At 39.1% G+C, this 144,179-nt stretch overlaps 1 protein-coding gene and 4 long non-coding RNA genes across 15 annotated transcripts; 3 read left to right on the forward strand and 2 right to left on the reverse strand.

Moving 5' to 3' along the window:
* Nucleotides 1,994-69,597, reverse strand: LOC110399535. Of its 5 annotated transcripts, none has more exons than XR_002439263.1 (4): nt 69,177-69,597; nt 65,022-65,110; nt 62,459-62,591; nt 1,994-3,158 (listed from the first exon to the last, which is right to left on the reverse strand). It is a non-coding gene; the product is annotated as an uncharacterized LOC110399535 (long non-coding RNA). The 5 variants fall into 5 exon arrangements; XR_002439265.1 differs by lacking the exon at nt 1,994-3,158 and adding an exon at nt 26,213-27,760; XR_002439264.1 differs by lacking the exon at nt 1,994-3,158 and adding an exon at nt 42,867-46,357.
* Nucleotides 52,513-61,576, forward strand: LOC110399534. 2 transcript variants are annotated; one of them, XR_002439260.1, is made up of 2 exons: nt 52,513-53,036; nt 54,613-61,576. It is a non-coding gene; the product is annotated as an uncharacterized LOC110399534 (long non-coding RNA). The 2 variants fall into 2 exon arrangements; XR_002439261.1 differs by having other exon boundaries at nt 54,729-61,576.
* FAM204A (family with sequence similarity 204 member A) lies at nt 69,745-87,446 on the forward strand. Of its 5 annotated transcripts, none has more exons than XM_021398417.1 (8): nt 69,745-69,814; nt 70,344-70,668; nt 71,611-71,701; nt 72,208-72,244; nt 72,699-72,801; nt 74,499-74,588; nt 85,049-85,155; nt 85,515-87,446. In XM_021398417.1, exons 2-8 carry the CDS (start codon nt 70,411-70,413, stop codon nt 85,564-85,566), a joined length of 738 nt encoding a protein of 245 aa, XP_021254092.1. In that variant the 5' UTR covers nt 69,745-69,814; nt 70,344-70,410; the 3' UTR covers nt 85,567-87,446. The 5 variants fall into 5 exon arrangements, with proteins under 5 accessions (XP_021254092.1, XP_021254096.1, XP_021254093.1 ...); XM_021398421.1 differs by having other exon boundaries at nt 72,702-72,801; XM_021398418.1 differs by having other exon boundaries at nt 69,759-69,814; nt 70,339-70,668.
* LOC110400618 lies at nt 116,277-124,635 on the forward strand. Of its 2 annotated transcripts, XR_002439965.1 has the most exons (3): nt 116,277-116,337; nt 117,013-117,117; nt 123,661-124,635. It is a non-coding gene; the product is annotated as an uncharacterized LOC110400618 (long non-coding RNA). The 2 variants fall into 2 exon arrangements; XR_002439964.1 differs by lacking the exon at nt 117,013-117,117 and having other exon boundaries at nt 116,284-116,337.
* LOC110400445 lies at nt 140,680-143,584 on the reverse strand. Its single transcript, XR_002439847.1, has 3 exons — nt 143,272-143,584; nt 142,615-142,825; nt 140,680-141,658 (listed from the first exon to the last, which is right to left on the reverse strand). It is a non-coding gene; the product is annotated as an uncharacterized LOC110400445 (long non-coding RNA).

The following is a 144,179-nucleotide window of genomic DNA, read 5'->3' on the forward strand; positions in this document are numbered from 1 at the left end:
GTGTAATCATCTTGTTAGCTGCTTAGAACATTTTCTTCATTATCACTTCATTTATACTTATGATGATGAGCAGATGGTACCGAAGACATAATGCGGCACAAATCATTCCCAAATGTTGTTTGAAAACACAGTCAGAAGGTGGTAGGGACACACTTGCCTACTGATGAGCCTGGTTCACTCCTGGTACTGTAAGAGGAAAGACTGAAACCTGCCTTGCTACTTAACATATGTTCTGGCTGCTGGCAGCAAAACATTGCTAGTCTTGTATTAATAGGAGTTATATGATCATAACTAGATTTTTATTTTTTTTGTCTCCAGCAAAACTGATAAACTTAAGGCATTTCAGGGCAGTCACTGACGTGAGTTGATGGTTGGACTAGATGATCTTACTGGTTTTTCTAACTTTAATGATTCTTTGATTCTATAAGGTGGGTTTTGGCCCTTTTCAATCAAAACAAGTAGGTCATAAAGAAGCCCCACTTATTTAGCTGGTACCTGCATCTGACCCTCCGAGAGAAGCAGTATGCTAAAGATGGGCCATGGGGGTCAGACTTGTTCTGTGATGGTCATGCACTGGGCTGAGGTCCTCCATAGGTAAAGCAGGGCTGCAATGGAAGCAGCTAATTGCAGATCCAGCCAGCACTGGAGCTAGTCCTGAGGAGAAGGCAGCGGGAGCATGGCCAAAGAGCAGCTGCGGCCTAGCTCATAGTGACAGTGTCTAAGGTGGGAAAGGATCTCTGGAAGCCATTTGGTCCAACCTCCTGCTCAAGCAGGGACATCTAGAGCAGGTTGTCCACCTGTGGTTCACGTGTACTAGGGTAAATTTGAACTTCAGGTCTAATCTGGGTGCCAGTATCCTTTCAAAAAGAAGCACCGATCCCTAAAGGCTCTAGCAGAGCCTGATGGACACTCAAGCCCTCTCTTCAGCATGCAGACGGATGGTCATGCAGCATGTTTGTGAATTCTGCCTGTTTGCTCTTTTCCCCAGTTTGGGAATGTGCACCACATCAATCAACAAAAGAACCAAGTGTGCTCAGAGCAAACACAGTGTAATTTTACTCAGAACCAGAACAAATACACTCCAGACCCCAGTCCCCAAATCCAGGAGACACAGATGGAGATGAAACCCAGAGCACCTCAGCAAGGGTGAACACACAGACACACACAAAAAAAACAATAACATGAAAGCAAAACAGCAGCTACCATGAAGCTACTCATCCATATTAAGAATAAAGAATAATTTAAAAATCAGAACAAATAAGGACAAAAAAAATGTAAATAGTTTTCTAACTTAACCAAAACATTTTTTCAGTTTTCTCAATCTTATCATCATTCCCACAGCAAACTGCACTAACCATGCTGTTCAGCCTTTCATTTCTAGATGTAATCAGCCTTGGTCTGGCCAAAAGAGCTATTTGATTTTTACCTGCAGCACACTCAGGGTGAGTTTTGTCACTGCATGATGTAAAGACCCCCTGCATAGGTTGTGTGAAGTATTTCCATGCCTAAATTCCTCTTGATTTCCCTGAAATTAATGTGGTTCTAGCTCTCAGAGGAAACTCATTCCATGAATCTTTTACTAGCCACTAGAGGGGAATATGCAACAGCAAGGAGGGAGAATGACACCACATTCAAGTTGTAGCCAGTTTGCTCACTCAAAGGAAGAAGTAGCCGGTGACATGTCAGATCTTTACAGTTTTTGCTTAATACTATAGCAAGCCCATAAATCATACATATGAGAATGTGATCTCTGTTGAAATAGTTTCCTATCTGAAATTGTTTACAGACCATAGCAAGTACAGCATTTCCATCCCAGGAGTAATGTTGACATTTCAGCCTTTCTCTCCACTTAAAATAGGATTAAAAAGCGAGATGCAGATTTTTTTTTTTTTGTTGGATGGAAACTGCACATAATTTCCAGTTAGGAAATGACAAACATTTATTTGGACGTTCTTCTAACAGAAACTTTCAGCAATTTTGGAATTATTTTTCTTCCTTCAGTCACCGATAGAACAACTCCAAATGTCCTGCCATCAAAAATGTATTTCCCTGAGGCATACAGCAGCCAAGCACTGCTGTGATGGAACTGCAGCTGAGATCTTCTTCCCTGCAGCCCAAATATCCTAGCCAGGCCACAGCTTCTGCAGTGCCTCCAAGTCCAGTGATCCCCTGATGTATATCAATCCAAGTTAGGAAAAGATCAGCAGGGTGGCTTACAGTCACCTTGGGAATCAGGGCAATAGTATCCTGTGTGGGTTTATGCAGTGGGGCAATGAGTGACTGCCACTGCCCTTATTTCAGATCGGTGTGAAGCCTATGTTCTGGATCATGGTGTGGCTCTGAATGTCAGGATCATGGATGCCAGCAGTCTTTAACTCTGGAAGCTGAACTGCTACTGTTTTGTGGCAAAGAATCATGGGGAAACTCACCAGCAGAAATATATCACTGAGCGATTTAACATTTTTTAATATATTTTATTTATCACCCTGATAAAAGATTCCCACTCAGCTCTGGATATTTGCGTCAGAGATTTGCATTTTAAATATGTCTTGTTCATGAGCCAAATCTTTGGCAGATACGAATTAACAGATTCAAGTCAATAGAAACACACAGGTTGACATAAAAAGGACAACGCATCTCTACATTTTTCGGTACTCTCTCCTAAATTAAGCTATCTGCACTGCAAAGGTGTTCATCAGAACATCCAAAGGTCATACTGTCCCTTCAGTCTCCTCTTTCTCCATACCTGTCCTCTAGAAGATGCAGAGCTCCTGTGCATTGCTGAAGTTGATTCCTACCTACAGCCCTCCTAGACATAAACGTTATGCTTATCCTAGCAGCCACTGAAACACACAGCCAAATTACTGTCGGCATGATGCCGATGAGAACTGCCTCCTTTTCACAAGTGTTACTGGTGACATTTTGCAATGTAAATAAAAGCAGAATGTTGACTTTCGGCACGTAGCTTTTATATTCAGAGAACAGCTGGTGAAGAGATGAAGGCAGAAGATACAGATGATTCTCTTTAAATGGGCAGCTGAAAACCACTCACCGCAACTAACCCCATTTTAAATGTATCTTCTGCTGGTGATCTGGTGGGACTGTTTCTGTGTTTGTTGGATAGCCACAAAGTTAGACTGATGTTCTTCATTCATATTCTGTGGATGTTGGGAAAGCACAATTAGAAGTTGATGCAACAGCAAACATACACTTCACTAAAATTATCGCATTTGGTGTGATTCCCATAATAAAAGCATAAGCCAGCATGGGGAGCCTCTTTCAATTTACACAGAGAGACTTGAGGTCTCTTGACAGTCAGAACAGAGCCAGTGTTTCTGAGTAAACTTTGTTAGGAAAACAGATTAAAAACTCCAGAGGTTTAGCTAAACCTTATACAAGAAAACACCTTGTTACCCTCATGATTTCAAAATATAATTTAGCACCAATGAATAATAAATATTGAGAGCTGGTGAATGTGTCTTTGCAACAAACTTTACATAATTTTTTTTTTCTTTTTTCAGAAATATACAAAATTAGCTGTTCTGATTATAATTGTGACTAGTTTTGCAACAGTTGTTAGAATCAACTCTTTACTGCTTGTTATTGAGCCATTTACTGCAAATAGCCAAGTCTTGCTATGCAAATTGTACTGGCTGTCAGCTTTGGTCTTGTCATATTGATGTGCCTCTGACTGAAGACTTATCACATTTAGAACTAGGTTCCAGATTTTGAAATCATATAAATAAGCTTCTCCCACCACATTCCAATTGCTTTATGAGGATGTACGAGGATGCACTGGGATATCTCTTTAAAATCTACTCTTTATTTGAAATCTGCTCTAAAATCTACTCAGTCAGTGATGATTTATAGATGAATATAAAAGGAGAAAAAAAATGTTCTGTCTGCTCAGGTATTTCTCTCCATTACAGTGTTCAAGTATCTGTGTTAGCATGCAGGTAACCTGGCCCTTTTGAGGTGATGGAGTGGGGCCATTCAGCTCAGGAATCGATGGACACACAGACAGATCAGTGCTTTAAGGGCTATCTTGAGAGACAGTTTTCCCTTGGGTTCATCCCATGGCTGTCATCAATTACTGGCTTCCTTGACCTGTGAGCAGGATCAGTGGGACCAGGGAAGAACAACACTGGGATACCAGACCTGGAGCCCAGGTTTCACAGTTCCTCAGAAGCCGGAGTTCATTGTGCTTATACAGCAGGCAGTCTGAAACTCTCACTTGATAATGATACACAGCTCTCATGAACAGCAGCCTGAAGACAAAGGTGTTTCTCTGATATGCTACAGCCTATGCTTGCTCCTGAATATCTTGCTTTGTGGATTCTCACTTCCCTCTTGCTGTCCCAAAGAATGTGAACACTCCTCACTGTGCGTCCTGCTTTGCACAATCTTCCTGCCAGCCCTGCATCCCTACATACTTTACCTGACGTGAATTACTGCATGTGAATTCTGTGTGGGCTGAAAGTGAAAATCTAAGCCACATTCCCTTTCCCTTACTCTACAAAAAATTAAAATAAAATAAAATAAAAACAAAGAGAAGAAAGCACCCAAACCAACCCAGATTCTTACAAATTGTTCTGCAAGGATTATTTTACTTTTTTAGAACTTAATTTTACTTCTGACACAGTGTTACTTGTTTTGACCATTAAAATTTCCAGTCTGCTTGTTCTATATATTTTAATATTGTTGGTAGAGAAGAGCTAAAATTTTGTGCCAGATACTGATAATGATTTTGATTAGATTTTTTTTAAAGTTTGCTTCAGAAAAGTAAATCATGACCTCTATTGTCAGCAACACAACATTTCAAAGTGCCTACTTGTAATAGCCAGTTAGGAAAAAAATTGCAAAATAAAATTATACTAATCCTTCCAAACTCATCCTCCCCCTTCTTTACCCAGAAAATGCGGATTTCTTATGAGGAGCTCTTTCTGAGGGGATGTGTCAGTAATTGGTGATAAAACCTGGTGTCTGTAAAGTGGTTGCTCCCCACAGTATGCTGGGTAATGTTGTGAGGCTTCTACTCTCCAAAGGACAAGGTTAAGCACAGGCTTTGAGATGGCTTTGTCAAGAGGGTTGAGGAAGGAGTAGATCTTAGCATGCAGTTGATGACAATCTTGGCTTATTCTTTGGAAGTAATATGATCTGTACAGGCTGAAGTCATTATTGTACAGGCAGGTAGAGAGTGATTTGCCATGCTTTCAAGTCAAATTCATAATGCTCAATATTTCCTATGCAGCAACAGAAAAAAAGCATACAATTTCCTGAATAAGTTTTTAGGATGTTTCACAGATGGTGTTAGAAAGGAGACACCGAAATAATTTGCCTTAATGTAATTTCATTACTCAAAATTTTAGGAACATCTCATCTCAATTTACTCCTTCCTCTCAGATACAACTCTTCATTTTGTTATTTGAAACTAGTTTATTCAAGTATGCAGCGACTCCAGGACATTTGCACAGCAATGTCAGATGCTATCTGGGAAATAACAGTATATTTCCAGGCTCTGAAAGTAATTTTTGATGACACCCTTAAATCAACTTCATGGTCAGTTTTCTCATTTTGAGCAAGAACTGGGATTCCATTGTGATAACCAAGGGCTGCATGTTACTTGATCTACGGTAATGTAGAATAATTACTAGTCCATTGCATTTCATTACACTACTGTAATAGGCAGCAGGTCAGTGTTTGAGCTACAGCTGCTCTGAAAATTGAGCTGACACTGATACTATGATAGAAGTGATAGCACAAGGCTCTCATGCAAATTGTTGAAATTAGCTTCTGCTCAATGGGTTTTGAAATGCAATACAGGACTCGGATCAGGACACCTGTTTTTGACTAACATTTTTTGTTGGATACAATGAGATGGCCATGAAATAAATTAATAGTTCAGTGCAGTACACCTTATAAAAGGTCATTGAAATGCCAGAGGATTCTAAATACCATAGGACTGTTGGACTCATCGGGTAATAACAGTCTATAACACATCATCAAAGACTATCTGATGGTTGTTTTTATTTTATTTAGATTCTTGCAGTCCTTTGCCAGTGTTCTGCTCCTATATTCACAGGGCATTTTATTGCATTGGAAAACCCTATGCTTTATAAATGCTCTTAATTTATCAATCCTTCAGATGAGGGTGGAAGGTAAAGACTAGGAATAATGAAGTGCTTTCCTTTACCAGCTGGCTGGAATTTCATCCCAGGGCTGATGCACTGAGACATGGGATGATCGTTGTTTCAAGTCAGAACCTTGTTATAGTCACCATTGAGGATAATATACTACCAGTACTACTGGCAGAGCTGTTTGAAACACTTCTTATTTCCATTAAAAAGTAGGTGTGGGTATTTTCAAGGAAAATAGCAGACTTTTCCCCTGGAACATTCAGTTAATCAAACTATCCCTTTTCAATAAAATGAGTTCTGCTGGAGAAGAATTGACCAAGCTGAAACATGACCTCTTCATTGCTTATCAATACTCACTTAGAAGCGAAGAAAAACTTGATGTATGTAGAGAAAGAAATCTTGCCATACCTCAAGAGTAAAACAAAGTGTATTATGGCAACACCCATGTTAACTGCCCTAGCTACTCCTCTATAGAATTTTTCTGCATTGAATCTTGCCTCACCCCAGAGTATGTATTCCCCTGCATAAATGGTCCAGTACCTCCACATTCTTCAGGTGAAATGAACTTCATTTGGGCATTCCTCTCTGCCCCTGAACAACCTTGAATAAAGATGAGGCCCGTATTAGACAGCTTCCTTCATTTTGGGCTAAGGTGCTAAATTAACTATTCTGTTTCTGCCCGTGGTGTTTGGCATTTAGTGGAATTCGAATGTAGCTCTTTTTCTCAAAAGGTGTGTAAGCTCAGGAGGAGTCCTTTGACACCTGACAGCACACATTTAATGAATGACTGTGAAGCTTTTTATATGACTTTGAGTCATTTTAAATAGTACCTTCACTGAAAATATTCTCTTGACATTTGTATTTACCAGCCTTAATGCACAGATAGACAAAGCATTATTGTGAGAGTATGCAGAGACATCTGATATCTGACTCCCTAATGCACAGTGCACTGCCTATAGCTAGTGTAGCTTTGATCGTGTCTTTCCTTGCCTCTTGGGGGATTACTGCCAGAATTGGCTACCACTATTTGTTTGAACTCTTTATAAAATAATAAAAAAATCAATATGTTTGTAAATGGCAGCTAATCACAAGTAGCTTTGTACAAATTAGAGCAGGGTTATAAGAAGAAAGTAAATGGACAATGCCTGTGAGGGTGAAAAAGTCAACATGCAAAGTTCATCTGCTACCTGAATGATTCCAGATACACTCAGCCTCTTCCTCTGATTTTGTTATTCATGAGAGATGGAGGAGGAGAGCAAAGCAAACATAGCCCATGCTTGATGGGCAATGAATACAAAGAGCCACTAAGCCATGAATGTGGGAACTCTATAAGAGAAAAGAGAAATGGAAGAAAAATCATCATCTGAATTTCAAAAACAAAGCAAAAGATACCTTAAAAGAAACCAATCTGGGAAGGAATTATCTGTCAGATCCAGACTCACTGCTTTTCTACCTCAGATAACACTGTTTTCTGGTTTAGCTATAGATTAATTGTGTCCAAAAGCACACAGAGTGGGAGTCGCAGTTACTATACTGTAGAGTTAGAAGATTGACGTATTATCCCCCAAAAGGTCTGTGTCTGTGATGCATGAAAACATATGAAAACATTTCTTTTTCTATGTATAAAGCAATTGTTCATGAAGGAATATTCTCCAGCCTTATCGTGTTCAAAGAATAATAACTAAAGAGAAAGTGGAAACGTGTCACATCATCAGCTGGTAATTATCAGTGTTACTGCATCTAATTCAGCGAGAGCTGGCAGTACCTTTGCTGCCAAGTGTCAATTCCTTTTCAGAAAAGGTCGATTTGTATGCAGTCACACCAGCAGGGCACAGGGTGAGGAAGCAACCCAAACGGTGGGGACCTAGGCATTATTCAGACTGACCGTCATGCAGGAGGGTTGGACTGTGTTCCTGGAACATCAGCTCAAGTGGGAGGCAAGGGGTCATACTAAGAAGTCCTACATCTTCTTCACTCAAGCTGTTTTGGATAAACTGCTGTTTTCATGTACTCCTTTTTCTCACAGTAGCCATCCTTTCAGTGTGTTTGTTCTCATTTCAAATTACCAATTGAGCCTTTCATCTAAAATATGAGGGACATTACCGAGGTATTAGTAGCTAAGCTGCTTTGTTAATTACAGGCAGGCTCCTCTCTCTGCTTGTCAGTTCAGCAGCAGCAGTGGTGCCAAGCAGCTCTCTGCTCATTGTGGGTCAGTGGGTTTGCATTCACACCAAAGTCTTTTCCATCTGAGGTTTCTATGTGATCTCCCAACCACAGGATGGGCAGAAGACCTGCTAAGGTAATAAACACTTGGCTATATGCGGTCACACAAGAGCCAGTTTCTGGCTGGGAAGAGAGTAAGAAGAGGACAAGCTTCATCCAGAGACCTGTCTTTGGCACTCACTGCATCTTATAGCACGGTGATATAGGTTTTGTACAAATTTAATGAAGATGTGGCTCTTAGCATCTTTCCAGCTCACAACTTGTCTCTCTAAGTGTGCATCCCGATGCCTATGTTGTAGCAGACATTGGACAATCACCTTCTGCTACTGTTCCTTTTGGGATACTATATTCCTCCTCATGCAGTGCCTCTCCAGGCTGAATTCACCATCTATTCAATCAGGAACTATTGCAAAGGTGACTATCCTTGGTGCCTTGCTCATGCTTTTTCCAGGCCTACATACTTCCCTTGACACAAGAGGACTCTACCTTTACACCATTCTCAAGATTTCGTCCTGAATTTATAAAAGAAAATAACTGCTGCCTGTTATCTCTCTTTCTTTACTACTAGAATCAACTTTTCTAGTTGTTTTTACTATTATCTAGCACTAATCTGATATCTCATTATAATCCCAGCTATCTGTTCATTATGCTTGTAGACAACCAAGACTACATTTAAATATACACAAAATTAAGTGTTTTTTCCATCTTCATTGTGTTACATTTACCTACATTGAATTTCGGATTCCATTTTCTTGCCTCATCACTTTACAGAGTGATAAGCTTCTACAGCTTCTCACAGCCAACCCACATCTTTACTGTCTTGAGTAAGCTAAGTGTTTTCAGCAGATTTCACTGAGACAGAATTGCTTTTTGGTAGCTGATAGTGGCTGTAGCAGTGCAGTCATTAGATTAGAGTGTCTCTAGACACTCTAACTTGGTCAGGGAACCAAGGAGGCCTTTGAATTATGATCAAGCAACCCTGAAGACACTTCTGGCTGCTCTGTAGATCCTGAAGGTTGGCCAGATTAGAAATCTGCCAAATCTTAGGATAGCACATTCACTGAAGTATCCATATGTAAGTGACTGGGAATTTTGGATGGCTCTATCATCTCCAACATTTAGAAGATTTGTGACTGTGAACAGTTCACTCCAGAGCCTGCAGCACTTATAGGAAGAAGTCTTTTCAGTTCTTTGAGGAGTTTTTTTCCTTACAGAGATTCCAAGAATTTCAGCATAAAGTCTTTACCTTCATAATGAGTGTTTTGGGTTATTGCTTTTACAAATTATAAATACTACTTATGTAAGTTGCATGCAATTTTCTGCAGACTGCATCTGGTCTTTCATAAGAGATTCTTTTAGTGATTTCCATATTATACACAATTGTATTTCTTTATTTTTGTTTATACTTTTAAGAAACGTTCACACACACACACACACACACACACAAAACTGAACAAACTCTAAGCTTTCAGGGCCAAGAGATAGCTAAGGAAAAAAACAACAAAGCCAACGTATTTTTCCCTTCTGTAATTCTGTTTGTGAATAGAATGTAAATCAAGTTAGCTAGATAATTTGCTAAAACCCATGGATGCAATAATTCTTATGTTGTTCTAACAGAGAAAGAAAGTAGAAAATGTTACAGGGAGAGACAATGTGCAATTATGTATGAATACTAACACCCTAAGGGACAAATTACCAACAATGACAGTAAAATACTGCAGATTTCTTTTTGTGCTACAGCATAATTGACTTACAGTCTGACGAGAAGAAAAAGCTTAGCTCTAGAGAAGAATTTAAAAATACAAGCTATGTATCTGCTGGAAAGTCTGTAGTCACTTTGTCTTCCACTTTCCTTTACCTGTGACAGTGATTACATTCATTCATTTTTACTTACATATGTAACTTGTTTGAGAAGACATCAATTTTTGTATCTTTTCAAGAAATCATTTATTTCTCTTAATGGTATTAATTTTGTGACTTCAATTATTTAATCAAACAGTCAATGCATTCAATGTAAACACTTAAAATTGCATGTGGGTAACCTCTTTGTTGTTTAAGTGAAGGAGAAATAAATCTTTTTCTAATGACTCACATGAGCTGAGCCTCAAGGGCCTGTTCATCCATCAATGCTGCACCTTGTAGAATCTGCTGCCTGGCACAGGAGAGCAGTAGCTGATGTAACGTGAGCAGCAGTAATCTGCAGACACCAATCTTGGGGCAGAATCAGGACCTTAATTTGAATTTTAGTGTTAGCCTCAAGAAAGATTAAAAAGAAACACTGTCAAGGCAGGCTGCCCAGAATGCAGGGTATTTTTAGACTTATGGTTGCAAAATCCATGATTAGTTTTCAGATTGCTCCCTATCCTTCAAGTAAATTCTCTGATTATTCTGTCATTGTAGGGTGGTTAAGGAGTTGAGAGAGCTGTGCACAGAAACCCTCATACTGTACTTTTATAGATGTGATGCTGTTATAGATGCAGCAAATCTGGTTATGACTACAAGTAACACGTCTGAAGAGCACTTAAGAAACCAGGAAACTCAGGCGTTATTTTGCTTGCAAAACTGTTTTGAAGTCACCAAGACGCACTGGAGAATTACAGCAGGACTTTTGGAGAACAGGACAGCAGATTCACACCAGAATGGTAGAAATGGGTTTGCCTTTCTGATCTCCCTGATATTTTTAAGAACACTATCTTCTAAAGATGGAAGAAGAAAGGCAAACACGTATTTCATGTTCTTCTTGGAGGCAAAGAAGGGGAGGGATGCCAAATATCCATGAATGGTCTGAACACAAAATCAGCTTACCTGCTCTCTGAATGACATTTCAGTCTGGCCAATCAAACTAGTCTCTTTCTTTCTCTTTACTTCACCACTGGTTGGACTTCTAATGGGTTAAGGAGGCTAGAAAGAGTTATACAGAGTCAAGGACTACAGAAACTTACGGCTGCTGTTGCCTCTGAAGACACTGAGCATTCCTCCCTTGGTTTGCCTCTCCTGCTAGGTCAGTATGTTCTCTGCCTCTAGCATGGAGAAAGATACAGATGTTGGCCTGATAGTAGCAGGCACAGCATCTGAGAGTGGATTAGAGTCAAGGAGAAAGTGATACTGGTGGCTTCTTGAGAACGTAAGTAATTCCCCTGTACCACTTAAGCCCTTATCAGATTCCAGTGCCTTCTCTATGTCTTTGACCTTAAGCCCCAATGAGATAAAGTCTGATGAGTGTCTTCATGGCTAAGCAAGATATTTCTGTCTGATACTACATGCACAGTGCATTTGTACTCTCTGGAGTTCAAAATGATTATACAAATGCTAATAATCAATTGAAATCGCACAAGTTCTGAGATTGGGAAGGATATTATCTTCATTTTAGAGATAGGAAGAGAAAGGTTGTGAAAGGTTAAGTGATTTTTTTCCAGAGGTCACTCAGGTTGTGATACACAAAGGCCTCTTCAGTGTCAAGGCTATTCATAAGGACTTCTATATTTAGTGCTAAGGCCTGGAAGAAACTGATCAAGAGTCAAAGTGAAACTTTAAAAGGGAACTTTTAATATGCTGAGTCCCTAGCTATAAATCAGAAGATTAATGCATAGTTATATCCTACGTGCTTAGCACTGTTTCATAGTCTAACACTGATGATGACTGTCTGAAACTTCTGTTTTTCCATCCTCTTACTTTTTAGCGACGTTCAAATCTCCTTACCACCTGGTTAAACTGGCAAATATCAGCTTAAGCACCTGTGTTTCCATTACAGCTGTTAATATCACAGCATGCAGCACATGGCAGGTGCATTGCTTCAAGAGGCTTGCGATAGGGATTCAGTTTAAAATGATGCTGCTCTCATTAAGAACCATGTTTTCCTCTTTCTCACTGTGTTCCTCTAATCTTCTTACAAGGCAAACAAGCCAGGTGTTTTCCAAGTACTTGTGAGAATACTATACTTTGAATTCAGTTCCAGATGTTTATACGCTGACTTGTGAAATTACCATATTGTTTGCATGATGCATTGCTGAAGAGGGCCAGATGAGAACAAAATACTTCCACCCTTCTGCATGCCCCAGAGATTAGTAAGGAGTTTGTGAAGGTTAGTAAATCATTTCAAGCACCTTCTGAGACTAGCAGTGTAGCCATTAATAACTTTCAGTTATACTTTGAGACAAGGAAAGCTTTCCAGTGCATATAGTCTGCACCTACACATAAAGACTACTTTTAAGGAGAATATGCAAAGAATTTGAGGTGAGCAAGAGTTACATAGAAAACAAAGCTTATGAGTGTGATTTGTCCCTCCAGAATGAAGTTAAAGGCTGTCCAAAAGTTATGTGAATCCACTGCTAAGTCTCTCATTTTAGAAACATTGTTGGATAACACGAGCAGATTCCAGGCTAATACAGCTGCACACCCCTCTATCACACAGCGGCCAATTCCTAGTGAATTCTGCAATATAGTGACAGTAATGGAAAGCAAAATGATCTCTAAATAATGGTTTAAGATGGTTACTTGATAAAGGGCACTGCAATAATTATGATCAATGGAGCATGGATTCAATATATATTGCCCATTTAGATGCACCAGATTAGTTTAACAGCTTTCTTTAATGTTCTGAGTATTTTGTGTGTATGTGTGTGTGTGCATGGTTGTGCATGTGTATATGAGAAGGAAAGGACTGCACATTTTGGTATATTCCTCATTACTTAATATTTACCAGTGCAGATGAGCATCATGCTGTACGGGGAAAGTGAAATGTAAAAGACTGGCAGTTGCAAAAGCAAAGCTTAAAGGAATATTTCTTTTTTCTGTATATAGCTGTTTAATACTCTTAGTGCCAATGATTGCGGAAAGTTTTTATTATCTTTAAAGAATAATGTCCACACAGATGCAGATAGAAAACTGGGCAGGATACTTCTTGTTTTCTTCACTCACACTGAAGTACGAGGAAGCCTTGAGAAGTGGAGGCAGTGAGAGGTTTGACTTGCTTCTGAAGGGTCTAGAGATGCCTTGCAGACTTCCAAGTTTCTGGTTTGCTTCCCAGGTTGAAAAGACAAGTTTAGGAAGAACAACTTTGTGCTAGCTTTCATACACCCAGAAGGAATGGTTCACTAACCACCTCTATGACAACATCCCCTAGATATTTCTCCCACTGAATCCCATGGAAAGTCATCCATCAGCTCCAGCATTACATGGGACTGACAGCGGGGCTGTATCATGTGGCTGTGTAATTTGCTTTGCTCAAACCTTATTAACACAGGCTTGGTGCATGAGTTCTTTCTGCTCCTCAATGGCCTTGTTAGTGCATCATGAATGCCTGCCAGATTCTAAAAAGAGGCAGAACATCGTTATTCCATAGTTAGCCTGAGAATTTGAGGCATATGTGTGATGAAACTTTTTCCAGAGACACTGAGGCACTGATTGAGCTGGGAACAGATGGAAGAGTCCCTGCTGTCAGTTTTTTGCCTAATATTGGCCTATGCAGCCTCTTCTTATGCAATGAAATAACTAGCAGTTGAAGTTTTGCTTCAGACTGAGAGAGGATGTGATTTTTTGCGTTACAGCTTTGTCAAATTTAGGACTATATTTTGACAGGACACAGAAGGGCAATTGCAGTCGTCACAGACAGGATTTGTCTTAGCAACTAGAGAACCAAGGCTATTTTAAAGTGAATGGTGAATGTAAAATCTCAATACAAAGTCTTCTAAATGTATATACCAAAAAAAAAAAAAGAAGAAGAAGAAGAAGAAAAACGAAGATTTTAATGCTGTTCGCTCTGTGCAGATTTTTTTGCTATTTATTTTGTAGTGAAAAAAATGCTGCATCAAACTTTGACTCTTTAAGACGTCAAGCTTGGAGAGAATCTCTACAATGTTTTTTTGTTTTCATTTATTGTAATGCACACAAAGGGAAACCCCATGAGCTGTCACTGAGCAAGAGAGCACGCCTGCTGGGATGCACTGCAGCAATGTGCACTGCAGCTGGAGTCATCCACACAGCGCACTGCTGACTAGGAAAAACAGCTCTGTAAGGGTGGAGAATGCACCGAGTGCTGCCTTCCAGATGACGTAGTTCCTCATGCAGATCAGTTCAGGCGTCATGACAGAGGACCAACCTAATGATCTCATTCCAGAGCTACCACAGGACAGGATTTGTGTGAAACCTGCCCCTATGTTTAGGAGATGCACTGAGGCACGAAGTGCTGAAGGTATTCCCTTAAAAACAGTGGGCAAGCTAAATGAATATTAAATGCGGTGCTTGAACTGGAGCACCACACGCCGGCTCTGCTTCGTGATAAATGATGGTGATTTGTGGAACGATAGTAATGTGTGATATACAAATATTTTGGGTGAAATATATAATCAGTTAATTGGTTTATTACATTATAAAACCTTTGTTTGCTTGAAAGAGCAATAAAACTAACTGACAAAATGAATATTCGCCCCTTTGAAGACTTCTTACATTAATTATGTTTATGCATCACTTGCAGCAGTAATGTTAGACAAAGGAAGCTTTATCTTTATATGCCATAGCTACATTGTATTGTGGTACAAATGATGGCACCGACTTTGTGTCTACATAATTACTGAAATCTTATCCCTTTTGTGTTTGCACATCATTTTCAGTTTTTTGGAATAGTTAAACTCCATTTTACTTTTTAATAACATTTTAGAAATCATTCTGATTCAGGTAAACAGAATTTGATTGCTTTGATGGATTGAAAATGGTTAGCTCAGCCAGAGCTTATTTGATTTGTTTCTTCAGGGATTACAAAGAATAGGATTTTATCTATGAACTGACAAAAGAGGCAATCTCTGCATTTTTGCCTATGAAATAGCAGATCCACTAAGCCATTGCTCCTTCACATAGCGAATGTATTAGTCACGGGGTTGCTTTTTATTCATTTTCAAAGTTTTTATTCCACACTGTATGGGGTGTCAAGCTTCTTTGTTCTTAAAAAAATTAATCTGAAAAAATAATACTGTCAAATGGAGTTTGGGGAGATTCAGTAGCCCATTAGATTTAAAGCAGATTTTGAAAACAAACAAACTCTTTCTCACCCGCAATGGACATCTTAGACAAAGGCTCTTCAGCTAATGCAAAGGATTTAGAAGCCTGAAGTACCCAAATGCTAATTCCCTGCCAGAGTTCAGGTTCAGACTTCTCCTGTGGGTTCTCTGGGAGCTCAGTCCCTGACCCAGCCAGATTGCATGGTTTTCCTGGTACTGCTCTTCATTTCATTCCGTGTGACATGACATTTGTAGAGCAGATAGAGTCAAGAAAATGTCAATACACAGTATAGAGATTATACAAGACACCCCAAATAACATGTTTGCAATTGTTCTTACACTTGCCATCACATTTGCTGAGTCCTCTTCAGAGATGCTAGCCACCACCCAGGGTTTGGCCCCTCTGGGTTACTTTCATGGGTGAATAGATTGAAGCACGACACTTAGAAAAGTGGTGAACAATTTTTCAGTGACTTCATAATACATAAGCTCAGTGTTTGTCTCATGCTGCCTCAGGGGGAAAAAATCCAATACAGAAATGGAAAGTAAGCTGGTCCTCACTCACACAATCTGTAGCCAAGTATTGGGCAATGTTCTCTAAATTCATTTCTGTAGTACAATAACCTTCCTATTTTTATTTTTCTTTCCATTTTGCTTTGGAGTAACAAATATGACGAGTTTAGACACCATGCAGAATATGTTTAAGTAGACATCCAGTTTTCAAGAACTACCTGCTTTCTAGAAAGAAAAGATTTTGCAGGCTAGGACCTCATGTCCTCAGAGTTCCCATATTTCAACCCCATGCTCTAGCTGTTAAAATACAGTGGGATTTCCTGCCTGTGCCTTAAAACTCAATTAAGTTTGATATCATATACATTCTATTCACAAAAAAGTCCTTTAGCAGAAATAACTGGGCATTCTTTCTCACAATTTACATTTATGGACAGATGTGATGGGAAACATATCATGCTCTACTTCTGCATCAGCCCCATGGTGTATGAGGTTTTAGGTTTGCTCCAAGAAATTTAACAGGCAGTTTTCATGTGCTTCAGATTAAAAGATCAGGTGGTAGAAATCAGGGCCAGCCCATTTTCTCCTTTGCTTTGCACCACCTGAAGTCCTGGTGCAGCATAGCATTATTTGTTTCCCCTCCGCTCTAATTTAGTAGTATATAAAAAGCGACTGAGGTGGGTAACGTGGGTTCTAGAAGATAACTTTGACAAAGTTAACAGTTTAACATGCTGCCTAGGGAGGTGGTGGAGTCGCTTTCCCTAGAGATGTTTGTGAAAAGGGTAAGTGTGATACTAGGAGCATGCTTTAGTGTGGGTGGGTTGGTGGTTGGACTAGGAGATCCTAGTAGCCTCTTCCAACTTTCGTGGTTCTAAGTTGTTTTTCCAGCCACACTTGCAGTTGAAACACATAATGGTTAAAGACTATCAAATGCTAGTACTAGCTCCAAAGATATTCATGTGCTCTTGCTTTCCCATTTCTTCTGGGGGGAAAAAAAGAAAAAAGAATGACCTGGCTGGTGCATCCCTGTTCTTAACCCACGTGGTTTGATAGATCCAGTGCTAACTGACATCCAAGCTTAAGCAGTAAGCTTTCAAATTTTATAGTATCCTTTCTGTACTAGAGTACATCGCTCAAGAAAAGGTCAGCTATACTGAAAAGTGAGTTAAAGCTCCTGTCTTAAAATATCGCTATATTGTAATACAATTTGAGACAACACAGGATGGTGTGTGGCTGCTGAGTAATGCACATTGCACCTGGGGCTCTCATTCTGCTGATTCTGTTTAATTTCAGTTAAGGATGAATGCTGCCTTTCCAAGGTTATACCTACCTGAGAGCTCCTTTTTTAAATGTAAGATACTCATTCTCTTGGTTACACAAGAGAGAAGTGCTTTATACGCCTCATTTTTGCAAACAGACATCTTTTTATGCTGATTTAGAACATTAGAGCAAACACAGCCGAAAAACCTACTGTAGTCTTAACTAGGCTAAAACTGATGACTTGATGGCAAAAATGATGATCCATACCCTTGTGTAAGCTTCAAAGAAATACTGCTAATTTGCTGTGCCCGACCTGGCAGTGGCAGACTGGAGGAGAAAGCCATGTGCTGAGCATCTGCGGCATCAAACTTTTCTCAAAACTGTTGTTTAATTTTGTTTATCTTCCCCACTGTTACCATGCTCAGGTTGCCATGCTAAACCTGCCTTGTGTATGACCCTGCAGGTAGGGAGTGAAAGGTTCACCAGGAAAGAGTTAAGCTGACTCGCCTTGCCAAAAGTAACAGGCTCTGTCAGGCACTTCTGGTGTTTTACAAGGCCAGGTGAGCTCATTCATGAGCGTAGTCAGCTCACTGCCAGTGTGCTGAACTCCCTCTGCTTTGACCCGAGATTTGAGTTGCATACTTCTGGGGCTTAATCCTGTATTTAATTAAGTGAAGGTCAGGCTGAGGGTCAACTAGAGTAGTGAACTTAATCCAAGACCCACAGGTTACACAATAGCTGCTTTGGGGAAGTATAATTGCAGATAGGAATCAAGAGAAGAAAAGACAATATAATTGAACAAGTTATATGATAAAGGAGCAGTGGAAAGCAGGGTATTTCTCAAACTGTGTGGCACGGGATGCATTGTACTGGAGTAGCCACTAGATAGCAGAACTGGCACAATGCTATGATACACTGTTGGGCCAAATGAAAGGCAAGCAGTGCCTCGGTGCCAGCAAACGATGTCTGTGGCTGCATGCAGCTGATACCTGCATTCTGCAGCAGAGAGGGGCTTTTAAGATGCAATTCAGCGTGTTGCTTCTTGCTGCTCTTATAGTTTGAGCGCTTTTTTTTAGCATGCTGACAGTGGAGCTTATCTTCTGAACTGCAGTCAGCTCTGAGTTTTGTTCCAGAGAAACTTTCCTAATGAGAGAGCTGCTCATAGCCCAACTGCAGGGAGATCCGGGCCACTGCAGCCCAGCCCTGCCCAGTGCCCAAGCAGAGCCCTGGGTGCCCTCCATGGGCTGTGCCAAGGTGACCTGGGTATGCCAGGGGCTTCTGCCGTGGCTCTGGCAGCACAGCATCATGCAGCATCCTCAGGTTTGTGTCACCAGTACAGACCAGTTTGTGCCCACCTACTGGGCTGAGCAGCTCTGTTTCTGGGTTTGGCTCAAGGTGCTCCTGAGCAAAGCACCAAGGGTCATCACAGCTTTAAGGTGATTTTTCTTCAGAGGAAAGGGGGTAATTCACACCATTCAACTATATGTGTTTGGTTTTTTTTCTTAGTGCATCTCTGTACACTTAAAAACTCTGGATCCTGCCCCAGGCAGTCTCAACAGCACAAATGATCTAACTGTAAATTCAAACAATCAAAAATTGTCAGGAAAAGTGCTTTATCTGATATTCCAGGATTATACTCCAATGGCAGTGGAATATGACAATGGTAATGTTTTTGAAAGGCCATGTTAGTTTCTTTAAGAGAAATCACAAATGTCTCTTTCACAGAGCAAAAAACATTTTGGAGCACTGAGTGATGGACTCATCCAGTCCCCAATGAGGCCTGCTTTGAAAGCCTAGACCTTAATAATTTAAAAACATTGCAAAATCCCAATAGTGGCTGATCCTCATTAGATATTCACTTTGTCTGCAATTGTTGCAACTGAACAACAGGGCTGTATTTCAGTTATAGCAGATAAGGGAAGGGGAGGGTGGAGCCTTAAACCAGGATATACTGGTACACTTCCTAACTCAGCCTCAAGGGGAAAAAAAGGTTTTTCCAGGAGGAGAAAAGTTTTAAAGTAATTAGCTCCTGGGCTGAGGTATTTTCAGCCTGCTGTGAATTTTTGGCAGTGCTGCTGTTAGACTGCTGAAAACAAGGTTTCCCAGTGTATCTTGCAGAATTTAAACTATGACATGCAAGTAATTTTGCAGGATACTAATTATGTATCTGTAGTTATGTATACATGTGCACATACACATCCCCAGAAGTTGCATCCTGTCTCTTGCAAGAAGTGAACTACTTGTGAACTACTCAGTGAAAGAATGAATTAGATTGCACAGCTTGGTTCTTTATTACTTCATTTGCCTAAAAAGTGGAAAAGAAAAAAACGATATTCTTATTGAGTGTGTTGCTCAGTGAAAAAGTACCTGGTGGATCTGGAGAATTACTTTTCAATGACATCTCATTGTTTGACTCTGGATGAGGCATATTTCCTCTCTAAACCTCAGCCTGCTGGTTTGCAAACTGGGGATAATGATGCTGGATTCATTTGCAAGCTACTTGAAAGCAGAGCCAGAATAAGACCCAGGGCTCCTAGCTGATGTAAATCAGGTAATCCTGTCTAACAAAAATTCAGTTGTGTTGGACCCTTTGAGGCACACATGGCACCCTGTACTAAATCAAGATGCACCTGGCACTCCAACATGGCACCTCAGTGTGATGCTTGTCTACTGCCCTCTGCCAGAAGCTCTCTATGGCCTGTGTGGAGTCAAACACAGCTGAGTCTTCCTCCTTCTTCCTGCTAGGAAAACAGCTTTAACACCATCCACATGCACCAGGTCATGTGCAGTACCAGCCTGCCGGTGATACCAAGTATCTCCAGCCTACCTGAGAGCTGAAAGGAGGAAATAATACTGTCCTGCCTGTGTAATTAGAGAAGCTGACGTGTGAATCGTTGTTATAACGAGTTTAATTATAAACATGATTAAATAGGCAATTAGTGCATATTCTGCCCCAGATAAACAAAATTAAATTCCTGCAATATTAACATCTTCCACAAGGTTTATTATTAGCTTACTGTAAGTCATGTGGTACAGGAACATTTTCATGTCCAAATTAACCAAATGTGAAGGATAAAATTTCCCGCTCCTCTAATGAGATCCGAGATCTCTTGAAAAGCAGTATCTCATGTATTTTAAAAAATAGGTCTTATAATGCAAGCTACAGACAGTGCAGAGCTGCCAAGTTTAGCTTGTGACAGCTCACCCAGACAGGACTGGCAACTGGCAGGAGTGCAAGGATCCCAACAGTGCTCCTGGAGTATCGCAATAAGGCCATGGCAGGGGTAAAGCTCTAGGGAATAAGTGCTTTGGAGAGAGGGATGGAACAGCTCAATTACAAATAAGATGCACAGCATTTTCTATAGAAAAATCAAAAGGCTTTCAGCAGGTGTGTTTTACTTCCTGGTGTGTGCATCTCCAGTGACAACCTTCGAATAAAAGTAGTAGTACCTTGTATATACAGGCTGGCTTTTATGCATGTATCTGCAGAAAACTGCATAAATATTAAATAGGTATAAGCAGCCTTTTACGTTTAGTGAGGAGAAATTTGAACGGTGTCCGGCTTAAGGAGTCAGGAAAATTTCTGAATGTCCATCTCTCTTGCTATCAGGTCCCTGAGAGAAGCCTCACATTAGGAGTGCATGACCATTAATTAGTTTTAGGAAGCCCCATAGCTCAGGTTTTCAGATGAAGAAAGTGGTACTGAGAAACTGGTTGAAACTCTTTACGAACTCCAAAGGGGTTAAGATTTTGTTTGCAGCACAGTTCCCGTGCACTTGGAGAAAGTCAAAGTCAAGACTGTGATTTTCCTTGAGCATATAATTTCTATTTTCACATGTGTCTAAGGAATTTAAATATCCATACATTTTCCAATGCTTCCTAGCCAACTGGGTTGTGATTCCTCAACAGTTACTTATTTAAGGGTCTTCAGAATATATATAAGGGAGCTACACATATTCCGTATTTGTCCTCTCCCAAGCCTACATCATCATCGTTATGCAAGAAGCTTTTGAGGAAAATCGATGAAAGAGAGGGAGCCACTATAAATGCTTTTAGTTGTAGTATCATCTCCAGTGACGTTACTCCTGACTGTTCAGATAATCTGGACTTCATCTTTTTTATTGGTCTACGAATCCAGAATGGACCCAAAATACATAATATATAAACCATATACATAAATCTCTCACAGTGAAAATTAATTCAGAAAATTTTCTATAGTACAGAAGTCTACCTCACTGCTGCTATACGTTGTTCAGTGTGTAGTGAGCTTTTGGGAAATAAGCAGCATTTATATAAGGCAGACTTCTGATTTGCAGTTAATATCTTCTGCAGCGTTGGAATAAGCATGCAGCTGGGTCATAGAGTCCAGGGAAGATCACAATTTGGATAAGTAACTGTCACAGTCCCATGACAATCTTCATCTTTTACAGCATGGCATTTGAATGTCATAGGATACACAATGATGTTCATAGCTTACAAATGGTTGTGTCCCTGCTTACAGCTGTTAGTGACATGGTAGTGTGTAAATTCTCTGATGGAAGATATAGACAGGTAAATTCCATCTTCCTCTCAAGTGAAAGCATGGGCCAGTTGGAACTTTGATGAATGGATGTAGGTATTAGCATGTGATCATGACCTGCTGTATGGGGATGCACCAATGGCCTTGCTGACCATGATTGGCATTGATGCAAATAGCATTTACTGGTTAAACAGTTCTGCATGATATATATGTTAATATTTATGCCAGTCAGTAATGGTTGCAAGATTGGGCACATTATTTTGTGGAAAAAAAGTAGGTGATAAGCTGAGATATGCCTCCAAGATGTAGGAGACAGACAAGCACAGCTCTTACACATTAGAAAAGCTGCCTGCTCTATGAACCACTTAGACTTAGTGAGCACTTTATCACATTGTCAAAATCAGCACCATCTTGATCTTTCTGATATCAATATTATGCTCACTTGTCTTGGGTTAACATTGCCTATTAAAGAGCAGATAGGAATTCCACAATTCCTCAAGACAAGCATACTGAAAAGCCAGCTGAATCCCAAAATATGCTTTTCTTCAAATGTAACAGATGTAGTTTACTTTATCTGATATCTAATTAACCTTCTAGGCATTCTAGTCAATGCTCTGTAGTGTATTTCAGGAAACAATACAGTTTAGTAACATGAGACCTTGTTACAGTATTTCACTTTTAAACCTTCACTTAAATTTGGGAGGAATGTACTGGGGTTTGTGTGCTGAATTATGGAGTGTGTGAGTTAATGATTTTTCCCCTTTGCCTTTTACATCACAAAATCAACACAGAGTGAAAAATCTTATAAGTCAGATTCCCACTGTGTCTGCGTTTGGGTGGTCTAGGACAGAATTCATTTCAAATCTATGTTCACCTTTCTTTAAAGGTAAACGATTATTTTCAAGTGCTGAACATTGCAGTTTTATAGGCTAATCAATATTTGTAAAATTACATTTTGAAGCTAATCAATGTGATAATTTCAGTTTAATATCAAAGAAAACAAATATTTTTTGCTGTAAAAAAAAAAAGTTCTGTTTATAGTTTAAATCTATCTTCCCAATTTCATACACTATTTTTGGAAAAACAAACATTTTATATGAAGCTTTTTTTCATTTTAAAAAACAGTCATTTTCACTGGAAATGCTAGGAAATGTTTACACTGAAATGTTTTTGTTTAACATTCCTTGTTTGTTTTACATCTGAGTATTTATCTCTTTATTACATCTTTGCTCCTGTGATTTCCTGGAAAGCAAACACGATTTCTGACATAATTATTGAGTATTCAGAAACTTCCTTAAATTGTCTCACATGACAGGTTAATGAGAAGCAACCTGGGAAGTTTCAAAATCTCCTATGTATTTATTAAAGACCTAAAAAGTCACTTAAAGTCACTTGTATGATGGTGGGAGAAACATTATTGAGGTCTTAATCTAATAAAGGCATAATGAGACAGCAGAAAGTTACTGACATTCTGCATTAGCAGTGATTAAAAACTGTGAAATTGTATTTAATAGTTTATAGTCTAAATTTTAACTATAAGATCATGGAAAAATAATTCTTTTTGATTAATTTTTCCAATTTAACATCACTATTCTTCAAGGACCAGAGGAGTACAACTCTAATGATTTTTCTTTCTATTTCTGAGAATATTAATATGGTGTTTTAAGAAAATGTCCTGAGTGAACATAACTCTTTGTCACACACTTTAAATACTGTCCAAACTTTTTACCCCAAGTTGACCTAGAAGATCAACTGAAAGTTTCTATTCTGCTGTAAGAAATGGGAAGTTTCTATTCTCCTTTGTGGTGTTATGTTGTCAAGAACGGTGTTAATAATAATATATGAGTTCTGTTTTATCCTAAATACTCTTTGGCAGTTTATAGGGTCCTTCAAGTTCAATCATTAATATGAGAGCTTGATCATAGCATAGATAGTAGTGCATAATACTACTGGGAAAATGGCATGCATTGTTTCTAAATCTGTACCCCATACCTTAGTTTCATATATTTGGATATACTGACATTTGAAGAAAATATTAGGATACATACAAAAATTTCATTTTTTTCTCTACTCCTGTAAATCATGCAAAAAGTACCTTCCACCTGAATGGCCCAGCAGGCCAGTTGCCAGCTGTAATATAAAGAAGGATATGGAAACTGAGAACTGGTTATGGCAGATAGCCTGTCAAAGGAATGATTTATCATCTGGAAATACAAGCAGTAAGAGAGGCCCACCAGCTAGACCTGTATCATCTAAAGCAATCAAATCCTGCAAATACAAAGCAATTTAGTATTACCATTTCCAAGTGCTCCCCACAATAAGGACTCTTGTATGCCAAAGTTTAATATTCAGAGCAGAAACCGCAAACTCTAACTGCCACTCTTGGTCAAGATAGCTAATAACAGTTCCCAGGCAATGGCACTGTTGTAATAGTATTGCACAAAGCAGCTGGGGATTTACTTGTGTGTCAGCTTCTGCATCTGAGAACTAGAAAACGATGGTGGGTCAGACATCCATTTGCTTTATATATTGATATAATTTCATCAGAATTTATGATGTGGGAATTATTGCACTGGCAAGAAATGTAGTCTAACCTTCATCTCATGCAATGTAGTACAGATATTATATTTTTGAGAGAAATATACTGACTTGCTGAATCAGATTACTCCAAGTGGATTCCTAATGGATTTCAATATTCCCCTGGATAAACCAACGCTATTTGCTTTGTATTTATTAAATTTTAAAAAATATATATACAGAAGATAAAACCTCTTCTGGCACCATATATTCTTTCATTTTTCAAACTACAAACATACATTTGTTCATTAAAATTAATGTCTAAACTTTTCCCTGAGTAACAGTGTCTGCATTTATTCAACTACCTTTTCTTCAACTACAGACTTCAACTGTTTGAAGAGTTTTAAGTCTAAGTACTGACAACTATATATACTTCTCTCTTTCCTGTCCTGGATTAGACAGCTTGACTTTGCATATCTGAGAGGATCACATGATTATTAGTGCAGGGATATTCCCAAATGCCTGGGCGTGCCCTTGGTAAAGGGTGAAATATTTGGGATGCTCTTTATTATGATACTCCTCACATAACACAGCTCCATTAAAGAAAGAAAATTTGGAGTAGTCCTGAGACTGATTTGTATCATGAGTCAAGAATGGAGAAAAGGAATAATAAGAATAAAAAGGAATCTTGAATCTTGAGAGCTATACCTGAATAGCTCTAAAAAGATTTTGATACAAAACCATGAACTCTAGTGCCTTCCCAATGGTTGAATTATCCGTAAGAATTTAATTATTTTCAGCCCCATCGATATCATGTATGTGCCCACTGCTAAGCCATGTTCTCCCAATCTCTTGCTTGCCTATTTAAAAAAAAAAAAAAAAAAAAAAAAAAAATTGTCAAATGCTTGCCAAAGGAGATTTGTCTCTGCTGGTGTAGCATGCAGCTCTTGAGAGCCATGAAATAACTCTTGAGCAGCGTGCCCTCCGAGCATGTCACACCAGGTGGAGAAGGGATGTTCAAGAACCAAGCTAAGAAGTAAAGCAAGGAAAGCATCTCTCATGTTTGTGTCAGTAGAGATGCAAAGCACTGTGTGTATCATATCACATAAATACTGACATTAGGTATGGAAGGACTGAATTAATATCACCACATGCTGTTGGTTCTAGGATACTCAGTCATGGGTTGTTGTCAATGGCTCTATGTCCAGGTGGAGGCCGGTCACGAGTGGTATCCCCCAGGGGTCCGTCTTGGGACTGGTGCTATTCAGCATCTTTATCAACAACGTAGGCATTTGGATTGAATGCACACTCAGCAAGCTTGTGATGACACCAAGCTGAGTGGTGCAGTTGACACAATAGAAGGGAGGGATGCCACCTAGAGGGACCTGGACATGCTTGAAAAGTGGACACACAAGAGTCTAATGAGGTTAACAAGGCCAAGTGCAAGGTGTTGCGCTTGGGTCGGGGCACTCCCAGATATGAGTACAGCCTGGGAGGAGAATTCACTGAGAACAGCTGTGGTGAGAAGGACTTTGGGGTCCCAGTGGATGAAAAGCTGGATGTGAGCCAGTGGTGTGCGTTTTTAGCCTGGAAGGCAAACTGCATCCTGGGTTGGATCAAAAGAAGGGTGGCCAGCAGGGTGAGGGAGGTGATTTGTCCCCCTCTGCTCTGCCCTTGTGAGACCCCATCTGGAGTACTGTGTCCAGACCTGGGGCCTACAGCGCAGGAGGGATGTGGAGCTTTTGAAGTTGGTACAGAGGAGGGCCATGATGGCAATCAAAGGGCTGGAGCACCTCTCCTATGAAAACATATTGAGGGATTTGGACTTGTTTAGCTTGGAGAAGAAATAACTCTGGGGAGATCTCATTGTGGGCTTCCAGTACTTGAAGGGAGCTTACAAGCAGGAGGTGGACTGACTTTTTACACGGTCTGATAGTGATAGGACAAGGGGGAATGGCTTTAAACTATAAGAGAGGAGATTTACATTAGGTATTAGGAAGAAATTTTTTACTTAGAGGGTGGTGAGGCACTGGATCAGGTTGCTCACAGAGGTTGTGGATGCACCATCTCTGGAGGCATTCAAGACCAGTTTGGTTGGGATCTTGGGCAGCCTGTTATAGTGGTTGGCAACCCTGCTCATGGCAGGTACGTTGAAACTAGGTGAAATTTAAGGTCCTCTCCAGCCTAACTCATTCTATGATTCTGTCTGGGCAGTTCTATAAAAAAAAACACATGAACTAAAACCAAGATATTCAGATTAAAATCCTGCTCCATACTCTTTGTTTGTCCCTGTGCACAATTAGCATCAGAAGACCAAAGCTAGATAATACAGAGTAGTAAAAGGGCATTTGCATTGGAAAGCCTTCTCTTTCTAAAAAGATTCATATTTTTTATGGTCTATTGAAGCCAAAGTCATGTTTAGTGTCAATAATGAGGATTTTTTTAAGCATCAGACAATATAAAACACTAATGTCAGAACATTCATTCGAATACTTCTAAAAAATTCTCCTCGTTACTCTTTCACTGCTGGAATTTAAGTCACTGAGCTGATTTGGTGATTCATGATCTCCCCACTGAGGAACTTTATGAGATGGAGCTCTCATCACAGTGCAGAAATTAAAAAGAAATCAGAGAAATTCTTGGTTTTTTTTTTGTTTTTCTTTGAAAAATAACCTTCAATAATGAAGATTCAACAACAATCTCTCCAGGCCCTCTAATGTATTCCTAGCATAGTTTTCCTAACGAAGCTAAAACAGACATAAAGCAATGCATTAAGTCCATTACATCTTGAATGATCTAATGTGGTGAAATGTATGCTTTCTGTACAGCTTAAATCCTTTTGCTGTACAGATCGTACTTGGCAGAAGTTGGTATGCAAAATAAGTTACTGTCACTTATTACTTAGATTTCTTTTAGCGCTTTGGAAGGAACAGTTTTTCACTGTGATGTTTAGGAAAGACACCAGTGATTTCTTCTGGCTAGGCTCATACAACATGAGCACTCTGTAGTCACTGCAGGGTACTGTCAAACTGCCTGAAATAATACCATTGAATGAGCTTCTTTATCAGTGTTGCAACATCGTGAAGTATTCTTCCACCTTCCATGGATTATGGCCTATGCTGAGCCACATGCTGCCTCTGTGGATCTGCTAGTGGTCCCTAGAACAGCCGCCTTAATGCCAGCTCTAGCTCTATACAGAACAACCTTTTGTCTTAACACTTTAACTGGAGTGTATCGGAGCTGTGCGTGAGCATTCCAGGTTTAGGACTTCTATTGAACAGACATGCTGTGCTAATGGCCGAGAAGAATATATTCACTTGGTGTTTTACCATTATTAAGTGGCAGAGACATTATTACAGAAGCAGAAGATGAGATGGAAGATGCATTCCCTGGTCACAGGTGGGAGTGCTTCAGAATAAATGTACTGTGTCCCTTGAGATGGTCATCACTGTTTCATTCACCTATTTGTTTACCATCACTTGATGTTCATTGGAAAGAGGCAGAATTTAATGATACAGAAGCAGTTGTAACACGCTGAACTCTTCTAATGTTGGATGGGGTAATTCCCTGCTTTCTTCACCACAGTCTCCACGTCTTTGCACCTGAAATACACAGACCTAACAAGTATCAACATCCAGTACAAAGCAGTTCTGTTTTGAGAAGATTTTCCCTGTGAAGGGAGAAGCTCTAAGTTATGAAATTCACAGCTTAAATTATGGCTATTACTAAATAATTCACACAAAATTTTTCAGTCCAGGATGAAGTGGAGAAACATAACAGTAGAGTTTGAGCATGAAGTGATGTGAGTGCATCTATCTATGTTTCTTAGAGGCAAGCTTGAGGTTTTACCTAAAAGCATTCATTTCAAAGCAGTGTAGTGAAGCCTGAAGGAGCACTATTTTAAAACAAATCAGTCAGCATTTTATTGGTGTCGGCCCAGCTTTGTACTAAACACTCAGATTAATGTTAAATCACAGCTCAGGAATAATTCATGAGATCTCCTACAATGTAATTGCTGATTTTGGCATCAATAGTCTGTATCCCTTTATTTCCTAGATTAGCTTTCCTTCCTGAACTACTGGATGTCATGCTAGAGACAATGATTTTATTTGACATATTTAGGAAAGAGAGACCCACCTATTTTACATAAAACAATGTCTGAGGAATGTGCCTGTGCTGCTGATATGCCTGTCTGTGCTGACACATTGCTGCGAGAGGCAGAGCCTGTTGGGATAGCAGAGAGCACAGCACTAAATGTCTCCTTTCAAACTGTTGACTGAATGGTTAGTTTTCTTCCAAATCTTCATAAAAACTAATGAAATTACCCTTCACCTATCTTTGAGGATTAGCATTAATGCTCAGAACAAACTGCATGACTACTAATCTCTTAATGTCCCTTAAGATATGTACAAAATGAAATTTATAAATAATAAATGAATTCCAACTTTTTCTAGAAATACAGTCTTTCCCTCTCTCTCTCTCTCTCTCCCTGAGGGTTGTGTGCTCCCGTGTGAGGCCAGGCTGATATGGGGAGCTGGAGGAAGATGACTTTGAACCAGTAATGTGCCCTTGCGCCCATGAAGGCCAGTGGATCTAAATATCTCCAACCTCTCCCCTCTGAACTGAAGAGAAGAAATCGTTAACGTTTGTCAGAATTCACTGCGTGCAGTACAAGCGAAAGTGTTCCCAACTGAAAAATCCAACTGTTGTTCTCTTAGTTTGAATGCAAAACCAGTATTTTTCCAAATGGTGATACTAGAAGTAGTCACACTGATTTTAGAGACTCACAGTTGTGTACTTGAAGATTTTGGTATCTACTTTTAAAGATGTCCTTTTTAGACTGTAGAAAATCACAGACTTTGAATTTAATAGTTAGAATTTCCCAGGAGAGCTGGTCTCTGACCTCCATGCCCTGGGGTGTTTGTTTGCTTACCAAGCACACCTGAAGTATGTTTATCTCACTTGCACATATTTTAGAGTACAGCAGACACAGAAAATACGTACACATATGTTTTTCCTTACATAAATAATTATTTCTGAAAGAGTGTGGCAGCATCACCTTGAACTGATGGTAATGATACATTTTGAGACAGACTTGGATCTGTTGAAATTTGCTCATATATTCAAACTGCTGTCATTGCAGGCCTGACACAGTCTGTCCAAGAGCTCTTCCCAGGTCATTCTTTAGATTTGCATTTTCTCTATTCCCAAGAAATCTTCATTCAAGGAAAAGATTCTGAGGTTTTTCACAGGAGACAAAATTCAAGTCCAGAAAGATTCTTTGTTAGTAACTTGCCTAAGACACATGCACTTACTGTTTAATCACAGAAAATGAGGAAACCTAAAATAGGTGTTTAGGCTTTGTATCTGAAGCATAAATAAAATTACATGCCTTATGGTGGGAATGCACAAAAATGGCAAGCCCCCAAAGTCGGCACAAGAGGCCTGAGTTTATCCTAAATCCTTCCCATACCAAGGGAGAAGGACATTTTGCCATGACTATCAGAGAAAATTGGCACAATCACTGCTTCATCTTGGGGGGACTGCTCTAAGCAGGTAAGAGCAGACTGTCCTTACCATCTTGCTCCATCTAAAATCGGCAGCACTGACTACATTTTCATGGACCTGACTTGACATTTAGGTCTACTGGATCAATTCTAATAGACAAGAAATGTGAAGAAATATCTAACTTGTGGATCCTAGCATGATAATAACTGAGATCTGGCAGAAATCACTATTCAGTGTACATAGTAAAGCACAATTTTTTTAGCACAGGCAGTTGGCATCACACTGGCACCAGCACAAGCTGACTTTACATGGAATTCAGGCAATAGTGGTATTTTGGTACAAGATTGTTTCCCTCAAGAAAATTTTGTCCCCTGGATTGTGCAAGCATAACACTAGTGCTGTTGGTTCAGTTAGGTTTCCAAAAGTACCTATCTCAAAATCTCATTTGCTTTCATCTGTGTTTGGACGCAAACTCAGTCTCTGGAAGTCTATAACCCTGCTGAATAGGGTTTGCAAGAACTTTTATAATAAAATTGTATATATTCATGGTAGAAGAGCATACTTGGTGGATAACACTGTGTGCTAATAGAAAATACATGTACCAGAAATATATGAAACATCTTTAAAAATACTTCTCAAGCAATCTCAACTGTTTGAAACACAAACAGTATTATTGAAACCCAAACCCATATTTTCTTAAAATAAAACAGATCTATTTCTTAAAGTCATAAGATTCCCATAAGTTTCAAGTGGAGTTTTGAGTACTTAGAGCCCAGAAAAGAAACAACTTTTATTTTTATGCTTATAATTTTATATTGGCCAAATGTACAGTATCCTAACTTTACAAAAAATGCATAAATTAATAATACAAAATAAAAATAGTATGACCCAAATTACCTCAAGGCTGAGATACTATGTGCCTAATTTCAGCCCAATTTTCATGGCTGTGTTATCAGAGCCTGCATATTTATAATGAAATTACTGACAACCCTTTTTTCACAAGGAGACTCTCTTTCTTTAAGACCAACATAAATATAGCTGGACAAATTTACTGTGCAGAAAAACAAACATTAATAACGATTTTGATACACAGAATAATATAGGAATGACAACATATTTTTGACTCTGTACAAAGACATCCATTCGTCTGTAAATGATTACATTTGTATCTGTGGCAGAATGCTAGTGTGGGGCACATGAATCTCACCTTCAAAAGATATTCTTTCGTTCTACAAAAAAAAAACCAGCAAGCACAGGAAACTTCAATCAATGTCTTATATACGAAAACTATGACACTGTCAAACTGGTGTCATTAAAGCTAACTAACCATATTAAACGAATATTAAAATATAGGTTTCTTTGCATAACATAATGAGTAAAACTGCTTTTAAGTTTTTCCCTATGCTTTGAGGTGTAGGTGGCATTTTCATTCCAAAACTTTGAAGTCAGAACAAAATGTACAGGTAGAGGGTACTAGATCAAATAATAATCAACTTCAAAAAGCATTTTGGCTGTTAGATGTCCCAAGGCTAATTTCCTCTAGACATTTTAAATGTAAATGTCTAAACTCATTTAAAAATTGTAAATTGGTCTAGGTTCAATCAAAAACCATCCTGACACAGAACAGGGAGACTGGGCTAATTGTCATTTGTTTGTCAAATGAATTCCATTTGGAAAGCAATGAAACCTCCAAGCTAATTCTTTTAAGGTGAGCTGGTAGTTGTATTATCAGTTAAATGCAGTAAAATGGATAATCACATGATGATAATGAAAACTGAACCTATGTTAGCACTCAGGCTTAGTCTGCCACAGGGCATATAGTGATGGAACTTAAGTACTGTAATGTTCCATTGGGCACAATGGCACCAAGTCTGCTCTTTAGCCTTACAGACACTTTCTTTGCATTTTAAAAAACTTTATCAAAGCACCGTGGCAATGTAGAAAATGTCAAAGTGAAATGCACTGTAGGCAAATTGAGATTTCATTAAGTTTAAATTTATTGCTTTTGACTGATGTATTACCATGCTTGTTAAGAACCAGTAATTTGGAATATCTGCCTGCCTGGTAAAACAGCTTTGTCTCCTTGCGTAATACTTTATATGGACTTTGAAAGACCACAGCAATTCAAAAAAAAAGTGTGGGTTATTTTATTTTTCTAAAGAACAATTTCAAATATTTTAAGGTCCCTGACCTAATGGATCAACAGACTTATGCAGGGGTCCCAAGTGTGTTCTTGGTGCACTTGGTAGAAAATTACAGCACTAATATGTTATTTTTTTGAGTTGGTACAACGTTGCACTCACTGACAACAGAACCTTGGGAAGCACTTACCGATTCTACTTGTTCTGCCACTCTCTGAACATTTATGTTGGAAATAAAGTGTTTGTGAGAGATAAGGAATCCAACCAACTAGCTGAAGACGGCATGCAGATGCATACTTTTAAAATAAATGCAGATAAACATGCATAAATTGTGTGCATATGTGAGTTTGTGGATAGGTATATAAACAGACAAAGCAGAGATACAGCTGTATCTGTATTATGGCAGAACATATGCAGGTATTCTTTGTGTTGCACAGTATCTATAGGTTGTTTAGTTTCCAGACTCTATGGCAAAACTAGACTCGAGTTGTTGACATAAAATCCCTTTAAGTACTCTGTTGCTTTATTCCCCTTCAAGAAAGGACTGAATCAATAGTGTAGAACTCACAAAATTTCTGACTGATGAGGAAGGTTAGGCTTTCAGGAACAGATTACTGCCCTTTGAGAGAAAGCTGGATTGAATTTACTATATTCCAGATATATTTATTTACACTTGGTGCCAGGATTTTATGGCAGAAGTGACAAAGTTTGTGAAACCCAGGAATGCATTATCATGTTATCTGGTATCTTAGATGAACAGTCAATATGAACAGACTGTAGTCACACCTGTCCCAGTATCCAGTTCACCAACTAATGAAATGGAAACAATAAAAGTCTTTGAACAAACAACAGACATTTGAGTCTTCGGGTTTAAACAAGAGGATTGTAGAACTCAAATGGGTTTCCTCTAGTGCTGCCAAAGCAGCCATATCTATGCTGGTGCCAACACTGAAAGTCACATAACAAAGCTTGATTTGTGCCCTCCCATGTGCTTTCATTTCACAGAGTATTGGAAATATATTCTTTTTGGGGTGAGGGTAAGGGGTGAGAGAAAGAAGAGAGTTTTAAATGATACCTCTTTTAATAACATTTTAAGTCAAACCTCCAACTGAAAACAGAGGAAAAATTGATGTGTGGAATTTTATTAATTTCAGCTGCATTTTGTTTTTATAATTTAAAATCAATATTGTGAAGATTAGGGCATTTTTCATATGGCAAAATAATTCATGACTGGAGAATCTTACCCCCTTTCTCACAGTGAAATAACCTGCTTCCCTCTGTCTCTGTATTGATGTTCCCTCAAACACTGCCTGCCTGTGTCTGTAGATACCAAAGCAGGACATGCATCTACATCATCATAGCCCAAATTCATCTACAGAGGTAGTTTTCAGAGGGGATGCTCATCCCCCTTTCTCATGGAAACTTCAAAGGCTGTTCTCTCCTGATCCACCTAGAGAAAATTTGCCTTAGGAGTCACATAAGAGCAGTGTTCCCTCAGGAGGGCTTTCTGCCACCACAGTTGCCCAGCCTGACAGAAATCAGACAGATCCCAGGGGGGATCTATGTGCACCGCAGAGTTCTGAGAGGAATGGGATGCAACCAAAGATTACTTGCCTGGTCCCTTCCTCAGCTCTAGTTAATTTTTCTTAAGACTAAATGATTCTTCATGTGAACACATTTATCTCCTCTGAATGAAAAATGAAAGGGACCAGGGAAAAATATTTTTAAATTACCTAATAATTTATAATTTATGCTGAGATAACCTTTCAATAAGAGAAGAACACATACACATATACATAAATGGCCAATTAAGAATCACAGAACATACACAGCACCTTGTTCCTGGTGATTTCAGCACTAAAAGATGCTCAGTCTGAAGCTTTATGTCTGAGGAACAAGAATACTTTTCTTCCTGTGAAAACGAATGGGGACGTGTCACCCACGTCTCAGGTTGCAAATCTCAAACTCTATTTAAAAATGAAGGCTTTCTAGTTTTGCTTTTGGACATCACAGAAAGGCTATACTAACACTCAATAAGAAGGGTGCGGAGTAAAAGTAGGAGCTAAGGTAAAACATTTTATTTGATAAAACGTCAGTTTTTTGCTTTAAGACACATATATGCAGCTTCCTTTGAAGTCCAGAAGAGCTATACAAGTCTACACTTGAGGGCAGAATTTGGCCCAGTGTGATAACACCGGAGCTTGTAATCTGAAAACGGAGTGTATTTATTACATTTTGAAGAATGTGTGGGTTAACTTAAATTAGCCAAGAAGGACAAATGCCTCTGAATAATTCTCCTTCACAACACACACTTCAGAACACTGTGAGAATTACAAGTAAACTCCAGCTTTCTGTTTTCTTTTAAAGCATTGGTCAAAATTTGCATTTTGGAGTGAGCCACTAGCTGGAGCTAAAGACCTGTAGAGCAAATTCAAAGGAAAAAAGAAAGGAAGGGGAGAAATTCACAAGCTTTATTTCTCTTGAGGAAAAATCCAGAGTTTCCAGGGCAGGCCTGGAACAGGTTTTTGTCTGAGTTTTGGATACTGGTTATCATCAGTTAGAAGGACAGAAAGGTCAGTGTAAAATATGAAAACATCTGTGTGTCTGAGTTCATGGTTAGCTGAGCTAAACTGGAGAAAGGTCTGATATTTCATGACAGAATGAATCAAAGCAAATGTATTGAAAAGAGCTTTTAAGAAGCACCCAAAGGAGCAGTGAAACAATACAAGAAAAGAAAACATGAAATTGCTAACCTAATTAAAGGCAGAAATTAATTGTTGTGTACTATTTTGAATTGAAAGGGAACTACCTAGAAATACTGAAAGTTCCTAACAGTGTCTGACACGTTTGCTTGTGATTACTGATATTACAAAGGCTCTTCAGTATGTACTATTTTAAACATTTCCTAGGAAGATGGTTTCATGCTAGCAGATTTCTTTTCGTAGATAAGAATCAATCTACCTGTGGCAATCAAATATAACATATCAGGTGGGAATTTAGGACTCCCTGGTTCTGAAGGGTCTAAGTAAAGCAGAAACACAAAAAAAGAACTCTATATGCATTTATGTATGTTCCACTTAGGCAAGTGTTTTGAAAATCTCAGACAGGAAAAGTACAATGCTCTTGAAATTGTGACTATTCTACTGCACACACATTTCAAAAGGTCTTGAATTAGAACGGAGTAGAATTTAGAATGGAGGCCAAAATCAGTCTTACTGAGGCCAAAACCTCTAGAAATGAAATTTGAAGATCTGATTTGTAAGCTGAGAAATTTCTTGAGAAGATTGCTGGATAGGAAGGAACCTTGCCTGGAAGAACAAAGAAAGCATGCAGTGACCCCATTTCCCTATGCCACCCTATGCACCCTAACTCTTGCATACACTGCCACAGCAATTTCCCAGAAAGAAAGGTGTGTTTCCTGTATGCTCTCCACTTGAGAACTATTTACACACATTCCACAGCCTTAGGGTTTTTTGTAGCGCGGCTGGGAGATGACACAACGGGAGAAGAGAGTTGTGCTGCATGGGAAAACAGCGTGTTGTGCACAAAAAGCAGGTGAGGAGCAAACTAGTAAGGCTAATGTTTGTTTTAGAGTGAAGAAGCAGCAGAGGATTCAAAGGCACCTGGCACAGCACGTAAACGAGCACCGAAGGTTGGCTGGCTGGGGAGTGCCTCTTGGTATCGCGTGTATCCGTAAGAAATAGCACCTATCGTACAAAGACATTTGAGTCATTTACATAGCCTCATCAGTAGTGCGAAATGGCTCCTTGTGGAGTCAGACATTTGGAAACAGATAAAGCCTGTAAAGAATGCTTCTTTTCTCCCTAAGAGATTAATGTAGATGTGAACACATTAGCGCTGTTTAAGGGAGAGTATTCTCTTTGACAGATAACTGGGATTGGGAATATTAGATTACCAAATAATGGACCTTTTAAATTCTGTCATCATTACTTATCGGGTACATTAGTTTAAAACCTGCAATTTTGAACTTAGCATTATTGAGCTTTTGAAAGATTAAATTACAGAGCTTTTGTTTGTGAACCGCTCAGTGAAATTTCCTGAAAAGGATAGTCCTCATCCTCATTGTGTAAATGTGAATGCCAAATAACATACTTTATTGATATTTACAGACATACAAGTGATAGGACTAATGCACCTTAATGTCTGTCTACTTGAGTGAAAAGGCAGAGTGTTGTTAGATAATATGCTGCACTGTATCTCTTTTGTAAACCTCTTTGGAAGAGTTTGTCTTTGCCTCCCCCTTCTCTGCCTGAAAACCTTATTCTCACAAGTAGCTTCTCCTAGGCAGGATTACAGTACAGGCCTTCTAAGGGTTGTTTTCTTTTACACTCTGGATAGATCAAAATATGCAAAAATTTGAGTTGCATAAAGCTGCACGTTTAGGTGGGCAAGAGAGCCATCCCTATCCAATAGACTCAAAAATTTGCTATTTATAAAGTCCCACATTCAGCAAGAGATCAGCCTCAGTAAAAGGTCTAGGAACAAACTGCCCTGCTGTGTCGTCAATGCATTACTCTTAGTGGTTTCAGGAGCACAGCAATGCAGTGAGATCTGTTCCAAAAGCCACCACATGGTATCCGACCATGGATGATACAGCTACCATCCAAATCTTGGTCATGGGAATCTTTGACTTTCTTCCCCTTTGTCATACTGAATTGGGAGATAGAGTCTGCAAGGCAGGATTTTCAAAGCTGAATAAGAAAGTTAATCTCACAAATACCTTAGACATATAATGCAAATTGGGCATTTTTCTTGTACCAGCAGTTTTGAAAATTCCCACTGAGTTTCTCAAAGTTGTTTGATGAGAGCAAGACTTCATTTTTTATTCAAACTTTTCCAACTTTTTAAGAAGTCAATGAATTGGAGAGCCAGCAAATATGAAGAATGATAAGCTACAGCCTTGAAATGCAAAAGGAACATGTTTGTGAGAATATATGTTTGTTTAGTGAGGTAGGTACAAATTATGCTCATAAAACAAAACCAGAGAAAAAGAAAAGATACAGTGTAAATATACTTGACTTCCCATTAGACCCTAAATGTAGGTACCGCCTATGCCCAAACAGCTCAAAATACTTGGAAACAGTTTAAAATGTATTTTGTTTTGGTTGTTCAGTTTTTATGTGTTTTATTTATTTTTTTTAAATTACCATGTTTTTTCTTCCCTCTGAGATAAAACCTGTTATATTTGGGAACCAGACTTCAAATAAATGAATGTTCTGTATATGTTAAAAGAAAGCAAATTATTTCAAAAACAAAGTCTCTTCTTCTGAATGATGCTTTCTTCCCTCTTCCTCCACAAATGAAGTTTCCTTTCAATTCAGATGCATAAAACTGGACATCTGTTCAACAAATCAACTCAGCTAACACTGAGGAGCATACTCTAGATACAATATTCATGAATTGCTTATCAGTCCGAGTTTAAAAGCCGACCAAACTCTTGTATGTTCTTAGGTGTCTTTCACACAGAGAAGCTTTATTGTTACACTTGGGTATTTGCAAGGCTTGTAAAGTGCCACACAATCATTAAAAAAAACAACCAGGTTACTCGAGAAAAATGAGTTTAATTCTCTCTTAAAGAGAACATGGTATTACTCTTGTTAGTACTCACTGAGACAGGGAAAGATGAAAACAAGTATACTTTGCATATAGTTTTTAATTTGGAGAAATTATGTTGAATCTCACCTAAATTGCTACAAGTATAACTTAAGATGCATAAAATATATGTTGTTTCCTACAGATTTAAACTACGCTGGCTACTCTTTGGGTTCTTAAGTCATTGCTGTACTGGAACATTTGAAAAAGCAATAAGCATGTGTAAACAAAGACAAAATGAATATAGTGATTTATTGATGATAAATTAACAAAGCCACTGATAAAATCACAAGATTATGAGGTTCATGGAAACATGAGTGCATTGGTGCTTTAGCATATTTGTACCAAATTAAATGAATCAACGTGGCTCATTCCTGACTGGGCTAATACCTGCTTGTATATTTGGTGGGCAATGTGGCTTGGAGACCCACAAATGCTTTTTGTTGCCTTTACAAGCTCTTTTCTATAAATTTTGTTAGTTTACTGTCATGTTAAAAGATCATTACCATTTTAATTTCTAGATAATGATTCTCATTAATTGCCACTGAAAAAAAGGCCTAAGTTTTGAGCTGGATGTAGTGCTAGGGAGCTTGCATAAGTGCCAAAACAGGTTTTTTCCTTGGTATATGGGGAAGTGTACTAGCTGATTAGTATACTAGATTGTAAATATCCCCAAGATAAGAGGTTTCACTTCCTCACCGAGAAGTTGAGATTTTTTGCACTTTCTGTTAAATGCCCGGATAGAGATGGATTGAAAGATACAGTATAAGGTCATAGACCTGTTAGCTGAAACCAGTTTTCTCTGTTCTCCTCCTTAGAGGCATAAGATCTCAAATCCACAGGTGATGAATGTCTTTCACTTGAAATCAAGTGAAGCATTCTGACCAGAACAGGTTTGTTACGAAACATTTCAATCAATATTTTGCTGCCATGTACAACACCACATGTATCCAGTACCACTTACACTGTACAAGAGTGAAGATCATCTCCTGCCCAACTGAAAAGCAATGCAGCGAAGACAATGTGAAAGGAAGGAAAATCAGATTTTCGTAACCGTTCCTCCTTTACCCTCCTTCTCTTTCATTCCTGCAAATCTCTGCATATGGAAATGACTAAAAGGCATCTACAACCTGAGGTCAGCTGTACACTGGCCTTTCAATGCCCGGCTGTAAAAGCCTTTGGCTATAGAGAATGTTTTACGTTGCGTGGTGGGCACTTCATATGAATAATACTTATATACTTATGCACTAGAAATGTTATTTATGTTTATTATCAAAGTCTTTCAGATAATTAATCACAAATGTGCTTTTTTATAGGACACAGAATAGAAATATTACACATTAATAGCAACAGCCAGGACAGAAACATGACAGGCAGGGACAAAGGAGAGTAAACAAGACAGACAATTTAAAAATGGCACAGATGCAAGTAAATATTAGTTCAGGCTAGCTAATGTCAACCTAGCCCCACAGTGCCTGGGGCCTCTTTAGAAAGACCCTGGACCCCACAGGCTCGATTCTCAAGGAGAACAGACTGAATACCTAGAAAGTTGCCCAGCATGTCAGGAAAGAGGAACTAATAAGAGGAGGCAGCAATGGAGAAAATGTTATTGGAAGACAAGATGCACATTACAGAGACCCATCTCTCTGTAGTGATCAGCACACTCACCTTACCTGGTTTCCATCTGTCATCTGAGCTTCAAGTTTACAGACAATGTACTGTCTAACCTGAAAGCTGCATAGTCTATGAGGCATTCAGTTTTCTGTAGTGGAGAATCTCCTCCACTGAGATAACTTGTCTTTTTATTTAGAAAATTGGTAAGGAAAATTATTCATACTCATACTGGAGAATGGTGAGCTTTTCTGTCTTCCTTTTCAAAAAATGTGGCATTTTCTAAGTTTTCTTCTTAAAATAGTCTGGAAATACAAGTTTCAAGTTCAGAAAAAATATTCTAAACTAATGGTCACAGGAGTTAAATAGAAGAAAAATGATCCATAGACTCAAAATGTTTTACAACCAGTGCTCCTAGAAGGCTTTTTTTTTTATTCCTAGTGGGTCATAAAATTCACTTTTAAAGAGCCTACTGAATTGTTAAACAAACAAACAAAAGTAGAGCTGCTTGGGTGCTGCACTGGACAGAAGCCTCAGTGGTGAATTTTGAAGGAGCAGAGATGCTGGCATGCTTTCTCTGAGTAATGTTACGAAAGTGACTATCTAAGATTTTTCCTGATTTTACATGGGATTTAATTTTGACAAGAATGATGTTATACTCTTGCAACAAAGTGCCACGTGTAGCAAATCTGGAACCTGTCAGTACATGAGAAGCAAAGACAAAAACCCATGCTGCCTACCCTGTGGGTATCAGGCATTTCTACCTAACTTCATCTAGCAGTCATCCCAAAGACTGAAGAAAGGCTTACGTGTTTAAATGCTTTACCCCTAAAATCAATTCTGTGTGGAAACCAAGCTGGCCTTGTGATTGTCAGATAAGGATATCCACAGATGACTTGTGTATTATCTCCAACATGAAGAGCTGAATTTATAAATATCTGTAAAATGTGTGACCCTTTTTGTTTATGCATTTATACTTTTGCCACTACTTCCAAAGCACAATGTCTCTGACAGCAAATCTGCATCGTCACTACACAAACCTGCTCCTGCTCTTTGACCACTAATCAAACTGCTTAAAAAAGAATAGAAAAAGAAAGAGCTGAAAACATGAATAAAATACATTAAATCTCCTAAGCCCTAAGTGAAACAGGTGTTAAATCTAGATACCATGTGCATTATGTTACCACCTGTACTCATCTTATTCTGGCCAAAACAATATCCTCTGCAGGTGTGCAGAAGTAGAAACACAACAGTGCTTTACAGTAAGGGGAGAAAGTGGCAGCTTTGGCTGAGTCTTTCACATCAAGTCTGCAGTCAAAGAACATTCAGCTGCGTGCCAGAGGATGACCAGATCTGTGTGCAGAAATTTCTGGGAACCACTTGCAGGTGTGCAGACTGAGAAGCACAGCCTTCTAGTTAGATCTCTGCATGCTGCTGCAGTTCCATCTGGAAATGATGGCTCATGCCAGTTTCTTGGGATTAATAAAAGGACCAGTAAGACAAAGTCTTTAATGCATCCTATTTTGAGCTGATTCTGTGACATTTCTCTTTCTTTTCAATTTTTTTTCCTTTTTTTCTTCTTCATTGGTGGGTGAAAAATGCAGATGAGATATGAGTTACAGTAATTCAACACTTTGCTGTTCCCAGTGGGTAAAGTTCAAATTGAGATCAAAGGGTTTTGAACAGCAAAACAATAGATTTCACCAATGAACTTGGTTTCTCAGCCTCTTTGGAGCACCAGGTCTGTCAGGAAAGTGCTCCTTGCTCCATGAAAACACAGTATTCTTTCCTCATCCATCCAATGTTCACTTAAACTATGAGTGAAGCCCTGGAAAGCTTTGTTCAAATTTGCTGTATTATTCCCTGTATGGGGAATGTGCCATTTTTATACCTCTTGTTCAGCTGAGATAGGTTCTCAGCAATATTCCTGCACAGTGACCTGCATCACTTCCCCACAGCAATTTGGTAGGTAGGGCATCCCAGCCAGGGGGAGAGACATACTTTAAGCATTTGCAAGACTTTGTTATTCAAAACACAGTTTGAAAATGGCTGTAGGAATTTAATTAGAAACTTCCATTAGGAGATTAGATGACTAGAACAAAGAAAACCAGTGAAAAGGCTTCTTATTAAAACCAGTAGCACTGCAGAATATTGATAATATAACAAAAGAATGAGTGGATATGCATAGCAAATTATTAAAGGTTACAGATAAATGTCCAAAATTTGCTTAGTTTCTGGTTATCCTAGTATATACAGAAGCCACTGACACAAGATATCACATAGTCCATGCACTGCAGAGTACAGTGGCTGAGGACAGCTAGAGGTATTATGCTGCAAAGCTCAGCAGAGCTGTGCATTAGCTACCTGCATTTTTTAGCCCTAGTGCATAAATGAAGTGTGAACAAACCCATACAAGTCCACAGGCTGCAACATCAATTCAAGTGACAAAGATCAGTAAATGTAAACACTTCCAAAGAGGGATCATACCTAGCAAAAGGGAAATTTGTGCCTGAAAATGGACTGGAGTGAGAAGAGTCTCAGGGCTTTGTGACAATACAGAGCCTCCGTGGGCAACGTCATCCAAGGAGAGTCTATGCCCTAGGAGAAACTGTCCTGATGGAGTCAGTAAACTTCATAGGGAATCAAAAAATCAGCAAATGATTTAAGATCAAAGATGGGTGCAATTCAAATAAGATCACCTTCCTGGAATTCAGATGAGTTGTTGACATTTCTGGTAAGAACTTAGCACTTAGCTTGACAGAGCTCTATTTTTTCCATGCTGCGTGGTCCATAGTCACATCAGCCATCAGTCCCCAACTCCTTGTGTTTCTGCTCTCTACACAAATCTGATCTGTGGCTGGCTTTACAGTCTGTACAACTACGAGCCCAGTTTTACTGAAATTGCTCTTTCTGATACAGTCTGGCCCACTTTTGAATCTGAACTTCAATTATTCAAGACTCAGTCAAGAGTGGTCAGTATGTTTGTAGTATATATGGGACAAATAGCAATAACTGATACATAACATACCTCTTCCTTTTCAAAACAGAAATGCTAGATTTTTGAAATTATCAGTTTTATGACTATTGGGTATGCCTGCCCAACACTGCAGTATTGAGCTAGGGCTAATCAGTCAGCAAAGCACTGTGTTGTTATAGATGTGTTGCTACCAGAATCCAAGATAGATCACACAGAATTTGATTAGATATCTTTGCACGATACTTCAGAAAATACAGAATAAGAAACTGTGGTTTTAAAAAATACCTTGCATACCAGGGGTATACAGAGTGTACAGCTCAGGACAGGGAACTTAAACAATCTCACTTTCTAATTGCAAACCCCCTAAAAGCTACAATTCTTAATGAGACTAATGTGACTATTCAAACAAAGAGCTTTGCTGGAGATTAGTAGATCTACAGTTACCTCAGTGTTAGCTATTCTAATACTAGGCACTGTGTATCATCCTTCAAATGTGGAAGTCAAAGCAGTTCAGATGGCAATGACCACAATATTTTTGTTTACAGAAAAATGAAGTAGAATTTACACACAAAGATGCAAAGAGACAAATTTTCTAATTATTAATACAGGACAGCATTTTAATGGCTACCAGTTAATAAAAGGTTAATAAATTTGAACATTTCCAAGAAAAACTAAGGGTATTACAAGATGAATAGATAGCTAGATGGATGACTGTAAAATACTAGAAAATTGCTGATTGCTTTGCTAAAGGGCAGAGGCAAATTACAATCATTGCCTTTTGTTCTTATGAACCCAAGGCTTTTTCTTTTTTTTTTTTTTCCAGACAAGTTATTTTTAAATGAACCATACAAGAAACTATGATGTCCCAGGAAAAACTGAATATGACATAGGACATGGAAATGGGTCATGAAGCCCTCTTGAAGCGTTACTGAAACACCCCAATATTTTTGCCTGCTTCATAGGCTTCCATAGCCTGGAAAAGGCTAGAAATATGTCTTTTAAACAATACCACAGTATTTTAAGGCCTTTTGAACAGCAACCCAAGCTTCCTCTGAAACGAAAATTGTATGGTTACTGCAAGATAAAACCCAATCCAGCTCAGTATTATGAAACTAGAAAAATTCATTTTTTACACTCCTTGCTGATGAAACTAGATGGAGTTACCTACTTATAAAAACAAAGCATAAGTAGGATAAGCATGAATGATGGCAGAACAGCTCCAAAACAGACCTTCCTTCATACTGATAATGTCTCTGTAACAATCCTTTCTACCCTGTTAACAAACGAAAAATTAAACAACACTTCACAACTCTTTCATTGTCTCAAAAGCTTGTCATGATTCCTGAGAAATTTTTTAAATAATATTTTAATAATATTTCTTTTTAGAAACTCAGAAAATGTTCTCTCTAAAGAAGAACAAAACCAGCTCTAGCCTTTAAGTCCATTAACAGAAAGCACTCTTGTATTAGCTGGATTTGCAGAGTAGCTGTATCTTCTTGTCTAGTGATTATCTGGAACAGAATGCCTTTTTATTTTTGTTACACTTTTTGTGATCATGAACAAGTACAACAATGTTAGGCAAGAGTATAATAATGCCTTGGATCACCACCCCACTCTGGCCATGCTGAGATCCCCCTTGTCTTGCAGCTCAGCAAAGGAAGGCCAGCTTTGTCCGGTGCTCTCTGAAATCCCCTTCTCTGGCAGAGGCCTGGTAACACAGAGGTGGGCTGGGGCAGCAGCCCAGGAGGGATCTGCTGGCACTGTTCCCGCAGGTGGCAGCCTGAGAAGGGGCCTGGCAGCATGGCTCAGAAGCAAGGAGACCTTGGGGACAACTGCGATCTTTTGAAGTCAGCAGATTTGGGGGCTTCTTTCTTCTTTAGGGAGGAACTTCTTGAAATTCCACTCAAAATAACTCTAGTATGCCCCAAACCACATGGTATCTGTCTTAAACTTATGTTTATATGGTAATATTTAAATTACAAAGCACTAGCCTTTCACCTTTAGGTTCCTGACTGGATTCAAACTCTCCTCCTATGGGAAATGAGTTTGGTGGCCTAAGCTCAGTCTTGAGTAGACAAAAGTCCTTATCTGCAAACTCCAAACATAATTCAGCACAACATGGCATGATTGGAAGTCCCTACTCAGGAAAAGACAAGGAATGAGCTTGTGTCGAAAGTAAATTACCTACCTAATCAAATCAATACTGAATTCAAAGTGGAAATATCAAAATTATCAGGTGGTGCTGTGGAGGCTATAAAATTGCTGTTTAGCACAATGTTTTCCAGTTATATTCAAAATGAGAAATGTCATTTAGAGCAGATAAACTACTAAAAAATGAGGGCAAAGCTGCAAAGAAGCATAAGCTGAGAACCTTAATAAATTAAAAAATTTCCTTGAATAGCACCTTATCTCCCTCAGAAGAATGCATGCAGTCTGGAACTGTGTATCTTCCCCTCTCCCAAGTACAAGGCAAAGAATGGCCTCAATCTGCATCTCAGATATATTTGAAGATGGCTGAGTATGTTGTAGAAATATCATTTCAAGATGAGTCCATAAGCAAATACGATGAGTTTGAAATCAGACACTGTAAGTTGTTGCAAAAGAACTACAAATGAACTAAAATATCTTTAAGTTGAAAGAGATTTGAGAAACTACAGAAAAGTACAGTTTTCTTCTTGAGTTGGAGTTGATAAGAAGATGTAACAGGCTGTGAACCTTTTCACCTGACGATGAAAGAAGCAAAAAAACTGTCTCTAACTGGAAAAAAAATGTTATGTTATGATCCTTAAGCCATTTCCTGATCAAGTTAACGTGACATTAGATATTCACTTCTTCCCTGCTTGTTTCCTTTACAGTCTCTGCTCTTTTCTTACAGCAAAATGGATGACAGTGTCATTACAGAATGGCATCACTTGTCAAACTTTGAATTACTGATCATAAAAATATCAGTTATTCTTTGAAGGATTGTTTGAGCACTCTTTTTTTTTTATTATTTTTTATCAGCATCACTGTTTAGTGCAACGCACACAAGGGGCTGAGGGGGGAAGAGATGGTGGAAAGAAATCAAACCTGGCTGAAGAGCTATGAGTTTGCAATACCCTACCCATACAAACAAGCTTCTATCGCAGTTATAGACAGCAGAAATAAAAGGCAGCTTTTTGGCTCACAGCTATAAAAAAAAATTATCATAGTGATGAAGTTCCTCAGCCATCAACAGAGCTGTGATAACGCTGTTTGATGATGATTTTCCCATGAATGTTAAACAGCCGCCACTGCGGAGGAAAAGGAGCTTATCTGCACCTAATACTGATCTCTAATTCCTGCCCTTCTTGAACCATCCATTTTCTAACAGCATTAACTGGCAAATTTACATCCCATCTTAATGCTGCTAAAGAGGACAGGAGATGAAGAGTAAATGACAGCAGTGTAATGAGGATGGCTTTTTTCTCCTTTCTCTTTAATGGCTGAAGATTTACACAATTGTCTGTAAGCTTATATAGAGAGCTTACCTGAACCTTTTGCCAGCATGGATTCAACTTACAGGAGCTTTTGTTAACTAAATACACATAAATATTTTTAAGGAGGTTTAATATTGTGACTTCAAAGAAAGCTAAAAGACAGGATGAGAAAAAATATTTTTTAGCATTTTGATCATGGATAAAAATTGCTAATATTTCTTTCCTAAGCAGATGCAGTTGTATTTCCAAAATACAAAAATCTGATTTTAATAAAAACTCTTTTTCTGCTGATTTTTTTTTGCTTTCTTCTTCTTCTTTTTTAAGATGTGGAAGAAGAATCTTTTTTAACGTTTCTGAATTTTACTAAAGAATTATCTCCAAAACTCAGAAATCAATGGTTATCCAAATGCATTATGTAGAGCTGTGTTTCACATGTCACCCATAATATGGATTGCTTTCTGATCATGTAGCTTCCATCCAAACAGAAGGCATTACATTGCACGGCAGAAAGGAGAGTAAGAATGGAATGTTCTAATATAGGAAACCACAGCAACAGTACTCGGCCAGATTTAGTAAAAGTATTTCTATACATCCAGATGATAGATTCAATGGAAATTAGAACCAGTTCAAGATGTGATGTTGATACTCAAAAGGATCTTGGTCTGGCTCAGGTTTTTGCTCAAATACAAAAGACTAAATTTAATTAGCAAGAATATTTTTTAATATAGAGAGCATTATTTTCCAGTTCTTAATTTAGAACATATACATTATTTCTCCAGAGTGTATGAGAAAGCTGTACTTGAAAGGAAATATACAAAATTTTGCTCAGAAATGCAAAGGTGCAGGCTTCAACCTCCCCCTCCATGACTATAACCAGGGCAGCATTGGTATCTGAAAGACACACAAAACAGGGGGCTTACTGTTTTTCAAAGACTTTTAATATAATCTATTAGTTTTACTCTTCAGAAATTTCAATGTTTGTTTAATATATATTGCCACTATCTCCATTTCATGCATTCATATCCAAGAACCTCACAAGTATTAAATATGTACAAGATAAATATTTATTTATTCATGTATACATATCTGCACTCACATAATATTGTAACAAATATATATGAAAAACATTAATATCTAGCATAATTCAAATATTCAAAATGATTTTTTATTGTTCTTACAGCCAAATTGTATACACTTGCTCTTTTTTTCTCAACGGAAAAACTGTAAATGTACCTTGACAAGAGCTTCTCAGCAGCGTACCACTGCATGTCTGCCCATACACCTATCATTACTCATCTCATGAAGTTTCATGAGTCCTGCACGTTCTATAAATGGTAAAAGCCAGGAGTTCCAGGGTAACTACTATTGCTATGCTGACTATTGTGACCTATGCTCCTGGAAGCACATGTATTTCAAAGTACAATTTGTTCTTTACACTTTAGAAAATAATTGGCATTTACATATATAAAATGTACTCACCTAAGACTCCAGGGCCTGGATTTTCAAATATGTTTGAACTTTGTTTTACTACAATTATAATCTAGACATATTGTAGATAGAACCCAACACATCCAAAATAAAATTTAGAGCCTTTATCATTACTGAACGATATCCTTTGCCGTCGTCTAAATGGAAACTTGGGTTGCTGTCTTCTGTGCCTCTACTGGAATCTCTTGACCCTAAGAGGCTCATCAAATAAGCAAGCTACTTTCTAAGCTGTCATTAGAGTCCAAAACAACCTAAATAATTTTTGCTTCATTTCAATCCAGCCAGCCATCAATACCAGGGAACTGGCTATCTCTTAGACACTGTAATTCCCTGCTGTAACTAGACTTCAGAGAGTTAAATGAAAGTAGCGTATATTCAGACTAAATAACAAATTATTTTGAGTGTTTCTGTTTATTTATCAATTCTGATCATTAAAAAATTCCCTCTTCCTTCCAGCTGAGGTAAATTCAGTATTAAGTAATATGTTGCTCTTACCCAACATTACATAGATTCCATAACCACTACTGAACTTGTCACAAAGACGTGTCCACAGGTTCACAGAAGAAACAAAGAAGCCTGCATTTTGTGATCGATCAAATGAGTTTCAGAGGCTGGGAGGATGCATATGGTCATGTTTTGTGTTTAATTGACCTTTGAGCATCATCCAAGCTTTCACTACAGTTGGCTGTTTGGCAGGCAGAAGAGTCCTGTCACTGACCAGCTTGCTCCTCTCAAATAGATCTATGTAGCTAAACAAAAGTTCTTCCAACAGAATCACTTTCCTCGTTTTCCAGATCTGAAATACTACATGCTTATTAATCCAGCTATCTGCTTGCCATTTTAGTACTCTCCAATCTGTCTTTCCTGGTAGTCCATCCTTCCAGGTTACACACATGCCTGGAATACCAAAACTGTATCTTACTATAAATTGCAGATTTTCTGCGCATACATTTTAGCATAACAGGACTTAGTAAAGATGCAGCCTCAACAGTACTTTGCAAAGTATTTTCTCTGGTGCTGCATATTTGGAAAGAGAGAGGGGAGAAATGGAGAAAAAAATACAGACAAAAATTAGGAGGTTTGTAAAGAAGGTGCAGAGACAGCCTTAAAACTAAACAAAACAAGATTTTAAAAAGCCCCAACTGTTACACAAATTTCTCGAATAACTCGTGATGCCCCAGATTCAGTTAAAACTAAGCCTTACAAAGAGGGATGGGAAATATGATGTGGGAAATGTAACTCTGCATTTAATGAAGGTGAATCCCTCTCTGCTCATTATCAAGTGAGGATAGATTTCCTGCTCCTCTCTCTATCCTCATACAAGAAGAATGATACTGTGATCGATAGCATCTAAAACCATAATAAGAGAAAGAGATTATGTTAACTGTTGCTTAAGAAGTTTCTTTGTGCCAAAGAAACAAACAAATTGAAGGCTTTAAAAATCAAAGGGCAATTTAATGTTGCAGCTCTACACAAACACGAAAGGACTAATAAAGAGCTGCCTCCCTTGTTGCAGGTAGATCACAGAACTCACATTTTTTAGCATGCCAGCAGTGGCTTCCTACTATCACCATCTTACATCAGCAGTGGGCTGATGTAACATGGCCAGAAAGCTTCATTTTCAAAACTGGATTATAGAGTTTCAGTGTTACATTTACTATTGTACCTGAGGGGAGAAAAATGCAAGGCCATGATTTTGGAAAGATGGCATCTAACATATCTGAGTAAGTTTGGTTTTTCACTGGTGATGTGGCTCTTTGTGCCCTACTATCTACCTGGAATACTGATCCAGAGTTGTCCCTGAAGTTGTAGTGGTACTAGAATGTATAAAGGAAATACATTGTATTTGGAATTAAAAACAAACTAAATACAGAATGAACGGTCTGCATCAGTGACCCCTAAGTCAGGATGCAGAGCACTAAAAATTCCAATATGTTTGAATGAACCGAAAATGACTTCTCACAGAAGTATAGAAACTGTTCTGGGGAATGTGTAAGTTATGATACTGTACACTTGAGAAAGTCTATGAACAACAGGATCCTTCTGCAGCAAGAGATGTTTCTTACCGTAGCATATCCAGAAAGTGATTTGCAGGTGAGAGATACAGGTGACTGTCCTGTAGTCTCACAAGATGGGGAAAGGACATTGCAATATTGCAAGGATCAAATTGTGCAGTTCACCTCTGTTGATCTCCGTGATCTTTCATTTCCACATGCTGACTCATAGGAAGGGAAATGTGAGCCCAGAAAGTCAAATGACATCATCTTTACTTTTGTCACGACAGAACCCTGGCATTCCCTAGAAATTTTCACAATTCTTGTGTGGCCACTTTTATAGAATGTTAAGATATAGCCTGGCTTTAAATCACAAACCAATATTTTTATTTCAGTCAATGTAATGAAAAAAAAAGAAGAGAAAAAAAGAAGGGAGGAGGAATCATACCAACAAGTGAGTATATGTCTAACCACTCAATGCTGGGCATCTACACCTGATCAGATATAAGGGAACTGTAGGCATTTGTGGAAGAATTAAAGAGTAAATCTTAACTGGCATCTCTAACTTTTTACAAAAACCACACTGTTTTGTTGGTATCAGCAGGCTTACATTAATTTCTTTCAATGTGTCAAATTATGATGGCTTATAATGCAATTTTGTGATTTCAGCCTGTGCAAAATATTAACGATCACATTTTTAAGTGGTCCAGTTTAAAAATGTGACCCTTAGAGACATGGCAAATAAAATTAGTCAACTCTGTAACTTTAAAATAGCTCTTTTCTAATTAAAGTGTGATGAAGCTTTCAGTCTATCTAGCTTGGGATGCAGAGTGCACAAGCAAGCCAATTAGAGATAGTGGCAAAAACAAAATGGTGTCACAAAAAGATTTACCACATCAGTCCCTCCAGTAGCTGTACCATTTATGCTGATAAAGGTGAAACAACAGCTACTGCTGCAGCTAAGGCTGAAGCTAATGTTAAGCTGACAAATCAACTTCTAGAGTCTTGGGAGATTCAGCAGAGCTATCAAGAGGCACAAAGGCTACTAATGCTTATGTCATACTCCTCAACTCTCACATTTTACCCAGGAGACGCCAGATTTTTTTGGCTTAAAAAATTTTTGATTTTTGTATTCTCCTGGGCAAAAATCAAAGAGACCCATTAATTCAACAAGAATTTCACATATCTTTCTGCTTGATTTTTTTTTTCACAAGACTCACACTGTCTGAGGTTGAGAAGTATGTTCTACTTTGATAATGACACCCTGAAGGATAGAACTGGTAGAAAGATGAACTCACAACAAAATCCCAGCTGCTGCTATTCAATGTGAACATTCAGTACATGTCAATGCTTGAATTTAGGTGGAGACACCACCATATATCATTACATTGCTATTCAGGGTAGCCTACATAATAAGACACAAAGAACAATGCAGTTAGTATTTGAACCTACGTAACACAGAAAAGAGAACAGATTGGTCTGACTCTTGTATGCAAGCACGCAGCTAGTAATAATCTGTCAAACATTTGCATGCCTTGTGATAATCTGGTTCACCACTTCTTAGAGGACGTGATTACATGCTTACTTGAACAAATCTCCCTGGCTGTCTAGCAGTGAGCATTAGTACAAATGGAAAAAGACAAACAAATATGATGTCTGAAAAAGTAAAACAATTATTATTATGACAGTGTTTTCCCCATGTTGTTCTGATTTTTCATACCTCAAAATTCTTTGGGAAAAACATAAGTTGTTCAAGCTTTTGCAATTAAAGCTCTAGATAGAAAAGCAGAACTAGTGGTAAAGGGCAGACCAAGTTGTTACAGGTAAAGTACTTCTTTTGTTAGATTCAAAATGAGTTAAAAAAAGCAAGAGTAGAACTCCTTTTGCATCAAAAGCACATGTGTTTGGGTACCAGAGGGCAAAATTACTAGATCTTCTGAATGCTGTGTGTTACCAAAGCAGCCCAGTGTACAGGTTTACATTCCATCGTATCCCAGGTGGCAGATCTTAGTAGCATGAAATGACTGGTTAAAATCTAGGAAAAGTAAGCAACTCAGATTTTATAAAATTATATCCAGCTTCAAAAAAATCTATTCTCTTCTTTGACTCAGGTACAGATAATTTTGTGAAGAAACAATATGTGCCTAATACAACATCATTCAGAAATGAAGGTGAGCTATACAAAAACCGGGTGGAATGTTTCAGGACTCAATATCTCAGTGCGGAAGGGTTTCTCACACACAGAGTTCAGATTTGAAATTAAACTCAAATTGTAAGTTCATGATTCTTCAAATCCAGAGATTTAATTCAAGCTTAGCTGCAACATTATTAAAAAGAAGAAATAGTAATTAAATGACTAAGCTTGCCAGAGGAATTGGGAAGAGTTGTAAGAGAAAGAGAATTTTGGAATATAGGTAAATGTGGAAGAATGACATCTAATTAATTAAATGTAATGGAGAATGGAATTAATATGGGCCAGGGACTTGTTATTACTGAAGGCAGTAACACTCAGTAATATATCATAGATTATATGAGATAAGTTGAAGAAAGAATAGACTTCTTGCAGGTGCAGTCAGAAAAGGTTACAAGTAACCACTGTTCATCTACTATCAATGGAAGTGATATAAAAATGGCCTTTCCTTAGGAAATAGTACAGGGATGGTGGCTGAAGTCTCGTATAATTAAGACTGTTTTTCAGAGAAGGTAGAACAAAGGTTGACAAAAAATTTTCAGACTAATTGGATTTGCAATACTTGCAAAAAATACTGAAAGCCTCTGCATTGGATGCACAGTGGTGTAGTCAGAAAGGAGGAGGCCTTTGGAAAGGGAATCTTACTATGGACTTGGTGATGGAGATGGGAAAAAAAGAGAGAGAGTTCTGACAGTTCTAAAAAGAAAAAGATACATTCCCAAGATTGACATTTGGTTTGCAGTCTTCAAATAACAGAGAAAAGATGTTCAAGGAAACATTACTCAACCTCCAACAGAAATACATTTCTAATTGACTGAGGCTATTCCACCATTATAATGCTGATACCTGTATTTCTGATTTTGTCTTACCAAAAACGTCTTCTAAAACTGTCAGTTTAAGCAGCACATGCAAAATACAATCTGTTTTTTCCCGGGGCCAGCTTTTTTTTCTAGGCTCTGAAAGCATTGCTCTGATACAAATCTACATCTATGTGTGCCTGCTGCATAAGTGATCATACGCAATGGCCTGTCTGCTGTGGGAGATTATGGGGATATTGCAGGCAGGGGGCACGGGATCAGCCAGGATGTGTACAAACTTCAAATTGCTGGCTACACCCCTGACTGAAGTCTACATAAATTATGTCCACCACGTTCCCATCATTTATTTCTTTTGTCATTCCTTCAAAGAAATCAGTCGTATTCTGTCTGACAGGATTTATTCTTGGTAAAACCATGGCTGATCTTCTTTTAATAACTCTTTCTCCTATAAATACCCGGCGCTTTCATCCCTAATGATTGATTCTCATATCTTAACTTTCAGCAATATATCTGAGGATAGCTATTGAAAAGCAAGTTTCATCTGCCAAGGCAAGTATAAAGATGAACTCAGGTGGCCCTGTGCTTAAATGTCTATGTATCTATTTATCATCTGCTAAGGTACAAACAGCTCATCATTTCAACAACCGCTGAAGACGAAAACAGTGTCCTTCGCTCTGTCAATTCTAAACAGGGATCCAATGTCTGGAAATATCAGTTAAACTTTGTTGAACATAAAAAGGAAAAAACAATCTTTTATCACAGACAGTTTTTTTCTGTCAGAAAATCTTTTCACACCCTTTCCGTCAATACATATCCACTACAGCTAACAAACGTGTACTAATAAATGTCATGCATTTGTTCTAATATGGACTCCCAACTTATGTAGTTTAAAGCTCTACTGTTTTGCCATATACTTTATTGGTGAGATTTTATGATAAAATGACAGAAAAAAATTTTTCTAGTATAAAATTGTTAGTTATTAAGTATTATATTTCCTGTTATTTTGAAACATAGATTAAAAGCATGGTATCTGCTCTTGCTAGCACAAGTTTGCGTGCCTGTATCCACTCTAGAACCAGGTAAGGCATTTTCACAATGGCATTTTGAGGTCTTGCTATTTCACTGATGAAGAAACTTCAGTTAGTCTGGAACTCAGCTGCTGAAATTTTGACTGACACTATGCATGAAAATCACATTACCCTGGTTGTAAAAAACCTTCTCTGGCTACCTGTAAAGTACAGGATTATGTGTAAAGTCCTAGTTATTAACTTACAAGTCCTTAAATTGACTTGGTTTTGAATACCTCTGAGACATTCTGGAACCATACATCCTCAGTCGTTTTCTTTGGTCTCAGTCAATTGGATTAGTTCTTTTTGGCTGAAGACATTGAGCTACAGGGCATTTTTAGTGTTTGCTCTCTCCTTATGGAATTCATTAACCATGGAGGTCAGAATAGCTGACTCTCTAACATGCTCTATATCTGAACTTAAGGTACATATTTTCAGATTGTTTATTTGGATGTGTACAAGTTATGTGATTCTCGTAGATTTCTTTAGTCTTTTCACATAGATAGTGGCCAGTGTCAGTATTTCGGAGCTAGAATTAGTCTTGACTTAAGGCTATTTTCCCTCTAGGTACTTCAAGGAAAAAGCACTTTCTATTATAGAAGATTTTCCCAATGACTTGTAGAGACTTGGCAGATGGAAGTGTAACACTCAACATTCCTATTTTTAAAGTATGATCTAGATCAATGTTTCCAGGAAGGACAGGAGATTAAATAGAGAGTAAAACTCTTTTTAATTTTTTTGAAGTCTTTCATTCAAATGGTATAAGTATTTGCTTCTAAGACATTTATAGCTGTTTTCCTTTTCTCACCTGTACTCAGCTGAAGAAGCTCCCTTACTTTTAGCTGGTATGCAGAACAGTAAACAAGCATTGAAGCCAGGCGTTAGTTCAAATTAAGCTCTAAACTAAATAATTAATAAGATTAGATCAGATCATAATTTTACTGTACTAGCAGGCATTCTTATAAATCTCTGTGCTATGTGATGGTATTTACATTCCACAGTGGTGCTGCAGGTGGACATATTATAAATTATAAAAGCATGACAAACCTAAAAGCTTGATTAATGAGATGCATAGTCTAACGCTACTTGGTTTGGCCCTCCCATTGTGTCCTGGGCAAAATTCTTCCTTAGCTTCAGTGAGGATGATGCAATCAAAAGAGAAGGCATGGATGCATATAATCCATGAATGTGCTCCTTGTATTGGTATATCATACAGAGATCAATTCCCTATCAGCAGTGTATGAATAACTGTCTTGAGCTTGCATGCCAATAGTTATGGGTAGATCTCATCACTTTTAAAAATAAAAGCTCTTCCTGTAGACGTGCAAGACAGATTGGTGAATTTACCTGGTTTAAATTAGGCTGAGTGGTTCATGATGGTATAAGGAGGGGAAAGATATTCTAATAAAACCAGCCAAATCAAACCTTTCCTGCCCAGTTGACTTTTCACAGAACAGGTTGACAGCGTATTAAAAGCTGTTCTGTTGCATTCTGCATGTGAAAAGGGAACCTAGCATCTAGATTTAATAGAGCCCTAAATAGCTATAGATAATTTATTCTAGTTATAGCTTTAAGTTCTGTTTTTCAGAGAATATGAGTCTTATGAAAATGGTTTCCATGCAAATCAAAACCAGCTGAAAGCTTGCCAAGGCCAAGATGTAATTTAAGATGGCATTTAAGCTGCTCTGTCTTTTCTGTCTCTAGAGATATCATCATAAAATAAAAGAATTCATCAGGTAATGTTTTCTTCATTATTCAACTGCACAATTCTGAAGTGAAAAGATAATTAGACATACAGTGCTGTCGACATAGTTTATGAGGAGATTCTGATTAATTAGCTATGGTAAAAGGTTTTTATATAGTCATAATTAATTTATATTTCAAGAAAAGAAGCAAATGTTCTGTACACAGATTTTAATATTTTTTCCTCTGACAGATTTATCAAAGTAATTCTGAAGTTCTGTTGAACTTAATGCACTTCACTGTTACTTTATAAAACAGGAATAAGATCTAACAGCACAATTAATGTTGACTTTCCTGGGAGTCAGAGAGGTTAGCACTCACATCACTTTGAAAAATGCCTGTTTTCACATCCAAATCAACAAATGAAACCACTGTGACTGATCAACGTCATACACCTTGATTGGATGTTGAATTTACATTGAATCAGTAATGAAAAATATGAATGTATCACATAAGTTGCTTTACATGCTTTGTCATACTTTCTTCTTCTGACCTGATCAAAGTCAAAAGGTCAGAAGACCTTTCCAATTATTCTGTTTCCCTTTCAGCTTTGCATATTGAGTCTAAAAGGAACATACATATTGTCTTGAAATATGGTTTAGTGAAAATACTAAGTCAGGGCTTGAACCAATGATTGAGCACCTGGTGGGCAATCACTGCAGGGTTAAGCCAGGGAGCCCAGGTGCATGCAGTCCACCTGAGTGACCAGGAGGGGTGGATCCTGGCTCCACCCACTCTCAGACCTCATTTAAGGGTTGGCAGTGGAGGTAAGAGGATCTCCCTGGATATCCCTGCTTCCCTGGGGCCTTCTGAAGGTAAGTGGCTTCTTTCCTTTATTTTTGTGCCCCTGGCTTTTGTATTTGAAGTGAATCCTCACTTCCTGAAGCCTGGTATCTTGTTGCTCTGCTATCATTGTTGTGTTTTTCATTGTGTAGTTATGGTCGTATTAGCTTTCTACTTGTGCTCCCTCTCAAATCCGAACTTTCTAAATGACCTCACATCCTACACTTTGACTTACACTTTAGTTAACTCTGAAGTGAGCTAACACTCACTTGAGTTAACACAGCAGATGAAGAGAAGTATTGATACAAACTCAATGCTTTCTCCTGTGGGTAGAAGAAATCCAACTCATTCAAACTGCCCAGCACAGAAAAGGTGAGCCTACATACTCAAGCACAGCTAACAGAGACAAAGCCCTGGAAATTAACTTGTGCAACTAAAGTAAATTAGTATAGAAACTAATTTAAAGAAATCTGACTTTTGGAAAGACAGTGGTGCGATTTAAAGATAGTCTCAAGTACATTAACCACAGCACCTATGCAATTTAGCAAAATGCTTATACACGGTAACTCTTTTTGAAACAATGGGATTATAAATCCATGTTTTGATATGAGGAGCACATATGCAATCACCAGATACTGATCAGGAACTGCTATTTGCTGCTTTTAATCAATTCTTCTGAGAGAGATGTAGAAAGAAAGCCTCCTCTTGGGACCCACGTCAACAGCCACTGGAGACACTAGAATTCTTTCTAATATAATTTGGTGCAGTCCTTTGGAAATCATTCAGGTACCACTTGAGCTATGAGCAGAATCCAAAGGACTAAAAAAAAAAAAAAACTCTTCCTGCTCTTGTTTCAGTGAGAACTTTCATCACTAAAGTTAGCCCTAAAATCCTAAACTGTAGCATCCCGAGTACTGTCCATCCATTTTTTGGTTAAGCTTATTTGATGCAGTATGTTACTCAAAATGATCTGGAGCCATAGGAAGTGTTACAATAGTGAGGATTCCTGAATAAATAATTCTCAATTAAGTGCTAGCACCTAATTATATTAACTTATAGTAATTACTGATTCAATTATGAAATTGAAGATTAACCTGAAAATGCAGACTGGCTAATTTATTTTTATGATAACTATACACTAATAGCACATGTAGTTGGACTTCTCTGGGTGCAAGCAAGGTAAGGGCTATTTTAACACTCATTTAGGAAGCTAGATAATCTTGCAACACTTAAAGAATATCTGACTAGAATATGTACTGAAATATGTCTGAAACAATGTTGTATTTGATTATTTTAAAGCCTTAAATATCCTGCACAGCCATAGCAGAGGAAATAGGCCTTATTATTTATAATCTATTTTAATGGTTTTGTGCTTTTTCTCAGTAATAATTTCCGTGGGGTGTTCCATGTCGGAATCTGACTTTTACAGTAAGTAGGAAACACAAACATTCACTAATGCACTTGCTTGTATTTTGTCTTGGCAAAAGCTAGAAATTGTTTATGATTCAAGTTTGGGTAGAAGAGAGAATAGGTTCAACTGTTAGTTTAAAGGATTTTAGTGAAGTAGTTAGGGAAAGCTTTTGAATATTAACAGTGAAGTAGGGAAATAGGTTATCTGACTGCTATGAAACTTTGAAGATCGTTAAGAGCAGTGTAGCAGGTAAAGGTGACACAGCTAAAGCTTCCTATGGGTCAGAGAAAATCAACAAGATGAACTCTGGAGTTCCCCCTAGACCTCAGATTTTGAGAAGGAATGTAAAATAAGAATTGCAGTGTTTGACTTCTCATGTAATCTCATGATTGTGAATGTTCTTAAATGTAATAAAATGAAAGAAATTAAAAGCAAATGTTATTTAGTATATTGTGCATAGCAAAGTAACTGCTAACTTTCCGTATTCTGTCTCTAACAAGAGGTTTGTCGGAGATTTGTACTTCCAAATCACATCACTAAAAATATAACAGCTTGCCTTGGAATTTTAAACAGGTGATTTTTCCCAAGTAAAAATTTCAGGGATCAATTACTTATTGTATTACTTACAATAAATATCATGAATTTAAACCACGAAGATGACTGTATTTATGAGTGGTGCATGTAGCATATTTAGAAAGTAACAAAGCAGTAAAGATTACCTCACGTGTACAGATTATATATTATTTGTTAGTGTGTCACTTCCAGTATTCTTTCTTTTCCAAGTGAAAGTATAAAAAAAAACACGTGATTAGCTATGACATTTTATGTGTTAGCTTTTACCCAGATAAATGTCAGATTTAGATAATCCTATGGGATCTATGCTTCAAATGCTTAGAAACATGATTCTGGAAGTTTAAGTAACTATATACATATTATTGAGATTAGTAGACCCAATATACAGTCCTGCAATAATAATGTATGGAGCAGAACTGAGTTTAGAAACCATCTCCAAATGTTTCGTATGTGAATTACTCAAAACCAAGTGTATGGTAAAGGGGAGTGGATTATTCAGTAAAGAAGACCGTTAGATGATTTCTCCCTAATCCATCTTGCTCCCAGCATATATATTTCAATATCACAAGAAAGTATATTTGTAACTTTCAGGAAGATAAGATATAGTGTGTATCACTTCCAAGAGTGACTGCTGTTGTGAGGAAGACATGGATAATTGCCTTTATTCCAAAGTGTGGATTTCTTGCACTGGTAACTAGTTTTTCCTCTAACATTCTTTCCTGTTTATATTTTTCCCACTTAAAGTACTGGAAAGCTATAGAGTGTTCTGACAAATAAGCTTCCATATGAATACCAATGCTGCAGAAGACCAGATCCTTCTCCGTTCTAAGAGGAGTTCCTACAACTGATCAACAATTAATGTTCATTGTGGGATGAATCTCAGCTACAATTCTGCAAACCATATGAATTACTATGTTATTAGACAAACCCTTCTTGGGAACTGAAGTTTGCAGGAGATTTTTATAATTAATCTTTAGACATTCCATTTATTTTACAAAATTACTTTGCCTTTTGAATTGTCTTTTTAAGGCACAACCAAAATAGTGCACTATGACACTACCTTAAATGGAGAATTATAGGTCTTGCAAAGCACTACAGAGATGCAGTTTTATCTGCAAACTTGCTCAGAGGGCTGCTCTATACCTAGATTTTCTTCTTATCGCATCTCATTTTGTTATGTTAGAAAGTGGAAAAGTCTGTGCCCTGTCAATTTGTTCTTTTGCCTTGCTTTCCTCATCAGTTCGGAACTAGAAAAGTATGAAGAATTTAAAGATAATTAAAAAAAAAGTAAAATTCTTTGTAAAACCCTGGAAAACTTCACATGAATTTTGATATTTGGTTATAGATGGATTGCTTAACGTTTATAGAGAAACACAACATTACTTATTGTAACATAGTTACATAGGTGCTCACTGTCTCAGCGCTATTTTCATCCTGCTCTTCTTGCTTCATGACCCGTTTACTCAATTTTCAGTTATTTCCAAAAGATACAGTGTATTACTCTATATCCTGATAAACACAATATTTTCAGAAGTCTTTACTTGTAAGAAGTTGAGTGCATGAAATGAGTGTAGGAGTGCAAATCAAGCCTTCCAGTGTGAAACAGAATTTGACATTGGATGTGCAGAAAAAGTGTGAACAGCAAGTTTAGTGTTGTACTTGAGTCCTTTTTTCCCATTGCTGATGGTTAACTCAAAATGCAAAAACTATGCACCTGTCTGCCAACTAAGCACAGCTGCATAGATCTTCCTGCTAGATCCAACCATGTGCAGAATGCAGAAGCCAGTTGAAAAAGCCTTTGCACTCTTAGAAAACAATACTTGTTAGGTTCTGACTGCAACTCAAAAGAGGTATCAATTCTTTAGTCTTCTTGACTGACAGCATTGGATTCAATTTGGGACCCTAAATGGACAGGCCAGCCAGCTTCAGTTTTCTCAAGTTCATCAAGGGCCTGATGCAAACCAGACTGTTTTTCATTCATACAACAAAACAATCAGGTTGGAAGAATCAACCCTGCTGTATCTATCCATAATGAAACAGCGGGCAGCAAGGAAGGCGCAAATCTTAAAAACAAACACTGAGAAATCCACATCAGATGTAAAGCTGTGGTGCACCTAGTGTTCAATATAAAGAAAATATGTGATTAGAGCTTTTGTACACTTTGAAACATATGTAACTAGATATAGTAAGAATTTACAGTGGGAACGCTAAATTTAGAATTTAGAGTGCTCAGCATTGATTCAACTAGGCCCTTATCAAAACATTCATTTCCTCAGCAAAAAAGAAACAGACCCATGTTGCACAGCTTTAAAGAAAAAAAATGAAGAAAGTGTACTGAGCTCTTCAACTATATTCACTGTTAGGAGATAAGGGAAAATATGATTGTCTCCAACTCTTGAACCATATTCTTCTGAAAAATGACTCAGTGTAAACTGCAAAGAGGCAAGACCTCTTTTAATGAGAAGGAAACATGATTCTGTGTATTGTAGCACATCTAATTTTTCTAGCAACATTCCTAAACCAAAGCTTTTGAAAAAATAACTGTTGGAAAAATAAGGAGATACAATCAAACTATGCTAAAATATGATAAGTTATGATGATCTGCCTGACACATTCTGTGTAGAAACAAGAGAAAATCTTTTCCAAAAGGCTTCTTGATTTGCAACCATTAATTCCTGTTTTATTAAACTAATGTTTTCTCGTGAAGTGTTTATTTCTAATAAAAGATCCCTTAGGCTATTTTAAAAAAAATGCATGTAGTTAACAATATTCAGTAGCCTCGTCCATCCCCCCAATACACGCACCAGTTTCCTTACCTGTTCCAAAGAATTTCAGTGTTATTTGCAAATTTAATTGAAAACATGGCATGTCAACTTCCATTGCAACCATTATTTCTGAAACTGTCTGTACTTGCCAATATGGTGCAAATGTTTAAAAAAAAGTGAGGAATTGGTTGTAAGTCTAAGTGCAAACAAAATTGCCTAACTTGGAATTTGATCAAGATTGAACACTAGGTTTACAGTCCAGCTCTTATTATGGCATTCCCATGGTATCTTGAATATTTAGTGTCCCTCAACTGCATAATGCATGGTAATGCTTTATTAGGTATCAGAATGAAAGGAACTACACGATAACTATGCGTGGTGTTCTTAAGAGTTCAAACATTCTCTCAAATACTCATTTGATATAGATAATTGCAAAGAAATAAGGGTAGGTAGCCTAGCTGCAGCAACTATAGCATCACACTATGCTCTTACTGCTTTTAGCTTTTAAGGGATCAGCAGGCACCTAGCTATAGGCAATCCTCTGAGTTTCACCTGGCGTATTCCTGACATATGGCCTAAGGTAAAATGAGTTGACAGACATAGCTATGGAGTCCCACCATATTGGAAGACTCTCAAGCTGGTCACTCAGGCTACCCGTATGGCCTGATACAACAGAGACTATTATAATATACACTAAGACATCTTAAACGCAGCACAAGGCATTACAGCAGGAATTCATAATGATGCTATGGTTCTAGAGTTTTGTTTTATGAAACAATAAATTGTGTTTACTTTCCCTAGTTATAAAGGGGGGAGAGAGAATTCCTGAGTTGCTCCAAAAATGTAAAGCTGGATCAGCAGTAAAAGATGTTGAAGCAGCAGCATTTCCCTGAGAAGCAGCCAACTTAGAAGTGGAATATGGATTAGTGTCATCAGGAGCAGCAGCAAGAGCTGCACAGGCAGTCTGATGGGGCACTTTCCTAGCACATCATACTGCAGCTGAACAGCTGAGCCACTCAGAATATCACAGCTGAAAAATTTTGTCCAGAATCATCAAGCAGATTTGCACCCTCTACACTCTGAATTTTACAGGTTACTGAATAAAGATGAATGAATATCTTACATAGTTGGTATAATTTTGATCTTCATAAAATAAAAATGTAGTTTCACTACTGTATGCAGCAATGACATGAACTACAGTTTGATATTCCATAGAGTATCTTTGCAGAAGTCTGTAATCTCTTGTTGGGAAAGGAAAAATAAAAGCTCCTTTTAAACAATCCTGTCAATCTTTTCTTCAAATTCTGCTTTAATTGTGAAAACCATAGCTGGAAAGTCTCTAACATATTCAGATGTAACTGGGAAACCCTCAATTAATTTTCTCTTCTAACATGTAATTTAGTGATTACCTAAATAGCATCATTAGCACATTTCATGTAAGTTTACAGTTAGAAATCAGTCTTCAACCATTAATTCAGTGGTAGTGTTCATTTCTATGTTTAAACGGCTGTATTCAGCAAACCTGCAGGGAGTTCATATATCCACCTCTCTCGGTGGAAACTGGAAAGCTTATGTAAAAGTTATGAAGGCACTGATTACTGAATGACTGATAGTCTGACTGCGAAGACCATTTGTCTTCAGAAATGTGAAACATCAAGCAATATTTATACCCTAAAATTTCTAAGTGGCAAAAGATGTTTAAGTTGCACATGCTCACCAATGTATTTTAATTTTAAAATATTCTGGGGAAGTATAGAGCAAACTGACATCACCTTACTAGGTTCAGTTTAAAAAAAAAATATGAATTCTGGACATCTCAGTTTGCCTTCTGAGATGTCTCAAGGCAGGCAACAGAAATTGTGAGGACCAAAAGTGATGGCATACTTCTGAAAATATAAGCTTCTATTTCCAAAGCACAGGATATTATTATTCTTCCCGATTTTAGACACAAAAAAAGGCAAAAAGGGCTTAGTTTTTCACCATACATACTCCAAACCACATGTCTAGTTTCTCTGCTCTTGTTTGGATTGAACTGGTTTCTCACCATGTCTTTATTTCTGTCACTTGAGTCTGCTCCTTTTATGTTGTTAAAACCATTCTAAAGAAATCAAAGAATTCAAAATACCAAGATTTCCAATATGATTATGTATAGTATTTACCAGTATGTTAGCAGCAAAAGACCTCCATGCGACCTAAGGTGCTTCTTGTTTTTGTAAAAGAGCATCGAGGACTTCCTTGTGTTCTCCTTCAGCTTGAAGTAAATAGTTTTCTAGGCAACCATGAAGAGCGTAGCTGTGTGAGATTTTAAAGTAGAGACACAGTATGAAATACCTCCTTATTCGTAGAATGCCTGTTCCACCGTGTGCTCTTATTACTATGGTACTATCTAGCACGTCCTGAGAGTAGTTGAAAAATAACGCAATTCCTAATTTTAATACTAAAGACGAGCTCTGAGCAGAAAGTTTGTTTACCCCAGTGGATTATTCCTATATACTACTGGGAGGCATGTCAAACTTTTTATCCCCATTCTATAGAAGGAGAGGCTGAGGAGTCAAGACTATATGACCAGTCAAATCTGTGGGTGGTATCAATAACACAAGCAGGAGTTCATAACTTCTAAATAAGTTCTTAGGCTACTGGCCAATCATCTCAAATTGTGATCACAGGCACTTGTAAATACTCAAGTTGACCATACAGTCCTAATAACTATGTATTTAAATTAGTCAACCTGTTATTATAATTACAAGCTTATTCTGAATTCTGTGTGTGTAATAAAATTTAGGCCTACCCCAAATATGTTTGTCAGAGCAGACTGCAATTTTTAATTTTCTGACACTCTGCAAATGTCAGAGGAGAGTTGCTGTGATCCCTGTGTCTTTTAATATGCCTTAAAGATAACTGAATCAAGATGAAAAAATCCATGACCCATAGGCAACCTCATTACCCATACTCTGTGCTGTTCATTTCCTAAGGACTGTTCCATATGAGTGAAATCATCTATATTCTACATATACCGTAGAAGGACACATCTATTTTCTATCTGCTACGTTTCCCCCACCACTGAATGGTACTCCCCCTGTTGGTATAATCAAAAGGTGGCCACTTGTCCACAAAAGTACAAAAAACATCTGCCTTCATGTATTTCATTCTTTATTTTTAGCAAAATACACAAAAATTGAACACAATTGTTACATACTCTTAAAAAGGAATTAGGACTTAACAGTTAGCTACCTCATTTTGTTCTAAAATTCAACAAACTATAAGAAAATCTCTTTTTATACAATCTCTTGGATATGTCATTTGCCATTTATATTTGATGGCCTTAAGGAAAAAAAAGTTACAAAAAGGTATTAATGCAAGTAGATAATAAAGCTGCATTCTATAAATCTATAGCAGCTTACAGTAATCATTAAAGCATGCAAAACTCTTTCATCTATTCAAAAATATGCAGTGCACAGAATGCCTGCTAAGGTGCATGACAAGTCAGAGTTAAATATATATTAATAAATGAATTAGCTTCATAAATAATAGCCATAATGACATTTTAGGAGACAATAAGTCTGAGGATTGTCAGAAAATGGTTGATGTATGAGCTTCACGTCTCAGTGATTCTTCAAAATGAATAGGCTTTGCGAGATAGTTCAGACCCACGACCAGCCTATTTCCTTGAATAATTTACTTGTTGTCAATTTGTACAGCCACATTACACATGCAAATTGTGCTGCCTGTGCAAACACCACTTGGAGATGATAAAAACAAATTTACGAAGGCTATAGAGGAAGGATTTATTTCACTTTCTCGCCCAGGTCAAGCAATACATGTATCTGACGATTGTGTGTACCCAATTTTGTTGTAATTATATCAGCAAATTATTCTTTATAATCTTATTATTTTTAGCAGTCTCCTTGTGCTTGGGATAATTAGCTTTCTTCACTCAGTGTAAAAACAATTCAACTTGCCAGCTAGGCAGGGCACAGCTCCATTATCTGTTTTGGGTTTAAATTTATTCCCTATATTCTTGGACACTTTGTGTAAATTAAAAATTTCATAGTCCCTAATACTGTACACGCTGTTCATTCAGTGATGAATTAAGGTCCCTAAACCTCTACGTTTGCTATTAGATATCTCACCCACTTTATATGTTAATCTGTGCTAATGAATTCCACAACCCCTAGCCACAGCGAGATGACTAAAATTATTACCACTTACAGAGATATGCCTTTTTCATTTAAAGTTCAATTCAAATTGCTCCCATAAACAGTCTGCCACACAAAGATACCTCCTTTAAAGAAGAGTTACTTACCTGTAAGTAGAGTTCTCTGAAGGTAGCATTATCTTTGGATACACATTCCTCAGGCGTGTGACCTCTGGTTTGTGGCACGGGGGAGTGGATCCACCCCTTGATAGTTAAGACTTTTCCCTTAACGCACTTCATTAGCTCAGCGGCTCCTGTGCCTCAAGGGTTATTTGTGCCATATTCTGGCAACACACTGCCCACTGCCTTCCCAGGTAGGCCCTGAACCAGCCCGAATAGCAAAGATGCTCCTTAGAGAGGTGGCTGCCATGCTGATGGAGCATCTACACTGGCAGCCTGGTACTCAACAAGTTTCAAGGAAGTGTTTTCCCTCACAAGACAGCAACCTAGAAGCCTGTCATTCAAGGTAAGTATACAAAATCCCATGGAAAAAGAAAAAAGCATGCAGATGGCAACAAAAAGCTTACCTGTGTAGCATGTCTCAGCTGCCAGCTCACCCACGGTACAGCTACCTGACCTTCAGAGAGTCTGGATACACAGCTGCAATTCTGCTACTCTGAAAAGAAAACAATCTCAATATGACAGTTTCCCCAGTAAAGGAAAATAGCAATACCCTCTGCTGAGTAATTGTGTTTCAAACCAGTAGAGGGCATTGGTACACATAGAGCCTAAATAGATTCATTTCAGTAGCCTGAAAAGTCAGATGCTGTTTATATAAAGGAAACAATAGCACATTTCAAATACTGTACACAGTAGCAATACTAACCCCTCCATGTAAAATCCATACAAAATAACACTAAAACAATAAAGATTCTCAAGAAGATTTCTAATTATTTAGACCTTTATTGAAGTAAAATGGTAAACTAATTAATTTGTAATCAGTAGCCTTGAAAAGTAGTTAAAGTAGTGTTGTTTGCTTCACCAACCGAAATAAGAAAAGGTGAATTGGCTCGTTCCAATGCCATATCTCCAGGTCACACAAAGGAACTCCTCATTGTAATTCTCACTATTGAGCTTCTCAATGCCATCTAAACTAATACACAAAGAAAAACTCTGCAAAATGTTAGGAAAACTGCTTTCTGACTTTTCTTGGGTTGTAAACATTTCATTTAGTGCTATGGCAGAAGGATCTTTCTCTTCCTTTGCTGGAGCAGAGCAAATTTCTCTAGGACCCCAGTATGGTTTACGGAGTTTGCATCCATTACAACAAAACTTGTACTGATACATCTGGGTAATGGATAGACGACCCTACAGCAAGGGTGATATCTTCATTGTAGTGAACTATATGACTGCAGGTCACATAGGAAAGCATCCTATACTCAAGATAGCATGTAGCTGGTCCTCCATTATCTGGTAATACGCTTCTCTCAAACAAGCAAATTCAGAAATATCTGAAATTTAGAAATACCTGGCCTCATCCAAAACTAAACGAAGCCAATGGAGATCCTTCCACTGACATTAATGGGGCTTTTGATCAGGGCTCAGGCAAGGGCCTGCTTGGATTACTGTCTTACTTTCAAGGAGGTAAAGAGAGCTCATGTTACAAAACATCATTACTACTTAGAATATATACTGTAGAATATTTACTAATATACTTTAAAGTACTGTCTTAGATAATGTTCTTTGGAGATTTCCATTAATTCTCTCTATGATGGTTCTTGTAATGTTTGTTTAGCAAGAATTAATTTGGTTCTTATATGGCACAGTATGTGGGAAAAAAAGTAACTCTGTAATCCTTTTAACTGACTTTAAATGCTCATTTGAATATAATTATTTTAAAGGATTAATAAAAAGTATTTTTAAGTTAGCAATGAATTAAAAGTTTAGGAAAAAAACAGAGGTTATTTTATTGTCTTTACATCTCACTTTAAAATCATATTAATTTTCCTTTCCAATAATATTTTATTGTATTAAAATATAATCATGCTGGAAAAAATTCTCATTATGTTAGCAAAAATGAATACAAGGTAGATAGTATACTAACACAATGACTGTAATCTGCTAATACAATAAGGCCTTCCTACTATGATTAAACAAGAATTCAGTTCTTGATCATTTTGACATATTTCCAAAACACTGTCTCTAAAGGATAAAATGCAGCGTATTTCCACGCTTAAGGAAAAGGTCCTGATGTCCTCATTTCTTGCTAAAAACAAGAAACAGCTAATAGTGCATAATTTATGTTGTAGCAGATTCTATTTCTGTATTAGGAAACCATTTGCATATATTTTGTGGAAATAAGCATGTATATGATTACTTGTGATTAGCTAATCATGGCTTCAAGCATGCAGCTGAGAAAATAGTTTAGGCTTCCACTACATCCTGAAGTCCAATGATCTGAGCTCCAGCCAGTTTTAAGGAGAGAATTCCAACCTGAGAACCTGCCCTGGGGCACTAGAACATACATAGGCATCAGCTGTTCTAATATTTGACAAATTTGATCACTGATGTTAAAGTTACTAATTACGAGAGTGTTTTAAAAAAGAACCCAAGGAATACCCAGTTTAGTAGATCACAATCAATATTTTTTTTACCCAGAAACTAGCAAAACATTCCCTTTCAGTGCTGCTACAAAAGGCGCGAAAAAAAATCTCTGTTCCTACATTTATCTTCTGATGTTGAATATTTACAAACACTACTTTGTGTCTCAAACTTCCTAGTTGAGGTTCCCCAGTAAAAGTTGATTTCTTATGTGGTCAGATGCATTACCTTGAGACAACAGGAGTATGAGGTTCCTGCTGCATTTGAAACACTAGAATTACACTTGATGTTACACTTAATTGGAGTAGGTCTTCCTTCAAGTAGTTTTTAATAATAGCATCAAAATTGTTAAACCTACGAGTACTGTGTTGGACTAGTTGGATGTTCCATAGGAATTTCAGAGGGATGACTTGTTTCATTCATATTAGTCACTACTGGCAGGTCCCCAGAGCAGGAATTCAAGTGAGAAAGGAAGTCAGATCAGTTAATCAAAAGGAAATAAATCGGATGACTTGAATATTTGTTAGAGGAGGAACAGAAAACAGCTTTGAGAAGAATTCAGCACTGAAGCAAGTTTAGGATACAATCAGCCTTGGGGAAGTATCAGTGTTAGTTACAAGGCTGCGTTCCCTTCTTGTTTTCCCACATAAAAGGATTCTGTACACATTGTTTCAACAGCAGCAGCAACAACAATAACAAAACCAAAACAGAGTAAGTTGCAAATTCTTGTAAGTAACCAACTGTAGCTTTAGCAGTCACCAACGCTTTGAATGCAACTCTTTCTGGGTCACTGAAAGTGAAGGAGGAACTCTTTCAATGTTTTTTTTCTCATCGAAGAACCTGTGAGAAATCAGAATCTCCTGTAGAAAAAGTAGTGAATATTTTGTAATTCAGCTTTTTTAAATTATAAAAACAACCGCAGGTGACCATTTTAGCGGCCTTTCAATACCTAGTGGGGAGCTATGGAAAAGAAGGGGACAGACTCTAGCAGGGTCTGTGGTGATAGAACAAGGGGAAATGGCTTCAAGTTTAGGTTGGATATAAGGAAAAAGCTTTTTAAAATGAGTTTGGTGAGGCACTGGAACAGGCTGCCTAGAGGTGTGGTTGGTGCCCTGTCCCTGGACACTTTCAAGGCGAGGCTGGATCAGGCCCTGGGCAACCAGGTCTAGCTGTGCATGTCCCTGTTCATTGCAGGGAATTTGGACTAGATGGCCTTTAAAGGCTCATTCCGACTCTAAGGATTCTATGATTCTAAGATTTCAGTACTTCATTTGTGTGAACTACCTGTGCCAATGTGTGCCAGAAATGGACTGTGGACACTAAATCAGGATCACAGCCTTTGGATACAAATTGTGACATGAGATGAAACTTGCTCTTTGAAAATGTATCCCTTAAAATCAATATATCAGCAGCAATATTTTTATCTGTTACCACTTATCTGTGTACCAAATACAATCAAGTATTAAATGTAAATAAAATAAATCTCTTAAAAATTGATTTCCCAGATGAGAGGAAAAACTAGTTAGCAAGCTGAGTGTGAAATTTACATGTAGTTCATGAAAAAGTGATTACTTACGGAATTAATTGATTTCAGAAATGAAACTGAAGATGTAATGTCATAGCATAGAAAGGAAATGAATCAGAAGTGTTCATCTATGAGAAAGGTGTTTGTCTTTCCTTTCATGCACAGCCAGTCCCAGGTGACCACACAGGACCCTACTCACCTTGGTGATCCAAGGCGGTCCTACTCAAAGACATAGTTCCTACTGTCCACCTTTATCTCTCATTACACAGGAACTCATGCCACTTTCTCATTCCCCTCACATCTGAATGTTTGTCCACAAGAAGGCTGCGTCTTGGTGCCAGCAATTCCTTTCTCAGAGGGCACAAGGCTGAGATCTAGTTTTCAACCTGTCAGCTGCAAGCCCTCCCCTCTTTCAGACACATATCAGTGCCAGTGATCTCTTCTTATTATTATTATTTCATTTTTCTTGCCATTACTCTGTACCACCTTTCCTCACACCCCCTGTACATGACGTTTCATGCTGACTCACATTCAGGCCACTGCTAAGCATTTGTTTCATGTCTCACCAATGTATTTTCAAAGGGCAAAGAAGAGAAACTTCCAAATGAGTACCTACTTTACTGAATGCTCTCCAGAGAGTTAGTGTTTGCCTTTGAGACACTTCACGTGGTGTCAATCAGTTCACAGTGACTGGTTTCCAGGCAGAGAGGCAACTTTTCCACATTCTTGGTGTGGTTTAAGGGAAACTCGAGCTTTGCTGGAACAAGGTCGTTTGAGGTTTTCCATTTACCACATTAGTATGAGACATTTGGGGGAATTTTAAAAAGATTTTTTCATCCATGAAGAGTAGGGTTGCAGACCCTAGTCACCGTCCCATGCCAAACATTTGGGAATTGTACAGATTACAAAGTTTAGCTTTGAGTACCTTCCATACTCCTCTAACACAGCTAGGAACACTGGAAAACAACTTTCCCTTGAGAGCACTGCTGTTATTCTGAGAAGTACGCCTAAATTGCATGTTTGTGGACACGAGACCAATCTGGAGCTGTCCCGGCTGCAGTGAGGATGCCCCATCACCTCAGCGCAGCATTGCATTGCGTTGCGTTACATGGCACCACGCTGCTGCACACCCAGCCCTGTTGTCATGGAGCTCATGGAGGCCGGGCACAGGGCAGCAAAGCGCCCGCTGATTGGCTGTGGGGCAGCGTCCAATCAGCGTGCGGGGTGTTCCAGGTGGGCCAAGATGGCGGCCAGGTAAACACGGACTGGTGCCGCAGCTGGTGTGGGGGTGGTGGTGAGGTTGTTCGGGTTTTGGTTGTGCTGCGGGATGTCCGTTTTTCCTCGAGTTCTTCTGTCCCTCTGCCCTGGAGCAGCGCTGCGTCCCTCCCGGCTCCTTTCCGGAGTGGGCTCTTCTCCCTGTCGTCCCGCTTTCGAGACTCGGCCCTGCCCGCTCGGCGGTGCCATGGGAGGGCTGCGGGTGCTCCTCCGCTGCCCCGGAGAGGCGTTGCTGTTGTGTCGTGCTTAAAGCTGGGAAGCAGCCGTAAACAAACCGGAAGTGAGAAAGCTTTGAGGAATAAGGGGAAAAAAAAAAAAAGAAAAAAAAAAAAGACGTACTATCTTTAATCTGTGTTCTTAAGTGCTTTTCTAAGCTTCCCTCTGAAGCTGTAAGTATTAGCAGCTTTATAAAGAGCTTGTGTAAAGCACCTCAAGAGAAATATTTCTGATATTATGTTCTGGTATTTCTGACTCTTTGTTGGCTGACTGTGGTTTTGTCTCAGAACAGGTGTACTCACGCGACTCACGTGTCTGTGCAATGACTCCCAGTGCCTTGTCCTTGCGTGAAGAGGAAGATGTGGAGCGGTCTGTTACCTCCAGGTCTGAATGAAAGCGATGTTGACTTGAGTTCTGAGGATGGAGAGGAGGAGTCATGTATTTCCCGTTTGAAGGAGGAAGATACGAAGGAAGACACAGAAGGAGTTCGGCTTCCTGAATTGCAGGAGAATGAACCTGAAAGTAATGCCATCACTAAATCAGTTTCAGTACCCATGGCAGATGGAGAAAATGCATCTGAAACATGTCCTGCTGGAATTCCTTTAAATATGTGGAATGTGGGTATCGTAGCGTGGCTTCAAATATCCAGAGCATACTTGAACAGCTATTTTTTAAATAAAAACAACTGAAATTTGGATATTTTAGGTATACCAATGGAAAATTAAATGCGATCAGAGTGCTGTCATCGTAATATACCTTAGATTACTTCAAGTAGCGTGAACATGAATTTAAGTGGGAGGAAGAACTTGCATTACATTTTTTGTGCAACAGTAATTAAAAGCACAGCAGGGAAATGTTTGGGTAACTATTCAATTGCACAGATGCTTTTGTTTGTGGTAGTGTATGGGCTCTGAGCTTCCTCATAACTGCTTTTTGTGTGAGTAAGAGTTTATAGGTAAGCATGTTAGCCCCTGTACTGGTGATTCGTACCTGTGAAGTAGAGCTGTACCTTTCTGCTTTGTGTAGGGGTTAGGTGCAGGTATTCAAACTCATCATTGCTTGTAACCTCTCTTTATGTTTCTTGTTGCATGTAAAAACTGGAAAGATGAAATACAATCAGAGCAGTCTGTGTTCCAGGTTTTTGAAGCAAAATGAGAATTGGCAGAAATTAGTTGCTCTCCTCCATCCAGCCATGTGTAAGGAATATACTGTCAGTAGTCTTGGATTGTAAACTACTGTCTGTATATAGCTCAGGAGTGCACAACCAACATAAATATATTCAGCATCCTGCTCCATGAGAAAACTGTTTTGCGTAGTCCTTGGACTTAAGGAGGGCAGAAAGTCAGTGATGTAGGTGATAAAATGTTACAGCTGATGCCAGTTTCCAACCATTGGGGTTGGATGCTCTCAGTGCATAAGTTTTAATGTAATAGATAAAGGAAGCTACTATGGATCAATGAGTTATTGGGACAACATTTCTCAGCATTCTATGTAGCTTTTTAAAAAATAGGAAAAGAAAATTAAAAAATACTGAGTCTTGCTTTTTCTTAATCTTGTAGAAGTTTGTGGAGCTTCAGAAGAAAAACCGTGAAATGAAAATGCAAGCAAATCAGGGAAGCAAAGGCCGAAAAAGAAAGCGACGCAGAAAAGGTGTTTTCCATAATTCCAGAGCTTATTTTCTCGAAATGAAATTAATATCAAGTACACTGGAAGTGCATTTTTAGCTTTTACCGGTAATTGAATGCCTGAATAGGTGTCTTCTGTTATCTAGGATTTTCTTTTTCTAGTTGTTACTTGTCCCTTCTAGGACTAGACTGTAAATTGCTACTTAAAGTTCAAGTAACACATTGCTCTTCTTTTTAAAAAGGAGGCAGAATTTATTCGGTTAATACTGACTTCAGAATGGCTGGGCATATTTTCAGTACGTTATTTCATACTTTATTTTATCTGTTCTGATTAGAGCTTCTTGACAGATGTTGTAGGAGGTTCTTCTTATGAAAAGCCTCACAGAGGAGTATTTTAAATCCACATGATCATTCAATATAGATCCTCGCGTGACAGTCTTTCAGTGGGGATGTGCTCTATTAGTGATCTGTTAACTTTATTGGATGGGATAGGGTACCACTGTGTAATGCTGGATTTTTTTTCTTTTCTAGAAAAACTGGAGCAGAACAAAAACGAAGTGACTAAGAGGTATAACCAGGTCAATGTGATTATCTGAGCTCTGTTTTTAATATCAAGCAAAACTTGCAAAAAGTGCAGCCAAACATTGGCTTTGAACATTGTCATGTTAAATACATACTGAAGTTGTTTGGTGTCTGTCACACAGACTGAAATCAATTCCAGTGATTTCTTGGTAGCTTATTGCTTGATTTAAAAACAACACAATTGTATTATTTAATGCAACTTAAAATTAACTTATTGTTATTCTTAATGGTGTTTGGCATATAATTGCTTGCAAGCTTGCTTTCAAGATTGTGGCATTGTGGTTACAGAGGAAAAGAAATAATTTCACTTGCATTAGAAAATGTCAGTTGAAAAGAACATGTCTGCCACGTAGAAGAATTTATTTTAGTTTCGAAAAGAACATTACAAGTTGTGGGAAACAAATTGGTTATATTAATGAGTTTTATTTTTTGGTTTTTAGTAGTCAGCAGTTGGCCAATGAAGACCACTGGAAAGAACTTACACAATACTTTGGAATCAATGATAGATTTGAATCACCTGTGGATAGCAGAGCTCCACAAAAGGTGATTGTTGTTACAAAAGCAATGTCATCATTTTTTTTTTTTTTTTTTTTTTTTAGTAAAAGAAAGCAGTGTTAACTGGGATAAGAGTAAAACTAAGTCTGTTCAGAAGTAAGCATATGATCAAGTCACTTTGAGGAAGAATAATTTTGTGCCTATTTTTAAATGATTTTCCTTCTAGATACCATGTAAGTTGTACTTGGATTGAAAGATTTCTGTGCTTTCTTTCTAGATAATGTTCATGCCTATTCCTGACAGGTTTTGTATTCTATTGTGATGAGAGACAAAAGATTTGATATGCGTTGTTTGTTTACAGTGACTTTTTATTGTGTTTTGACTTGAAAGTGTGGTGAGTCAGTCCATTAGTTGAAACCAGTAGCTCTTTGAATTTGAGGGTTGAATCTAGCGTAAAGTTTTACTGAGTTTACAACACATTTAGTTCATAACTGTTGCTGTATAACTAGCCATATTTGAAGTAACTGATAAAAAGAACATGATAGATGAGTTAGGAACTCAAAATATGATGAACTTCTGGTTTTTCTGTAGTAGACCCCTGCTACTTTTAAGACATCAAATATTCAGTTGGCATCCTTTATCACAAACATTGTTTTTCATTTGCTTAAAGTAAACTTCTGCATTGACATTGATATTGCTCACTTCTGTCTGAGTTTTGACTTTTGGTGGGCATTTACTTGTCATTAAACTGCTCAGTGTAGATCTGGAATGAGGCCCAAAGTGTTAACATGCAGCTGTTCTCTATTTAAGTTGTGATTTAATGGCTAGTGGAACATGTCTCATTAATTTCAGAGAAGGCACCTAATAGTTGGCTTTTCGGTTGTGCACTCTATTAACTTTCATCTGAATAATTAAGTGTTCCGTTTCTCAATAATTGTTTGCTTTTCTATTTTTAAAAAAGTATTTATTGTGAAGCCAGCAGAATTGTTTTCTTTAGCGTTGCTAATACTTAAATCCAGTGAGTCTGTAAAATGTCTCTTGTGATTAATGAATGAGTTTTTTGTGAAATTCTGAAGTCAGTGCCAACCGACTGCTCTGCTATCCTTCTGGATCCTTTCAGAAACTTCCAACTAAAATTCCAACTATGATTTCTATAAAGTGTTTCATTGTTCTGTTATTTGTAAATGTCATTAAGTGAGTTATGATGATCATAAAGGTTGAATTTTGAAGTGTTTTCATTGTTTTCCACAGGATAACTAGAATCCTGAATTTATTAGTATAGTGGAGTGGCACCGTGCCAGAACTCTCTTTTTGGATAAAGATAAGATCTTAGAACTGTAACGATACAGTGGTAATTGCCATTCTTCGTGTTACCTGACACATATACTTCACATTTTGTTTAGAAAGCTCCAGGGATGGAAGAGATAAGCCAGATCTTCAGATGAATTTTATTGTGACAGGCATAAACTAGTCCGTGTAATTTTTTTAACCTACAGTATTATCCTGCACATAAGGTGGAACTAATGCAATGATTTGTGCTCAGGCAGTCTTTCAGTGAATTCTTAATTATACTGTCCATTACAATACATAGACAAAGTGATTTGTGTAACATAGAAATTACAGGTTTGTGCAGTGTCTTAAAATGAAGACTTCAGTTAAAATTATTTTTTAAGAGGAGATGCTTTCTTTAGATGTATTAATGCTCTATTTATTTCTCCTAAAGATATTTGCTTTTCTCTTTCTAGTCTGGCCTTGAACTTAGCATAGAGAAGTCCGTGGCTGAAGGTGACATTGATAAAGCTGAGGAGCTGAGTGATAGATTAGCAATTCGTGAGGTAAGTGGTCTACTAACAAAAGCTTTTAGGAAAAAAAAAGTTTTGGACATCTGTGGTTTAAAAAAAAAATAGCATTGAAGATTGTTTGGGACATCCTTTCTGTTTCCTAATTAGATTTCTGTCCATGATTGAAGGACTTAACTGCTCATCCAGTAATGTTTGGACAAGTGTAGCCATGTGTAAGAATTGAAAATACAGCCACGAATGTTCCCAAGTAACTTTGCCTCAAAACCTTGATACTGGCTCCACAAGTCAGTCATTAGTAACTGAGATTTTTCTTATATTTTTGCCTGTTTTTAGGATGGTTTTGTGGCTGTTTGTTACAGTCTGGTCTTTCAAACTTACATGTAGTGCTGAGGAACTGCTAGGGAATGTATCACATACCTCTATCACGTATGGAACTGCAAGTCATTATGAGAAGTGATTCAGATGGTGCATGTGTGGTGGGTGGTAGCAACATCAGTACTTCACTGAAATCCATGTAGTCTGTTGTGCCTATTGGAATGTGGGCATGGGGAGAAAGTGCAAAAGAGGAAAAATTAAGGTGAAAATAGAAAAATTTTGAAACTAAGCATTCTATATAGGTTTTTCTTCTATTTTAGGTGAGTGTAGGAGCTAGCCTTTCAAAAACTCATCTGATGGATATAATTTCAACAAGGGCTTTGCTTTCTTTCATCGGTCTTGTGTGCTCATCTATCTTCAGACATAATGGGAATTTTCTATTCACTGCATGTACCAGTAAAACTCAAAGGTATTCAAAGATACAGAGGGCATTTAAAGAAAAAAGAATCCAGAACATTCTGAATGCTTCTCATTGTTGTACAAATACTTAGTTTTTCATAAGTGTAGCATTTTAAGCTAAGCTTTACTGTCAAATCACAGGTTTGACTTTAATGGCATATAATGTGATATTGCAAAGACTTAAAAAATCCAGATGATTTTTGGAACAGGAAATACAGTTCTTTGTGTTCCATAAATATGGTTAGGTAAAACTAACTTCCTCAGTGAGTATTCTTACGCGTTCATTAGAAACTCCTACACCCCAGTAGTCACTGGGGGCAGTTTCTAGTTACTAGACAGCCTTTTCCCACTTGTGATCACAGAACCTCACTCCACAAGGATAACAGCTTCTGACAGTGACAGAAATGTAGCCGAATGTTCCATTTAAGTCCAGCCAACTTCTCACTGTGATACTGTTGTATTACCTTTTGTGTTTGGAATTAAAAACGCTCTAAAGTTTCTCCTTCACAAATGTCATTCCATCTACTCTAAAGTGGTTAGAGTATCGTAATCAATAAAACATACTAAGGTTCTGCTGCAAGTTGTTTGACTATAAAAACAAATTAGTGTAAGAAGTTTTAAGGTTTTGTAATATTTATGATAAACTGTTATCTGATTTTGGTAACCATGGGATTGTGCAACATCTAGCATATCGCAGGTGTAACAGCAATATGATATTTGTGGAACATTAGCTCCAAATTGTTGACTTTCAAATATTAGCATGTTGTAATTCTGAAAACAAAATGCTTGAAGTATTATTAGTATTCACAGCCTTGATTTGGTTTTGGTTTAGTGAGTTTATCTGAATAAATAGCACGCTGAAAGAAGGAAAACTCAAGTGAGTCTGACTTGATCTCATGAGGAGTTATGTGAAGGCAGAAATGCAGTGAATTCACTAGGGTTCTCTAGTATTTCTAGGATTTGCTATGTAACCTGCTGCAAAATTTTATTTTTCTTTGTAATCTTAACAGCCTGAGTTTATTTATTTTTCTTTCGATCATTTAAAGTACTTCTTATTCCAAGGATGTCCTTCTAGCAGTGACTAATTCTGATTCAGTGAAGAGCTATAGCACAGGATTTAGTTATGGGAGAGGCTGATTGAAAACAACGTTGCTTTGTGCAAAAGTACAATAAATAAAATACTGCTTTCATGTTGTGTAGTAGTGATTCAATCACAACTTTCCTCCTGTCCTTGCAATTTGAAGCTCATTTTTAAAACTCATTTTACATAATACTTGTAAGAGCTGAGTTAATTTTTAGAGTATGGGGTTATTTGTGTCTTAACTTCCAAATCCAGCACAACATTGTGAGCAACTCGGGCATGTACTGAAGTGCAACACTTCTGAAGTCTGGAGAAATAAGTGGATGAATTATTGTTCTGTTATCTCAACCTCATCTTTTTATGTATAGCTTTTTTTTTTCTTGAGCAATGTTGCAGGGCTGTGAGTGTGAGAAATAGCTGCCTTCTGTTGGGGGTGCAGGGGGTACAGCCCCCCTTGTAGCCATGTGAAAAATGTTCAATGGGTAGGTGTTCTTTTTGAAATCAGGTGTATGGGTTTTTAATCGGCACCATTTTCTTTTGCAAGAAGCAGTGACTGGAACCTGCTGATAAAGCTTTTGCTTTGAGGCACAGATCCCAGAGTTCTTAAAGCCGTTTTCTGCCTTAATAAGTGAAACTAATTTTTGATGTATAACATTTATAAGCCTGTGAAACTGATAGGGCAGCTTCAGTATTTAGAAAAACGAAGCCAAAAATAAACAGATGACTGAGTACGGGCAGTAGAAATATGTCCTAAAAAGCAAAGGAATGCTAAAGTGATGCTGTCAATATGCTATCGTTCTGACACGGTGCGGTTTTTTAAAATCAGATTTCCTTAAAATCAGTGATGATTTGGCCAATATGCATAATCTAGCAGCTGTGAGTGAATCACTGAAATGCATATCCTTAGCACCTAAATGACACTGCTTCAAGGTTTTGGATGTTTTGGCTTCTATGTGGTACTTGTTGCAGGCTCTTTAAGGAAGATGTAGCTGTACTGCTATAAATGAGGCTTTGGGCTGCATGTTAGTTGTTGCTTTCCTTTGCTTGGCAAATACACACATGGAGATGTTGAAACAAAATGAGATAATCTAGTAGAGCTCAAGGGTTTTGACTGTGGTGGTTACAACTTGGATACCTTGTGCATGAGGCTCTGCAATTGCTGGTGACTGCACGTGTGGATTTGCACATAGCTTTTGAGACTGTGGCTAAAAATGTGTTACCCCCGTTCTGGCAATTATATTTCAATTAAAAATGAATTGTTCACCTATGATGATGATAACCTAATCTCTTGACTACCCTCACTATGAAATGTTACCCGTCATCTCCCCATGGCACGTCTTATGGGGGGTTGTGCTTCACCAGAGTGTCACTGTTATCCCAAAATTCTTGACTGCATAATTTATATAAAATTCTTCCTGAAACAGTATGTGCGTGTCGGATTCTGCTGTGTGGAATAACGTGGTCCATCAGTAACTGTCTGCTACTTCAGCTTGACTGCTTCTAGAACCCAGTCTAGCTTGAGCATCTCCGTTGCAGTGCAGTCATAGCATAGAAGATATGGTTGGATTGGATGATCTTGTAGGTCTTTTCCAACCTAGCTAATTCTATGATTCTATCATTCTATGATCAGCTCTCGTTTTGTTAGAATTTTTGTCGAACATTTACATGGTGCAGATGCATCTTACTGCTTAGTCATAATTCACTGGATTTTCAGCATAGTGCAGGAGTGGAAGTTGTTCTTGTAAAGCCTGAATCAGTTTACTATTAGTATTAAATAACTAGCAAGTCAGTATAGTACTGTGGCACAATGTAAACAGTTAAAAGGTTCACTATTCTAATCCGTTTGCTGTCTTTGTTATTTTGTAAGTATCTTGGGTTTTCAGCAATGGTAGCTCCTCATGTTTTAAAGTTCGGCATTCAGAATGTGAAATGCCATACCTAAAGCTATAGTTTGAATGCAGCATTTAATTATGAATTGTTTAATTTGGTAGGTGTCAAGATAAATACTTGTATTAATGTAGGAGCCCTGAACCTTTTAGAATAAATTTTTTAGTGAGAACAAAGTTTGTGGATGTTTAGCTGAATTACAATGATTGTTTTCTTGGGGACATTCTAGGATGATTGAGATTGAATGGAAGGAGATACTTGGATCTGTATATAGCAGGGGACTGATGCTTAGAACTGTGTCAACTATTCTAGCAGTTTAAAAAACCCTTTTTGGTGTAACACCTTGAAGTGTATTTCAGCTGTTGTTTTTACTGACTGTAGAGCTCTGTCTGGATTTTTTTTTTTTTTGAAGAATGAATGTTGAGTAGCTAGAGCACTGTGACTGTGTGTTGCTGGAGGTGAGTATCCATTTGAGTAAGGACAGTACATGGAAATCTCTGGTAACTTCATTTTACTGCAAATAGATTTCAGTTTGGAGTGATGCTTTAAAAGTTCTTTTCCTAGTTCAATGAAATAACTCCAAAGGATTTTCCCCTACATCCTCAACTTGTCAACCTGAAAATATTTTCCAGGCTTCTTTATTCTTCCCCGGAGAAAGAAATTTTTCGTAGTACTTTCTTTTCCTGAAATCATTTTGAGTGCAGATTTCTTATGGCTCTGATATTCTGAGACCTAATGTGTCTAAACCTCAAACTTTGCATTTGGCTTGTGGTTTTCCTGCTACTGCCTGGTAAGTAGGTGCCACGTTGTCTAAGAACACATTAGCCTGGGGACTGTAACTTGAGCACAGTAAGACAATTTTGACTATGCTAGATTTACCTGTCAAAATGGAAGTTCAGAAATACTTTAATTTACTTGTAATTTACTACGCTAAATGACTGAAATAGTTGTCAGTCTCTGAATAGTGCAGGCTTTTTGACAGCACTGTTTCTGTGTGCTTAGCTTCGTGGCTTCTGGCATTTTGGTTAGATTTCTTTTTTGTTTTAAAGCTGCAATTTACAAGAAAATGATGGTATTGTAATCAAGCTTAAATGAAAGATCTACATCGTAACCGATCAAATTAATTACCTACTCACTTGGGTATCCTTTTCATTTCACAGAATTATTGGTCTTGCTGTTGCCATCAAAGTTTGCGTTGCATCAGTTTTGACCATTCTGTAGTGTTCAAGTTAGTGTACGTTGTGAATCAGTAACTTCTAGCTACATCATTTATAATGGGAAGGATATGAGCAAGGTTGTATGCTTTAACAAATGAGAACCCTTCTCTTAGCTGTTTTTTTGTCTTATGAGTCTGGGTAGGTCATATGTGCCAATTTTGGATACGCTGTAGTGCCTTGAATTGACTGCTCTTCCACTGGTATAGAGCTTCATTTCTGAATTCTGTGCAAAACTCACAATTTGCCGTAGTGCTTTTAGGTACCTGAAGAGATTGATGCAATTTTATGCAGAGTGTAACTAAGCACCAATTAACTTGGAAGTCTTGCTTGTTGAAGCACTTGGGGGATGTGGGGAAAGGAGGAATTTATTTTTTTTAATCTGTGAACGATTTTCTTTCTAACACTTAGCGGAGATGCTTCCAAATATCACTCTTCACTGAGGTTGTTTTCTTTTAACCTTTGGAACATGGCAGGGTTATCACCTAGAATTACATTCTTATGCTCCCTTAATTATGTATATCTTTTCCTTAACAAACCTTAAAAAAAGATTTCAGATGTTACAAGTCTAATTAAAGAGACAGACAAAGCACAGTTTATACTGTAGATTTTTTCTGCAGTTCAATTAATCAGCATGTTTTCTCTTTTAATTAAAACCATTTTAGTAAATTAAAGCCCACAGCAAAACACATATATAATTTGTTTGTAATTAGCTCTTAATTGGTGGTAGTTGAAGCTTAGCACCCTTGGTTTCTTTCTTCATGATTGCCATTTTATTAGCAGCCAGTCATTAATTAATCTTTTTTTCTAATTAGCTTATAAAACTGTTGATGGCACATTATTGTAAATGTGATTTTAAGTTCAAAGCTTGTTAATAAGCTTTCTTACTTAGAAGAACAGAGATAAAGAAATTGCTGAAAACAGTACTACAGTTCTTTTTTTTAAAACTGCCTTTCTTATAAGGGGGCTGTGTAAAGCATCTAACAGCTTATAGTTAATTTTTTAATGCTGTGTTTTCTCATGAATGGAAGAAGTTACTGGCATTTAAATGTTTAAATCTAGAGAAGAGCTTAATGTTACAACAGTTTTCTGTCCTTGCTCCATTACTGCGCCATCCAAATATAATTTGATGTTGTAATACGCAGCATAAAAATACAACAAAGGTATTACAAAGTATTTTACAGTAGAAGCTGAGCACATCATTGAAAGGGGACAATTTTCACTGCAAAATCCACTCAGTATTCTTGTTTGCTTTATATATTTTATATACGTCAGCAATGGATAACATTCCATAACATAAAAGGAGAAAATCATTGCTAAAGGCAAGCCTGAAATAACTAGATTCATATTTGATGAGAAACTGTAACACTGTATTAAAAGGCTGTTTGGCTTCCCTCCTATGATCATAGGATATTTCAGGACCTGTTTGAATATAGATGTTTTGTTAGAGCCTCTGCAGGTTTAGCGCTTTGTGTGTTACACCTAAATCTTTCTGGAGCAATTCTTGAAGCTGTTGTCTCATGCTTCTACCGTTCAGCATTCATATCGCGCGCTATTATTTAATGAAAAGTGTTAAATGTCCTGATTTATTTTTTTTTCCAGGGAAGTTTTCTGGAAGTTGTAGCAGATGCTGGTGCAACTTAATACAAGTGTTTACTCTTCTGCCTGAACTATTTCAACTTCATCCATTTCTTTGCTTGTTTTAAAAGTGTTTTGTGATGCTGTGCAAGAAACACTAGAAAGGGATAGCTGACAAGGAAAAAATTAAAAATTGGATAAAAAGTAAATGAATAATGTCATATTACTAAAAAGATGAGAGGCTAATTTGTGCCGACTTTTTGCTAATTTTGTTCAAGCCTCAAAATGAGGAGCTGTCACCCGTTCTGTGTAGCACTGATGACAGTGCCAATGATCCATGAAATAAGCTGCCGCTGGCTTTGTTCTGATAAGAATGAACAAATCTGCACAATGTACGGCTCCCAGAATCTCATTTTCATACTTGCATGCAGGCTAAAAGAAATAAGCTGTTTGCAGGCTTGATTAATCAGACATTTGAGGGTTTTTTGTCTCTTTGATCTCTTTCGTCTCCTAGGTAACTTGCTTGACATTAATGTTGAGCTTGAGTAAAGACAATCAGGAATTGTAGACCAAACTGATATAAAAATTAAAGACCTTAACACTTTAAGTACTCCAGTAATGGTTCCGCTTTACTTCAGAAAACATCTGTTTTCATTTAATTAAAGAACAAAAGAGAATGGCATAAATATTTTTTCATAGAGACCTGTTATTCCGTAAAAAGTGAAAGTTTGGTAATTGCTATTTTTGAAGGTGTTTGTTTAGGAGGAAGCAAAGCTTCAGAAATTTGTTCCAAGGTAACGCTTTCAGATGAGGAGAAATATCATGAGAAATAATGGATGAGGAATTTTTCACTGCTGCATTAAGCATGTACAGTAAGGTACTTGCCACTATTACTGGTAAACTTCCAAACGGAAAGGTCTCTGACCTGAGAGAAGCTAAGTTGTTTTATTTAGTTTGTCTTAAATACATACATATTTTGTTACAGGGGTGACCCGCCGTATCAGCTTTACTATCCGATGTGACTTACAGACTTTAAACCTGTAAAATTGAAAGGAATTTAAGAAAAAAAAAAAAGAAATAAAATGTCGCAGTGCGTTTGCTGGAGGTTATGCAGACGCTTTTACAAATCTTCCAAGTGGCTGTAAAGATGAATGCCTCAAGGGTCTAGCCAGGGCCCTGCTTTTCCAACCAGCTAAAGCCCTTATCTTAAATCCAAGCAAAGTACCATTAATCTTTTTGAAAGACCTTTTATGGCTTTTAATATATCCCAAATTAGAACATTTTACACCCTTGGTTCCTGAAATATGGTGATAAAAAGCCTTTAGAGCTTAATTTTCCTTACTGCGTGCTCTGACCAATTTGCAGTTCTTTGTGATAATGTTTAGACACCTTAATTAAAATGCAGCAAAATATTGGATGTTCTATATGGAAAATGCTGATACTTTGACTACACAAGAAATCGTTGTATATATTTTTATTCATGCTTTCTTACTTCTTTTAACAATGTATTTTATTGAGTTATCTGATGACCTGAAATTTTTTTTTTATGTAAAACCCATTGACCAAGCTTTCATGGATTTCTTTTGGGAGGGGTGGTGTAGATGCATGTGTGGGTGTGGGGAGGAGCAGAAGACATTTAATCTGACTGAAATGTTTCTTTGTATTTATATGCGACACATTTGTTTTCACATCTTGCAAATTTGTCTCCATGTAGCCTGGAAATGATAACATTAACACTGCAAAACGTTTCTGCTTTTGCTTCTACACATGCTACGGAGGATCTTATTATCCCATTTTCCTGTACTTTTCAAAGATGGAAGAACTCATTCTGTCTTCCAAGAAACACAGATCAATGCCTTTTTTTTTTTTTTTTTCCCTCAGCACTTGTGTAGACCTTGGTAGTGTATGTCTGCAATGTGTGCATGTGTGTAAGTGTTCAGTAGATTCCTGGAATGTATTTTTAGGAAGAAACCGTTATTCATCACATATTAAGAGCTGATTTTTTTAAGCATATTAGGATGTAAAATGCAACTCAGAAATAGTGAAGGCACAATTCTGATGGATGTAAGGCATCAGGCTAGCTCTAAATGTACAGCAATAATTGATCCTTTCTTAGTATTTTTTTTTTATTTTAGTATTTTAGGTGAATTTTCATAAGCGTATTTATAATACAGGTATACGAATAACTGTGCCTAATAATTTAAGTGACAATGTGAATAAAAATGTTATCCTTCAGTAGCCTTTCACTTGAGATTTGGAAGTTCAGACGTTGGCAATGTGTTATGGTTTATATAAAATATTGTTAATTTTTATGAGCATTATGTAGCTAATAGAAAAGTTTGAAATGTCATGTCTTGTGCATCAGGACGATTTCATAGGTGCGTATTTATGACCCTGTAACAAACGTATGCAAAAACTATATTCAAAAATTGTTCAGTGTTAGTAATTTTTGCACGGTTCCTTTTGGGGGGGAGAAAATCGTATGCTTGCCTATTAGTAGCTTGTGTTGCCCGTGCTTAGAGCCTATTATGGTGCACAAGCTGATGTTTAGTGCCTGATAGGCGTGCAGATTCTCTTCTGCAGAAAGATTATTTTTTTGATTCTCGAATACTGAAAGAACCTTAAGGTAAATAACTTGTAGTGATGAGTGAGATGGCTTTTCTTTTTCTCTTGCAAATCTGGGTATCAGCCTACCTTCGGGGAAGGTGTTAAATGGGAGAAAGGTAGAAGATAAACCAGTGCATCTACTATCTTAAGTTGAGCCTCTCATCTTATTTGAATAAAGCGTTTTTCAGAGTAAGTAATTGCCTGTACAGATGGAGCAGATTATTCATGGTAATACACTTCCATAATGGAACCCTGACCAAAGTGTTAAGGAGTATTCTTTTGCGTGGGTCTCCTGTGCATCTTTTTTTATAAGTGGTCCCATGACTTTCTGGGGAAACTCAGAATGTCATGTTGTATCTTACTTGTAGGTTTTGGACTGGATAGAGGAAAAGCCCATTTGTCCACATCACGGTTTGTAGTAGTTAATTAATTAGTGGCTAAATTAATTGCTTGTTTTTATTGGAGAAAAGTGGAAACTTCTGACACCGGATTCTTTCATAACTTAGTTGCAAATAACGTCAAGACATGACAGCAGTCACAAAATGCATCTGCAGTGAGCAGATTATGAATTCTGATTAATGACAATAATCCGGTCATATTTCTTGGTACCTTCTTCCACCTTTTCACCTTTTTTTCTCTTCTCTGTTCTTTTTCTCCCCTATTGATATGCACCAATGTGAACTTAAACTTATTCACCCAATGAGAATTGTGAAAGTGAAGTACTATTCACCCACAGCCAGTAAGACCTTATTTGAAAGGCGTGTATATTATTGCACCAAAAGTTTGAAGGCTGGTAGGTGAAGAATAAATGCCAGGTGCACTGTAAGGACATTGCTTCATTTACTTTCTGGACAGACTGACTGAAACGTGACTGCAGGTGCTGCTGGAGAATGAGTTGTAGTACCAGTTCATCCAAACAAGCAGTTCTTCCTGTCAGTGGGACCTGGCAGTGTTTCAGTATAATTGAGGTTATAGGCTGACCGTAATCATTGAAAGAGAGAGGAAGGCTGTATATGTCAATCTATATTTATAAAAAAAAAAAAAAAAACACTTAAAAAAAAAAAGGGTATAGTGGGAGAGGCACAGCTATTGCCCTTCGCTTTTATCCCTCAGAATGAAGGAATTCTGTGAAAAGGATTGCTTGCCACAGGATACCACTACTTTGTGTGTTTCTCAAGAGACATTCTTTCCCATACAATCTTATAGTATAACATCAGCTTAATATTGGAAAGATATTTTAATATTTATTGACTTTTGAGAAACAATACCAGACCAAGTAATTTGGGAGGCTTACATTTCACATGAGCCATTTGCTTCTATTCAGTTTTCCTTTGTTCCCTTTTATGTCTTAGCTTGGTGTGAAAATTGCCAAAGCTGCTGCTTGCCGCAACTTTGTAAAAGCCAAACAAGAAGCAGAGGCTGCCCAAGAAGCTCGAAAGAAAAAGAAGCTTGCTTGGGGGTAAGTCATTTGAGTATGGAATTAAACATTTGTTGTTTGAATGGCACCCAGTGTATGCAATACAATATCAGTTAAATGTTTCCTTGGCTGAAACAGGCTTGTGTTGATCTTATTTGTTTAGTTTAACCTTGTGTTTCTGTTGTTGTTGTTTTTTTTTTTTTTCCTGAGCAGTGTATGAGACTAAGGACACTTTACCATGATTAATGTATTTGTCATATAGTAAAAATTGCCTTCATCTTCTTTACGTTATTAAAAATAAATCTTGATTTTCATTGTTACTGCTAAAAAGTAATAGGGTTAAATACCTCAAGTATGTATGTTCATGAGTCCTCATGTGGTTTTGTACTCTTTTTTTTCAGGTTTGAAGCTAAGAAAAGATGGGAAACAAAAAGCAACATGGGATACATGTAATCCATCCTGTTTTCCTCAGGAGTCAAGTGCCCATTTTTACAGGAAGAATTTTTGTGGGCGACTAAACGCATGCGCGCGCACACACACACACACACACACACACAAACACGCAAAAAAAAAACCCAAACGTCAGGAAAAATCAACCAGAACAGAAAAAGCAACTTATCAAATCCCTTGTGTTTCCTCTTAATCCTGTGAGATTACACTATCTTGGTTTGTCATTCTTACAGTGTAGCAAAAAAGCTCACTAAAAATCAATACTATGTTAAAGATAGTATGTTTCTCCAAAATGTAAATATTAGGGTAATACATTGCAGAATGCATTTGGAGTCTGGTAGAAGGCTGTCTAAAGATGGAATAAAATACTTGTTCCAGATGTATTCTCTGTGCTGTGTTGTTATATGCCCATTGTGTGGGTACGAGGAGAGAGATAAGTTTTGCTGTGTTTTTTTCCTACTATCCTGTACAGGGTTAATGAAATACTTTATTTTTTATGTCATCTTGAGAATTTGACGTGGTGTGTGGGCTGAATAAGAGGGGGGGAAAAAGAGGAAACAGAACCAAAAATGCTCTACTTGCTTAAAGCTGTTGTTTATACGTTTATGGGCTTAGTAAATGGAAAGAGAAGTTGGCCCCAAAAGTCCATTCTCCCTCTACTGGGGAGTTTGGTGTTATTCATCATGTTGAGGTGCCATGTTCTTCTGAATGCTTCAAATTCCCTTGATCCTTTCCTTCTGAAGAACTCAAGTTTTTAAAGTCATGATTTCTTTGAGTAGGTCAAGAATAGAAATACCTATCTTGAAAAATGACTAGGACCTGTTATGTTGTACAGTTAGCTGCACCCAAGAAGCAAGGGTTTTACTCCAAGTCAAATGTTTTTACAGATAAATTAGGATTTGAATGCTTGTAAGAATTATAACAAGAATTGATGATGGTGTTTTCTCAAAATTGTTCTCAGTGAAAGGGACCCATCTGAAACAAGCAAGTTCTCTCCCTGAAGCTTTTGCATGTATGTGTATTCACCACAATGCCTGAATTGAATAGGTAAAATAAACGTCAGTTATTGTTAACCAAGATTAATATGTTTCAGGCCGAAGGTATGGTATTAGCGTAATGGTGATTTACTGTGTAAGTACTTGAGGCTAAAAACATCTTGCCAATAAATAGTAATTTGAAGTTTTATGGCACCAATTGGAAGAGTTTAGATTCGCAGTCTGACATGGAATAGTGCATTTTTGTTCATTAGCCTTCAGGACGTATGGCGGGTTTTTAGGGTTTTTAAGAAGAACATCGTATTTCTTTCACAAAGATGTTTGCAGTATGGTAATCTGCAGTTAGCTGTAATTAGTTATGATGACGGAGTTGCATACAATCGCCAGGACTGTAAATCAGAGGCTAAGCAGGTTTCTGCAACATAACATCATAAATCTCGTGCTATGGTTTCCAAATGTATCAGCTGTAGAAACTGCCGTGGATAGAAGCAAATGATATCCCTTGGCTTTTGTGAAGGTAGATTGCATGTTTACTGTTACAGCCGAACTAGATGGCACCACGAACGTTCATCCACATTTCTTCAGTCATCATGTAGTTTTGTGCAAAATGTTCTTGTCTGAAACTTGCAGGATGTAAATTTCCATAGCTTGTTGTTATTTTTAAGCGCCTGTCAGATGAGTATTAGATACGGTGGACCTTTCTGCTTTTTATACACTGAAAAGCAGAATGATGCTAGTACTTCTGCACTGAAAATATCAGAATTTGAACATCCATTATTTATACACATAAAAGTAGTGTAGATTAAGCATGTTATACGTCTGCTCATAATAACAACTTTAATAGTAGCACTTAATATTGTTCAAATAAAGATGTTTATCTAATCGTAAGGATCAGCACTGTTGTCTGATTTGAAAAAATATTCAAGAAATCCAAATTGCCAAGAAACTCCCATTGTCTGGGAATTCGACACTTGATATTTGTCACAGCATTGCAAACCCCTATGTAATATTTTTCACTTTCACTTAACTAATTAGTTTTATGTTAGGTCATTAATAATGTAATTATTTAGGAAGTGTGCAAAACATTTGCTTTGAGTTACTTAGGTGATTAATTGAGAATGATCGCATTCCAAGTATTTTGGTATACCTAAACTGCTTTCTTAGAATGTTAGTTAATTCCCAGAATTATACTATGTTCAAAAGAAAGCTGATTACTGGGGAACACATAAAAGCCTAATGCAGCTGTATAGAGATAATCTAAATGCATAATAAATGAACGCATAATTATACCTTTTATAAATGCTCTAAATTACTCATCTGAGATGTTTTACATTCCCGACTTTTTTTTATAGAGTACTCCTGCTCTGCGCTGTGAATTTTGACCAAGTAAAACTGCCCTCTGAGACCCAACTTTTCCTGTTTCTAACAGTTAAAACAGTCCAAATGCTTGTTTCAACTAACTGAAACCTTTCTAATCAGATTAACTATTATAATCTACTGAACTGAATTTGAGATTCTTTCAGTAAATGAAAAGCTTTGACGCTATCTCCCAGTCTGACTGAAATTATATATCCATAGGAATGTACTTACATTATTAATTTCCGTGCAAGTCTGTTGTACTGACAAAGCCAAATATTTACTAGATCAGTTGATGATATCTTGGGTTGGACAGTAGATAAGCAGACTTGCCTATGCTTCTTCCTATATCAGGAGCCTAAGGGAAACCTGAATCCATGCACCCATTCTTTACCCACTGATTTTTGTATTTCTTCAAACTACAGTCTTAGTATTCTCATGGGTAGCCCAAGTAGCTTGCATCCTTTGAAGGGAAAAAGCTTGTAACTTCACAAGTGCAATTTTATTGTGAGTTACCTGACCTGATCAGAGCTGTCTTAGCTGTCCAACTTTGCCAGGAAGGCTTTGTAACTAACTTATTACTGCAGTTACTGTAATACTGTGAGGTCGTTTGGGTTTTACGGTAGCTTTGGTCAATGCCAACTTAATGACTCTCCACACTTTCTCTAAGCAGTGTCAGATGCTCTTCATTGTAAGTTTCTCACTCACCTGGGCGTCATACTTTTTCATTTGTCCACACTCATGTTCTTACAACTCTGTTGTGTTCAAAGGCCTGAACAATTAAGAAATTGTTTATCAGCTCCTGTGAGAAAACAGTCTAAAGTTTGACAACAGCATGCTAATAAAATAATTAATATCTCTAAATACCACATTCCTGAGCTCCTAAACCGAAGAGTGGCTGCAGGGACAGTTTTGACAGATAAAAACATATATATAGTTGTTAGTTTTAATAGTTTTTTTGCCTGCAACCATAATCTGTATCATTATTTTTCAGTTTAATTCTGCTGGACAAGTTTCAAAGATAAATATGGTGTGTAATAAGCCTTTGCAACCTCTAATTTGTGAAGGAGTGTCTGTCCAGTTAATACTTGTTCATTGAAGCAAGGGGTTTTGAAATAGCTGAAGTACAAACTGTAATTACTGATGTCTGTTTCCTATACACCTATGGGTTCTGGCATTTGGTCAAAAAATGTAATTATTGCTTAATCTCAGAGCATTTCCCATTTTCAAGAAAAAAAAAAAACTTGCTTTTTGAGAATTGCACAGCTCTGAACAACCTCAGCAAGACCAGGGCACGTTTTTATTTGGTATTGATCGTATAGAGTTAATCCAACAAAGTCTCTTTCCCAGTTAATTCTGAATGTTGCTGGTTCAGATGGTCATCTATTTTTAATGTACCTACAGTGCAAGTCCGGAACATTTTAAAAAACAATTAGATATAGTAGTGGGTTTTTTAACTTTATAAGCAGGATTTCTAAAAAAGAGGAATAAAGATCTTGATTTATTCAAGGACAAACTGCAGCTGACAGTGAAAGGGGCAAATGGACACTCTTCCATGTTTTGTGTGTGTTTTGTCATAGCTGGAGATAACTTGAAGAAAGAAGTCTTCAAAAAAATGAGGTGGGTGTCTAAATCCCTTTGAAAGTCAGTGGGAATTAGGTACCTCATTGCCATCTGCCCTACTGAGAGGGCAAGAAACTGGAACATTGAACGTGAACGTTCCCAGCGTCCCAAGAGTTAAAGGAAGCACTAATTTCATTCAAGAAATGTTGTCACCCTTGTCTAAAAATGACTGCGTTGCTTTGTATCTGCCTACAGCTGTGTTTATTTCACCATCAAATCTTGTTTTTCCAGTTTCCTTAGAAATGGGTAACAGAGTTGAGAGTTTTTTCTATTTCCTTGCTTAGAATCAGATTTGGAGTATAACACTTTGTTCTCAAAAAGCATAGGAGTTGGCTGTTTGCATTTATTAGCATCAACTTTATAATGAAATGATCTATGTGGATTCTGCTCATTCACACCAAGCTCATTCTTTGATTATAATTGATAAATACGGACAACGTTTGAGTAAAAGAAAGCTATTTGCTGTGACAAGACAGCCTTAAGCCAAGATGTTGGTTGAGTTCCAAGTCACATGGAAGTGTGTCAGTTACTGAATAATCATCCTAGCTTAAATACAGTGTTCGTTGCTCTTGAACTTTCCCAAGAAGACTTGACTACAGATAAAGGGACTTCAGATCAATATAAAGTGACTACAGATTGAATCGAGCAGTTGTATTTCTCTGTTTTATGTTCCAGAATGAACCGTCCTTTCACAACTTAATTTTTGCTGTTACTGAGTGTAAGTTCACGTGATGCAAGAGAAGTTAGATAGGAAAGTAAGGGTTGTTACTCAAATGAGAACCAACAGCCTTCTTATAGCAAAGAGGAAGTTTTGTTCATCCTTTTTGACGAGCTACCTGAAATGACCGATATATCTAGATGTGCTTCTTGTGGTATATGGGCTAAAATGTAATGCTGTCTCTGGTGTCACTTAGCTGGAAGGTATGTACGGTATTTTAAGTCTTCCTGTTTAGAGAGTTGGTTGGTGACCTTGCAGGATCTTGCTTAATGTTGAAATACTAGTTAGCTTTTACCAGTGAAGGCCGCTAACTCCAAACTAGTAGTCTCTTGAATTAATCAGACCCATTCAATTAGATGAGGGAAAAATCACCTGTATCTGCTTTGATGAATGTGATGATTTTGTGAAAAATCAGCATAACTGGGGTGATTCAGATTGTTTAACATTAATTCCTCTTCAAAATAATTTATTAAAATACTTAGAATGTAACTGTGGAATAGGTAAGTCATCAACTCCCCAGGCTGCTCTTTCCATTATACTATAGGTTTCCAAGAAAGCTCTAAATAAAACCAGGTGTAATATGCCAATATAAACTGAACATCCAAAGAACATTGACATGTTGGCAGAGTGCATGATTCAGCTTGCAAAGAATTGAGAATGGAGCTTTCATTTCTCCTGGAGTTAATGAAGAGAGCATTAAGAGCAGCCTGCTAGCAAGAGCAGTCCCCTGTTGTCTGCCGATGGAGTACACAAGCTGCAAAGAAGTGAGTCAGCCAAATGGACATTTCCAATTTGAATACTTTGCTTTTTATAGAAATAGATTTATAAAATGTCCATAGCAGTGCAGAGGGCCTTTCTTGTGGAAATGTGTACATCACAGGATGGTTTTTGCTAAGAATTATTTCCTTTGCTTCTCTGGCTCTGCTCCTTGTTTATTCTAACAAACATCATTTTAAAATAAATGCTTCAGCTTGCTTGAATTCTTAAAGAACAGCTCATAGCAGGGATTTGGGTGCGCTCTGTTGAATAAGAGCACGTTTTTCTAAGGTCCGTGGGACTGCTGTTTCATCCCATACCTTTAGTGGGCTTTCTAAACGTTCTCACTTCCCACCTCAACACACACCTTAATGCCACTATGGCTTTGCACACCTGCTTCTGTGTCACATCACACCCTGCAGTGTGCTGCTGGCCATCTGGGTCAGGACTTGAGGTTACCTGTCTCTGGTGTGCTTAGCAGTTGCTGCTGCCTTTTCAGTCTCGTTTTAAAGAAAAATGTGTCTTGGTTTTAAAGTTTTTTGGTTCCTGTTCAGTGTGTGACTCCAACAAAGAGAGCAACAGCACATCGGGAAGGTCAGACTAGAAAAGTGAGGTTTCTAGAAGAGGGAATGCATCTCTTGTCCTGATGTTACCTAGGATATGCTGTACTCAGGGGCCCTGTGCTTAGGCTGACGGTGCTCCCATTGGAATCAACCTTCATGGATTTTTGATAGCTGTTGATAATGCTGGATGTTGTCAAATGTGATTGTGGATTGAAGGGTAGAATTACTTGATGTAATTTTTTATTTTCTGGTTCATTCATGCTTTAGCAATACACTGCCAGAATCTTTCGCCGTGCAAGTGGCACAGCTTAGCTACAGACAGGGCTCTGCGAAATCACTGGGGATTGTATTCCCAGTGTTCTGCTGCCCTCAGTCAAAAGAGCAGTGCCCTTACTTCAAAACTTGTCACACTGGAACAAATAAAGAGGACGAAATTCTTATGAAAGCATACTAGGCTGGGAGTGAGTGCCTGCATTTGCTAAGGGGAACAGATATTAGCTCCTATTTCAATGCTGAGTGGAGAAGGGTTTATAAATCTTTAATCTCTGAAGGAAACTGTTTGGCAGAGAAAATGAAGCAGGCACTGCAATGTTTGGTGCTTGCTAAGCCTACTGCAGCATTGGAATGCTGGCATAGCCCCTAGAGAAACAGCTCTCCTACACGTTAACTGCCTTGCTCTTACCTGAGTTCCGTTCTTCAACATTAACATTCTTTGATTCTAGCATATGCATGTTGCCAGAGTTCTATAGGGTGTTTTAGATTCTCAGAACGTAATTCCCATTGGAATTAATGAGATCCATAAAATATCTGCGTCTTGGTCTGAGAGTGTTTGGAATATTGTCTTAAATAAGGTGAAGTGGAACAGATTACGGAGTTCTTATCCAACAGCAAATAGAAAATGTTGTGAAATGTCCAGACTTCAGACCTGATTTCTTTGATGCAAGGCAAAGAGTACACTGAATCATTACAAAAGGAACTGAGAGCAAATGAGGCTAAAGGAACAAAGATAAAGGAAGGCTGGTGGAAACACTTCCGGATCCACTGATGTCAAAGTTGAGATAGTTTCTGTATATTAAAAAACAAACAACAAAAAAAACAGTTATTGCATTACATAGCAAGTGACACACTCTCAAACTAGATACAGGGATATGTTAAATCCTCAAGGCTGCCTGGATACTATTTGTCCTTCAGCACGAGTTCTGCAAAATTCAGCACACCTACTACTTGTACCAACGAAAAAGACTTTCCCAGAAACATCTTTCTGTTCAATGAGAGTTTATCACAGCTGGCATGCCCCTTTCATTACCCTCACCCAAGAGGTGTGCACCAAAGGCGTACAAGTCACCATCACTAGCACTGTAGGTAAACTGGTAAGAAGTGACATAAGACAAACTTTCAGTACCATTTGGAAGTGCACACACCTTCCTCATCAGAGTTTCTTAGCTTAAAAGGAGAGAGGAAGCTCCTGGACAATAGGAGCCGAGACATCAGCAGGTGTATTTTAGGGAGAATGTTTCTGTAATCTTGAATGGCTTTTCAAAGTGTCTCCCTCTGGTCATGCAATGGGGAAATTAAAGCTACCCTGTAATTTCTGCTTGTCATATCTAAGCTCCCTCTGGGGTAGACTGAACATGTACTGCTTGCAGAGATGTGAACAAAGTTTAACTTCGGTAGCAATTTTACTTCCATTGCCACTTGGTCAAATGTTTGTTCCTATTGCACTGGCTGTTTGCAATGCTCTCAGTTGGCACTGCTGACTTGTAAGGGCCCAAGTATTAGCATAAATGCACTTATTCCCCCTGGCCCACTAAAAGCATAAGCAAGTTAGGGGTGTTGGCCAAGGCCATGGAGAATATGACTCAAAAAATATAGAGACCTGATCTCACATGATTCATAACAAGAACAGGCAGCCTGACTTCTATATGGTAAGAACCTGGCAGCAACCTTTGTGATTCACAACTAATCTGTTATAAGTCCCTGTTTTCTACTGTTCGTAACCCTTAGGCCTTACGTGTCTTGTGTTTGTCCCAGACTGAATATTTTCAACTCAGATATTGTCACAAGTAAATGTTAACTGGAAATTTAGATGTGACAATTGTATCCAGGGCACATCCAGGTTTTTGGAAATAATTGTTAGAAAATCGACATTTTTTCCACATTATTTATTTGTCGTGAAATTTATCCATTTTGATGACATTTCAAGGGCTGTATCCTTAGGGTGCTAATTTGCTACTGTGACATGCCATATACTAAAGAATTTCTGTACAAATCTGAACAGAAGCTTTGTTTTATTTATTTTTATTTGATTTCTATTTATTTTTATTTAATTTATTTGTTTCAGGCTAGTATTTTGGATTTAGCTTAATGGCATTATGAATGTTAATGTACGTCACTTGGTATTTACAGCAGTGCAATTCATCATATGAGCATAATTTCTACTAGAAGTAAAGGAGTGTAAGTGCTTAGATCACATACACTCCAAATGAAAAAAGATGTTCACCTAATAATGACAAGAGAAGTGAATTTATCCTGGGGATAACTGTGTACAGCTCTATTGAAGCAAGTGGTCTTTTCATGTAAGTGGAGTTGCACATGTTTTCTCCAGGGATCACTTCAGTCTACTTTGCCTTTGTAGTCTACACTAAAATTCTTTAAGATAGGAAAAACTTGCGGAGTATTTGCATGTACCAAGTGCCTGGCATAGATCAGAGTCTTTATTTCTCACTTTTGCTAGCAGTACAATCATTTAAAATTAAAGAAAAAAATAAAACAAGTAATTAATCCTGTATGAATGTTCAAACATTCTGTTACTAAGGGTTATTTTCTCCCCCTGGATCGTGGACTTCCTCTGTGTATGATCCAAGTAGGCTAGTAAGAGTCCGTTCCAGGAAAATACAATTTTCAAGTACTGTGATTGTGCTAGGATACTTACTGTACCTGAATCTTTTTAGATAACAGGCATCATGCTGTCTTTGCTTTATTTATCTCTGATCGAAGAGCAGGGGAACACAGAAGCAGCAGTCAAGGAACGTATTAGGAGTGTACAGAGTCTGTGATAGTAAGATCAAGCAGAACTCATGAGAAGAATTTTCTTCTAGAAATTTGGCTGTGCTCATTCTAAGATCAGCCCTCACAAAGGGAAAAGAGCAATCCGGAAAATCTCTCTTCTCTCCAAGAGGACAGCCTGATGTTGGTTTAAAGGTGTGGGTTGGGACTCTGGATACTTTTCCATGACCTTTTTGGACCAGTCTAAGTAATCACACTGTCCACAATCCAAGCTGGCCACCGTCTGGCTTCCTCCAATCCTAAATCTGTGCAGCTCTATTAGTGCAGAGCTGTGTCCACTCTATTAAACCTTCTGAGAGTCCCTAAGCCTTGTTTGCAAATATCTGGATAGACATTCCTCAGAAGATATTAGTTCAGTATCCAGCACTGGCACCATTTCGCTGTGAGACCCTGGAAAAATGCCTCGAGCCAGATTTTTAAACTCAGAGACATCCCAGAGCCCACTGTTATAATGCTACTGATCTTTTAAAAGACGCTGCTCAGCTGCAATCTACGTTTTTGCCAGAGGACATATATATAAAGCCACTCAAATTTTGACACTGCCTCTCTCGGGAAGGCTGTGAATGTACTTGTGCATTAACCCCAAAGTACAGGCACGGTCTTTCTGATCCAGTGGAAATGTAATTATTTATACAAACTGACATGACACAATTAGGGAGAATGAATCAACCTCAGGATACTCAGAGTCTCAGTGGCTGGGATATTTCCTCAGCAGGGAGAAAGGTGTCCTCCATTCCAAAAGAGAATTCTATGCAGGAGCCTCCCCTGGCTGCAATATATCTTTGAACATGGCTTCAACCAACACCCAAGCTCTCAACTCTTTCTGTTTTAAAATACTCCTGGACGGAGCTCTGTGCTGTTAGAAGAATAAAGGCTTTCACTGCAGTGAAAGCAATCATAGCTGCTTCTACCTCCTCCCACTGGACGATTCTCTTCTTAGAGATTTGTTTTCTTTTGTTTTCTTTTTTTCCAGACTAGCTCTCTGAACCTGGCTCTTTAAGTCTGGCCAAACCAAGCAGCCCAGTTCCTTTGGCAAACACTGATTGTTGTATTGGTGCCTGCTACTGATTACTTTTCCCAGGACTGTAAGTAATTGGTCTTCATCTTCTTTCTTTCAGGTTTCTCAAATGGTGGGCAGACTCGTTTGTGTTTAGTATACATATACATACATATGTATGTATGTATGTATATATATATATATATGGCCAAAAGAGATAAAGAAACATGGGGAGTTTGCCATGAGTTATATAGAGCTGTGTGTAAGAAAGAGGTGCACAGTCTGTTTTAGATAGACAGGTAATTAAAGGTAAATGGAAAGCTCAATCTTGAAATCCTTTCTGAATGAAGTCTAAAAAGACTACTTCCAAAACCCAACTTCTTTTACCCTAAGTTCTTAATTTATCCCAATTAAGTTTTTCCTTTCCTCATGTGGGAAGGATGAAGCTAGAAGTACCATCTTGTTAACTTCTCACATATCATTGTGAAGGAATACCTCCGAAGAGATCTGCAGTTGGTTTAAAGAACCACGTGTAGAAGAGAACCAAGATGTAAAGAACTAAATGGTGTTACAAGCTGGGTGTAGAGTTTGTCCTGATTCTAAGATAAAAACCAACAAGCGAATTGTTTGCAGGAGATGCTGGGCACAGTCTCATGCAGAAATATTTACCTGATCTCGGTATGCTTCTTTAACAAAAGGTATACGCATGGTTTAAGGAGATGAAGAAGCCTTTGGGATGACCTGCTTTTGTGAAAGAAAGGAAACACTACAACTCGACTTCTCTTCTCCAAGGTGGCTGTTATCCTTCCTGTAGAACCAGACACCTCACACTGAATAGCAGGGAGGCTGTATACACTAGAAGGAGGCTGGGATGTAGAAGAAGGCAATTTTTTTTTGTTTCAGCATAGCCTGGAAAGCAGCTATGCAATTAGAAACAGCAGCTATGGCTGGCTGCAGCATGCAAGGACAGCAGCACCCAGTGAGCCACGAAGCTCCAGCTGCCCCCAGCTCCGGTGCAGAAAGCGGCTTGCCTGGCTTCCCCCAGCTCGCTGCAGCTCAGGTATTGTAATTCTGCTACAGTCGAGCATGCCATCTGAATTCATTTGTCATATTCTATGAACTAGAATTCATCAAAGCGTAGTCACCGGCCTTTTAATTAGTGTTAGATTAGCATTTTAAGATACGGATAAATTCCCAAGTCTAACTTTGTTTAAAGGTGCATATTCAATACAGTAGCCAGGAAATCATGTATTCTCATGTACTTATTACCTTAGTAATGTAATGCTGCGAGGGGAAAAAGGCAGATAATACTTCCGACAAATATTAAATGTTATTTGTATAGCTACTGTCTGTGAATTTAAACAGAGAATCATTCCTCACGTCTTGCCATGAAACACACACAAATTTCTTTTGTGGCTTTCATGTTTCATTAAAGCTTTGTATGCGGAGAAGAGGAAAATCTAAATTGCTACTTAATTAAAGGGATACTGTCAGATTAAATATATTTTGAAGAAATAAACTTTGCTTTTTTACCTGGGTTGTCAGTAACACCTAGGTTTATTAAAAATGAAATATTTTTTTACATCTAATATACTTCTCACCATTTATCAAACTGAGCCTTTTCTTCTCTTTGGCTGGTGAAACTAAAACAGTCTCTTGCTCCAGATTCATTGTCTGGATCCTATTAACTAACCCAATGCTAAAGGACTTCAGGTTGAAAATAGCAGGAGATGATGCTTACATACATATATATATATATAAATATATATATAAATCTCCCTCCCTAAAAAATCCACAAAAAATAACAGATGCAGAGGTTTGACTCTTCCAGACTGGTTTGGGTGTTGATTTTACAGGAGCTGCAGATAGGATAGAATAGGTGTGTATTATGTGTTAATGTTATTGTACTCAGAAATAATAACCTGTTCCGCAATCCCAGAACTCGGCAATATCAGAGAGTGCATTATTTACTAACAGGCTCTATCTATGTATAGCAATGAAGGCACTTTCGGGAGGTTCATATTAGTGCACATTAGCATCCTCATGAACCTATCTGATAATACTTCTACACAGAGACTTAAGCTCCTTAAGCATTGTTCACACCTCCAAGAAAAATAATACAGTTAAATTCTTCCTTTAAATAAACTTTCTAAGCAAGTCTATTAATAGTTATCTGCTATCTGCCACAAGGGGAAACATGTAGACAGTTCTGTACCGAGTTATAAATCTTGGGCTGCTGAGCATTAGGTAGTAAATTAAATGAGAAGTGAGAGCTCCTTTCAGTGGATCCTCCTCTTTCATTGTACCACGCGGGAACGTTTAAGTTGAATGCTGAGGAAAAAATCTGCACCTCTGAGAGATGTTCCTGCGTTCTGAAAAATAAACCTGCCATGTAAAAGGCACTTCAGAATGCTTTTGTGGGAAAGATTTACCACGACCCAGAAATATAAAAGCTTGCCTTGGTGTCAAACACAGTTGTATCATTTTAACGGGGGTATGTGCATAGCAAGCCTGCTCGTAAAATCTGACTTCAAGTATGTGGGGATGTCCACAGGCTTCAATAGCAAACAATAGCTGTGGTTTGGCTCCTGCCAGAGAGTTGAGCAATTGGATCTCAGTTCCCAGGTCAGCAATTTCCTCTTACTGTGAGAGATTCACTTCATCGTCCTCTGCTTCCCAGTTCCCTCTCATAAGGGATGGTGAGAGGAGCGAAGGAGCCCATTCCCACCCTTGTGATGGCTGGGGTGGCCAGAGGAGTCCGTGGTGAAACCACACAAGTCATCAGGAAATTCTGTCTGCTCTGAAATACCATCAGGTCATTGAAAAAAAAGCAGCACTCTAAGTAAGGAATGGAATTGTAAGTGATATTCCATAGATGCTTTGTGTGGGACGTGTTTGTGTGACCTCTTACCATTTTCATCCCATTTGTTGCTGTATGGATTTCCCATAGTGCAGTGGGATTTCATTTGAACAACAACAACAAAATAATTATGAAAATAATAATACTGAAAAACTGAAGGATTTGAATCCTAACCGTAAAAGCTAAGCTAGCTGCGTTTGTACTACACCATAACCAAGCAAAAATACATGAACAGGGAGTCAGATGTGTACAGGCAACACAGAACATAGATAATTCCTTTTTGGATGAAGCATATGGCCAGCAGCTGGCAGAACTCTGCAGATCTCCATGAAACCAACTGATAATGTAGACATCCTTTGCTGCATGTTCCCGGGTGACAGTAACTGGTAGGAAGGAAATGACTGGCATTCCAAATCTTCACATTATTTCATGACACTCTTATTGCTTTTGTTTCTATTTTGAAAAGAGTAAGGAAGAAATGTAAAGGCAGAAGCTTCATGGAAAGTATAAGCCCGTGTAAAGGACAGCAGCGGGAAAATAGGCTTTTATTTTCTTTCAAAGACTCTAAATTAAACGGAACTTTCTGCATATGTAAGTATTTGTAGTTCTTGCCTATCAAGCATCAGAACCAAAGACTTGTGATGGTTATTAGTTCTTTATATCGTGGTAGGTCCTAGAGATCAGGGTGCTATTATGCTAGTTGTTCGTAATTAGTGATTGCGTACTCCCTGGAGTGGTGTCTATCTCAATAAACAAGACAAAGGATGAGAAAAAGGAAGTAGTATTGTTCTCCTTTTCCAAACAGCAGACTGAGAAACTGGAAAATTAAGTTATTTGCCCTAGTTCATGCAAGAAATCTTAGGCAGAATTTGGTAAACAAAGGTTTGTGTTTTGTTTGTCGTGTAGGAAAATATCTGTCATTTGGGTACTGAAAGAAAACACTGTTTTAAATGTCAAAATAATGTCAGGTTGTAAAAAGAAATATTTTTTGTCACCTTTAAATCTATTACAGGCATGTGCACGTGCCAGGTTTTTATTTTTATTTTTGGTGCATTGGTTTTCCTTTCAATATCTCCAGCTTATTTCCGTCTATATTTCTATTTAAAAACAGGTTAGCAGGAAAACTAGGAGAGGAAAGAGTTGAGATATCTAGCGAGAAAAAACAGTGCGCCAGAACCATGATGAGACTGCACGTGAAGGTCAGCCCAGGTCTACTGCTCTTGGCATGGCCAACCCTCTGCCACCTTTGGGCTGAGCACCAGTGCTCCCCTGCCCATGCTGCCAAGTGCTGGAGTCAGGATTAAGCCATAGCTGGTGGTGCATTTAGAGATGGAAGAGGCTTTGCTGTAGATTAGGATTAGGTTAAGGGAGCAAGGGCCTTCAGAGGTGGAACTTTCATCCCTGGGGATATTTCTGTCGTGAATGGCATGTGACTGTCTGTGATCCTGAGCTCTTGTCTGGCTCTTTTTAAAGCCACAATTCTGTCTCTTCCCTACCTGTGCCACAGCATCTAAAATGGACTTCTTGTAAGAATTTCCTGCACCTGACACACCTGCCCTATGTTTGCCGAGCTCTCAGGAGCCCATTTTACTTTTCCAGTTCTTCATGTGATATGAAGAGTCCAGAATACAAATGAGGATCTCATTCTTGATGCTTTGCCATATGAACATATGAAAGAGAAATGCTGAACGCAGAGCTGGAAGGTCTCTTTTTCCATCCTTTGATCCATCCTCTCTCTCCTTTAGTACACCGAGGCGATTATACACAATGAACTACAGTTTGTTTCATTTGCCCTTATTTCTTAGTGCCAAGAACACTGTGGTATGACTCCTGGGCTCACACTGAGGTCGGGAGGTTCCCCTTAAAGGCAGTGATGAGGATCCTTGGACATCACCTTGGAATTTCTTGCTGCAACGTAGGCAAGTGCTAACCAGGTTCAGAGACCTATTGACACGTGAATGGCACTGAGCCCGACACTGGTGCAACATTTTGTGACACTTACCTTACAAAGAGGAAGGGAAAGTAACCAAATTAACAAAACAAAAACCATTGCTAAAACTTAATACTATTTGGAACACTTAGTTGCCATAACAACTTGATGCAAAAGTCTTTGGCAGCAACTTTGTACTCGGTCCTATTGAGGCTAAAATAACCTTACTCTTGTGTTAATACTTAGCCAGCATAGTAAATACTATTGGTTACAGAAAATTAAAACTTTTAAATAGTGAAACTACTTTTACTGAAGTAAGAGAAACCTCTTAAATCTAAGTGTTTTTCTCCTTTTAAAAAAGCATAATTTGTCAGACATTAAAATAACAAAAGGTCTTTGAAAAAGGATTATGGTTTCTGATGTTTCACTACTAGAATGGATTTACTTTATATCCTACTGATGTTGTAATCTTGAATTCTGAGGTAATGTTTTAGCCCTTTCTTTTCATATAAATAAAGATTTCAATGATAGCACTTCATTTCTTCTGTAGACCTTTCCTTTATTTTTCAAACTACTCATTTTCTCTCGCTTAAACCATTTCATCCGAATAACATACAAATTGGATGCAGTGCTTATTAGGAGGAGGGGAACAGTTAGAAAGGCAAAGCATTTCAAATCAACGCACTGCTGGCTGCTAGGTAGATTTTAAATGGAGAATTTCCATATTATATGTTTTCCTTGATGGTTTGCTTCTTAAAAAGTCTTGTTTTTAAACTTCCCATTAAAACATATGGATGTGTATTTTCTGAGTACGGCATGTTGTGGTTTTTGTATATATGTGTGTATATATATATATAATTTTTGAATTCACTTGAACACATTGCTATGTGGAGCACAATTATTTCCCATCAGTACTGGCTGATTTTAAAGCATGAAGAAGAACATTTTAACATTGCTGATCATCCCTCCTTGATAAGCAGTGCCATATATATCTCTTTGGGTAGCGTACGCTGTAACTTACACTGAGTATCTTTAAAAGGTCAAAAAAAATCCACAACTTCTCTGAAATTAAATCCACTTTTTACACTCATTTGTGTTTCTTTGGTGTGGAAAAGGCGTCCTCAGTGAGAGAAATTGCTGACGAGAGGGATTTATGGCATCCGAACCATCGAGGGGGTTTCTCATTGGAAAACTGATGACAGGAAAACTGGGTTCTGGTTCAAGGCTGTCAGAACTGTTCTCTGGAGGAGAACTGCTCAGACAATCATCTCTTTTTTTATTATTATTGTTGGTGTTATTTCCGTGTGCCCCTACAGCCAGCTCCTTTGCTGTGGTAAACCAGAGAAGCTTTGGTGACGGTAGGTGCTGGCGGGGACCTGGGGATGAGGGACGGAACGGAGGATGGGGCTGCTCGTGGGCCTTCAGCAGGACATCGCGCTGCGCACTGAAAGAAAGCGAGGGGACCAGCCGGGCTTACAGCGGCGGGCGTTGCGGAGCTGCAGGAAAGCTGCGCCGAGGATGGTGCAGGTGAGGTGGGATGGTGCTGGGCTCTGAGGAGAGGGCGGAACGTGGGGCGGCTGCTTCCTCAACCCCCAGGTTGCGATGCCCACGTCCGGCCAGCAGGGGGCGCGCTCCCCGCGGCGCCGCGGGTAACGCAGCGATGCCCGGGGGCGCCGCTCGGGCTCGGAGCGGAGCTGGTGCCCGGTTCCGGGGTCGCGCTCCGGCCCGGCTGGGCAGAGCTGTCCCATTCCACGAGTCGTTTCAAGGGTCCCAACCCGCTCAGCCAGATCTTCGTGCCCTCTTGAGATGTGTGGCAGATTTATTTCTACTAATTTTTTAATACTGAGTCTATCTAGTGTACTTATTACTCCTAATTAGTGTGAGAATAAAGAATCAAAGAGGGTATTCCTCCAATGACTTGTTTTTGAAGAGTGACAAATTAATCCCCTTGGATATGGCTGAAGCCAGGAGAGATCTGTTTGTTCCTCGAACTGACTGCAGCCATTAAACGTTCGAAACTCCGCTCATGATAAACAGATGTAACAGCTCCTTATTTCCCTATGTACCCCAGAGTCCGGGGGCTTGCTTCCCAGAGCCAGGCTTTCCCCAGCTAACGAAGGCTGAGGAATGTGCTCTATGGCCGGCACCAGGCTGCACACCGTGCGACGTCCACCTCAGAGCTGTGTGCAAACCTGACCCGCTTCATCCATTTTTTTTTTGTTTTTTTTCTTATGCTCTTGTGAGCTTTGGGCCAAACCCTCAGTGGTTTGCTTGCACCGTTAGCACTGCCCGCCTTCCTTGAAATGACATTTGGAGCCTGATAAGGGAAAATCTTATGGCTCAGTATTTTTTCATGTGGTTCTCCCTGTAAATGCACCATAGCATTTCAAGGGGATGCTTGTAATCTGCTTTAATAGGGATCAGGTGGCATTTACGAGAATGATGCCAACTTCAAGGGCACAACTTTAGATCTTCCCCCATTTGCTTGAGCTAGAAAGCACGGGTGATGCCGGGGCGATAAGCCAGAGATGAGATTTTGACAGATGCCTTTTCCAACAGGATCTTGAGATAAGTGACCGGGAGATTTCCAGCCTGAATTGCTCTCCAGGTCCCAGTGCCGGGCTAGGAATGAGTGCGATGGGGAAGGCGTGGAAACCACCTTTGTGCTCAAGCGATCAAAGCAGGGCACTGACGGCTGTTTAAATGCTATCAGCCCGCAGCAGGCCCCCACGGGACCGCTGCACCTGCCGACCATGCTCCTTTATGGCTGTGCCGCGTCCCGCCGTGCTCTCCTCTTACCCTGGGGTGACGCCGAGCCGACTGCGCCAGCGCGTGTGCGCTCACAGCGGGGTAATCCTCAGCTGTTTGTTCCAGCAGCTCAGAGGGAACAGCAGCTGCTGGTCCACTGTGGATAAAGGGGTTACGGCTGCAGGCAGCCATGCTCAGGTCGAGCGAGGTTAGAAGGTGCTTTTCCCCCATGCGCTGTCCCTGCTGTGGGCCTCATGCAAAGCTCACGCTGCAGGACAAGATATATGGAGTAACTGGAGAACGCGATGCTTAAAACTCTTATCCTGACCCTTCCATGGTCCTAAAATCTGTGGCTAGCTGAATATGATAACCTAACAAAATATGCTCTCCAAGGGAACATACAGGTCTCTTGTGCACTTAAGGCAAGGAAGATAATGCTTCTATTTCACTTCAGGCAGGACGAAATATAGTATAATAAAATCCCTTCGCTGTGCTCAACTTCAGAAAAAGTGATATTTTCACATGCTTTTTTTCTTGGGTATCAGACCTTTTTCAAATAGAACCAGGCTGTAAATAGCTGTGAAAATCATGGAGAAGGGGAATTTCTATGAAGCAGAGTGCGTGCCACAGGATGCCACATGAATGCAGACAGAGATGTATGGATTTGATTATTTTTATCTCATATAATACACTTTCAATGTCTTTTTTTTCATACCCTCAATTAATAAGAAGTTTTTCAATTGAATTCCATAAAGCAATTTCCAGAATTACTAGAAGGAACAAAGAGGAAAAGAGCAGTTCAGGCAAGGAGGAAAGTGATGCTATTTAAAAATAAATGATAATTAGTCTCATGGAGTTTTAGGCCTGTTTTCAGCAGCAAGATTTGCAATTCAGAGAACAGACAGTCATGACAGCTTAAGTTAAGAGTGTACCAGACTTGGTGCTGCTGAGCCAGACCTGAGGTCCTCTTCTCTGGAAACCAAGCAGAGGCTTGAGGATAGGTAGTGAGGACATGATTCTTTGAGCGTGGGGCTCAAGAGCTGTGTAAGCGGGAGCTTGAGAGCCCAGAAAGGAAGGAAGCTGCTTCTCAGACCCAAGGAAATGGGTGAGGCCCAGATGGAAGGCCCAGTGTTGAGCGCTGCTGGGGGAGCAGTGGGAGACAACGGAGACAGCCAGATGGGGAGATACACGTGGAAGACAGAGCAAGCCCTTTTTTATTTCTAGGAAACCATATTTAAAGAAAATAAATTTCAAGCTATATGGAAGCAGATTTTTAAGTGAAACACCAAAATATTCCAACTTGCTGTACAATCATGGAAGGAGAGAGTGCTCTCCTTGCTGGATCTAAGGCCAAACAGAGCTGTCTGTAATCTCCTCTTTGCTTTTTCAACTCTCGCTATCCCAGGTCCACATCAATTTTCACCCAGATATTATATAGAGAAGGTTTCACAAATGAAGATATTTCATTGCTTCTTTCTACTTCTTCCCACCTGTGGCTGCCATAGTTCACACCGGCCTTGCCTTTCCCTCAGCACAAAATCTTGCTGCTGAAGAACATGGCTAGACCGCAGCGCAGACACTTATCACTTTATTTTCTCCTATGAGCAAGGAGTGGGAATGTCTCATCTGGTGTGTTGAACTCGGATCTAAGTGCTAAAATGTTTACTGCTTGCAGTCTGCCCAGCAGGAGGCTCTGAGTAAAAGTGATGGTTGGCAGCCTGCTGCCGTTGGTACCATCCAAGTCATGGAGGCTCACAGCAAAACTCGCCCGGTGTCTAAACTTCAGACTTAATTATTTTAGGGGGCTTGTTCCACAAGTAATCTAGATGGTTGTCTACTAACATCTGATGACATCTCAGCATTTGAAATATGTTTTGTGAGATTACAGCACTTATATCTAGGAACTCCTGATCATCTCCTACCTTCCCTAATTAATGCATTCCCGCGCCGACTTAATGGCATTCATAGCAACAAATAATTTCTGTTCTTCCCTAACGATATGCACTGCACCTCGGCACTACAGCGTGGATAAATACATACGTGTTTTTGTTATTTTAGAAGAAAAATCCATGTGCTGTGAGTAATGAATTGAAGGTTAAGTGACAATTTTTCTTTATAACCCCTCATGTCTTACAGTCTGTGAACTGAAAACTGGATTAACCTTTAATTACCCCCTGTGATCTCTCAACCCTGAAACAACATTACCACTCCTCCTAGTGTTATTTGCATACAGCATTTAATGAGAGAAACATCTGTTTGCATATTTGGTATCATTAATATTATGTAGATGAGCTGAGTATTCATGTTGCAATAGGCAATTGTGCGGAAATCCCCTTTTCTCTCATTTTTGCTCTATTTCCCTCCTCCTAACAATTCTGACTTGTATTAATTAGAAAAAGAGCTGCCTGGTGCCAGTAGTCCTGCATATCTAATGCACAGCTGCTATGTGATCTGAATGGCAGCACAGCAATACCCTGATGAATTTATAAAATATGGGATATTCATTTAGATGCTGTTAAGGAAAACCTGTTGATATTTTTTGAAGTAAACTTATGCATTAATAAAATATATTTCTGAAAATTTAATTAATACAGGTAAGATAGCTAACAGATTTTTTTTTTCCTCCAAACTTTACTTATTATTTCTGTCTAATAAGATAAAACATGAAGTACCTAATCCAGCAGCCATTAGGTTGGCTGGGCTTTAGTTTAGAGCTTGATACTTATTCCAGTTCTCTCTGGCAATCAGAAATGTTTCTTATGGCCCTACAAAGAAATCTTTATTCTGTACAGATCCGCCGTCATTGAAAACTGATGGGCCACTGCTTATAGTGTGAGCATAAACGTGAGGTCTGGAAGAAGACCCTCTTGTTTTTGTTCTTTTCGTTGAGACATGAGGGGAAATTTTTCCTTTTGTTAAGCTTGAAAACTGTTTTCTGGAAGTTGTTCATCAGAAAACTCTAAGCCATTGCTGATATGTATATATAAATATATCAAAGAGAGGCTGATATATATGTCAGGGATAGACATGGGGAGACTGAACTACTGAGATGAATGGTAGGGAGAAACAGAATATTGATTTCTAGGCTGCACATTCAAACTCCCTAAGTCCCAGGTGTTACCATTTCATGAATATTTAGCCAACTTGAAGTGTGTATAAGGTCCTAGGTTAGACCCCAGTAAACAAAGTCCAGTATCTTTAAAACTGTGCTTTTAGAAAAGAAGCTGAGGATTTGGTTAGAATTCTTTTTTCCTGTGCTATTTTTTGCTGTCTTCTGAATTTCCACTAATTTGAAGGCGGAAAATATTTCCCATGGTGAGATACACAGCGTTTTCCATAGAACCTAAGCTCTCATCACAAATGTCATCAGCTCGCCCTTTCCTGCTCGAGCTGAGCCACCGAATCTATGTCAGTGTTTACTGAGAGTTTGCACAGCTCTAAGTGATTCTTCATCTAGAGTTCCGTGTGGATAAAGATGAATCTCGTTGCCAAAAATTACATCTGGGCTGCATTTATCTGTCTCATCATTCCTTTGTTGAAGGCAAATGAGCAGAAAGACTCCGTGGTGGCCTTCGTTTATTTTGGTTTTGATAGACAGGGAATTCCTGCTAGCTGCTCAGCTTAACCTGCAGAAACGTAACAGTCTGAGACACAGTAAGATTTTCAGGCAGGAACGGTATTTACATTCTCTGCCTGAATATGTTTCTTCCCTGCCGGGCTAAAATCAAATCTGTCTGGTGGTGATGCTGTCCTTCAGAGTCACTGCTCCTGAGCAGCTGCTCACCAGTATCACCCATCCTTCTCCTGGCCATAGCTTAGGAAAAGGGAAATCAAGTTGATTTTTTTATATTTATATGTAACTTCTATGTGGGGACACTTGATGATTCAAATTGTTGAAAGCTTGCTAACTAAGAACAAATCAGAAACTTGAAAAAATCAGGTTCATCTGCATGCCAGAATTCAATGTGTTATGGATGGATGGGGTTACTCTGTAAGATGGATGTTTATATCTGGATGGCTTCCTTCCAAAGTTTCCTGCACCCAGCTTTTCCTAAAATAAGAGGAATCCTAGATAAAATGTGAATGAACTCAGGATTAAAGATGGCTGATCAGATGAATGCTCAAGTACCATTTCTTTCCAGATCTGCTGCAGAATAATGACATCGCTCACTTTTAATTCATGACGTAAATTTTGCATGAGGAGTTTGTGAGCTGTTTTTTTTTTTTTGCAATGCAAATCATTTTCGTGATCAGTTGCACAAACATTTTGTGAGAACATACATTCCTTGAAAGCAGATTTTCATAGTTTAAGAGTTGCTTTTTGTAAGCCAAGCTTGTATATCTAAAGGTCTGACTTGCAGATAGGATTACTGCGGTTTTGTACACAAGTCATTACGTTGGCATCTAGCAGGCAAAAAAATCCTTAATGTATGCAAACTGTTGTGCATGCAAATTATAGTCCTACACGTGGAATTGAGGCATGCAGGCAAGCACAATGCTTCCCCCATGTAATTGCCTGACTCCTCTGCAAAGTGTCTGTCTCCTGAATACCTGCGGCTCCCTGGCCATGTTCTGAGGCCTTGGTTCTGGAACATGGATTTGTTTGGGTGAACAAATCTCAGTGCGGATGGGGCTTTATGTTGGTGTAACAGTTTATTTCTGAAGTCTTTACACTTTAGGAACTTACTGTGTATGAGGAAGAATATCTCCAGTGATCGGTCCTGGGAGAGGTAAATGAAATCTGGGAGAAGGTCATAGAAATCTTATCAGAGTTGAGGAATAGAGTGCTGTTATTCCAAAGCTGTATTTTGTATTCCAGCTATGCAAGCAAATTCTAGGTTGCCAGTAAATTTTGGATAAGAACGATTTGAGCCCATCATGGCAAGTTTTGCTTATGTGATGTTATCTGGGTATTTCAGATGTAAAGCAAATGGTCTTAATTCACTAAAGGGTCCATTTTGTGGGTGAGGACTATCTTTAAGACCTTGGAGAGGAATGAGGAAAGCACCGGGGCCTTTTGTGCATTTACCACAAACTCCTTACACATCCCAAGGCTCTGGACGTTCCAAGGCAATGTTTCTATTAACACTGACTGCAACGCAGTGGCATCTAGAGTGAACTAAAAGCTGTCAGTTAAGCTGGTTAAGAAATAATATCCTCGATTGTTCAAGGGCTTTTGTCAACACAAAGTTAAACAAATTTTTGTTGGCATGGATGTCGTTTCACACACTGTGACCAAGAAAAACAAAACCTGTAAGAGGTGAAGACTGTGATTGTGCTCAGCACTGACTGAACTATTCTTGCTAAAATAAATGCCTTTTGCGCCAGAATTTAACTGAACGCTTGTGTAATTTTAGTGAAATTTATTTTGTTGGCAGCTCAGCACACCGATGCTCTCTCTCGCTATTTTACGAAGACATTTGCTCTGCTTGTCCTTGGAGTGATATCACACTAATATCGGTACTTGAATACGAATGAAATTGTTTTTGGAATCAGTGAGACACTTCTCCAGTGAACCACTTTTTTCACTTCATTCAGCTGCTTGCCTTCATGAAGCAGCTCTGCAGGTTCTGTTTGCACGTGTGTTGAGAAAACTACTAAACAAGAAAAACAAGAATAAGATCAGTGTCGTAACTGAGTTAAATGCAGTGCAATTTGTGTTAATGGAGGCTTTTATAGGCACTATTATTTAGTAAATTAAATTATATCTTTATTCTTATATCTAAAATAAATAGTAAGTATGTAATATATCAGTAATAGAAAACCCTTGGCATTTAAGAAAGAATTGTGCTTTAATGTAAGGACGTTTTTATACCTCAGTAATAAATTAACATTTCAAAAGTACTTTAGCCTGCTGAGATGGATCATTCTATGAGTATGGGTAACACCATGGACTCCAATAATTAGTGTAAATTGCCTTTGAATAATACAGAGCTGGGAACAACTTTCAGTGCTTAATGCCCCTTGCAGTACATGATGAAGAGTCCTTAATGGAGCTTGGAAAAACAAGTAATACCTATAAATCAAAGAAGAAAAGCCGTTTTTGATGCATTTGTCTGAGAGTGTGAGTTTTAAACCAAATTGTTAACACTCCTCCCTGCTGAGGGTCATGGATTAGCTAGGGTGGGAGTTTCTTATAGGATCTTTCACACTAACCAGCAGAGGTAGGGGGTTTCAAATACAAGTGTTTTCTTAACCCTAATCCCTGCCTCCCTGACCAGTAGAGCTCTGAATTTCTCTCTAATTAGGTGGAGAATTAGTAGGTGGATAAATGTGTTAGTGGATGAGGATGAAGTGATTAACGTGCCCCAGACTATGATAGTGAGTTCAAGGCGCTACTGAATTCATTTTGTTTCTAATAACTTTCTTCCCATATTCCAGTGTCACTACAGCAAAGTACATGAATTTATATCTCTCTAATCTTACAGCACTGCGTTCTGTTGCCTCCTTGCCATATCTTTATCTCCCATACCTAGGCAGCAGAGCAGTATATTTCCCAGTGTGTCAGTTCACATTTATGCACACTGTTTAATTATCTGAACAGCTTTGTAACCTAATTGAGATACTGAGTTCCAGTAAGACTGCATACATGAAGGAATTATGGTTTTTCTTACAGGAAAATGAGACTGGAATGCATTCTTCAGGTACTTGCCAGCTGTACTTTAAACACAAACAAAACCTGCTTCCTTGCTGCTGCTCTCTGTTCCATGTGCGGGACACTGCTGCAGCCGAGGATGCACAGTTTTGTGGCACTGTGGCTGTATAAGACTCTGCTCACCTGCAGCAACAACATTTTCTCTATCTTTGCTGATGTGTTTCTGCTTACAGGGCTGCCAGGGATTTGTTGTGATGGAGGGCAGGGACAGGGCCTGGCTTCACCCTGGGATCTTGGTGGGAATCCCTACTCCTTCTCACTGAAGATGAATCATTCCTGCTCACCTTTATTCTTCTTACTCGCTGCTGCTACAGTGTCTCAGCTACCTCAGCATGTTCCTGTCCCTGTGGTCACTGACTTTCAGTGGCCTCCTCAAACCTGTGAATTCTCTTGACCCTGAAGAACAAAGCATGCTGTTTGCAAAGCAGCAGACCTGGCAGCCAGAGGGCAGGTTTCCCAAGGTGGCTCAGCAACATGACTCAAGCAAGCTGCCATACAGCAAAGATCTTTCCTGGAACGAGTCATAGAATTTTTCAGGGCAATTCAGAGCTAGAGAGGGTGCTTGCAGGTGCCACAAGAAAGAGTAGACTGCTAAAACAGACTGAGACTTATGGCTTATGATACTGGATACTGATATTAAGTAATTATTAAAATTATTCAGTGTCTTTCAGAAAAGGATCTGGAGCTTCCTCAACTTACATGGTCGAACACCGTGGCTTTTCTAATGGTTTTCTAATCAGAAAAAAAGAGCCAGCTGGACACAAGAAGGAGCACTTCATGTCTGTACAAGGTTGATAAAGCCTCAGCTGAAGCACCATGTTCAGAGGCATCACACTTCTAAAAATGGAGAGAGGAAGCAAGAATGAGTAGAAGTTCAGAAAACGCAATTAAAGAGGCAACGCTGAAGGGAAAGAAAAAAGGTTCTGGTTTGTCTGTAGGAAGGGAGGTGAGGTAGTGCTTCTGTGGGCATGCGTGTACAAAGCAGAGGGGTGTGTGTAAGGAGATAGGTAGTAACTTACCCCCATGTCCATGGTGTCTAAGACAAGGAGTTGGTTTCAAGTGAAACTCCTATTCTTAGACACCATGGACATGAAAACCCAGTGAAACCCACTCCTTCCTGCCATGTGCATCACAGATGTTCAGCTGAAACAGGGAAGATTCAGTGCTGACAGAAGCTGGAACTTGCTAACAGAAAGATAAAGAAGTAATGGACTAATATACCTAGAGAGGATGGGAAGACAAAAAATAAGAGCAACTTAGAGAACTCTGGTGTTTTAGAATCTTGCGGGATATTTCAGAAAATAGTTGTTTTCTTTGAAAGCCTGGAGTTAGCTGTACCATTGCAAACCATGCTCTGAGAAGCCAGGTCAGAGAGGCTCGGTGAGTCAGCCTGGGTAGCTCGGCTTGCATGATTGAGTCATTAGACCGGGTATTGTGTGTGTATCCAATAACTCAAGCAGGCAGGAAATTTAAAGGGAAGTATATTTTCTATGCAGAGCAATCAAAGTTGATTTTATCCTTATCTCAGTTGCTTGCTCCAGTGAGCATCAAATGCCTGATTTGATACTTGAGGAGGCTGCTGAGAAAGCTGAAGTCTAAAGGGGACACAGGGCTGGTTCCATGCTGGCAGAAAGCAGCCCCGTAACAGACAGGGACAGCCCTGGGGCTGGGGCTGGGGCTGTGGCGTACTGCTTTCTCAATAAGGCAATGAATCTGGGCATCGCACATGAGGCTGACCTTTAGAGTAAGAACCCAGCTATCTCTGTGCTAGATGCCTGCAGACACCTAACCTACACAGTCTGCCTACATCCAGGATATGACAGAAGTTGCACGGGCTTCAGAGATCCTTAGCAACACATCTTGAATGGACTGCTCTTCTGTGCTTCTCTTTCCTCTTGCCCTTTTAATCTGCAGAAGCCTCTGCTGATGTGTCTGACTAACAAAACTCACACAGATACATCTGGAAAATAATGTCACAAACACGATGTGTTTGTGACTGTGCTTTGCACATGATGCTGTGACACTTTCTACTGAGTGGATAATGGTGGGAGTTGTAATTCCAGGACGCAGCTCCCTGAGATGCGTGTAAAATGCCTCCTTTTAGGCAATGACTTGCAGTGCTCAACACATTCAGTGGGCAAAACCCAAGAATATAATTTAGGGGCAGGGTTAGCCATGTAGAGGACATTTCCCCAGCCCAAGCCTCCTCAGGTGTCAGGATTGTCTTTCTGATGTTCAACTGCATCACATACAGCATATAAAAAGTCATTTTGCATTAGCCAAGATTATGTGGCTTCTCTATTTTATCAGATTTTTCTCTGCAAACTACAAACTAATCCTGTCTGATGTATGCTACGATCCAGGTATCTCTGCTGGAAGCAAGTGCTTCAGTGGCTAAAGTCTGAAGTAACTAATGCTATCTACAGAATTTATCTTCAGTTTTTAAAAAAGTAAGCTTCATTAACACATTGAAAGCCAGCTTTTTGTTGGAAAGATAACTTTTTTTTCCACTAAAAATGTGAAAGCAGCAGCCAGAGAATTATCGTGTTTTCTTTTCTAACAGGCTATGCTACCCCTTGAAATGGTTTTATATATTTAAATGGTTGAGGATGTAAATTGTACTTCCAAACTATTAAAACCAATAGCACACATTATAATACGCTGTGAAAAGAAGATAGCTTCGGCCAGTAACTCTTAAGCCTAAATGAGTTTCTCCTAAGAGGAGAACAGCTGCTTAAAGTACATATATTTAAAATTAAATTTCTTTATTACAAGTTACTTAGTGTATTTTGGACTTATATGTTCTCTAGCTTAATTTTTTTTTTTAATTGCACGAAGCTGTGGAAAATAATCAGAAGCTCAGTTAGCATTACAAATTGAAAATCAGAAATTATACCAATGTTTTTTCAGGTTCTCAAGTTACATAGGTGTATTAACCCTCATTAGTCATTTTGTGGCAGTGAGAGATTTGAAAACAGAATTCCATTACAGTATTTATGGTCAAAATCTGATATGATCAAATAATAGGTTTCCCAAAAGAAATGTCTATGTGCCATGTAGTAAACTTGATAATTTTAAGAATACATTTAATGCAGTAGAACTGAATACCGAACCAGGAGATTAACATTTCTGTTATATAATTACAAGTTCAAGGAGTTCAGCTTCTTATCATGCTACAGTAAGTATAGAAAGTAGAAGTGATCCTCTTTAATTTGTAATTATTTAACTGAAATAGAATGTCTCCCAGTCTTATTCTTACTCTTCTACACTGAAGACATTGGTATGCAGAAACCATGCACTAAGGAATAGTACACTATCAGAGTAGGACATGTTTGAGTATTCTTTAAAACCAACTAAGAGAAGTTAATCTCATTGAACTTCTTTTTATTCAACAAAAGAGTTAGATGTTTCCAAGTCTAATGTGACTATAATGTTCATTAAATGGACTTCTTTACACCTTTAAATGGATTAACTGTACATCTTCACACTCTAATTATTATACATGTCGCTCACAAATCACAGATCTAACTCAAAGCACTGGAACAGCTCTGTTTATGAGCATTAGGAAAGGAGATACAGTGAGAACTGAGTGTGATTTTTATCTGGGTCATATGAAAGAATAAGCATCGTCCACATTAAAGTACAGAAATACACGTACCTTCACTCGTTGACCTTTTCTTCAACTTTGGTCATGTGATGGCCTTTTGTAAAAGTTAAGCTGCAGGCTACATTGGCACCTACACTCCCTCATTTGTCTGTAACCCCAATGATCCCTGACAAATATAGCCCCCTTCAGCTGAGCTGTTAATAATGCCCAAAAGACAGTGGTCAGTCAGATAAAGGATGATATACAATTTTTCTAGTATAGTTTGTATATTTGGGAATAACTGTGATTTAGTTTGTTGTCTAAAGCTGGGTTTTCTTATCAGAAGATACTCAGGGCAGGGTTCTAGTTGGCAGATTGGTAAAAGGAACTCGGAGCTTTACACCACAGTGCAATCCATACATAAAGCCTTTAAATTTAAGAAGTTACTGCTCTATGTTTTTGCCTCATGAGAATGATTGTCAATCCGTAGAAGTCAGCGGAGGTAGACTAGGTTATGTGGGCATGGAGATCAGGGTGATAAATTAACTGTTAAAATATCTTCATTTTCTCTATGGGCAGCAAGAGCTTATCACAGGGCTAGAGCACATACAAGTACAATACAGTCCTAGGTGAAAATGTTATGTCTGTAGAATGAACCAAAAATTTTTTGTTTGACTATATCTGTGGAATAGAAAGGATCTCAAGATAATTTCAAAGATGTTTTCAGGTTGACCTTAAAGTTTTTACTATGAGGGACTAGGATAACAAAAGTATAGCTATTATGCAGCTGTAGTGTGAGGTGTATTTTCACAGAAATCCAACAGAGCAAAAATATTGCTCACTGCTTCCAGGTCTGGCAGCAGCTGCAATTCAGTTTGTGTTTAAAATGTAATAAATACTTTTCCTTTTTCTTAGCCTCAAAACCTTAGATGCTCCTGTCACGTTTCTTGGTAAAATGTTACAGATTTCTGTGGTAGATGACAGTTCAGATGACTACAATTCCAAAGCTGAAAACCATCTAGATAATGGCTCCCTGGGGAGGCTCGCAGGGCCGGCAGCCACTAGGCCTCAGAGCTCTGAGGGGGTGAGCAGAAGTAGCACCTATGCAAGAGGTATGGGGCAGCTTTCATTGCGAGGAGGGGCATGACAAAAAGTGCAATTCCTTCCTCAGTCTTCTGTGTGACAGGATGAAAAGAGGCCCTTCTCTCTGTCTCCTGCTTGGTTTCCCTTATACACGTACCCAGGATAGCTGCAGCTGCCTGACTGAAATGGATCATCACAGTTCAGTCCAAAATGAATGACCAGAAATAAAGCATTGCACCCTTGCCTGGCCAGGCCACCTGCTTCTATTCCATTCACTTCCTCACAAAAGCATTTTACTTCATGAATACCAGCCTTCAGGACTCCCTGCACCATTGGCTTCCCTTCCTCCAGGTATTTTCATGCTTCCTAAACAAATGTTTGCTCTGCTTTCCTCTGTGCCCTAAGTATGTTGGGTGGTACAAAAACCAGGTGTTCACTCACAATTATTACCTCATTGCAGATGTGGTGGCAGCAACATCTGCCACAGCACCTTGACAGTGATTTTACCTGCCACCGCCAGATGCTCACAGAAGCTGAGTTTCTCTGGCTCTTGGGGACAGCACTGGAGTACCCAGTTGTACTAGAGGCAGCTCTGAGGTTTTGGTCAGAGCCATCCACTAGGCCTCCTTCTGCAAATGCCATATCTAAATCTATCACACGGTCTTAGCCAGCGGAGTCCCCAGCAAGTTTGCCTACCTGTGGTCTGAAGATGCAATTTCAAAAGATTTCACACTTCCATGGACTCACACTCTAAGGGTTCATCTAAACATGAGACGTTTGTCCCATCATGGTACAGTAACATGTTAGTGTGGCATACTCTACAGGAGCCAAATGGTGCTCCCAAAGGTAAATTCTATACCTATGTAGCAGCATCCAGTCTCTTTGAAAAGTTTATAGGATCAGGATAAAAACAGATCCCTGGCCAAAATAGACAAAATAGCACAAAGGCTTTGGGAGCAGGATCTCAGTATAAGGTGAAAAGGATTTTTCATTTAACAACTGTCTATCTGAACAAATGGCTGGATATGATTCCAGCCTGCTGGCTGTTCCCCTGACACCTTCACTGAGGTAAATCTATTTCTTGCTCACTGTGCTCCTCCAGATGCATGGTGCGTGGTTGGGACTGGTGTAATTGCAGTGGATTGGATTTGAAATGCATGGGGTTTTGGCATCATGCACACAAGGCAGGAAAGCAAGCAGCATGGGGAATTAATTTTTAGCGCTCCTATTCTGTTTCATTCTGCCAGTTTCTTGACTGTACCCTCTTTGGAGCAGATGGGTTTAGTTTGGTTTTGTTCAGATTTTTTTATGTTAAGGATTTTCATTTCTTTTTAGAAAAATTGTATATATTTATACAGCAAAGTTTCCTACCAGAGCAAACCAAGTAGGAAAAATTCTACCCTGCCCGGTCTGCTGCCTTATTTTCTTACACATTTTTTTCCCATGAGACACTTTTACCTGCAGAGCTAAGTAAGAAACCAAATTCTCAGGTGAGTAAGTTTACTCTCTGTGACTAAGCTCACACACAAGGAGTGGAACCAGCCTTTGTAGCAGTAGGATGGATGCCCACAAAGGGTCTTCTCCTGTTGCCATTTTATTTTCATGGCTTTGCAAGCATTCTAGATGTAGCGGAAATGCTAAGTCATGGCTTGAACCAGTGATTGAGCACCTAGTGGGAAGGCAGGGACAACCCAGAGAAGCCCAGGTGCATGCAATGCCCCTGAGTGACCAGAAGGGGTGGAGCCAGGGTCCACCTCTTCCCAGACCTCATGTAAGGGTTGGCAGTGGAGGTAAGGGTATCTTGTTGGAGATCCCTGTGTAGCTGAGGCCTTATGAAGGTATGCAGATTTTTTTCTTTATTTTTGCATCTTTAGCTATTGTGCTTGAGCATGTTTCCACCTGCTGCAGCCTGGGACTTTGCCACTCTGCTATCATTCCTGCATTTTTCTATTGTGTACGGTATTACACCAGGAAAACTGGTCCTTAGATGAGAGTGTAATCTCTTCTGGAGACCAAGATATAGGAGCAAAGAGCAGAGGGTATCCTAGGGTAGGAAGGGGTTCTCAAATCTTTGGTTAAAATATGAGAGAAATTAAATGCCCCTATCTGCCCAGGTCTTGTTCCAAGGAGGCTGACACGATAAGTCAAAATGTAGAGGACTGTGAGATGTTTCCTTCCTGTTTGTAAATCTTGGTCTTTTAACAAGTCAAATTAGGGTCAATTTAAGATTAAATGCTGACTATGTGACATGTTTATTGTTATAAAACAATACCTATTCTGGATCAATATATGGGAATAGTCTGTTTTCTCTGCTGTATAAATCATGCTCTATAAACATGAGCCCCAGATCCCTTCTGCTCTATGTGACTCTGGCTCTGCCTCTGGCCATGTTAACCCAGCTTGTGTCTTTACGATCAAAATTCAACTACAGTTGCACAAACTGTTAAATAACTTGAATCCTACATGTGTAACTGATCTCAACAGAGATGTCAATTCTATTAATATTACATTAGGCTACCCACAAGGCTATGTTAGCACTGAGCTGAAGCTTCGAGACAAGCCTGGGCTTGTGGTTTGTTACCTGACAAGGCTGAAAAAAGATGAATACTAAATGCAAGGTAATTCCATTAACTCTTTCCCTGAAGTCACATTATAACATTTTGAATATTGTAAGTCCTGCTAGCAAACTCAGTGAATATTTCAGCTTGACCTGATGTTTCAGAGATAGCTAAGAGTTTGAGGAGCAGCTGAAGATATTCAAAATCACTGGCCGCTCTGGGAATCTTGGGTCTTTACTTGTGCAAGAATTTTATACATTTCACCTGAAGTTTCCTGTAGCACTGAAAGTGAAGTGGAGAAAGGAAACTACTTTTCTTCCAGAGACTTTGATACCAAATGATAAAAATAAAGGTTGTTACAGCTGTGTGGGTAGAGAAAGGGCAGCATGTGGAGGAAAACTGGAGAGAGAAGAGCAGTTCCTGCTCTGTGCTGGCAAAAAAAGGTCTCAAAGTGTTTGGCATTCCAGAGCCACTTGTTCCTGGTGGGGCTTTGCTCCAGGGAGTTGTTTCACCCATTGTACCTATTGTACAGGAACAATCTAATGGACACAACTGTAAATACTGACCATTTTCTTCTTATGTTGTCTGACAAGCAAAAGAATAACCAGTTCTCCCATTGTGAATAACAGACTGTGGATCTCAAATTGATTTTTCTTGCTTGCTGACAAACCCTACAGTCTCTGAGTTTGTCTTAAAGATACCAATGTGAGTCATTTATTTGTGTGATATCTGTTCTCATCCTGGCCCGTATGGCAAAAATAGAAAGCTGGAGAAGTGGAATTAATGTTCCTAGTTTAGAAGACAGGCAGCAAAAAATGAAGTCTAGCTTGTTGTTTCCTATAATTTTGAAGGTATTGCTCGCTGCCATAATTTCTTAGCCTTTGTTTAAATGTCTTTGGATGTGGTTGGCTTAAGATAAGGGTGCTGCTTGAATGTGACATTAAATATGACAAAGCTAAAGAACAGGCAAAAATTAGGAACTACTACCATTGTTCATCTCCAAGATAATCTGGTTCCTATCACCCTTTTTTTTTTTTTTTCATTTTGCAATTGTAAATTGTCAAAAAGCCTGAGGACCTTGGTCTCTGTGGCCTCTCTCCAACATAGTGACTGATTAGATACAAGTTGTTAGGTTCTGGTTTTCTTGTTTTTCTTCTATTTTCTGAATTATGATGAGCTGCTTTTTAGCTGCTTTGTCAAAGGGCATTTTCCAGAAGCGATTTGCATTTTGATACACTAATTGCATTGATAAAATGTTTTATTTTCGGTTGTAACTCCAGTATGGTAGAATCATAGAATGGCTTAAGTTGGAAGAGACCTTAAAGATCATATAGTTCCTTCTCCTGTCAGAGGAACTTCCCACAAAAGACAGAAAACTCTCTTCAGGTGAGAAGAGTTGATAAAGTCCCAGGGAAACTCGTTATTAAAAATTTATTGACTCCTAAATTTCTGGGATAGAACTGTACAAATTCCTACTGCCTGTTGGACCAACGATGTAAAGACCTGAAGAGCAGATAGGCCATGCATCTAGAAATCTGTGAATTTTTTTGTTTCTTCTAAAAGCCTTATACACCTGGCTGGCACAGTTCCTAAGAACTCCAGTTTAGGAGTGATTTAAAATGTCTGCGTTTGGATTTCCTTGTTTAATAACTTTCCTGTTTTGTAGTGAGTAGGAAGTAAATCTTCTAGTGACTCAAGTGTGCCTTAAAAAAGCTTAAGGCTTTGTTTCAGTGTTACACAGCAGCTTCCTCTGAGCCTGCGCTTGCTGACTTGTTGGAGTTTCATATGTATTTTTGGAATGGATTTGGAAGATTTAAGATTCTCTTATGAGTCTGTAGTGTATTTTTCTAAAGAACCTCCAAGTGCCTGCAGATATGCAAAGGCTTCTGCAAATTTACTTTCTAGAATGCCCTGGCATTCTAGACGCAGTTTGATTTATGGCCCCCTAACTGAGGCAGGGCTCTTAATTGTTACTCACACAAGCTCCTAAGATGAGCTGGGGGTGAGAGAACAGCAGGAGGCACAGGAAGGCAGTGCTGGGGACTCTCAGGGACCTGAGATCCTCCCTGCCTAGGTAGGTGAAGACAGCCCCAGAGCATCCTCGCTCCCCTCTGGGCGGCTCTGCTCTGACTGGGGGATCAAATGGTGCAAGAAAGAGGGCACAGCACTGAAAGGACTAGAAAGAAAGCTGATGTCTCTCTAGTTTTGGTCCATTAAGGTAATCCTACACTGCAACTGAAGCTATGGGTCAGTGAAAACATATTGCAATTCACTCCCCAAACAGAAAGATTAAGACACAGGAAGCTGTGGAGTGCTGTAGGCACTGGCCACTGGCCTTGACTTTACCACCTAGCCAATTTGTGCTGCCTGTGGGGCTGCACAGCTGTCAGTGAGAAAACAAATCTCATACAGACACTCCTCTTTGATATCATACTTCTTTCCATCTTTGTTTCTAGGAAAAAAAGAAATAAGCCCAAAACTCTTCCACATATCCAAAAAGCAATGTCAATATATGTGCTGTATTAATACAGTCTCAGTAAGGAACAATTACAAACAAATGGATTCATGAGTGTCAAAGAAAGCCAAGGTTAAAAACATCTGAAATGAGGAGGCTAGGGAAATATTGAATATTTTTGATGACAGGAGGTAAAAACAAGCTCACCTACAGGCTAGACCACCTAATGTCAGCCTTTCTTCTTTAGCACTGATACTCTCAGTATTGATGAGTGACAATAGCAGGCTGATACGTGTGGGATTTTCAAAGGGAAAATCTAATTTGTAAACAATCAACTTCTTAACAAGCTATAAACAGCTGCCTTAACTTCCAGCAAACCTGCTGGCTGATACTTGAAGGGCTAAAAATCACGATGTTTTCCTAAAACCTTCATTAATTTGTAGCCTGGTATTCATTAGGACAACAAGCCTCAGGGGGCTATTTACTGCTTATCTTCCCCCCCCCCCCCCCCAGCAGCCCAAGTTTTGCTGTTTAGGAGGAGGGGTGCTCAGCTTTCTAAATGTGAGTTTAGATATGTCCCCAGCACATGGGTGTGGGGCAAGATGGGCACGAATGCCTAAAGCAAAAAGTAAAAGAAATAAGGACACCAGAAGTAAAACGTTTGCTCCTCCTTCCTCAAGAAGCAGATCATTTATCACTAGTGTTACCAGGAGCTCTTGTGATTAAGAAACTCCACACTGATTCTTCTGTCCCATCCACGTGGGAAATCAAGGAAGACAAGACTTGCCCTAACCTAGAGAGAATTCATGGGATGGCTGGGCTGATCCCAGAAAGTGACAGCAATTGGTAAACCCTTTACTGGAAAACACAGACTGGTCCTTGAGTGGAAGAAGATGATGAAATAATTAGGTAGAGAGCAATAAGCACCTGTGACAGTGGCACAAGCCCATTGCTCGCATGGCTTTGAGAGTGGCAGCACATATCCTGAAGTTGCAGATAGTGCAGGGTTCATTGCGAAGCGCTGTAAGAGAGGTTTAGCATGCTTAAAGTTTTCCCCAAGAGGTTGTTTTAGTAAATTATGGAGGAGGAGGAGGAGGCAATTCTGGGTATGCGTGCTGAAAGGTGAAAACAAAAAGACTGTGGCAAGAAATATGGGATCATTTGTTTTTCCAGCAAGCCTTAGGTAAACAGAAGTTTTCTCAATTAGATTTCTTCTTTCCAATCCATTAGGGTTAATGCAGTTTTAATTAGCACTTCATGTGTATGCAGCCTGTGAGGTATGGTTTAATGTGCCTGTTAGAGATTCCCAACCAAAGTACTGCAAGGAGCTAAACACAAATGAGCAATCTAAAGTTTTCTCATAACACGTTTTTGTTTGTTAGCAACTTCCCTGCCAGCTGTCCTTTGTACAGAGGTGATCCTGAAACAGAGATCTCAGCTTCTTTGTGGAAGAGATATTCAGTACAAAATACTCCATTAAAAAAAAAAAAAAAACTTATTGAAAATCTTTCGGTCTGCTCTCATGCACAAGCCTGGTCATGAGCCCCTGGTAGCAGGTGCACTGCTCGATCTTATTGCTATGGCCACTTATCTTTCTGCGTTGGAGCTGAAGATAGCCTGCTCTGCAGCAGTGACCTTGCACTTGTGTTTCAATAATTCCTTTCCCCAACTATGCCATAATTATCAACTTTGCAATTGAATACAGGATTACAGTCCAAGAATTCCTCCTGAATGCAAAACACAAGGAATCCAGCATTTGCAATGAGTAAGTCTAAAGTAATCTGCACAGGTGGTTCTTATATTGCACCTGTCATCATGGTATCTGAGCTCCCGCAAAGGTCTGTGATCGCATCGGTGTTTCAAGTTTGGATAAACAGACTCCTGCATTCCTTTTGTACTTCTCAAATATGTGGAAATAACAATGTCCAGGGGGAGCATTTAAAAAAAAAAAAAAAAAAGCTACAAGAAAAGCAGTTAAGAGGCAAGGACGCTCTGTCCCGAATGGTTTTATCTAATTTGTTTTGAATGGATGTGCATTCATAGACAGAAGTTATCATAGTTTTAAAATTATTTTTACCAAAATGAGTAATTCTGGCACAAGCCCAGGAAACTATTGCCCCGGGACAAAAGACAATTTGAAAGTGGAGTATGAAGTGTCAACATTATGTTTGAAGCCCTGCAGTCACTGTCACTCCATAGGATTTGTAGGTATCTCAGATCTTTGGAACCTCAGCTCTGTTGATCTATCCTCATCAATCCTGTTGATCCACCCCTGTGAACCCCTGCTCACATCAACCAGCGAGGTCTCCTGCTAGAAAGAAGCTCTCCCCCTCTATGTTCTTGGCACAGGAGCATGTCGTGCAGGTGGAGGACTGAGTGCTTCGCTCCTGCCAGATGGCTGCTCGGCTTTCATGTTGATTAGACTTTACTATGGATTATTGATGTAATGCTGCTGCTCGGTCTGCACAACAGGATCTCATTAATGTCAGTGGAACTCTGCACAGGCCCAAGGGTCTATCCACAGGGGCCTTGCTAGCTGCAAGATCAGGTCCTATATTTGTAAATAGTGGGAAAAGATGAATGAGGCTAAATGTGATGGGGAATAGCTTCAGGCAAGTAGTTTAGCTGAGCACTTGGCTAGATATGTCTTGGTCTAACAGGAAGCAATGTATTGGTTTAGGAAAGAGCGCTAGTGGATTGAAAAATATACTGAGTAACTCTGAAAATGTGGTATACTCATGTTCCTGGTAGGCATGAGAGCATCTTGGTCCATATGAACACAGTGAGTAGCCCAGGGTGGCTGTCTGGGCTGGTGTGTTAGAGCTGAGATTTGCCACTGGTCATTGGACATGAGCTGGTCCCTGCAAATGCATAGCAGGGCACAGAAGGTGACGTTAATCCCTTAGCATATGCAGCTCACTGCTGGAGTGGAGAAGGGTGAAGGGAGCTGGACTCTACTCCTCAGCCCCAAGGCAAGGCAGACCTGGCCATCTCTCTCTGTACCCTCATCCAGCAAAGCCATGTCTGAGTGTAGCTGCAGCTCCTGCACAGGGATATTTCAGTCTCATGTCTCCTAGCACCATGGTGCTCGCCTACTGAAGCTGAGGACCAGCCCACAGCCTCCTGGCAGCCTTTTGAATTCCCTGTGCTTGGTTCTCTGCTGGCTTCTGTGACTTTATCATGGAGCCCACCCACTGATGCAGGGTGTGGGAATCCAGCTGCCAGAAGATGCAAGGCAGTGGGCACAGCCTGTGCTGCCTGGGGAAACCTCTGTGTGCACCCCGCCTGCCTCTCTTGGGCTGTCCCTTTCACGCAGGACCTAGGGATGCACCTTGACACTGGGTCTGGGTTCTAGGAAAGCTACTTTGCATACGGAGTAAGCCAGAATTTGGGAACTCCCTTGTGAAATTATTGCCCAAGTCAAATTTAGGCGCAACAGCAATTTGGTTAACTGCTTGGCATTGTTTGCCGCGTCGCTCCCTCCTTTCCCATTACAAAAGACTCGCAGGGAAAACAAAAGCAAAGCGCTGGGTTAGTCAACGTGCAGGCTGGCTGCACCACATGCTGGCGGTGCCACTGCACGTCCTGCAGCTGCCTGCAGGAACACAGCGCTCCGTGCTGCACGCTGCCAGGACCTTTGCCGCGTCACCGACACCCTTGACTTTAAAGCAGGAACGCGGGTGTAAGCACGGCGTCTTTGCGTCTCCCTTTTAACAAATCGCCTTTTCCTGCGAGCCGCCGGGACCGCGTTCAGTTCGCGTCCGTGGGCACCGCGCAGGACGGGACCGTGGGCGGCCCCGCGGGGGACAGCGGCGGAGCTCGGCTTCCTTCCCCGGGCCGAGAGCCGCCTGCACTGCGCTTCGCAGCCACTAGATGGTATTTGGCAACCACTGCAAAAGCCGCGCCCGGCTCCCGAACCAACCCGGCCGCTTCGCCCTGCTGCCGGCAAAACTCTTCTTTCCATCGTTTCTTTTTTATTAGATATATATATTTTTTTATATCTGCTGCTGCTGTTGTGCTAACCAGCTAAAAGAAAGCAAAAGATCTGGGGAGATGAGATGCGACGGTGGCTGGCCTCACTAGAGGAAAAGCATCAAGCATCTTTCCTTCAGCACTGCTGATGCCGGGCTGTATTTTCCCTCCAACAGATTTTTGGCTTGGCCTTCACTTTCCAAGACAGGAAAGCTGGTCCTACCGCACCTAAGGCATCCAGCACTTCCCAGCGTTCTGCTCTTGATGTTAAAAATGGATGTGAGGACAGCTTGGTGGTGTTGAGCAGCCCAACAACACAGCCTAGTGAGGGGACTTCAGTGGGGAGAACTATAATGAGACTATCCCAGCTGCGGGGCTGAAATGATAAACGATTCCCACCTCTGGGAGTGGATGTAGACATTGCAAACCACAACTATTGGGATCCACCTCTTTGTACCACTGTTTCAGACGAGCGTTTCAAGCTCTTTCTTTGGCTGTTGTCACTACAGAAGATGGACAGGAATCTGCCTCGAGCGGGCAGACTCTGATCTTTCCTACTTTAATTGGGTGGTTAGTTGTATCTTTTCTTCCCTAAATTATTGGCAGGAAATTGCAATTTAATCCATTCTGCACTTAAGAAATTTAATCAATCATTAGAAATAACCGCCAATGATAGGAAACTATGGTAATTCATGTTATTTTTGCAGACAAAGCACTGATATAAACAAAACATAATTAAACATGCCCTCTTTATACACTTCATAAAAAGCCACAGTCCTTGGGTATTATAAATCTAAACTTATTTCTCTGATCTTGGGGCATAAAATGTGTTCTGTGAATTGTGTTACTTCTTGTAGGAAAACACTGATAATATTTGCCTCGCAGGCAGCATAAAACACAAAATGTAAAATAAAAATAAGTTATTAATCAGACTAACGGGCAACTTAAATGGAAAGCTGTCTTCTATGTCACATTAAAAATGATAATGAGCAACATTTCACAAGGCAATATTATTCAAAAAAAAAAAAAAAAATCCACGTTGCACACAGCCTTCTCGCTCCATATCTGTGCTGTAGTCTCCAGGAAGCAAACAAGAAGGACAAGTTTTGTTGCTGGTTACCATGGGTATGTTGCCCGAGGAATACCTGTGTTTCAACATGGCCATACCTAAAACAGGTGTTGCTTTTTTATCTTGCAGCTAACCTAGCCTGCGGCAGCTGTGATCTTGTTTTTCCAAATTTGCATCTTAGTAGAAACAAAGTTTTAGCTCAATTAAATACCTGTCATAGAGGGGAGGAAGGAGTAGGAGTATGTTGTGACGCATAAGAACATGTTGTGTTTATGAAAGCGGGCTGGTAAGAGCTTTTTTTTTTTAATGATCTGTGACAAAAAAACAATGCAAGGAGAAAAATCCTGCCCTAAAGGCCTGTATGTTGCTCACTGCTTCTAATTCAGAAACTGAGAAGCAGCATTTTAGGGGGAACATAAAAGTGAGGTCCGTGATTAAAAAATACAGTAGGTTCCCTCATTCATCTCACGGGCACCTGTGTGTTACTTTTGCTGCTTTCTGCAAGACATGGGCCAAATTCCTCATCCCTTTGCAGCACAGTTTGAGTTGAAGGTTGGATTGTTGGCAGTGTTTCCCAGAGGAGCTGTGGGTGCCCATTTGCAAGGGTACTCAAGGCGGGGCTGCATGGGGCCCTGGGCATCCTGATCTGAGGGGAGCCTGTTGCATGTCTCTATCTCCTTGTTTAGTTCTGTGTTTACTTCTTTATTTGTATTCTCATCTCACTTCTTTCCAAGCTCAGCTCGTAATACATCACAGTTTGGGTATATATCCTCCTGCAGGAAATGTAGAACATCTCCAGCAGTGGAGTTTGGGGGGCACGTTTGCTGTGCACAGGGACGTAGCCCTCCTAATCAAGGCTGGAAGCATCTGGAAAGTGGTGGAAGTCCATACATGAAAATCAAACATATTTCAGTATTATTGCACAAACCACTAGAAGTATGTCAGCTGAATGTTTTTGCAAGGATGCACATGGAGTCTGAAATGCCTCTCGCTGCTGCTGACTTCCTCTGCAGCCCCAGGATGTCCTTGTACTACCTTATGTCTGAGGTTTCTTGGACAACAATGAAGGTAATAAACACAGCCTGAAGCTGCCAAAGGCATTCTCAGTAAGAGGTTTTATTGCGTTTTTGTGGACTGACTGTGATAGGTGCATGGTAAGATTATTTGGGAGCAGGGGCACACTCCAATCACCTATGCAGGCTCCCAGGAGAGATGGACATAAGCCAGGAATGGTCCTGGATCCAGCGGGGCCGGGCCACCACTGTGGCTCTGGCCGGGTGGTCTGGAGGTCCAGAAATTTGAGGAGATTTTTCTTATTTTTACTAGGAGAAATAAATAAAAAATAAAAGAATCTCAGAGAAACCAGACAGGAGAAAGCAAAAAAAGAGTTTTGTTGAGTGCCTGGGAGGGAGGCAGGATCCGTCTCTGCCTCTGCTCATCTACAAAACAGTTTCTTGTCTCCACCGGTACGTTGCAGCGGATATTATATATCAAGCAAGCCACTAGTTATCTTTGGGGGAAGGCATGTGAAGAGAACAAGAGTAGCTATTTGGGTGCTGGGTCTGTAAGTGAATGTGATGGCAGGTATAAATTAAGGGTCTCGGGCTGAGTGTTGATTTACACAGTCCTTGAAGGGAATCACTCTGAACACAGCTTGTGAGAGACATGCCTCAAACCTGCATTCTATTTTGTGTCTCAGACAGAAATTCTTTGTTTTGTTGCTGATTATACAGCCAGACAGGACTAGAATTGACAAAAATGGATTCACTGAAATCTTCTTTTAAATTGTAAAGTATCTTCACGGTCCACATTTTTAATCAATGAAAAGTATGTATATTTTAATGAAGAAATAGAGTTGCCTGATCAACCCATCCCCTCTCCCCACCCCTAAAATCTGTTTTCAGTTGGGAGACTTGGAACATGGACTTCCTATATATACATGAGCATGGCACAGAACATTGCAAACTAGAAGTGTTGTGAGGGATGAGGCGCTGAAAGTATTCAGCTTGCTTTTTTGACGGATGACAGTAGTCATCTTGGGGGTTATGCCCTCCCTGTGCCTCTTTCTTCAATTTTCTTGAAGATCTCATGTTTTCTGGCCAAATGCAGTGGGAGCTGGCTCTCCTTTCTCTGATACAGGCTCCTATCTAGAGCAACTCAGAAGTCAGCTGAGCTGAACACGGGAGATGCTGACCCACAATATCAAGTACTTCCTTCAGTTTTAGTGGATAGTCCTTTCATATATATATATATATATATTTGTCAAGTGTTATCAAACATAGAGGGAAAATGATAATCCTGATCCCATTAAAACTAAGTTATTAGGAGCTATACAGCCAGAATATCAATGCTTTGCTGAAAATAGGTAAAATTAGCAGTGCAGTCTGTATGAAGCCAGAAGGTTAGAATGTTCAACTGTAAACTCTGAGTATTTTCAATCATGTACTATAACTTTTGCCTCACTTAGCAGAGGTTTCTTATCACAAGTTCTACCTGCTCCTCAGAACTTGTCGCTTTCATTTGTTTGTTGTCTTTTTGTTTCTCTGAATAGTGATATTACAGCCCTTTCTATTATTTTAACCCTTTTTTGTTCCAAATCAGGAGAAGCAAATTAAAAATAATTAAAGATAAATGAGTAAAGATGATCTGGCTTTAAAAGGAAAAAGAAGAGTGTGAGCTATACATGAAATGTAGGCTCCACCAGTGATGTACCTAATAAAAGTCTCAGGCCTGACTGATCTGCTGCTACAGAAATGTGCTTTTTGAAGATGAAAGAACTGCAGAAACAGGGAAGACATAAGTCCTCAATTAGTTCAGTGATTAAGATGTTCAAGTAAGCCAAGAGAGCTCTGTGGCAATGTAACATCAATAATTTTGAAGCAGTATTTATAATTAATGTTGATCATGTTTTACTGCATCTTCTCCTGGGCCCTCTTCTTTACTGCTTGTGTGAAAATAGCTGGTACTCATGAGAATATTCTTTTGTGTTTAATAAAAAGCAAAACCAGATAATCTGAAACCAGAAAAAGAAAATCTGCGCAATGTGCTTCCTACTTACACTACTTGTAAATCTGCGTTTGTGTGACAAGGAGAATAATTTTTCATTATATCAAACTTTTCACCTTGAGTACTATTAATGCATTTCAGTTTCTCCTCCTTTTCTAACTGTTAGCTGCTCACCTAGCACCCACCGAAGTGGTGGAAAAGCCAGAGATTTCATCTATAGTTACTTCTTGTCATTGCCATTGGTGTGGAGCGGAGGCAGTCGCAGTGGGAGCTCCATCCTGCCTGTGTCCTGGCACCCTGTTCTGCCTGCTCAGGTGGTGGTCTCTGTTACTCAGAGCTCATTGCCATTTACTGGCTTGACACACTGGTTTTGTTCCTTCAGGAGCATTAGCAAGCCCTTTACTGCCAGACCAAGTATCTGCGTGATTTATAGATCCCCTGCACTATAAGGAGATATCTGGGGCAGGCATAAGGCTAACTTCTGCGTTATGGGACATAGGACATAAGACTAGAGAAGAGAGGGAGAGAAAAGAATAAGGACATGACATTTATTTCCAGAAATGAAACTATCCATATACCAATCAGAACATAGGGAATAACTGCAGCCATTTCTGTCTCCTACTGTAAAGGACTGTATAAGGGGACTATAAAAGTGTTCCCTTGTTCAATGCCTACATTGCTCTATTAGTGCTGCCAGAATCACTATTTCCTATAGCCTTCAACACTGCAAAGAGTAGAAGAGTATCTCTGAGACCACAATTACATATAAATTTGATGATGTCTCCTGTTCTAACCCAACTGAAGTTAAGAGAGATTAGAAAGAGCTTAATTCCATTCAGACCGAGATTTCGTTGCCTTGGTTTGGATAGTTTGTGTATTTTGCAAGGCCTTTGTGGCTCCTATCTACAACTACATAAAGAACTAGACATCATTCCGAACTGAGATTTTGGTAGATGTGTCACAGCTGAAATTTTGTTGTTCTTTGTAAATGTTTTGGATTTTTTTATTTTGGGAGTTTCAGTCAGTTGAAAGCAGTAGGCTTGCAACGGCAAAATTTGAGTAGTTTTGAGTTGAAGATTCGGAAGTTTTGATTTAAAGATTTCTTGCTAGACATTTCTCAACAGCTAATGCAGAAAGTTGAGGCAATCCATTACAAGTAGTTGAGAGGATGTAAAACCAAACTTATAAAGGTTTGTTTTACAGAAGGCAGCTCATCTAGCTCAAAAAGTCATTTTGACAAAAGAAAAGTAATTGTCCAAGTTGCTGCAATTAAGGAAATGATCAGTGTTGGTTCTGTGCTGAACAAATGCTCCTGCAATGGGCATGCTTGCTCAGGGTTTACTGGTGTAATCCCCATTTTCCCTCTGGGAAACCAGAAGGATTTTTGAAAACACAGAAGAAATCTTTCAAGCAAAGCTACTTCACATCATATTGGTATAAAAAGCTCTCTTATCATACAAAAGGCAATATTGTTGTATTGTGCTTTGGAGAGCTGAATAGCTTAAGGACATAGGACCTCTTTCTTATTCCCTCACTGGTGTAATTCTATTGACGTGTATAATTTTGTCTGATTTCCACCACTCAGGCCCGGATTTGTTTGCACTGACTCATTTCAGTCTCTCCCATTTGTCAACATGGGGATGAGGAAAAGACCCTTACTGTGTTGTCAGCATCTTTGTGTAGGAGCCATGTGCAGCTCTGCCCGGGTCCAACCAGAGCCACCCACTTGTCCTCTTCAGAGCCCTGGAGACAGGAGCAGTGTCACTGCCAACCCTTCCCACAGCTATGTCCCATCGAACAATAAAGGACCCCGTGCTCTAATGATAACTAATTACATTTTCTCATATCTTTCTGTCAATTAACTGGAAATGTTTCTTTGTTTAAATAATTGTCTTTTGGTAAATAAATGCGTAAACACTACTTAAAGCATTTTGGGGTCTAATTATACTTATCTGAAAGTTAACAGATTCAAGATGTGATTTGTGTTCTAATTGTTTTAATTTATGATAAAACATGGTGTTGGGTGCTGATTTTCTGAACAGGGTGATCTTTAACATAAGCAAATGAGAAACTACAAACGTCTCTCTATCAAACTCAGCTACTTACTGTGTTGAGGCTGTGCTTGTGTTGGGGTGTGTTTGCTTTTCACCCTGGCCAAACCGACAATGCAGTGAGCAGAACAGTTCAGCTGAATGTTAAAAAGAGCTCAAGGATGCCCAGACCTGTCTGCATTGCTCAGCATTGTGGACCCAGCATTTCCACACCGTCATCTGGGCTCTGACCTTGGCACATGGGGCTGCTTTGCTCCATGGAGGTGCCCTTCCATTTAACTCTCCATCCCATTTGCAGCCTCAGAGATCACAGCTCATGCTTGGTAACTGACCCTGAGGCAAGAGAGATTACATCTAAACCCAGAGATCTGAATGCACCAGGCTTTTGGACCCACTTACCTTAGACTCTTTCATCCGCCCTCTCTGATAGCAGACGAGCAGGATGTCACTGTGCTTTGTTACGTGGTTCAGGCAGAGCCTCTGGCCAGTCCTCACTAAGATAAGGTGTCCAATTCACAGAGCAACAGGGGAGATCTGGATAAGAGACTTGGTGGTTTCCTGGAAGGAGGCACCTGAGGAAGAACCATGTGCTGGGGGATGCTCTGAGGAACACTCCTGCACTAAGTATGAGTGGGGTCTGCTCACACAACTGCTCCTGCCCTCCGGGGGCTGAGCATATTGAGGACCATCTCAGATCCAAAGAAGCATCCTGTCCATGGTTGTGGGCATCTTGTCCTCTGTCTTGACTTCCCTCTCTCTAACACCAGAGCAATGTCTCCGCAGTTCAGAGCGGTGTTAGGAGGTTAAAGTTGCAAGTACTGGGAGAGGATCAGGCAGCACAGAGTAAGGACAGCAATATAAAGAAAGAAAACAGTTTTCTGCTGTTTTTTTCCCCTTCTGTGAAATGTATCTGTGGGATTTTCTGTTAGTCTTTTTTCAAGATAAGGGGAAAAGAAGGAAAGGAAGAAAAATCCTCCCACGCGTTCAAACAGAATTTGCATTCTACTGCATTAAAATTTTTCTTAAATTGCAATTAAGCAATAAATCTTCACCAGTTGCAAAAATAAAGAGAGTGGGGCGGGGGAAATTTATTAGATAATGTAATCTTTCAGGCATTTTTTAATTTCCTTTTAAGATCTAGAATATCAGTCGAAGTCCCAGGTAAAATAGGATTCTAGTTTTCAGCCACAAGTTGCGACTCAACATGCTTAGCTAAATTAAACAGAACAGATGTGAAAAATAAGATGAGAGCTACGCATACAGCTCCCAAGTGCTCTCCCACTGCCCCCATTGAAGAGCCTGGGCTAATTCCCTTGTGTTGACCAAAGCCTGCAATTCGATCCTAAAAGCTTGTCAGAATTAAGTACAATGCTTAATATAAGTTTACATTTTAACTGTTTTTCTTTGATATTTGACAAGGACGTGGGAAGTAGCTCCAGAACTTTCTCCTGGGCCAATTTGCTCAAGGTTGCAGTGAATCACGCTTCCCTTAGGGCTGCTGGCCCCAGGGACTGCTCTTGAGACCCGGCACCTGTTAGCAGCCAGAGCAATTAATAATTAATTAAACAAATAGCCCTCTTTATGTGGCACCATGAAATCAAAGCCTCAGCATAAAATAGAATTTTAGCTTTTAGGTTTCCAGGAGTAACCTCTGCCCCGGCACTCGTGCGGGAGTTGGAGGGGCAGATTTTTGCTCTTCCCTCAAAGGGCAGTGACTTTTTGTAAAAGATATTAAAAAAAAAAGCAACAACAACAAAAAGAAAGGATTGGAAAGGTTAGCCTTGTTACATCCTTGCTAGTAAAGACCACTCCACTGCAATGACAGCAGCCAGTGTCTGAGTATTTAACAGCCAAAGAGAAAAAGAAATGCTACACATTCTTCTGGGGAGTGGAAGCTTTCAGCTTGCATTGCTTTGTGCACGTTCTGAGATGGAGCACAGGATGTCTTTCTGCTGATATTTTGGTTTCACAGATGACAAGTGTATTGTGGCTTTTTCTTCCCCAAAAAAGTAGCTGCACATTAAGGAGATAAGTGGACTTCAAAGGGCTAAATACCAATCAGAAAATGGAAGATGGCCACACATAAAGCTATGCTACTTCTGCAAACCCCTTTAGTAGCCAGACAAGGTCACTGATCAGGGTAATTTGCAGGAAAAGTCAATTTCTCAAGTACCCAAGGCAGGTGTTGTGCCATTCTGTGACAATTTACTGAAACTAAATTGAGGAAGTTGAAAAAAGCAAAGGTCGTGAACCAGGGGAGAAACGAGGGAAGCAAATCTCTTTGACTGTAGTTTTAACTCCTTTTCAACCGAAGGGTATTTACAAACTACTGAGCCTGTTTCCACTTTATCTAAAATCACGCTTGTGATTCAGACCTTCTTACGAAGAACTGGGATAAAATCTGTGTGCACATTAATGGCTCCTTATAGGTAACTCTTAGCAGAATAAAGGCAAAATGAAGAAGCAAACCTTTTCACATTGAAACATTTCATAGTCTTCATGGCAACAAAAACCTGCATGAAAGTAGGTGGGATGGAAGTGAAAAGATGAAAACAGAACTGAGAGAAGGAAGTCACTGAAATGACAGCAGAAAGAAAGAAAGTTAAGGTCTTAGAAGGCATCTGATTGTGTCCATGCTTTAACTGCACTCCATAATGCACTTCTCAGACTTGGGCATTCATTAGAGCGTGTAGAATCATTGAATCATTAAGGTTGGAAAAGACCATTTAGATCATCCATTCCAACTTTAAACCCACCCCCACCATGCCCACTAACCACATCCCTCAGAGCCACATCTAACTTTAGAAGGGAGACAGACCCAAACAGAACCTTCTCTCTTGAATCCTTTTAGACAATCTCAAACTCTGTTAGTTTTTTTTATCCCTATGAAAACCACAAATTATGGGGAACGGCAAAGACAACATCTGAGAACTTAATTAAGGTGTTTGGTAATTGTGCCACCTTAGCCTCCTAGTCAGTAGGTTGATACAGCTGTCAAAATAAGGTAGCATAGAGGTGAACAGGGACCCGTTCCTACTTCATTTGAAGTCTGTTTTAAGATTATGCGCAGGTGTGAGTGAGGAATAATTCACCACAACGGTACAAATCCAAAGATTTTGGAGTTACAGATCAAAATCAGATGATTTTTTTGTTTCCACTTCCTCAGAGAAGCCATCATGTTTCCATGTTTCCTCTTCTATTAACTCTTGTCAGTCAGGAAAGCATTTAAGGCCATATTTACCTTTAAACATATCTTAATCCCAGCATCCTTCCAGCTCAGCCTGGATTTCCATCCAGACCCGGATCTTACCTTGAGCTTTGGTTGGGGTACACTCTGCAAGAACATTTGTTTCATGCTATAATTTCACAGCTCATTGGTGATGCTTAGCTTTGCCAAAAATCCTCCCCAAAATCTTCCCAAAATCCTTCCTTGAAGGGAATATTTCAAATTATTTAAAATTATTTCAATTATCAGGTCCTGCTTTGAATAGGTAGACAAGGAGTTGTTGACATACTCATGTTAGACCTGTGCAGGCTGAAAAGCCAGGGAAACACTGCTGGCAAACTTGCTTTGTTGAGTTTGTACAATTACATACAAGAGACTGTCCATGTGAACAGTGGTGAACAGAAAACAGTTTTGAATGGGATTTCAGTGCTCTTTTTTGTGTTTGCAGAGGTGAAAGCAGGAGTCAAGGCAATGCCTGGCTCTGTAGAGTGTGGGTGTGAGCTCAGATGTTCAACTACTAACACCCCAAAGAGGGTCTAGAAACATTTACACAACAATATCTTGGTGGGATGTGCACAGTCCAGGAAAACCATAAAAGGGGAGAAAATTAATTCCACCAGAAACAACCCTCAGAGGTGAATCTCAAATGCCAAAGAAAAAGACATTATTTCAGGAGATGGGCATTGAATGGGTGCATCCAGTTATTTATAGTAGGGTGCAGTAGCAACTCTGCACTGTGGGTACCTGGTGACAATGTGAATTTGTAACAGCTGTGGAAATAGCCATGGGAATTTGGGAGAAGTCTATATCCTGCCAGATCTGTAGTCAAGGCTGGACAGAGGGCTAAGAAAAGACATTGAAAACTACTGGTGCTAGCTGACAGTTGCAACACTTTGGAAATAAAAACTGTTGAGCAATCAAATATTTAGCAACCATGCTGCGTCACTTCCTCAAATGGAACTCTTCTGCATTTTTAACTGCCTTTTGCTCCCTTCCTTATCTGTGGTGACCAGCATGGACCAGCAACATCAAGCTCCACTGCATGTGCAGTAGGGCCCAGTAAAAGTCAACTTCTTTTTGCCTGTGGCTCTGCTCAGAAACGGTCTGCAGTTAGGAACACACGGAGCTGGGAGCGATTGGCCCGTTTCCTGACTTTGTTTCTCTCCCACAGTACAGAGGTCTCAGTAGAAAGATTCGTTTAAATACCAAGAGGATGTAATTAACCTCCCAAATGACTCCAGCCCCACTGCTGCATCACTTCGGCTGGCTAAAGATCTCTTTATGACAGAGCAGGTAACCGCTTTGTGTGCGCTGGCTATTCCCAAGTGCTGCCGGTCATATCAGCTTCTCGGTCAGACCTTCTAGAAATACAATCTGTGAATTCCTTGTAAGTGCAAGACTATTTTTATTTAGCTATTTCAGGGCCCCACTGCCTGAAAACCAATACAGTTGTTTAACTTTTAGGAAAAGAGCCCTAATCTCTCTAGCTTCTATCCCATGTCTTTTACATCCTGAGACTGGAAACAATCTATATCCTAAACAGTCAGAGTTTCAGGAATGTTAAATCAGGAGGCTCTATCTGCAGTGGGCAAGAGGACATGAGTTAGTTAGTCAGGCAAATAAACAAACACAGTAAAACACACAAATAAAGCCACCACACCTGCAGGAATGTTAGATATGTTAAAAGGGGTTGCATCCCTAGGCGAGCTACACTGGTTCACTTTTCATCACCAATGACCATGTTACACATGCAGCTGGTGACATTACTTAGCCTCCAGCAAGGTCAGAGCACGCCGCGGAGTGAACAGAGGAAGAACTGTTCCTCTGTTTGTAGCAAAAACATGGTCAGAAGTGATTTGAACTCCAGCTGCAACCTGGCCTGCCTAATGATATCTAAGCAATACCACTGCTGAGGGCTGGCTTCCCTTTCTTGTAGAAGCATCTCACTTCCACAAGGCCACCTTTAAAACAAAGATACGTTTAAATCATCTTTTTATCTCCTGAAGTTTGTTTTTATAGGTCTTCCTGACGCGGTCTATAGCAAAATGATTATTCGGTGATGGGTTACAATAGAGGTCTCTGTTACACTTTGCAGTTCTTAGAATAAAGACACCAGGCTGTGTGGCAGATTGGATTTAAAGGGGCAGATTTTGAAGACACTTAACAGGATGTGGTTCACTCCAGTGCTTACTGGGGCTCTCCGAAATGCCCACACACCCAAACTGAGCCCATCTGAAGGACAGCTGCCTGACTCTTGAACATCTGAGCACATTCTAAATCTGGGCAGAGATCTTCAAGAATGCCGCGTTAACAGTCAAAGCGGTTCTCTAAAAGCAAGAGAACTAAACGAGGAATTGAAACACAAGCTGATGTCTTCACACTGCGTGAAATGAAGTAAAATATACAACACAGCATACCTTTAGCACAGAAGTTATTATTTATTCGATTTCCACTAATGGAGATGCATAAGAACTCCTAAACCAGTTTGCTGGTATTGCCTGATTCTTTAAGTTAATCAAAGGCACTTCCTGAAAAACTTTGTTCCTTCAGAAAAACTTTACGTTTTGACAATCGCTAGAGGGGTTAAAAGAGGCTGTGCACGGGGAAGATAACCTAGGTTTAAAAAAACTATAGTCATCATTGTTCATTTATCCTCTTTATTGAGGTAATTTAATTATCATATAGACACAAACATTTGCTCCCATGCTGGGCTCTTCACATCTGTTAGTAGAGATTTGATTAGGTCTACACAAATGTGCTAGATTATACCATCTAGTTGGTGAAATTCAAGCCACCTGGATATTTTAGCAACATCAATAAGAATAATTCTCTTTTTCCAAATCAGTAAATCCAAGATATATTAAAAAGAATTAATTAATGAGTACCAGATAGGCAAAACAAACATTTGACAATGAATCATATTATCAAAGGTTTTGTGGGAGATCCCTCTCAGCTTATGTTTAGATGTCAAATTATATTACCAAAACTAAACAATCTGTTAAACCGATCTCTTAATGCAATAAGTCTCAGCACCATACTCTCTTTTTCCCGAAGTCCTCCATGATAACCAGCAGTGCAGCATTTAAGGACGACAGCAGTTAAAGCACTAGCAATAATGATACTTTAGCAAGTCATTACTATGAAATAGCTGACTCCTGATACTTTTGATGTCATGAAGGCTTTCCTTTTTTTTTTTTTTTTTTTTGTCTTGTGGGATCTGATGATGGGAAATGTTAATCAACCAAGGAGCCATTAGGCAAGAGAGTCAAGCCGGAGAGAACTATGACCTGAGTATGCATTTCAGGGTTATGCTTTCAGAAAGTGAATGACCAAAAAAAACTCACGCAGAATTTGCAGTAAATACAGCTATTAAGATTATGTACAATTATACTAAAATAAAAAGAGAGGAGGGAAAGCATTGGTTGTTCACTGGAGGACTTCTCTCAAAATTTGTTTAGTGACTTACACAGCTGTGTCATTCTTCTTTATTCTTTCTTTGGAAACAAACTACAGAAATTAAGTTAGGTAGACTATTTGTTTGGAAAAGAAAACATTTGGCTGAAGTTGGAGAGCACAAACCTTCAGTCTGGAAGCATTTATGAAGCATTTGTGAAAACACTTTAAGTACTTACGCAGACACAGAAGCCTTAGAATCAATTTTTAGCAATTTCTTCAGAATGGGAGAGCTGAAATGCACGGTGGTCAAACTGACAACTGGGAGCAGGTTCGTAGACATCAGTAGATGTGATAATTGTGGGTTGGTGGGCACGTGTACATTGATTCTGCTCCCAGTGGGCCGGTTACAAAACATCTAGACGAGCAAATATGCCACCGGTTTGTTTTCATCCTTGCCTGACCAAGACCAATCAGGCTGAGCAACGTTCAGCTTTCTGGATGAAGACCGTTCTCTCTGACTGAAGGCTCAAGGTCATGACCAGGTAGGGCGCTGCTCCAGTGTCTTTTCCTGAGGACTTCTGCTCTGAGGAGTCACACATGATCAACACTGATCTTTCACTCATCGGACTAGAGTCCAGTCAGAGAAGAGATGTCTATCCATCATGTCCTGTGCTGTTCTCCTGAGCCCCACCACTATTTGTTACAGTCCCAGTGGCGTGGTGACACCAGAGGGAAGGACCCAAGGGATTGCTGGTAACCAAAGAAAAGTGTTTGTCTAGGCACAGTCTTGTCAGAAGTGGTGTTAAGGCTTACGCTATAACTTGTCACTGCAAGAATGAGTTGGAGTAAAAGCTTTCTAAATCCATATAATCGTACTTAATTGTTTACTTCATGAAATTATTTTTAAAAGAGAACAATTGAATGATGATGATTCAGTCATAAGAATTTGCCTCTAAATCTCAAAAGTAGCCTCTTCTGGGAGGATTTATTATCAGATGGATGTGTCTTCACTCTCAGGTACTTAGATGCTTACGAAATGTGCCCAGTATATGGTCATACCTAATGGAGAAAACAACAACCAGGTAGCAAACACATCCTCTCACAGCCTTGAGAATCCAAGAAAAGTTACTAGGCTTCCCTTGGCCTAGTATTCCAAATTAATATGAGAGAAATGAGCATTACGTTTGTGAATGCATGGGCTATGACCAATACTAGAGATGTTCATGGGGCTGAAAGCTTTGGTGGAAGCTGTTTTTGTTATTGATCAGATTGAACTCAGGAAGGGGGTTGGATTTATGGACAGTGAGTTATGCTCTTGGTCTTCTTCTGACAGCAGGCTGGGGTAGAGTGGGGTAGGATTTTTAAAAATGTTTGAGTAATGCAAGCAAAATTTTCTATTTGGGGGATGCTTCACAAACCTTTTTCCAAGTCAGTATTAAAATGGTAAGAAATTGTAATGCCTCTGACTGCTTAATTCCAGTATCAAAAAACGACCCAAAGAATTATCAGTTTGATTCATTTATTGCATTCTGAGTTGCATTCCACGACATGGCGAGCTAGGGTTTAAGGTCCACAAAACTGCTGGAGCTTTATGGCACCATTTCAGGATCTTTTTCCAACTTCATTATAGACTGGAAATGACTTGAAATCATATCGTATTAATCTGAGTGCAAATTACATGGGGAGCAGCATTACAGCAGGACTCGGCAATGGAAAGGCAGATCCTCCAGGGCGCTTACAGCGTCTTGTTTTGCTATGTACGGTCACAAAATCTTCCCACCCTGTTCAAAACAACAGTCTGCAAGTGCTGAATGTGATCACATTTCTTGCCTATAGGCGTGTCCTACTGTAGTATTACTGTAATTCCAGTAATAACCGTAATGGGAAAGTCTACAGTTTAAGGCTTTTTATTTTTTCTTTCCAAGTAAGACTAAAAAAACCCTGCAGGACCTTTTATCTCTAGGATTCTTTTCTCTGTTCTGACAATAAATACAACCGTATTTCTCCCCTCTCCACTTGAACACATCCATGGACAGTCAAAGAAGTAAAACATCAGTGCAGATGCTGTGGCTTTTGTGAAATGCTGCTTCAGGCTCATGGGGTGGGTTGCATTTGATTAACATATGCAATACTTTATAGCGGCTGGAGATTACCTCACTTGCTAAAGAAAGATAAGGATCAATTGTCACTAGGACACTGAGAGTAAAAGAAGCTGAGAAGTACACTCTGCAACAGAGAAAAGAAAATGTGAATGGGTTTGGAAAGGCACAGCTTGAAAGGATTTGATTGATTGCTCAGTTGCTCACTAACATATTACAAAAGTATTAACTGGAGTTCCTCCAGTGCTCAAACCTGGACACTCCCACACAGCCACACAGCAACCACTGTGACACCAGGGATGGGGCTGAGACCCATAAGAGAAACCGGAGGCTGGTGCACAGGGAACGCTCGGTGCCTGTGCTTTAACAAAGTATTGTTAATCAGAGTTGCTGCACAAATCCTGAAACGCAAACGGCCCAGTAAGACTGCTTACTTTTCTAGGTCTGCCTCTCCTGAATCTCACAGAGGCACTGTCCTGAGCTTGTCCTCTGTGCTGATAAAGCATTCTGTTAATAAAAAGTCACTGATTATCCACAGCAAATAGGTGGTTGATGGTACCAGCAGAAAGTCTAGAATATCTTTAAGTACACCGCATATTGAATTCTATAAATATTGGGTTCTCTGATTACAGAGGATCAAAGGCAGAAAGAACTGATTGATACTGAGCCCTTAAAAATCAATTCTTTAGGAAAATGCCTGCCCATATTTAGTCTTTTGGAATAATAACTGATGAAGTGATTTCAGCTGCAAGAGACACATTGTGGACAGCTGCTGCTTGTGGGTTCAGATGTGTTATTGTTAAGGGGCAACAATAGCAGAGATTTTAATCGAAGGGAAAAAGGAAAACTAGTCAGAAGGAAAGAAAACATAAAAAAAAAAAAAGAGTTGAACATTTTTATGAGAAACAACAGCTAGGCACAGTCTGTTCACCAACCAGGAAACACCTAACCAGGATCTCAGGTTCACTCTCTATTCCAATTATATGGGATGGTTTGCAAAGCATGTTTGTCCACAGAATGATTCATATCAAATATCTTTCATTGTATTCTTAACTATTTTTAAAAGTAAGCTTGAGAAGGGCTTAGCTAACTTGATAGTAATCTAGAAAGACAGAAAATAGGCCTTCTTGCCAGTTTGTGGTTAATTATGGTAAAGTTCTATCTGTAATTTACTCCTGCCTATAATGGAAAAGAGTGTTTTGCTCGAATGTGCATTATATTACATGGGGTTACATCCCACGTGGTGACATGGCATGGTGTAACTTCATACACGCAGATAAAATGTGGCTTATTTTTTCAAAGTATCAGAATAGAATGCAGAGATATGCTCTGGTATAAAAGATGTTTAGAGAGGACCCATTTATATGAGCCTGCTTTGTGCCAAATAGCAGTCTCTAATGGAAATGCTAATCACTATGTTTTTCTGCAACTCTTGCAGAAGTAAATCCAGAGTATCTTTTAATTGGGAGCCTTTCTTTATGGTCTTCAGATGTTTATAAATATGCACAACCTAATCTGATTAGGGCCAGACTCTACATGCTGCTTGCCTTAACAAAATGGGAGAAAGTTCTTGCCTGCAGCCTCTGAATCCCGCTCCTCTCTAAGTCTCTCTCATTCTGTATTTCAGCACTTGAACGCTTGTAATAAAGAATTAAACAACAGCCAATTCTTTGTTCACCCCTCTTCTGTTGGAGAAAGAAGGAAATCCACTAGTAAGCGGGTGAAGGTAATAGAAACATTTTTGAGGGACCTATTTTTCTTGTTGCAAAATACGCTTTAGTTGTAATAAAAATATTTTATGTAATGGCATCATTTTTAATGAGAATATAGATCAGAAGGAAAAAGTAGAATGGGACTCTTACAAGGCTTGCAATGCATAAGCTTTCATTTTTGAAGTAGAGTTCTTCAAAATTTATGCTGCTTTAAGTATTGCAATGACCAAGCTAAAATTTTTCAGTGTAGGTGAATATAATATTTCAGTTGCTTAAAGAAAAGTCATGGGGAACTTCTAAATTTTCTGTCTTTCATACCACATCTGAATTCAATCATATTTTAAGGCAGCGTATTGCTTCAAGGAATAGGTCTATCCTTCTCACAGGTTCAGCTTGGGGAATTTCACTTACTGCTAAGCAGCTCTGGGCAATATTAAAATTGCCTAACTAACTTCCACTTAGGTGTCGGATCTGTTCTTGGCTCAGTGCCTTCCAAACTGGCTCGCTGGTAGGAAACAGTAGACTTTGAACATGAGCTGAAATCTGGACTGTCTGAATACATCCTTCCATCCCTTTCATGAGTTTAATTTTGTGGCTCACTTGCACTGACCGTGATTAAGTCCGGTAACAGCTTCCAAGTGAAATTTTGGCTCATCTGGCTCAATGGGATTTTATGAAAGAAAGAAGGACAGATTTTTAGGTGTCTATATGTGGTCTGGGACTTCTTTCCACCTCCTCACTTCTCCTCCCCAAGGGGTACATAATATAACCAAGTGTTGGTGGTGAAATCATAAAAATTCATCACTTGTTCACAGTGTGCAAGCCGTGATCAAGAAGACAATTTTTTAGTGTAAGGTAATGTTGACCTTAGCAGGAATAATTTGTGCCCTTCAGCATCTGCAGATGTGTAATAGTCTCCAGGGTGTTGTCTGACTGAATATATATATAATATTTTTTAAAAAGTGTCAGCCAAGTCCAAGGTCCAAATGCAAAATGTATTGCTCATGATCACTAGGAGGATTTCTGTTAGTGAAGAATTGTGGTACAGAGAGCAGCAAGAGATACAGATGCAATTGGAACATTTTCATTTCCTGATGAGGACAGTCCAATACTGCTCCAGTTGGGGAAGAGAAAATTGCTCCATTTCTCCTGGACCTGCATCTGCAAATGTGCAAGAAGGAGCATATCTCTAAACAGAAATACACTGAGAAGCTTCTATGGGAAACACATGAGTTTCCATCCAAGATAAAGGAATTCTGCAGAAATACGTGATGCTATTGTATGATATAATGTACAATGGAATTGTCTTGTAAACTTTTATTGGGCAGATAAAATGGCCTTTACGGTATTATGTATAAAAAGAAACACCTGTTTATAAAACAGAGTAGTGTTTCTACATGTGCCAGTGATGGAAGTCTTGTCGGTGCCTTGTCTGTCCTCATCTGTGGCTTTCAAAGCTGTAGCCCAAACTGTGTCTGTCGGTGCCTTGTCAGTCCTCATCTGTGGCTTTCAAAGCTGTGGCTTTCAAAGCTGTAGCCCAAACTGAGTCTTGGCACAGCTACACTGACTTTCACTGCTGAGTTTGGCACCTGGATGCGCAGGAACCACAGAAGATCTAGAACATAACATAATTACTAGATAGGACATATAATGAGATGTACGTCTTCCCAAACACAGATGTTTTCTCTCTTGAAATCCACATGTCTGTGGAAAGCTGACAGAAGTCTGTGTGTGACTGAAACGCCCCTTAAGCCTTGTGATAGTATTAGTGAGATGTAAGCAGAGCGTAAAAATGATGCAGTGGCTGGTTGTACAAAGCTGACCCTTTGTTTCAAGAACTGCAATACCATTTCCAAGAGAAAAGTAGGTAAAAAAGCAGTCCTTTTTGGGGGAGCTTGGTGCAAGGTGCAAAAGATCCGGAAGATGTGGGTGCAGAACTGGTAGAGACACAAGAGATAGCAGAAGTGGTGGGTGTTCATCAAGTACAGTGCTGTGCCTCGTCCGCTCTACCCAGAAGAAACCATGAGACATCAAAGTGTCATTTATTTATCACCCATGTAATCCAGGCTTATTGAACTTCCTATTGACTCCATACAGATAACTTTGGGAGGATGCCAGTTTGTGACTATGCCTGCCTTTGTGCAAACATCCAGTGTGAACCACTGATCCTTTCTGAAATTCAGCAAGCCTTACTTCTTACTCACACTTGTGATCCATTTGCTAAATATGTTCAGCTTATCCAAGGAAAATTAGTGAGTTATATTAGCACAGGCTAGTTTACATACAGGCTGTTTTTAAAAAAGAAAATGCAATATTTTCTGTTTGCAAGTGTGTATGTTGGAAAAACTAACACATAGATATTTGTATATATCCTTATAAAGGCAGCATGATTATTCAGAATTGTGACAGGCTCCAGCCACAGCTTTCGAAAGAGTATCAGCTATGTATTTAAAGCAGATTTGTAGCTGCTGTAATCGAGATTTCACTGAAGTTAATAACTATTGTCTTTCTCTTTCTGTAGCCATAAAATACTCGTATCCCCGTGCAAGACAAAAACTAATGGCAAAATACCTTCACATGAAGCTGAGTCTCTGGTATTCACAGGCAGAGCTGAACACACATGTTAAGGCAGAATTCGACCACCCTGTATAAGCACGATCCAATATAAATATGAAATCACTTCTTTCTCTTCCCTTGGTTGTTCTGCTGAGACAGAAATTCATCAGAAGGTGAATCGCTCTTGCAGCTGATACGTGCCAAGACATGAAGAAATGGGGATGGCCTGTGAAATAAGAGGCAATGGGAATAAGAGTGAAAACAAAGGAATTGCTCAAAAAAATACTAGATGATATTTCATGATAATGGAAAATAATTATCAAAACCTATGGATGTTGCATCTGAGTTGCTGTTTGCCCTTGTGTGGAAATCATATGTGTTTAAAGTGTTGTGTTAGAAATTAATGAAGATAAAATTAAAACACTTGTAATGTAAAATATTACATGCTTTCTCATAGGATTGAGACATAACACTCAAGAGGATTAGCTTATAAAAAGTCAGATAATCCTCACTGGCAGGATAAATATAACTTATAGAAATTCCTGAAGCATGCAGTCCAGAAGATTTTCACTAAAATTAATTTAGCAATAAAATTACGATGCCTTTAGACATTTTTTCAGAAATTGTTAAAGACTGAGCAAAAATAACACACAACATTATTTTCTGCTGTACCCAAATTTCTTCTCCGTCTCAGCAGCATTAGGTAGCAGCTTACAGCCCTGCTTATCCCAGCAATGATAAGAGAGGAGAACAAATGAGAGTTTGTGCTAGAACTTTTCCTTGTGAAATACTCCGTGGGTAGAAGAGAGAAGTAAGTACGTGCATTTGTTGTTTGGTATGGGGAAAGGAGTCAACAAGTTGGGGGAAAAGGGGCTTGGCTGCAGTATGCTGTCTTGATGGGATGTCCTGTGTGTGTGTGTGGATGATTCTCAGCTGCAGAAGGAGGGACAGCTGACAGGTTGCCACCAATTATCCATTCAGGCTGAGTGAGTAGGAAGGCTGAGCAGTTTAGTATCTAGGGAACCCAAGGAACCAAGTAATGAAACAGGAAAACGCCTGGGGAAACTTGTGAGGGAGAGAGAGAAACGTTCTTTTCCTTAAAAGCAGTCCTAGAAGAACTGATATAATGGTTACTAAGATCAGAACGAAGTTGAATCCAGGTTAAAGATGCCCCATCCCTGGAGGTATTCAAGGCAAGGTTGGACGTGGCTCTGGGCAGCCTGGTCTAGTGGTTGGCAACCCTGCACTCAGCAGGGGTGTTGAAACTCGATGATCTTTGAGGTTCTTTCCAACCCAGGCCATTCTGTGATTCTGTGATTCTATAAAGAGTGAATACACAGACTGGGTGACATAGTGCCTGTTGGTGGCTATGGCTACGACAACCAAGTTCTGTGTCAAGTGTCATTTGATGGGACTGGTCAAAGAATTAAAGAAGAATAGATCTCAGGAGCAGAGGTGATGCAAGATACAGTGATGGAACTCAGGTGAGTATTCAAAGGTATGATGAAGAAAGTTTTTAAAAAAAGAGGTATCTGAATAACATAAAATTTTCAGACAACTGTGAAAAGGCTGAAGATACA

Source organism: Numida meleagris, chromosome 5 (assembly GCF_002078875.1).
Source record: "Numida meleagris isolate 19003 breed g44 Domestic line chromosome 5, NumMel1.0, whole genome shotgun sequence".
Classification (NCBI taxonomy): domain Eukaryota; kingdom Metazoa; phylum Chordata; class Aves; order Galliformes; family Numididae; genus Numida; species Numida meleagris.

Bases quoted from the DNA above. Each gene is read 5' to 3' on its own strand.
- FAM204A (XM_021398417.1), top strand. From the start codon at position 70,411: ATGTGGAGCGGTCTGTTACCTCCAGGTCTGAATGAAAGCGATGTTGAC. The intron at 71,702-72,207 runs GTGTTTTCCATA...TTTCTTTTCTAG, and splicing joins AAGAAAGCGACGCAGAAAAG to AAAAACTGGAGCAGAACAAA. The intron at 74,589-85,048 runs GTAAGTGGTCTA...TTTATGTCTTAG, and splicing joins ATAGATTAGCAATTCGTGAG to CTTGGTGTGAAAATTGCCAA.